This window comes from Talpa occidentalis, unplaced genomic scaffold (assembly GCF_014898055.3).
Source record: "Talpa occidentalis isolate TD23 unplaced genomic scaffold, MPIMG_talOcc4v2.1 talOcc4.8, whole genome shotgun sequence".
In the NCBI taxonomy this organism is placed as follows: domain Eukaryota; kingdom Metazoa; phylum Chordata; class Mammalia; order Eulipotyphla; family Talpidae; genus Talpa; species Talpa occidentalis.
This window is the reverse complement of record NW_023605194.1, coordinates 62,128,930-62,273,108: the sequence shown is the minus strand read 5'-3', so window position 1 is coordinate 62,273,108 and position 144,179 is coordinate 62,128,930. Positions and strand designations below refer to the sequence as shown.

At 40.4% G+C, this 144,179-nt stretch overlaps 2 protein-coding genes and 1 pseudogene across 5 annotated transcripts; 2 read left to right on the top strand and 1 right to left on the bottom strand.

The window, feature by feature from the left end:
- Window positions 1–38,565: 38,565 nt before the first annotated feature.
- Window positions 38,566–54,844, top strand: ACTA2 (actin alpha 2, smooth muscle). Its single transcript, XM_037497315.2, has 9 exons — window positions 38,566–38,776; window positions 43,241–43,394; window positions 44,762–44,890; window positions 47,176–47,286; window positions 49,568–49,652; window positions 50,000–50,161; window positions 50,684–50,875; window positions 52,092–52,273; window positions 54,553–54,844. The coding sequence occupies exons 2-9, from the start codon at window positions 43,266–43,268 to the stop codon at window positions 54,694–54,696; spliced, it is 1,134 nt and encodes a 377-aa protein (XP_037353212.1). The 5' UTR covers window positions 38,566–38,776; window positions 43,241–43,265; the 3' UTR covers window positions 54,697–54,844.
- Window positions 54,845–69,460: 14,616 nt separating this feature from the next.
- Window positions 69,461–120,845, bottom strand: STAMBPL1 (STAM binding protein like 1). 4 transcript variants are annotated; one of them, XM_037497312.1, is made up of 11 exons: window positions 120,433–120,845; window positions 92,602–92,684; window positions 87,153–87,370; window positions 84,174–84,249; window positions 82,692–82,787; window positions 79,606–79,963; window positions 78,407–78,531; window positions 75,864–76,001; window positions 71,577–71,689; window positions 70,415–70,514; window positions 69,461–69,777 (listed from the first exon to the last, which is right to left on the bottom strand). In XM_037497312.1, the coding sequence occupies exons 2-11, from the start codon at window positions 92,629–92,631 to the stop codon at window positions 69,721–69,723; spliced, it is 1,311 nt and encodes a 436-aa protein (XP_037353209.1). In that variant the 5' UTR covers window positions 92,632–92,684; window positions 120,433–120,845; the 3' UTR covers window positions 69,461–69,720. The 4 variants fall into 4 exon arrangements, with proteins under 4 accessions (XP_037353209.1, XP_054546616.1, XP_054546617.1 ...); XM_054690641.1 differs by lacking the exon at window positions 120,433–120,845 and adding an exon at window positions 104,495–105,078; XM_054690642.1 differs by lacking the exons at window positions 69,461–69,777; window positions 70,415–70,514 and adding an exon at window positions 72,463–72,550 and having other exon boundaries at window positions 71,653–71,689.
- Window positions 120,846–127,374: 6,529 nt separating this feature from the next.
- On the top strand, window positions 127,375–127,511 carry LOC119234988 (U2 spliceosomal RNA; annotated as a pseudogene).
- Window positions 127,512–144,179: the final 16,668 nt, after the last annotated feature.

Genomic DNA, 144,179 nt, shown 5'->3' with positions numbered 1-144,179 from the left:
TATCCTTGCTTGTAATCGATCCATTCAGGTTTTCTATTCCTTCCTGATTCAATCTTGTAAGGTCATACGATCTTAAGAATTTGTCTATTTTCCCAGGTTATCCAATTTATTAGCATAAACGTATTCACAGTAGTCTTTTATGAGCCTCTGTATTTCTGACATGTGTGGCATAACTTCCTTTTCATTTATGATTCTGTTTTTTAGCATTTTCTCTCTATTCTCCTTTGGAAGTTGAAATAGAGGTTTGTCTTTCCCCCCCACCCCAAAAAGAATAGAGTTTTTGTTTCATTGATCATTTGAACTTTGTTTTTTATTTCTTTTTCATTTATTTATGTTTTAATTTTTTTGTTATTTCCTTCCTTCTTCTGAGTTTTGTTTTTTTTAGTTCTTTTTGCATATCCTTAAACTAGAAGGTGTAAGTTTGTATTATTTATTTGAGATTTTTCTGTTTATTTTTTTAAAGATTTATTTATTTATGCATACAAGTGCTGGGATACAGGCCAGGGATGCGGGCATTGAGAGGATTCACCAGAGACAGAGTCGGGAACAGAACAGGCAGATTGACTGAAATATACTGCTGAGGGGAGCAGTGAGTGAGAGAGGAGAGGTCTGCTTTGCCGTGTGGCTGCTCCCTGGCTGGCTGGGGATTGAAGTCATGCTGCAGAGGCTGCAGATTGCTTCATAGTGTGGTGTTTAACCCCTTGAGCCATCAGGGAGGCCCAGATTTTTTCTTGTTTATTGATGTGGGCTTATATTGCTATATATTTTTCTCTTAGTATGGCTCTTGCTCCATAGTTTCTGGTAGCTTGTGTCTTCATTTTTATTTGTCTTCAGGTACTTTTAAGTTTCATCTTTGATTTCCTTGTTAACCCATCAATATTGAGTAGTGTGTTCAATCTCCACATTAGGAGTTTCTCCTGCTTTCCTTTTATGGTTGGATTTCTACTTTGATTCTATTGTGATCAGAAAAGATACTTGATGTAACTTCAGTTCTTATGAATTAATGACACTTGTTTTGTGACCCAACATGTGGTCTATCCAAGTGCGCTTAGGAAGAATGTGTATTTAACTTTTGTGGAATGAAGTGGTCTATAAATGCTTATTAAGTTCATGTATTGTAATTTCTCATTTAAAGTCATTGTTTCCTCATCAATTGTCTGTCTGGTTTCTTTTTCCATGGATGAAAGTGTGATATTGAGGTCCCCTACTACTATTGTATTACTGCCAATGTCTGTTTTTATATTTGACAATAGCTGTCCCACATATTTTGATGTTTTTGCATGTGTATGTGTGTGTGCTATATCTTCCAAAAGTATTAATCACGTAATCTTTACATAATGTTCATCCTTGTCTCTTGTTACCTTTTTTAGCTGAAAGTCTATTTTATCTGATGTAAATATGACTGTCCCTGCCTTTTTTGGGTCCCTGCTTATGGGATTTCCCCCAGAGATTGGATGGGTTTCCTAGAGATAGGAAGAATTTAGATTTTGTTTTCTGATCCAATCAGCATCTCTTTGCCTTTTGATTGTGTGTTCATTCCACTTACATTTAGGGTAATTATTGATACATGAGGATTTACTATTGCCATTTTATCTTTATATTTTTGTTCTATTTCCAGTTTAGTGTGTGTGTGTGTGTGTGTGTGTTTTCTTTTCTTTGATTTCCATAGTAGAGCTCCTTTCAGTATGTCTTTCTTTCTTTTTTTTAGAGAAAGAAAAAGTTTGTTAAGGAGAAAAGGTACAGAAATAAAGTCTTTCTTCTTTTTTTAAATTTTTTAAAAAGATTTATTTATTTCTACAAGAGCTGGGGTACAGGCCAGAAGTGTAGGAAGGTGAGAGGTTTCACCAGAGACAGAGTGGGAAGCAGAACAGGCAGACAGACCAAAAACACTACTGAGGGGAGCAGCGGGCGAGACAGGAGAGGTCTGCCGCACCATGTGGGTATCTCCCTGGTAGGCCAGGAATTGAACCCATGTTCCAGAGGCTGCGGACAGCTTCACAACGCATGTTCAACGCACTATGCTCAACCCACTGCTCCTCTGGGGGACATTCATAATATAACAATATATAACAGTGTTTGGTGAATATTTATTTTTTAAACAATTTTTAAAATTCAGGTAGATGAAGTGTTTTCAATATATAATAAAAGTTCTTGTTCAAGCATTAAATGTGATACATCTAAGGATTTTTAGCAGCTATACTCCTTGAAAGTATTTTCCTTATATTTCTAAGAATTTGGCCATTAACATATCCTTTACAGAATTTTTTCTAAATTATCTCCAATTCAGAACTTTCCCTGAGGATTAGAAGAAATCAGAAGGCTACATTAATGTTGTGAAAGATGTTTGGGGGCCTCCCCAGAAGTCTTTCTTTTTGTACAGGGAAGTCTAGTGTTAGTAAACTCCTTCAGCATCTGTTTGTCTGGAAAGCCTTTTATATCTCCCTTATATCTAAGTGTCTTATAGGATCTAATATTCTTCTCCAACATTTTTATCTTTGAATATTTTGAATTCTAATTGCATTTTCTCCTTGCGTTTAGATTTTCTTCTGAGAAGACTGAGGTGAGCCAAATAACCTATAAAGGTTACATGCTACCCGCCATTAGCTTTTTTCAATATTCTTTCCTCATCTTGAAAACCTAATAGTCCTTCTTCCCCATGGACCTAATGTATTAAAAATTGTTTTCAACAAAATTACTCCTAGTAAATGGCAACCTATAATACTTAAAAATTTTCATTTTTCTGAGCATCCATAATCCTGTACTTTCCCCCCTTCATCATGGTACTGACATTTTCAAGTTGCCTTTGTGAAAAATGCCTCTTCTCCCTCTTCCTAACTTTTTGTGGTGTGACCGTTTTCATCAAGTTTCTCTTAAAAAAACACAATAAATGGTATGTAGACATAAACATTGGAACATCTCTATCTGACTACTTATAGATTAACCTATAGATTGAGAAAGAGATAGATGGTTTATGTGACAGGAGCTTGGAAAATCCAGTCTTCAGAATAGTCCGACAGACTGGAGACCCAGGGGAAGAATTCAAGTTCAAGTTCAAAGGAAGTCTGCTGGCAATATTTCCTTTCAGAGGAGATCAAATTTCTTCTTATGGCCTTCACATTATTGAATGAGAGCCACCCACATTATAGAGTGCAATTGCTTTACTCAAAATACTGATTTAAATTTTCATCCCATCCAAAAAATACCTTCACAGGAACACACAGAATGGTGTTTGATCAAATATCTGGGTACTGAGTTGTAGCCAAGTTGATAAATAAAATTAACCCAACTAACAACAATCTCATGGCCTATGTGTTTATATAGTTTGGGGGAGAGGAAACAGGGAACTCCACTTAACTAAACCAATCAGTTCATCAAAGTCAGTTGAAGTAGACCCCATGGTCTTTGTTGTAAATTGCAGGACATAAACTCTTCACTGTATTGGATGTGGGAATATGCTAAATATGAAGCAGATGTGGTATTAAAGAGAGCCTTTGGACCTGCCAGGCTGAATGCAGAGTCAACCTCTCTGAGAGGCAGAGCCTGCTTGTGTGACCACAGTACTGATTTGCTGTAGTCTTGAAATTGAACCCTGGACTTTCCACAGTTACCCAACTCAATATATCAATGTTTGCTTAAGCCAGACTCTTACAAATAAAAGAATCCTCACTGATATATCATCAGAATCTAAGATCAGAATAAGAAAACCTTTGTTACTAAACTTTCTTAGTACAAATTAACTATTACAGTGTCTGGCACAAGTAAGGATGATTGCCTAAATGAGCCAAGAGGGATGATTGAATATCTAGGGACATTACTTCTACCAAAGAATTCTATCACTAGAGGGCACTAAATATCACATAAGCCAAGTGACTTAAAAAAAAAAAAAAAAAGGATTTTGCTTCTACGAATAGAAAGGAATACATTTGGGTTTTAGGGGAAAGGAAGAGCAATGGAGAGCTTTGATTTGAAAAGATTATCTGTGTAATCTGTGATCTTGATAACATAGACATCTCCATCTCCTAAAGAATATAAAAATTTATTATAGCGTGATGGATGCAAAGCACCTAGCATACTCAATGAATACTAGTTACAACTTTTCCAAAGCTCTTCGTAAATGAGAAAACTTCACAAAACAGGTTGCTAATTTGGGGTCACAGTTCAGATGGAAAGAAAGGCAAGTTAAGTAGCTTACCACTCCTTTCTTTGTTACTACTTCTGTTTGTGGGAAAGGATGTCCTCAGCTAATTCCATGCAGGCTTTGTGGACTCCACCCCCACTCCAGACCAAAGCCATCAGGACATTGGGAAAGACAAATCCCATCACCACCAAAGGGAAGGTTGCTGGAACCTAAGGGTGGGGTTAAGAAGCCAGGTTTGGTATAAACCAGACAAGTGGGTCTTGGGGGTCTCCTTTTGGTTCTCCGCCAGCTCGCGGCTCTTGGCCAGCCCTTGGAGTGCCATTGGGTTTCCAGGTCGGCGGATTGGGTAGGACGCATTTAAGACTTTATTTCCCTATTTTCTCCCTGAGTTGTACATTCCCTCATTCTTGTAAATAAACCTTTTATTAACACTATAGGGGCTGCCTTGTAACACTTCCTGTATGAATATCTTCACATGCCTGAAGGGGTAGTCCAAGGAATGTGGTTGGAGCCTGTCTGACCAGGGCCTGAAAGCTTGGCCATCAAGATGTGGAATAAGTTATTCAATCTTCCAATTTCTCTTACAGTGAAAATTAGTATAATAACATCCCTCTTAGACAAGAACCTGGAGAAAACAAAGGGTTAAAGAACATTTACACTGTGGCAGCTAAGATTCAGGAAACGACCACAGTGGTTGTAGAAAAACAGCTTTTCTGTACACCCTCTTTTCATCATCCAGTGGATCACTCCTCCCCTGCTCTATGCATTTCAGGGCACTATAGAAAGTAGAGATATTCTAAGAACCCACACGTGAGAATTGTGCTCACCCCTTTGAGTTAAGAACTGATGCATGAGAAGACAGGACCCACTTTCACGATGTGCTGACCTAGCATACATGAGGTTTCAGACTTAGCTTAAGGCAATGTTTCTTAAATCTCAGTCCATTGCTTGCCATTTCTGTGATCCACTTGTATTTTCATTTAACTAATATATATTTTCAAATCACTTTATTGTGTTTTTTAAGTATTTTAGTTTTTTTTTTTTAAAAAAAACTTTACATTATATAACTGTAAGTAGAAAGTCAGTAGTCCTTGGCAAATATAGATGGAAATTATCCATAAAAATAAAGCCATAACTATTAAACCAAAACATTGCCTGCATACTACTAGAACTTGTTTCCCAAACCAGTAGTGATAAGGACCCACTTCTGGAAAGGTGGTGGACTTAAGTGGCACCTTCTTCACTCTGCTTTAGCCTTCCTCTCTGCCTGCAAATGACCAGAGAAAAGACCAGAAAACCTGGGCCAGACCTTCCCCAGCAGATGGGAAGTGACTAGAAAGAGAGGTGTCAGAGCAGCGTGTGTAAAGGGAAATCTTTGTCTCTCCAGTCTGATCTAGTGTCAAAGGAGTGGAATGATATACCAATATACCAGGGTTGCAGACTTCCCTTATTAGAATAGCCCGAGTGACAGCTCAGGCTGAGTGACAGCCTAATTGAAACGTTGAATGGGGAAGAAGAGAGGGCTACACCAAATCCTGCAGAGTGAGAGAGAGAATGTGGAAAGGGGGATAGAAGAGTGAGGGTAAGGGAACTTATAGGTAGAGCACAGAACATTTGAATAGAGGGGAAAAGTAGATGGTTTTCTGCAGAAAATGGCTTTAATCAGCTCATACATGGCCATAAAGATAGTCATGAATTTAAATCCTAGTTCAGTTACTTCACTAGCTGTGAGAAGTTTTATGTAATAAGTCTCTTAGGGGCCTCCCTGGTGGCACAAGGGTTTAATATGCAACCTATGAAGCTGTCCGCAGCCACTGAAGCACAAGTTCGATCCCCAGCCATCCAGGGAGATACCCACATGGCACAGCAGACCTTTCCTGACTTGCCCTCTGCTCCCCTCAGCAGTGTATTTCAGTCAGTCTGCCTGTTCTGTTCCCCACTCTGTCTCTGGTGAATCCTCTCATTGCCCACACCTCTGGCCTATAGCCCAGTTCTTGTATGCATAAATAAATAAATCTTTAAAAAAAAGAATTACACCTTTAAAAAAAAGTAAGTCTCTTAGCCTCAATTTTTTCACCTGGTAAATATAAGCCCTTTCAACAATAATGACTATTTGAGAGTTGTTCCTGCATTATGTAATTTTATTGTATTTTTTCAATTTGCCAGTGGTCCTTTCAAGGTAATGTGGATTACCAGCACCTTTTATAGGAGGCAACGTGGGTCCTTCCCAGAGTTACCTGCATAACTGCCCTTTTATTAACTGGTACTGTAACAGGTGGCTGATGCCAAAGACTGTTACAAGTGGCACCCCCCGGAGGGGTTGCTGGTGAGGATAAATAACCCAAGGGAAAATGTGAACAAGGTATGATGGGTGGACACTCCGATAAGAAATATAAGGGACTGCAGAAGCAGCCCCCAGGATTCAGTGTTCGGGATTCAGTGTTCAGAATTCAGTGTTTAGCATTTCAGATGTTCAGGGATTCCAGTGTCAGCAATTTCTGCCCCCAATTTCTTTCAGAAGTCTGTTGCAGGCCTCTGAAGGATGTAGAGAGGTTTTCAGTAGCCAACCTCAGAGAGGAAAAGTTCGGAGATTCTGCAAGTAGCCAAGTGACTGAAACCATTCCATTTTGCTGCTGTTACAACCTATAACAGGAAAGGCAAAGACCTGGCGCTAGGCACCTCGCTGAGCTGTGTGTGGACTGTTTGTTGGGTGGTTGGGCTGCTGCAGTTGTGGTTTTAAGTGTCGCTTGTCTAGTGCTGTGCTGGGCCATCTCGACAACTCCAGTGAGCATCTCCTGTTGTGTCTTCTGCTCTTTGTGAGTTGGAACCTGGCCTATTGTCTGACTGCCAATGCTCCAGATTCTAAATGGTGGGAAGATGCCATCTTGGGAACTTTTGTGTTTAGGACTGGACACTGTTTCGGGTGAGATAAATGGCCATCTTTGACCTCAGTAACTCTTTGTTTTTCCCTGGTTTGTTAAATAAATTCCATTATTGTTCTCTGAACCTGAGTAGTCTTGCAATTGTGTGTGTGGGTGAAGAACTCAGATGGTGACTGGTAAACTATTTGGGCATTATCCTTGGCCAGTTTTAGTGCCCCTTGCTGCACTGTATCAGTACTACTTTCTTCAATAGCTTAGAGAACATAAGCATTGTGTACAGTCAGTCCATCGTCTTGGCTTCTCCATAGAAAACAGTATTTTAAAGACTTTCCAGAAAGTAAGTAAAGTGAATCATTGGCTGTTCCCTTGATCATCTGTCATTTATTCTGAAGAAGTCTGGTCTAAGGGTGAGCAGATATCTCTCTCTCTCTCTCTCTCTCTCTCTGTGCATGACTTGACCTTTGGACAAGCCCAAATATTTCATGAATAACTAAATGCAAACCACACACCCAGTTGTGTGCTACATCTGTGATTCATTTACCAGTTCAATTCTACCAAACGGTTATTGGTAAAGAAAAGAACAACAATCTTAATAACTTGCTTTGTGATATGTCTAGATGAGTATGTAGTTCAAAATCACAAGAGAAATGCTACCAAAAGGAGAGGAGCATGCATATATCATTTAAAATTGTTTTTAAAATCCCAAGTATCCCCTCCTCCAATATACAACATATATTCTATTAAGGAGTTTTCCCTAGACAACTTTCTAAGTGTCACCATGAATATGAGTAGCTGGCTTGGAGACTGAATAATCAAAAGCGCCTTGCTTGAGAAAGGGTTGTGAAGTTTAGAGTAATAATGAGGATTAGGAGGAGTGTTAGGGTTGGTAAAGACAAGAACTAGGGAATAATGGAGATAATTCCTCCTTATTAGGAGGAATGACTTGGGGAAAGACTTTGACCCCAGTAATTCTTTGTTTTTCCCTGGCTTGTTAAATAAATTCCATTATTGTTGTTCTCTGGGACTTTTTTTTCCCACAAAAAATGTGTGTACATTCACTCTGTTGGATGGGTCCTCTCTTTGTGAAAAATCACAGTATATTTGGTTGGATTGGATTTCTTTTGGAAGGTTGAGGGGTTAAACAGAAGCATGGAACCAGGGAACAGAGGATCCCAGAGGTTACTCACACTTAGACAAATACTTATCAAAAGCCAAGAGAGACCCAGCTTAGAGAATGTGGGCCACATCCTCCTTTTGAAGTTCTCCTAGAACATTCAATAAAACCAAACAAAAATTAACATCAGAATTGGTTGACAAAAACTGTGGGATATCTTGAGTGTTTCCATTAGTAAATTGATGCTTTTAACATAAATTCAATGCAGAAGCTCATTTGTGGGCAATGCCAAGAATCTGTATTTACCAAAGCAAAATAGTTATAAAAACTATGTGTGCTAATAAATGAAGTGAGATTGCTGAGTTTAAGAGGAAGAGGAAGAGAGAGAGAGTCAAATGGATATAAGGATGGTGGAGGGAAAATCTTTATTTGCAGCCTTTTAGGGATGTAAGGCCTAGGCCATTGCAATGGTATCCTGATGACCTCTGATCTGAATCCCCCAATCTCCCACTTTAATCAATTCTGACAGCTCTGGGCCTCCAGCATCAGCCTTAGTTTGACTTCTTCCAATGCTGGCTCCTATTACTTCTCAATGTGGTTCATTCCACTTTAGAACACTTTCCAATGGTTAGAAATTCTCCCTGACATTATAACTTCCTGTATAAGTATTTGCTTAATACTCACTATTCTGAGAATATTACTTAAAAACAGAACTGGTACAGCCCTGTGAAAGATGAGTGACAGTAACACTCCCCCTAGCCCCAGGTTGGAAGAGACATTTTTACCATTTGACGCCTTTACAAACGTAACTTTTTTTTTTTTTTTTTTTAAGATTTATTTATTTACTTATACAAGCACTGGGTACAGTCAGAAGCGCGGAAGGGTGAGAGAATTCACCAGAGCCAGAGCAGGGAACAGAACAGGCAGACTGATGAAATACACTGCTGAGAGGAGCAGTGGGTGCGGCAGGAGAGGTCTGTCAAGCCATGTGGGACCCCCTCTGGGGGCCGGGGATCAAACTGGTGCTGCAGAGGCTGCGGGGCAGCTGGTAGCCCAGCGCTCAACCACTGCCCCACCAGGGGAGGCCCTACAAACCTAACTTTTAAGGATCTTTTTTCCACACTGACTCCTTGATCATAGGGCACTGAGACTTTTACAACAGCCCCCACACAGAGGCTCCATCCCACCACCCTGTTTCTGAGAATCCCTTGGCCTTTTCAGGTCATCCCAGGGGTGTATCAAAATTCTTTAAAATTCCTCTTCAAACTTATTTTTATTTTAACTATTTAAACAATTTGTTGGGAGGTATTGTTTGAACAGATAGGAATTTTAAAATAGGACAAAAATAAGGTATCATTCATAACAATATCTAATGCTTATGTAGTGTTGGGAATATCTGAATGTTCTTTATATACTTGTTAACTCACCTAAGTCTTGACCTCATCAAGTATATCCAGTTTCCATTCCATTTCACAGATGAGAAACTTCTAGCACTTTGGCTAGAAGTCACGAAGTTAGTCAGTGGCAGAGGTGAACTGCTGAAATACGTGCTGTGTCTAGCTCCTCTTTAAAAAAGTTATATCCGGGCCTCCCCGATGGCGCAGGGGGTTGAGCGCAGTGCTGTGAAACTGTCTGCAGCTTCTGCAGAGCAGGTTTGATTCCTGGCCAGCGATACCCACATGGCGCGGCAGTCCTCTCCTGCCTTGCCCACTGCTACCCTCAGCAGTGTTTTCGGTCCATCTGCCTGTTCTGCTCCCCACTTTCTCTCTGGTGAATCCTCTTATTCTCCCACACCTCTCTGGCCTGTACCCAAGTTCTTGTATAAATAAAAATAAATCTTAAAAAAATAAATTAATTAAGACCTCATATTAAAAAGAAAGTTACATCCAAGGGCCTCCCTGATGGCCCAGGGGTTAAAGTCTCAGTGCTATCAAGCTATCCCCAGCCACTGCAGCATGAGTTTGATCCCTGGCCAGGGAGCTAACTCACATGGCGCAGCAGACCTCTCCTGTCTTGCCCACTGCTCCCCTTAGCAGTGTATTTCAGTAAATCTGCCTGTTCTGCTCCCCACTCTGTCTCTGGTGAATCCTCTCACTCCTTGCACCTCTGGCCTACACCACAGTTCTTGTATGCATAAACAAATAAAATAAATCTCTAAAAAAAGTTATATCTAATGGCTTTATCATCAAGAAGGAAACTCCCTAAGGAAGTACAATACCCAATTGTTTTATTGTTCTGGGAAACATATAGTTTCTTGTTGATATACATGATATACACTTTTTTCATTTATTTTCTTAAATTTCAGACTTTGTTTAATGAGATTGTGCTTTCATGAAATAAGGGAAGTCTTCATTGCACTGAGTAGTTCTATCAAAATAAATAATTTTGTTTCCCGTTCCAAGAATCACAGCTCTTGCTCATGCAAATTGGATTAATATCAAGACTGTATAACTAAGATTGTATGAATATAACTCCACACTCTAAGTCACTATTTTCCCTACCTTAATATAGATATAAATTACCTAGTAATATATTAAAATTCATATTCTGATTCAGTAGTTCTAAAGAGGAATGTGAGGCTTTATTTCTTAGAAGCTTAGTGATGTCAATGGCACCATCTGGAAAGTGTTTGCAAGAGTCTGGTCTGCTCAGGGAAACAATCCATCAATCCAGTTGTTAGATCTTGGTCAGATGAAAACAAGCTGACTTTACTTTTAACATTTTGGCCAGTTGTATTTTTATGAGTATGTCTTTTTTGTGGTATTTAAGGAAAAATCAACAAGCTTCATAATCTCCTAAGATACGTATTTTCATCTAGTTTCTATTTAGCTTAATATTATACTACTTAGGCCAAATTTTCACTTTGCAGAAACAAGTCTGCCTAGACTACATAAATCAATTCCTCCTATCAAAAAAAAAAAAAAAAAAAAACCTACTTCATTTTCAAACACACTGAACTTTTATTTCCATGAATAGAAAGAAAACTGGCTAGAAGCCTACTGATTCCCTGGGCCAATCAGAATAATGTGACCATAAATGTCCATGAATTCCCCCCTCAGTGAATCTCTGCCTTTTTTTATTTCTGTTGTGGGGACATGTATCTTGCAGTCTTGTGCCACTACTCTGCCTTTTATGTCTTACTTTCCTCTTCTCAAAAAAAAAAAAAAATTACAGTGGAATCTCTCATCTACAAATCCATTGTCTTTTATACTGAAAGTTATTAATTTAATACACATAGAGTTTTTGATTACCTTCTAATAATATCTGTCACTTTAAAAACATTTACTATAAGCCAGGTATTATTCTAAGGAGTTTTAAAACATGCTTTCATTTAATACGCAACCTGTGAGACAGGTCTTCTTATACCCATTACGTAGGTGTGATAGTTGAGGCCCCAAGAACTTGAAGATCTTGGCTAGTCACATAAGACAACCACAGAGCTGGGATTTGAACCCAGGCAAGTGCTTCTTGCATTTAACAATGGTCACCCTCTTCCTGAGGCAGCACATGCTAGCTAATTGGGCATTTCCTGTGAGTCATAGCCCTTAAAAAAATATATCTTGTTTTTTTCACACCTACAAGGAAAGAATAACTTTTCTTATTTACATTAACAGGAAGTAACTCAATCAAGTTCCCAAGGCCTATGTCTGTTTCTAAAGTCTATATTCTTTGCACAATATTTTCATAATTACCTGGATTTTTAGTGATGGAGACAGTTTGCCTCAGACTTATTTTTCAAATATAAGGCCAACCTGAAACCCTTGCATGGACCAGAGCACAGCTGAGATAGATGTTATCTGGGACCAAGACCCTTTTTCTGGAAAGGTTTGATATACTTAGCCTGATACGCCATCCACATATAATCACATTTCAGCCTCAGTTTATCTTAATATCTAATATTACCTTCATTTTTCAGATTAAAAATCCTAGTTTACCCAAAATCCCACCTTGCTGTACAGTGGAACTAGGGTTGGAACATAGGAGACCCTAATTCACCCCTATGTCAACTGGCCTGCTCCCTCTCCGGTGATGTGTTATCTTTTCCCTTTGCCCTTACTTGGGGTGTCTACTTTGTAGTTGCCCCCCCACACACCCTGTCTCTACCCTGTCATCCTAACAACCCCACTTTTCCTTCACTCTGACAATAGAACCCCTGCTTTTTATATAAGGCAAAGTCAAACTCATTGCCTTCCTTGGCTCCCTTCATCCCACTGTGACCTTGAGAAACATCAAACTTTCTCAGCACTTTTGAAGAGTGAGACTGATTTTTGTATTTGGAATCCATGGAAATGTCTCTCTTTAAAAAAATTGCACTCCACTCTGCAGCGCGGGTTTGATCCCGGCCGGCGGACGAGAATCCCACATGGCGCAGCAGACCCCCCTTGCTTCGCACGCTGCTCTCCTCAGCAGTGTATTTCCTCAGTCTGCCTGTTCTGCTCCCCACTCTGTCTCTGGTGAATCCTCTCACCCTCCTGCATATCTGGCCTGTACCCTGGTTCTTGCATAAATAAATAAATCTTTAAAAAAAAATTTGCACTCCAGGACTATCCATCTGGATTTGGCACTGAGTGAGCATACTCTTACCAACCCCTGCCTTGTAAATCTCCTTAACTTTTGGCACAAAACACTGTGTGAAAAAGAAAGCAGATCAATTGAGAGAAGGGCATTATTTTCCACTGTCATTGAATGGAGGTTTTCAGCATAAGTCTAGATTCCAACAAGTTTTCTTAATTAAATGACTGTGTGTGAATCCCCCTTTGTGCCAGAATGTGCTCAGCCCTGGGAATAGACTACAGATGTGTGGTCCCTGTCTTCGTGAACATACAGACTGGCAGGGACAACATATTTCAGAGATTAAAATAAGCCCTGATTTCTCTTCTTTAGTTCAACAGACATCACTTCCAGCTGTGGCCCTTCTTGCCATCTTCACTTAAGTTCTGCTTGGCTTCTCACTACTTACTACTCAGTTCCTGTGCCCCTCACCTCTTCAAAGATGCCCTAAGGCTTTGCCCATCACTTCCTTCCAGATGACTTTTAAATTGTATGTCATGCTCTGACTTGTGCTTACTGATTTCCATGCACTATTTTTGATCCCTGCTCATTTGCCACTTAGCCACGCAAACTCTTAATGCCAGCGCACCCTGATGCAGAGACCAAGAGTGAGGAAATTGGAAGCAGTGAATCAAATAAAAAGTAAAATAAAATTTCAAGTGTGAAGAAGTCCATTTTCGCCTTCAGGCCCATTGGTCATCTTCAAAACCCACAGACTCTGCAACTGAACTTTGCTTTTTCTGTGTCTGTTAAACTACAGAATTAGGTTGGAAGCCCTTTAAAAATAGGAAGGTTTTCTAATATCTTCTATGATTCCACAATGACAGGATCTATCCCTTTATGCATGTGTGATATGGATAAAGACAGTTGAAATAAACTTAGTTATTACTGCTGTTTGAACTCTCCTGGCATTTAATTGTAGAGTCAGGATAGGGTGGCTGGCAAATTATATTACCAAGAACATTTGAGCTTTGGAAGTGAATGGAATTTGAAGTTTGCCCTGATATTTGATAGAAAGATCAAGACAATCACCTCCATGCTGTCCTTCCATACCTCTAGTATTTGCAAACATTAAGAAAAGCAGCAATGTCATTGTCAATGTGGGGAGGAGGGTGGAAGATTAGCTTTAATTTGAGATCATTTTCTCTTTCCTATACTTTATCAGGGTTATTGCCTCCTGCACTCACCAGAGTTTAATATGCCTAAATGAATAGCCTACATTTTAAGGGTTTTGGACAATTATTTGGCCAGACTCTCATCCCTTCTAAATGCTGGCACCTCCTTCACATGAACATTTCTTTTTCAAGTCAGCCAGAATCTGGTCTATGATGAATCACAAGGCCTGGCTTCCTTAGGATTCAGGGCTGCCAGAGCACCCTGTTGTAGAGCCTGGAAACTCTCACCCCATTTTTTTCTTCCCCTTATATTAACTCCCTTCCTCTGTCTCCCCCATAAACACACACACACACACACATAGATGCACATATGCACACATGTGTGTGCACACACACATCAGTATAGTCCATTAGAAGTAGCTGAATAGTAATTAAAGAATCTATACTTTAAATTGTGCTTGTTTTTGCACTTTTCAGGTTCAGGAAGTAAACTCTGTTTCTAAAAGTGAAACAATGTGGTGTTGCAATTTTTCTCACCAGGGCTCATTTTTTGATGAACATTTATTCTTTGCATTTCTTTTTTCTCTGCCCTTCCCCTCAATAAACCAAGAAGACAGAAAGACAACTTGCTTAGTGTGGGTACAGATCCAGACAGTGACAGTGCTGGGTGCTTGCTGCCCTGGGAGACTGTCCGGTGCTGGGGTCCGTGTGGGACTGAGCTTCTGTCCATAGCTTCTGTCACTGTAGATGAACTGAAGTTGACTGTAACATTAGAGAATTTAAAGCCAAAAAGCTTGAATTAAATCAGTACAATGAAAAGGATATCTAAATTTGTGTAATGTATTTCTGCTTTTCACATAACTTTCAAAATGAGCCAATACAGTGTTGAAGGAAGAAGCGAGGAAATGGGTATATACAGTCACTTAGGAGAAGGGTGCCCCAAACCCCTAAATCCTCTTGTCAGCCTGATTGAGAAACACTCACTTGGAACCAGGAGGGTGTCCTTCCTTCCATACCACCCTACACCCCATCTGTCCTCAAGCCCTACGTCCTATTTCAGTGTGATTGGAGAGTTCAGAACACTGACAAACAATGCTAAAGCAACGGACCAGCGCCACTTTCGAGAAGGTAGGCCAGGTAACGTGGGCAAACTCAGTGGGCCTGGGTATCATAGGAGATTCCTGCAGACCCAGCCAATCAGCAAGAAACACGACACCGAGACACCCAACAACTGAACACCCAGTCCTTGCCCACCACCCACGTAAGCACCTCAGTGGCTACCATTCTCACCATCTCAGTAGCTAACCACTCAGGACCTCCCTCTGCTCAGAGAACTTTCCTGTTCTTCCTTTTATCTATCAATAAATCTCTTGCTATTCTATAACTTTGATCTTGATGTTGAATTATTATTATTTTTTTTTATGCAATCACTGGGTACAGTCAGAAGCACAGGAGGGAGAGAGAATTTAGCAGAGCCAGAGCGGGGAACAGAACAGGCAGATTGACAAAATACACTGCTGAGGGGAGCAGCGGGCGTGGCAGGAGAGGTCTGCCCGCCATGTGGGACCCTCGCTGGCGGCCAGGGATTGAACCGGTGCTGCAGAGGCTGCGGACAGCTTCACAGCCCAGTGCTCAACCGCTGTGCCACCAGGGAAGGCCTGCTGAATTCTTTTTTTTAAAGAGTTGTTTATTTATGCATACAAGAACTGGGGTATAAGCCAAAGGTGTGGGGGGTGAGAGGATTCACCAGAGACAGAGTGGTGAACAGAACAGGCAGACTGACTGAAATACACTGCTCAGGGGAGCAGTGGGCGAGTCAGGAGAGGTCTGCTGCACCATGTGGGTAGCTCCCTGGCTGGGGATGAAACGCCTGCTACAGAGGCTGCACATAGCTTCATAGGTTGTGTCTTAACCCCTTGCGCCACCAGGGAGGCCCTTGATGTCGAATTCTTTCCTCATCGAAGACAAGGACTAAGAACCTGCCTGGGGGTCTCAGACTCTGGGCCTGTTCCCAAAAACCCTGATTCATGCCTTCAACCCTCTCAACCCCTTTGAGACTAACTACTCTTCCATCTTTACTCTGACGCTTGTCATAATATTAACAATACTATTTATTAATACATTTCTTGAGAGGGGCGGAGCAACATGGCGGCGAGGAGACGCTGTGAGTAAGATCTCCCATTAAAAAAAGTTAATAGGGAGGAAAAGCGGCAGGTCCCAGTGAGAACCGGGACACGGAAGATAAACGGGTGACGCCAGCGAACTGCCCGAAGAAGAAAGTGGCCATAAAAGAGGACTAGAAGGGAGGAAAGCGCAGAACCCTGCTCCCCTCCCCCGCCCACAGAGTTGGCACTCTCCGACCAGCAGAGAGGAGGAAAACAACAAACCAAAACGACCAACAAGAACAAACGACGCAGCAAGCGGGACTGTGAGTGGAAAGGAACTATTGCAGCCACCACACCCCGTGAACGGGAGCTGTGGAGAACCCTGCAGGATCCGACACGGAGGTGAGCTCCGGGCGCCATTAAAGAGAGCCCCGCCCAGGAGGAGACCAGCACCAGCACACAGCCCCGGGGCCGCCCGGTAAGCTTGCGTGGAAAAGCAGGCGCGCTGGAAAAGCAGGCACGGATCGCGGTCAGGATTGCGCGGAAAAGCGGCGCGCTGGAAAACCAAGTGCGGATCGGAATCGGGATCGCGCGCGGAAAAGCAGTGCAGTTGAAAAGCAAACGCGGATCCAGATCGCAGCTGCCCAGGTCCCTGCGCCTGCGACCTAGGCTTGCAGGGAGACGCGCGGAGGCCCTCACTGAGTGAGCAGGAACCAGGCGCCCAGGCACGGGAGCGGGATTCAAAAGGCGCCATTCCCGCGCCACTGAACTGGGCTACAGCCTGACTCCTGGATCTGAGGGCTTTGGAACTGACACCCGGGACACGAAATTAGGGGCATGGGTTCCCCACGACGGTGGGGCACAAGGCAGACACAGCACCCCAAAGCCGTTGAGGTGTACCCTACCATTCCCGCTCTATTCCCTGTCCCACGGGGTGGAAAATCAGCTCCCCAAGGGCTCCAGGAGAGATCTCTGGCGCCACCTAGCGACTTGAAGCCAGCAGAGGCGCCTAGAGGAGCCAGTGGCCAGCTGGGGAGTTAGCCCACGCCGGGCCCCTTCCGACCAGTAGTCTGAGCCCACAGGGGGAGCGAGCACCCACAGCCGGGGCAGACCAGGCGCACAGAAGAGTGTGCCTGAGACCGGACGTGCAGGGAGTGTGTCCCACATTACCATCTTAGAACAGGGACATTTCTTCAGTAAAGACTACCTGCAGAAGGCTTCCTCAGGAGCCAGAGGTGAGCGGGGGAAGTTCGCCCATGCCAGACCCCATCTGGCCTGCAGTCCAAGCCCAGAGGGGGAGCAGGAACCCACCGCTGGGGCAGACCAGGCGCACAGGGGAGTGTGTCCCCATATCGGCATTTTAGAACAGGGACCTTTCTCCAGTAAAGACTGCTTGAAACTGACAGATGACTCCTGGAGGAACTAGAGGAGAGCAGAGAAGCTCACCCAAGATGCCGGCCAGTCCCAACTACACAGTGTCCCAACGCATATGGCAAATTAGAAAACAGACAGTAGGGAGGAGAAGAACCGCACGCAACCTAGCAACTCCCCAGGGAAAAAGCACACCACAAAAAGAAAAGCAGCCCCCAGATTGCAATGACAGTAACTTGGAAGAACTTCTGAGCCTTCCAGAAAGAGAATTTAAAATTGCCGTGATTAAAAAACTGACAGAAGTCATAAAGGAAAACAATGATAAGGGAAAAATAATCAACGATCAGAAGAAAGCAATTGAGTCCCTAGAGAGGGAAAACAATGGTCAGAAGAATGAAATTGAGTCCCTAAAGAGGGAAGTAAAAGAAATGCAGGAGATCAAAGAATTAATGGAAGAACTAAAGAATTCTGGGAAAAGCAATGAAAGCAGAATAGATGAAATGGAAGAACGAATAAGTACTCTTGAAGACACAGAAATGAAAAGAACCAAAACAGAAAAGGAAAGAGAAGTACGAAGGAAAAAGAACAAAGAAAGACTTTGGGAACTATCTGACTCCATGAGGAAAGGAAATATAAGAGTTATAGGAATACCAGAAGGAGAGGAGAGAGATGTAGGAACAGAGAAAATATTCAAAGAGATAATTGAAGAGAACTTCCCAAATGTGAAGAAGGAGCTGAAAATTGATATACAAGAAGCAAGAAGAACACCAAACTTCCACAACGAAAGGAAAAATACAGCAAGACACATAATAGTAAAGCTCCCAAGAATCCAGGACAAGGAAAAAATAATGAAGCTGGCAAGAGGGAAGAAACAGATAACATTCAAAGGAAAGCCAATCAGGCTGACATCAGACTCTCCGAAGAAACACTACGGGCAAGGAGAGAGTGGAGGGACATAGTCAACAGACTCCAAGAAAACAGATGCCAACCAAGAATTATCTATCCCGCGAAGCTCTCCTTCCTCTTTGAAGAAAGAATATGGACCTTCCCAGACAAACAGAAACTCCAGAATTTCATTACAACTAAACCTCCACTCCAAAAAATACTACAAGGAGTCCTAAAGCCAGAAACTCGGAGGGACGAATAACAATGAAAGAAGGCCAAAAAAAAAAAGTTATTAAAAGAATAAATAAATAAAATCAAAGGAAAGACAAACACAATGGCAAATACAGATGCTAACATATCAATATTAACTCTAAATGTAAATGGACTAAACTCTTCAATAAAAAGACACAGAGTTGCAGCCTGGATTAAGAAACAAAACCCAACCTTTTGCTGTCTCCAGGAAACACATTTAGCTACAAAAGATAAAAATAGGCTCAAAGTTAAAGGATGGAAAACAATCCTACAAGCAAATGGACCAAAAAAGAAAGCAGGAACAGCTATACTTATATCAGATAAAACAGATTTCAAACTCAAAAAGATAAAAAGAGACCCCAATGGTCACTACATTATGATCAAGGGGACAATACTTCAAGAAGAAATAACACTCATTAACATATACTCACCAAACGAAGGAGCACCAAAATATATCAGACAACTGTTGTCCTCTCTGAAAACAGACATCAGAGAAAACACATACGTAGTGGGAGACTTCAACACACCACTATCAACAATGGATAGATCAACAAGACAAAAAATAAGTAAAGACACCAAAGCTCTAAATAAGGACCTAGAGCAATTGGGCTTAACAGACATCTATAGAACACTAAACCCCAAAAAAACGGAGTACACATTTTTCTCAAGCGCACACGGATCATTCTCCAGGATCGATCACATACTGGGGCACAAGACAAACATCAACAGATACACCAAGATTGAAATCATATCAACCATCTTTTCTGACCATGAAGGCATCAAACTAGAAATAAACCATAAAAAGAAGGCAAGGAACTCTCCTACCTCATGGAGATTAAAAAACCACACTACTGGAAGACCACTGGACTAATGAGGAGATCAAAGAAGAAATTAAAAAATTCTTTGAATTGAACGACAAGGAGGACACCAATATCCTAAATGTATGGGATGCAGCAAAAGCAGTAATAAGAGGAAAATATATAGCAATAGAAGCTCACATCAAGAAACAAGAAAGAACTCAAAGAAACAACCTAATCTCGAAGCTCAAAGACCTAGAAAAAGAACAACAAAAAAACCCCAAAACCAGTAGAAGAAAAGAAATAATAAAAACCAAAGCAGAAATAAATGAAATTGAAACTAAAAAAACAATCCAAAAGATCAATGAAACCAAGAGCTGGTTCTTTGAAAAAATCAATAAAATAGACAAACCCCTAGCCAGGCTCACAAAGGAAAAAAGGGAGAAAGCACAAATAAACAGGATCATCAATGAAAGAGGAGAAATCACAACGGACACAGCAGAAATCAAAAGAATAATCAGTAACTACTATGAAGAGTTATATGGAAACAAGTTTAACAATCTAGAGGAGATGGACAAATTCCTACAACTCTACAATCACCCAAAGCTAGATAAAAAAGACCAATTACAATTAGCGAAATTGAAATGGTAATCAAAAACCTCCCCAAAAACAAAAGCCCAGGACCTGATGGATTTACAAATGAATTCTACCAAAGATTCAGAGACGAATTAGTGCCTATCCTTCACAAACTCTTCCAAAAAATTGAGAAGGAAGGGACAATACCAAACACGTTCTATGAAGCCAACATTACACTAATACCAAAACCGAACAAGGACAACACAAAAAAGGAAAACTACAGGCCAATCTCCCTAATGAACACTGATGCAAAAATCCTCAATAAAATTTTAGCTATCAGAATCCAACAATGTATCCATAAGATAATTCACCACAACCAAGTAGGATTCATTCCAGGGACACAAGGATGGTTTAACATCCGAAAATCAATCAACGTTATCCAACACATCAACAAAAAGAAATATAAAAACCATATGATAATATCAATAGATGCTGAGAAAGCTTTCGACAAAGTGCAACACCCATTCATGATAAAAGCCCTTGAAATTCTTGGGATACAAGGAACATACCTCAACATCATAAAGGCCATCTATGACAAGCCAACAGCCAGTATCATTCTCAATGGTGAAAAGCTAAAAGCAATTCCATTAAGATCTGGAACAAGACAAGGATGTCCACTCTCACCACTGCTTTTCAATATAATACTGGAAGTCCTAGCCAGAGCAATAAGACAAGAGAAAGACATCCAAGGAATCCAAATAGGAAAAGAAGAAGTCAAACTATCACTATTTGCAGATGATATGATAATATACATAGAGAACCCCAAAAAGTCCACAGAAAAACTAATTCAACTCATCAATCAGTTCAGTAAAGTGGCAGGATACAAAATCAACACGCAAAAGTCAGTAGCCTTCCTATACACAAACAATAAATCTGAAGAAGAAGAAATCAAAAAAAACCATCCCTTTTTTTATTGAAACAAAAAAATCAAATATTTGGGAATAAATCTAACAAAAGAGGTAAAGGACCTATACAAAGAAAACTATAAAACACTGTTAAAAGAAATAGAAGAAGACACAAAGAAATGGAAAGACATCCCCTGCTCATGGATTGGAAGAATAAACATTATTAAAATGGCCATCCTCCCAAAAGCAATATACAGATTCAATGCTATTCCAATCAAAATTTCAATGTCATTCTTCAAAGAAATAGAACAATTATTGATGAAATTCATATGGAATCACAAAAAACCCCGAATAGCCAAAGCTCTCCTGAAAAAAAAAGAAGGGAATGGAGGCATCACACTCCCAGACTTCAAACTATACTACAAAGCCATAATCATCAAAACTGCATGGTATTGGAACAAGAACAGACATACAGACCAATGGAATCAAATAGAAAATCCAAAAATAAACCCACAGATTTATGGTCAACTAATCTTTGACAAAGGAGCAAAGACTATGCATTGGAGCAAAGAAAGTTTGTTCAATAAATGGTGCTGGGAAAACTGGGTCGCTACATGCAAAAGAATGAAGCTTGACCACTACCTCACACCATACACAAAAATCAACTCAAAATGGATTAAAGAACTAGACATAAGACCTGAAACCATAAAATATATAGAAGGAAATATAGGCGAAACACTACGTGATTTGCACATCAAAGACATCTTTACAGATACATCACCCAAAGCAGTGATAGTGAAGGCAAAGATAAACAGCTGGGACTACATCAAATTAAAGAGCTTCTGCACAGCAAAAGAGACAATAACAAAAACAAAGAGAAACCCCACCAACTGGGAGAACATTTTTGCACCCAACACTAATGATAAAGGACTGATCACAAAAATCTGCAAAGAGCTGATGAGACTCAACAACAACAAAGAAAATAATCCAGTCAAAAAATGGGCAGAAGAGCTAAAAAGAAACTTCTCTGAAGAGGAAATGCAAATGGCCAACAGGCATATGAAAAAATGTTCAGCATCACTTGTCATCAGGGAAATGCAAATCAAAACTACCATGAGATACCATCTTACACCAGTGAGAATGGCACATATTAAAAAAACTAGCAACAACAAATGTTGGCGAGGGTGTGGAGAAAAAGGAACTCTTCTGCACTGTTGGTGGGAGTGCAAACTGGTCCAACCACTGTGGAGAGCTGTGTGGAGATTTCTGGACCTACTAAACATAGAGCTTCCATATGATCCAGCAATTCCACTCCTAGGTATTTACCCAAAGGACACAGAAACATCAATCCCAAAGAACACCTGCACCCCTATGTTTATAGCAGCACTGTTTACAATAGCTAAGCTTTGGAAACAACCCAAATGCCCAAAAATAGATGACTGGATCAAGAAGATGTGGTACATATATACCATGGAATATTACTCAGCATTCAAAAAAGATAAACACATGCAATTTGCAGCAACATGGATGGCACTGGAAGGGATCATGCTCAGCGAAATAAGCCAAAAAGAAAAAGAAAAATACCGGATGGTCTCACTCATAGCAGGAATCTAGAAAACTTAAATTAGGGACCGGGAAAACAAATAACTATAAGAAAGTGAAAATCAAAATCAACAAAAAACTACGAACCAGAGACACTTTTAAGGGGGCGGGGGGGGGAGGGGAGAGATTGGGGTCAGAATGGGGGGGCTGCAATTGTATGGGGAATATAAAAATAAAATTTATTATTAAAAAAAATAAAATTTAAAAAAAATACATTTCTTATGTATTATCTAATGTATATTATGTAATTATTATGTTATTAACAATAATAATTCATAATATGATCTATTATAGAGTCCTAATTAGAAGGAACATAAAATTCAGTGTCTGGGTTATTTGGCCCCAACCTCTAGCTGGAGAGGGACCTCAGGTTTTGGCAACATGTAATTTGAGAATCTAATGGAAAGGAGGGACATGAGGTCTCTCACAAACGTTGAATCTAAAAGTTCATTGATTCACACCTGTCTAGTACTCTGGTGTAGTACTATAGCATTAGTACACTAGTATGAGTATTATCCACTAATACTACACAGACATTCCCCAAATCTGGGAAAAGACAAGCTCTTACCACCCTAATAAGTTAGTATCTTTCTGTTTCTGTCCTTAATTTTATTGTAGAATATTTATTGAGAACCTGTTATGTGCCAGGTGCTATATTATATCCTGGAGATGCAAAAATGAAAAAAAAAAAATTCCTACCTTCATGGAGATAACAGTGCAGGGGCAAAGCAGGCCTGGTCCCCATTTTAGAGAGCCCAGAAGCAACAGATTTGCTTTCTTATGGCTCCTTCCTGTCTCTTTCCACACCTCTTCCCCTTGAGATTCTTCACCTATCACAGATCTGAGATATTAGGGATGACAGAAAATTGTCCATTATGCCTCATCTATAACAAGCAAAAAACACACCAAAAAACCCACAATGCTATTTCTCACCTGATTTCTCTCCATGGCATTAGGACCTCACTGAAGCGTGGATGACCTACAGGAGTCTTCTTCTGCCTCTTACTTATCACCTCTTTAAAATTTGTTTGCTAAAACAATCATTTTCACAATCTTTGAAATGCCAAAATGTTCAAAGATTTGTAAAATGTAGAAGCAGTATCATTGTTTGCTCTTGCTTAGGAATTGTCTTTTTTTTTTTAATTGGTTACTTAAAATACTTGTTTCACTTTGATTTCAGTTGATAATTTAATGTGATAATTTAATGTGATATAATATAATCTATAATAAAATTAAGTTCATTGAACACTAATAATATGCTAGGCATTGTACGAAATAATTTACATCACTATTTGAGATTGTCAAAATAATGTCATCATTTCTGCCACCTAATGATGCAGTTTTGAGGAACCTTCCTGTTGGTGCAAGGGGTTAAGCTATTCACAGCTACTGCAGCACGAGTTCAATCCCCGGCCAAGGAGGTGACCCACACGGTGCAGCAGACCTCTCCTGCCTTGCCTGCTGCTCCCCTCAGCAGTGTATTTCAGTTAATCTGCCTGTTCTGTTCCCCGCTCTATCTCTGGTGAATCCTCTCACCCCCACACTTCTGGCCCGTACAGTTCTTGTATGCATAAAAAAATAAATCTTTAAAAAAAAGATGTAGTTTTGAGAGGTAAAAGAAATTTCCCAGATTTAAATATACAAGAAATTGCCAATCTGGGGTTTGAATCCAGGCTGACTAACTCCAAAAATTGAACTCTAGCCCATTAAAATCTTCTGTTATTTGTCCCAGAAGGTTACCCTGCTCCTGGCAGTCACAGAGATATTATTTAAAATTGGGGCCACATTCCACATATCTTTTGACCTCAGAACATTAGCCAGGTTCCCAAAAATGCTCCCTTATTACAAGGAAAGACATTTTACCAAAGTGTTAAATTAAGCTATGCCCAAGGTCAACAGTCAGGTGGAATTCACAAAAGGTATTTATTATTGCTTAATAATCATTAACTGATCTATCTGGCTATCAGAGAGATGTTTTGAACAAGACTATCAATTACATGCTGTGGAAATTTTTTTTCTTATTTTCAAATCAGGTAAGGATGTAGCTTCAACCTCACTTTTAGTACATAAAGCATCGGATTTAAATGCAAATTCTTTGGAGAGCTATTTTTGGGAAAATGTCAAGAACATTTTTCTATTTATTGTTGGTTTCCCTAATAGAGGTCTTGAGAATTTCATTTCTTTACCAAAGATTGAAACCAACTAAAAAATCACTTTAGTCAGGTTATATTTAATGCTCATCTCAATATCTAGTTTAGTCCCAATTTTAAAATTTAACAAAAAAATTGACAACTCTGAAGGTACATGTTTATGTAAATATTTAAACCATATGGGTAGATATGCATGTAGGTGTAACTTGCTTATATTTGGCACCCAAAAATTAGTTTGCCAAGTGACATCAAATCAGTGGCAAAATGAATATAGATTTTATCCAATACCTGTATATTAATGAGAGGCACTGGGGTTTGCTCAGTTTAAGCACTTTGTACTAAAGAAAGAATGACTCATTTTTTTTAAAGATTTTATTTATTTTTGCATAGAAGAACTGGGGTGTAGGCCAGAGGTGCAGGGGGAAGAGGGTTCACTAGACACAGAGTGGGGAGCAGAACAGGCAGATCTACTGAAATACACTAGTAAAGGGAGTAGCAGGCAAAACAGGAGATGTCTGCGCACCATATGTGGGTTAGCTCCCTGGCTGGGGATTGAACTCAGGCCACCCGCAGAAGGACCTCCCCTCTTGGTGGTAGTGCTGAGACTTAACCCCTAGGCACCAAGAACAACTGATGTTAAAGACTCTTTTGGGGCACAGGGGTTAAAGAGAAGCACAGCATTCCTTCCTAAAAAGACCTAAGCACAGATGGCCTTACAGCTATGAGTGCTTGACTAGCTGATTAATCGGGATGAGATGAAGTATTTTTCTTTAGAAAGGAAGGAAGGCATAATTTCAAATAAGCAAGTGTTCTTTTTTATCAAGAACTCTATAGGACCTCCCAGGTGGCGCAGCAGTTGAGCGCTGGGGTGCGAAGCTGCCCGCAGCCTCTGCAGAACCGGTTGGATCCCCAGCTGCTCCCCGGCCACCTGTGAGGGTCCCACATGGCGCGCAGACCTCTCCTGCCGCCCGCTGCTCCCCTCAGCAGTGTACTTCGGTCCTTCTGCCTGCTCTGCTCCCCGCTCTGGCTCTGGTGAATTCTCTCACCCTCCCGCGCTTCTGATTGTACCCAGTGCTTGTATAAACAAACAAACAAACAAATATAAATAAATAAATAAATAAATAAATAAATAAATAAATAAAACATGCCTCTATTAAAAAAAAAAAAAAAAGAACTATGAAAGGATTTTACAAGTTGGCCTGGCAATCCCTTGGACTGCCTTGTTACCTCCATTAGGACACTTCACTTCTTGTGTCACTTAAATCTGCTCAGATGGTGATGATGAGCTGGAAATTCCCCAGGATGGGAATCCTTTAGGTCCAGTAAGGAATCTCCAGGGCACTCTTTGTTAGCTCTATCTCCAAAACAGCTCCAGAAATTATCCCAATAAGGAATTCTGACTCCAGGGTCACAGAGGGAAACAGGGAATGAAAGAAAGGTCCAGGCAAAACGAAAACAGAAAAATGTATCTTAGAAGTTAAAGCTATTTTTGGAAAAACTAAGAACTTACAAAGTTTGCTTTTAAAAGAAAACAACCACAAACTCAAATGGGTTCAATCTGCTTTAGTTACTCTGCAGTGGTCTTGTCAGTAACTCAGCTCACTCTCTGTCACTCTTACACACGCACACCACACACATGCACACAATTTTGTATCTGCCATCTAAAATATCTGAAATGTTATAAAAATGCTAGAATGCTTCAGGATTCTCAGTTCAAATAGATATTAGGGGAAGAGACAAGAGATGCATCAAAAGATAACTGGATACTCACTTTGATAGCATATATACTAAAATAAAAATAATACAGAGAATGTTACAGCAAAAATCATACCAATACATATGATTTATAATGTTCATTGTAACAGAATGAGGAGGGATAGGTAATTATATACCTAAAAGATTTCAATATTTTCCATAAAACAGTGCAACATTAACTCTAAGTGAACTATGGAAATTTAAGAATGTATAGTATAATCCCTAGGGTAACTTCATAAAGTTAACATGAGAAGATACAGCTAAAAAGAAAATATGTAAGTTTAAGTGACATGTAGAAAATATTCAAATAATAAAAAAGGAGGCAAGAGAAGAGAAAAAAAGAAGAAAACAAAAGAAACATATAGAAATAAGTCACAAAATAAGAAATTTAGAGCCAACTACATCAAATATTATATTAAATGTTAATGGAGTAAAAATAAATGAGGATCAATTATTTTTCTATACTCTCTTTTCTCTAAATTGCTTTTATGATATTAATCACTATTAGAAGTAACAGTAGATGATCCTTTTCTTCCTGTAGGCCAGTCAGCACCTGAATTTAAGTAGCTCTCCTCTTTATTGTTAGCAATGGTCATTTTATTTCATTGCATTAGAAATGGATAAATAAGAAGTGGTCCTGAGAGTGGTTATCCTCTACTTCTCCAGGAACTACAACTCTGGCTTAAGTAAACTGTTGGAGAAGCTACAGACCTGAACGTCAGTTCACTATCAGAGTACCACCCTCTGAGCACCAATTCTTGGCTGTTTCCTAGGGGTGAAAATTACGTACCACAGGGAAGAAAAGGATTTTGTACAAATTGCTGAAACTACTGCATGCTGCGGATCCTGTCTGCTTTATAACTCTACTTTATAGACGTCTTAAAATAATAATAAAAATAAACCTCTTCAAGTGCTTAGCATGGCTACTTCTGCTTCTGATGAACTCATCAAAAAAAAAAAAAATCAAACCCAATGATCTAGAGAGGAAGGAGTTAATTAAATAATGAGATTTGAACCTAAACCTTTAAAAAATAGGATTTGAGAAATAGTTCCCATTCATTATTAGCTTATTCTATTTACCAAAATACTCAGATCCTAACATGAATTTAAATGGCCCATATGACAAAGATTAAGAAAGAGTGAACCTTCCCCAAGACACTCAGCTTGGATTTTTACATTTAATACCTGCATTTGTAACAGGGTGGTCCCCAGGAAAGGGGGAGTTTCCCTGCCCCACCCAAGAGAGGGTGGAGCTGAGCAGGAAGAGGAGAAGTTGCAGAAGAGACTGAGGAAGGAAGCAGGATGGAGCCAGGAGACCTGGAGGAGGCGCGTGGAGCCTAGAGACACGTGAAGAAACTGCTCTTGTCTTTTTGGTCGTGGACTGGGTGACACAGATGTGGGTGAGACCCATGGGGAGGTGACAATGGCAGCTTTTATCTTGATGTTGATTTTGCTCTTTTCCTTTCGGGCTTGTCTGGTTGTTTCTGGCCCTTTTCTGTGGGTCCCCACTGGAAGATGCTTTAGACTTGTGGCAGGCTTTGGGGCCTTGCTCTGGGCCAATCCTGTTTGGATGGACTTTTACCCACGAGGGGACGGGTAACTTTGGGTGCTTCATTTAGAAACTAGACTCTGCATTACCTGTATTATTTCCTAGTTTTATTAAAGTTCCTTCCCATTAAAGTCTTATATGTTTTGTGTTGATGCGGCGGATGGCAGAACCCATTTAGAATAGGCAGGTTTGCGGGGTTTGGGCTGCCCCTCTCCCTGTCCTATAACACATTTGTCCTTACTTGTATTTATTTCATCAAGTTAGAACTTTGAGGGTAAAAATAGATGCCATTTATTACTTTACAGTTTTGGAAGTCAGTTACACATTAAAATTACTAAAGTTTTAAACTTTGAGGAAAAACACTTGGTTTCACCAGTGTAGGGTTCTGGAAAACCCTTTCCTGCCCAAATCTACAATTGTCTAAAAAGTGCTTGAAAATCAGACTTCAATATTCAGGAAGATGTCTATTATTTGTGCCTTTTATGAACAAGGGCAAGACAAAATTTGTCCTTAGATTTTATTGTCTCTTGGTGTAGAATCCTAATGTCAGACACCAATTCAGATTAATCTTTGTCAGATTTTGGATTCATAAATATCAAGTGGGGAGTTGTAGAGCTGCACAGACTGTGTAAGTTCTGGACTACTTAAATGAAATTTTTAACATTCTGATATGGTGTTCTTCTCCTTATCCTCTAGCATTTACTGCTGGTCTGAGAAGGTCTTAGCTAGAACTAGATGTGTCAGATAGTCCCTGCATTGCTAACTGACCACCCTACCTAACAAGCAGGGTCTGCACTCCAAGGAAACTTCAGGATCGAAGTGGTGATAGAAGTCAGAGAAGGCTCACCAATTGCTACATTCAAAGGGAACTTAATAGAGAGGATAATCAGGTCAACACGAATTTACTGGGACTTGGGGAGTGTCTCTGGGGATTGGAGGCACTCTTCTTGGAGAAACAGATCTACCTGATTTGGAGAGGTGACTTGGCTTGTAAATGAAGGAACTGGTAGGTACCTTGATCCAGACACCTAAAACTGTTTTTCTTAAGCCTCATGTTCTGCACATTAACACAAAATATAAGGAATTTATGGGTTGCCTGAATATTGGAAACACTGTTCTGTCTCTAAAAAGTCATCTAAATTCATTCATTACAATGATAAGTAGCATGAAGGAAAGATTAAATGATATTAAAATATATAACACAGTCTTATTGGGAAGGCTTCCTTGAGAAATTGATGATCCCAGTGATTTAAAAATCTGAGCAGGAGTAAACCAGTCAAAAAATAATCATGATGTATGAAGCCTAAAGCTCTGAAAATCTCCTTTGCACAAAGGACAGTGCACCTTTCTAGGCATGCTGTTTTCTTTCAGACAGAGACATCAAGGCACAATTAGGAGGCACAACAACACAACTATCAGACAAACCAGAATGTAGGAAATTTCTTCCATAGCATATTTTTTAAGATTGAATATTGATACTAAAGATCTTTATTTGGGAGATGAGAGAAGTGGCAAGGCATTAGAAAAATCTGTTTTCATCTTATGGAGACAACACATTCTTATTTCCTCCATTCCGCCCCTTAGGATTTTACTTCTTGGTTTAATAATTAAGATCCTACTTATGAAATCATCTTGAATTGTACACTAGTTAACGTGGGCGGGGAAAAAATGTCCTAGTTCAACACAGATAATAGTTTTCCAAACAGACCCTTAACTCTATGTTTTCTGGAATGTTTCTCCTTATTCAGAAGCATCTTCTACCCAGAAGCATTTTCCATCTGAATGTAGCAGGGGGCAGAGGGGAGGTCAAGTTTTACCTCAAATAGCAAGCCCATGCAAAGTTCTGATGGACAGAAACTTTTCTTTCTCAAAGTCTGGGAATTCTTTTTTCCACAGCCACTTTCCAAGAAGAATGCTTTAAAAGGGGTGAGTGAGGCATAAGGTCCTGCAGAATCTCCATAACATATGCACATTCTATTACTAGAAAAGAGAGCAGAAATTCCTAAATCAACAGTTGCCTGAAACATTTTTAGCAGAGCTTCATTCCATGCTAGCCAGTGAGAATTAAGCAGGAAAGGACTTTCTGTGACTCAGAAGCTGCCTTCCCTTATAAAGTCAAGGTTGTCTGGGGTGGTATTTTGACTACTTTTGGAGGAGGGGTTGCCTGCACCCAGTTCCCTGAAAAAGCCAGAATTCTCTCCTCTTCTCGACCAAAAAGTATTTCACCAACAAATATGTGCAGGAAATGCAGGCTCTTGCCTGCATTCTTTCAGGCCAGTGGAGTGCCCATGTTACCAGCATCTGCAGCTGGATTTTGGATAGTTTTTGTTGTAATGAATTTAGGAAAACAAACGTGCTTTCAACTGTGCTATTATGAATTTTAAACTGCAGATGTTCAGACTCTGCATATAGATTTGCCAGGTTCCTCTTGTCTCTAAAAGGAATCACCTTTATTATATATCCTTGATGCAAAATAAGAACATACATTACATGCACAAATCTCACCACACAAATACGCAATTAGATATTGTCTTTAGCTAGACATTCTAGGTAAATGATAGCTGCTAGATTTAACATAGGTGGATTAAGAGTTTTCAAAACTCAATTACAAATTGAATATACAACATACAAATTAAATACAAATAACTATATATTCAAAGCTATTAAATCAAATTTCTAAAAAAGAGTTTGGACTATGACATACATACCTTAAGGTCACAGTTGGAAAAATCTCAACTAATGTTAAAAGCTGTAGCAAAGAGAGCCTCCCTGGTGGTGCAGGAGGTTGAGTGCAGCCCTGTGAAGCTGTCTGCAGCCTCTGCAGTGCCGGTTCAATCTCTGCGAGCCTCGAGCCTCGGAGCAACCCACATGGCAGACCTCTCCTGTCTTGCCCACTGCTACCCTCAGCAGTGTATTTCAGTCAATCTTCCTGTTCTGTTTCCTGCTCTGTCTCTGGTGAATCCTCTCACTCTCCCACACATCTGGCCTGTACCCCAGTTCTTGTATGCATTAATAAATCTAGGGGAAAAAAAGTTGTAGCAAAGAGTAGTTGTTACCGGAATGCTCATTTGAATTTCGTAAAAAAAAAAAAAAAAATACATATATATAAGCTTGTAGTACTATTATACTGACAAAATCATGAGATATAGTAAAAACACATATTTATATTAAGTGCCAAATTTATATTTAGTCTCCTAAGGTGGGGGTGGGGCACAAAAATCTTGTCAACCATCTTCCTGCTTTGAATTTAGTGATTAAAATGGGTTCGGGTATGTGAACATGATTGCGTCTAGATGAGATGAAGTAATTCACAATAACTCAGTCTATTTTACTGTTATTCACCTTTACAAGATAAGACTTATAGTAATAAAAATCATGAAACATAATGTTATGTTATGTTGTTATGCTCATCTTTCATCTTTGAAAGCTTAAGGAACAAGTGTTCTATTGCTTATTTTTGTGTTTGATGGTTGCTCTTTTGTACTGCATTTACCAATTTGAGTTAGGCAGTTTTCAAACTGTGGATTGTGCTAAAATGCATGTGAGGATGGAACAATGCTGGGGAGAGCAGTTTTAATAAAGTTGCCAGAATTCAGTATTCCATTATGTTCTTTCCAAGGTCCTCGCAACCCGACAGAGTAGATGTCACACCACTCTCCTTTTGCAAATTACAAAACTGAGCAGCAAATATGCTGGATGATTTTTCCAGTGACTCAGAATAAGCATTTTGGCCTGTTCCAACAATCTCAAATTCCAATCAAGTTTTAAAGAGGTGGGTGTCCTCAGAATGAAATTACCCTATAGGGTCTCAATTTTGTTGAAAAAGGAAGTGGATGACTGGAATTCCAAGTTGCAGCTTTTAGAATTTTTTAAGCAATCAGATATCTCACAAGGCTCTTCCTGTTCACTTTCTTTTCTAGGAGTTGAAATATGTCTGATGCTAAAATGAGAGCTGTGTAAACTCCCAGGCTGCTCTTGGCACGCGGCCTGCCCACCCTCCGTGCTGTTCAGGCCACTTTGCTCTTTAGGGGATGTTCTCACTCAAACCTCAAGAGCTTCTAATGGAAACCCTAAGTCCCAAGTACTTCCCACATCATTCTAGAAAAGCATTTCAGGTTTTCCTGACACCTGATACTCACCTGAATTAATCCTAATTTAGGGGATAATAGATAATACATCCCATTTATCTGTATTTAATAGTTTTCAAAATATTCAAGCTATTTATTTATGTCTTTGTGGATGTTCCATAAATTCCATGTGCTCAGCAACCCTGTGAAATGTTTGAGTGGGGTCATTGTCCTTTTGCTAATGAGAAAACTGAGGTACAAGTCATACAGTCAATCAATGATCATGTTCTGACTCCTGAGGCAGAATTCAGTAACTACATCTCAGTCATGCTTTCCTTTTGTGAAAACTATCATTCTTTTTGGCCTATTACTTCAGAGATGGTCTCAGGACATTTTATACTTTGTTTCCAATTTTCATATTTCAATCAGAGATGGATAAAGGACATTACAATGTCCACCCAACACTTACAGTTATGGATGACAAAATTTAGGCCAGGTGCTTGGTAAACTGTCTGTGTAGACAATTAACAGCAGAGCCTGGACTAGAAAGCAGGCCTCCGGTCTTGACCAGCCGTTCTCAGAGAGCAAGGTGGGTAGCAGCCACACAGACCTGTGTCTGGGACTCTAACCTGACAAAAGATAATAACGGTAATAATAACCCAACCCTCTGTGTTCTTCTATACTTTTAAGGGTTCTGTGTCACACTGTTCCACCACCTTCTGTTCCAGAGCTTCAGGGGGGCTCTTATTTAAACACACATCTCTGGGTCCCATGCCAGAGCCTCTGGCCTGGGTGGACGCCAGGTGTGACTACTTTGACCAACTAGCCACATCATTCCAATGACCGTGGTTCTATATAGTTTTGCTACACTTTAAACAACTCACTATTTTCAGGGACTGGGGTGGGAAAAACACTGGTTAACTGTATTTAGGAAACAACTCACTTTTGTAAGGCTCTCTATAAGAAAGGCTGTTTCCATGTCCCTAGTGAAGGGTGGAGCTGAATAACCAGGTGAAGCTAAAGAAGACCTGGAGAGCCTCCCCGGTGGCGCAGTGGGTTGAGCACTGCGCTGTGAATCTGTCCGCAGCCTCTACAGTGCGGGTTTGATTCCCAGCCGGCCCGCGAGAGACCCACATGGCGCGGAAGACCTCTTCTGTCTAGCCCACTGCTCCCTTCAGCAGTGTATTTCGGTCTGTCTACCTGTTCTGCTCCCTGCTCTGTCTCTGGTGAACCCTCTCACCCTCCTGCACCTCTGGCCTATACCCCAGCTGTTGGATAAATAAATCTTTAAAATAAATAAATAAATGAATAAAGAAGACCTGGAAAAACACAGAAGGGGGACAAGTGGAACACAGAGATATGTGAAGAAAAAGGATGCACTTGTCTTTGAGCTTTGGACTTGTGTGAGGAGCTTGGGGGACATGGAATAGACATGGGTCAGAGACCCAGGGAGAGGTTGACAATGGTGGCCATTATCTTGCTTGTACTCTGATTTTGCTCCTCTTGTCCCAGACTTGTCTGGCCCTTTCTGCCCCTTTCCTGTGGTTCCTTGCCAGAATGTGCCTTAGACTTGTGGCAAACTTCTGGGCCTCAGTGGCCCTACTTGGGCCAACCTTGCTTGGCTGGACATTTACCCACAAGGGGATGGGTAACTGAGTGTTTTATTGGGAAACTATCGACTTTCTCTCCTATGCGCACTAATTCTGTTAAAGTTCTTTCACAGGAAAAGTATGCTTCGTGTTTAAGCAACAAATGGCAGAAATGCAAATTTAAGGGTCCAGGGTATCCCTCTGTCTCCTCTGTCTTCCCACAAACATGATGAAGACTTTTAAGTTACTCAGAGTCATTCTTCTGTGGGACCAAGATGCTGGGCCTTATATTGGCACCAACACCTTTGTGCTGCATAAACACAAAGCCATTTCCTAAATTAAACGTAATGCTTGGCTGATCAGTGTCTGCCTTGAGAAATTCATAGGACAGGCCTCTAACTGCACTTTTGCTAAAACCAAATGGAGAGCTAGGTTGTAGAGACTGTGTATGGTTTATAAATAGCAATAATAAAACACTTTCCCCTGGGTGATAATTTTGTTACTAGCTCAAGACTTTCATTGCAATCAAAAGAAGTGTCTGATTACCCTTTACACTATAAGCCCTCTCAGCAGTTCATATGCCAAAACTCTTGGTGATGTTTTCATCTTCAGCTTGCCTTTCTTAACTGCTTCTCTGAAGTCAGTGGCTTTTAAGAGGGTATTTCTTTCTACCACCTTCCTGAGCAGGGACTTGGTGATTTCTCTCCTGCAGTGCATGTAGCACATTTTCCACATGTTTTTGGGAGTGTCCTGTTCCTAAGTGTCCTAAGAATACACTGACCTAATCTTTTGCTTTAACCTCAAGTCCAGAGTCATACAGATCTGAGTTTGAATCCTCAACCCATTACTCAGTCTTGGTGCACATTGCATAAGTTACTTAAACTCTTTCAACTTCAGTTTCCTAATTTAGGGAATGGATATAGGAAGGCACAACTGATACCTGTCAGCTGCTACCTTCTCTTCTTCATCTGACTCCTCAGCACTGATTATGACTCCTCCACAAAGCACTGTATATATCTTTCCTGGTATAGTTTTTTCCTCCTCCAACATGCTGGGTTCCAATTCCAAAACACTCCATGGTGGTAATATCAACAATTCTATATTTATTCACTGTTTTGTGTCTAGAGGATCTGAGATTTGGTTTCTAGACTAAATAAGTGACTATCAGTTAGTCTCCGCAGAGGTCCAGCAACTACACCCATTCACCATGTCATTCACACTCAGAGATTCATCAAGTTGGAAGAAACCCCAAGACATCATGTGGTTCTGGCCCTTTGACCCAGTGATTCCCAAATTTTATCCCAGTGACTCCCAAATTTTGGTATAGATGAGTCATTGAAGATCCTATCAAAAATAGATTTCAGCCAGGATAATTTATATGCTTTGCCCTCCAGGAAGGGGAGTGTAATTCCCCATTCCTTAAGTTTGGGCAGTGCCCAGTGACTTATTTCTAAATAACAGTACAGAAGGGGTTGAGAGAAGAGTAACTTAGCAGTACAGAAACCTGACAAACCACAGCCAGGTGATCAAGAACATAAACAATGTTAAGTCATCTCGATAGCATACATACTTGATATAAAGTGATGATAATGGCACTTTACCAATGGAGCCTTCTTCCCCAAAAAATGTAACCTCAGTCTTGTGAGAGAGACATTACACCAGCTCAGGAGTGCTTGACAATACTATTCCAAAATAAGCAAAGTCTGGTGGCACAGGGGTTAAAGTCTCAGCACTATCAAGCTATCTCCAGCCACTGCAGCATGAGTTTGATCCCCAACCAGGGAGCCGATCCACATGGCACAGCAGACCTCTCCTGTCTTGCCTGCTGCTCCCCTCAGCAGTGTATTTCAGCAGATCTGCCTGTTCTGCTCCCCACTCTGTCTCTGGTGAATCCTCTCATGCCCCCCCCCACACCTCTGGCCTACACCCCAGCTCTTGTATGCATAAATAAATAAAAAAATAAATCTTTATATAAAAAAGGAAAGTCTAAGAAACTGTCACAACCAAGAGAAACCTAAGAGACATAACAACTAGATATCAACATGTACAAACCATGATAGTCATGCTAGACATGGCTTTTGTGAAGAAGAACTTCACCAGTAGGAAGCTGGGAGAGTTGAATCTGGGTTAGGAGAGAGGGGCTGATGCTGGAAGTGCCAATATTATCCTATGTGCCCAGGACTCATGAAGCAGGAATGTTGAATCGTGAAATCATCTGCCTCTACATGACAGGTAACCTCTTATTTTCCACCAACACCTTGGTGGATGCGGACACCCAGGCTCGTGTGCACATCTCTGTGTGTTTGCTTCAACTCCACATCTTGTCAAACCCAGAAAGGTCTGGATTTGAATCTCTGTTCCATTAATAACTAGCTATGAGCTTTTTGGCAATATTTTTAATTTAGCTGTGCCTCCATTTCCTCACCTACCAATGTATACCTTATGGCTTCTGTAAATATTAAATGAGCTCATAGATGTAGAGAAAATGTCATAGTACTATCTGATAAATATTAATTGATATTATTACTTCTTTCTGCTCAGAACCCATTGACATTTATTATTCAAAAACTATTAGGGATGCATATAATATGCTTGATTCAGTTCAATTCATGAAACAATTACTGAATGTTCCAGGCTTTTGGGATGCAAAGATGAAATCAGTTTATTCTTTTCCCTCAAATGTGTTTATAGTGTTACCTGGAAATTAGGTGTATTATTCTAGAATAATGTGACTCCTAAAATAGAGGTGAATACAGTGTATATGGGCAAACAGTAGAGGGCTCTTAAGCAAAATGGAGAATGGAGGTGAGCAGGGAAGGCTTCCTGGGGGTGATGCCCTCTAACTGACTTGAAGAGGTTGAGAAGAGTATGTCAGAGAGCTAGAGTGGGCTTCAGGGCCAAAGTTAGAGGGGGGGAATGGGGAAGAGTATTCCAGGCAGGGGAACAGCATCATGAAGTTCCTAAGCTATGAGCTCTTCCTCTGTTGCAAATCATTGTGGTGATGTGGGAGCATCATACTTCTGAATGGTGCAGATGAGGCAGGAGAAACAGGAAGAATGTAAGTGCTGTCAACAAATGGACAACCGATAGAGTCCCTCCCCTCCTGGGATATAACTCAGCTTTTAAAGCTTTCTGTTCTTCATGGTTAAACCTAGGTTTAACTGTGATAAAGGTTAAATTTTTTTCTTTTATATCTGGTTGTAAAATCTAAGGGTATTCTATTGTACAATCCAACGTACATTTTGTTCACTGCATATTCAGCTCTGAATGGAGCCTCGCAAGGATAAAAACTGTCTTAAATGTCATGGAATCTACAACAAATAATTATTAGATGTTACCAAGATGGTATATGGTGTTTATAGAACCAAATATCTGGAGATGATTCTTGATTTTACACTTATAGATTGGCATTTATTTTATAGTTTCCCTGACTTGCAACCAAGTCATTAGCCCCTGCGGTCTTTCCAATTGCTCCTTGACTCCTTAGATGCTTGCCTTAGAGAACCAGAAGTTGTTTCTGACCACTCCCCTGGAGATTTCTGTGTACCAACACATCCAGAGCTGCTTTCTCTCACTGATGAGACCTGGATGAAGTATAAAATTATAAATCTCAGACCAGACTCTGAAAGTATTTAATAACTTGCTCAGAAATTTATTTTCAGGCACAGATCCTCCCTGGTTAATATCCCAGATGAAAGGAAGGAAGGAAAGATAAAGAAAAATACTTGTGGTTGTCTTCTTGAATGTTGTTGTATGTCATCTGGTTTGACCACTGTCAAGGCCATGGAAACATACCACTGTAATTGAGGGAGAAAATGACACCAGTGCCATAGAGGTAAATACCAACAGTCCTCTGTGCTTAAAGGAACTCTCACCTAATAAAATTTCCAAGAATTATATAGACAAGACTTGAGAGAGAAGTAGGAGGAGGGGTGATAACTTTTACTCAAATTATCCCCAATCAGGAAAACATAGCATATTGACTTCACATGCTCATTGTGAAAAAAAAATTACTGGATTGAGCCCAAATTCTCAACCTGTGCTGTAGTGTGTAGTCTTCCTTTTTGAATATTAGACAGTTGCATTTTCTGGTTGATAAAAACTAGATACAGTTGTCAAATTCATGAAAAATATGGGAGAAAGCTGTAATCATTTACTCTTAAGTTATTTAAAACTTTTTAATCATCAGCAGGGCAATTTCTCAAAGGTGAATATCTGTGTATGTGTGTATACATCATAAATTGAACAGACTGAACACTGTAACATAAGTAAGTAACTGACCACAGCTGTAAAATAAGGTCCTTCATTCTGGGATTTTTCTCACATATCAACGGTCTAGAAATACTAGTGGTATCCATCAAAAATTTTTTCTATCATGGATTTAGTTAGATCCTTGGCATGGAGGAGGGAAGAAGACAAATATAAATTCATTCAAGCTATCCATGGAAACTTGGAAATGAGAGCTTAAGGAAGATTTATGTTCATTCACCACCTGTCTTTGAGAAATGCCTGAGCTACCTAGTCCTTCACCTGTCACCTCTCCTGTCAGATGGATTAGTAAGAGAAAGGAGGTTATGAGAGATTCCCCTGGAACCTGGCTTTTTCTCTTAAACTGCTTCTGTGACAGGGTACTGTGTGGGCTCTTCTAGCCAAAGGATGGTCCCTGATCATTCTGCTAAATTATTTAGTGACAAATTTGAAGACATATAGGATTATAGTGGTTATAGTCATGCTTACATCCAAGTTCCTTTGTGCAACACAGGCTTATAAACTCCATCTCTACTTGCAATTCTGATTTCCACTAATATCACTCATGGACTCTGTTTATAAGCACAGCATGACCATAAAATGCTCAATCCCTCTATATGTTTGTGAACAATTGAAGCGGTAGCTTTCATTGTGGCAGGTCACATTTGGAGGAGAGGTTTTTAAAGTCTCTTCTCCTTGGGGGCCACTCCTTTCTACACCCGCTTCGCTAGGAAGTGCCCTGCAATGCCAGCCTGCAGCACACCCTGTCTTCTGAGGAACGTGCATCTGCCCTCCTATGCTAGCTCAGAATCTCTGGGCATTTCAGCAGTTGTTCTGAGCCTTGGGCTATTTATCTCCCATAGGCAGCTGAGCTGCCTCTTATTTCAGAAACGGAGCAGTGGAATGCAGTGGAAGAGACCCAGGCCTCTGGCCACCCAGATGAGAGAGTTTTGTGCTGAGGTCCCTATATGGTTGTGTTAGACTGAAGACAGACTCAAGTCTGTCCTCGTTCCTTGTTTGGGAAGCTAGTGGGAGGGGAGCAGGCCAAGGGGCTATATAACCCTTCGGCTTGCAACATCCCTGAACACCACCCAGAGTGGAGAAGCCCAGCCGAGCACTGTCAGGGTAAGTGGCACTGGCCCAGGGATGTGGCTTAGAGATGCCAGTGGCTCTGCTTTTACTCTGTGTAATCAGATGCTTCGGGGGGGTTAGCTGGGCTCATGCATGCTGAAGTTTTTGAATGAAGGTTGTACTGCTAAAGTGATTGCAGCTTTCCCCTCTAATTAGCTAACATTAATGACAAGAGTAATATGCAGCTTGTGCGGGGGAGGTGGGGGAGAGGAAGATGGAACAAAGTCAATTGTAAAATCTGTTTTATACTAATAAACCTTCAGTCCAGAACTCACAGCACTTTTCAGTGGTGCAGTCTAAATGTGTGCAGTAAATCATATATTTATTTACATTTAGGCACTGGAAACTCCAGCATTTGTTTGTGGTTCACATTTGATGTGGGGATTTTCCACAAATTGCATTTTGGGTTCAGCTAAGGTGGCTGGAAGTGCATTTTAGGCATGAACAGAGGTCAGTTGCCCTGTGTTTGACATTGGCTACTTGTTTATTTGCTGCTGGGTTCCTCTGGCTCTACTTTGTAGTGTTTTCTGTTGGGAAGGTATGTCTTTTCGGCTTGTCTCTGATCTTATACTTTAAGCTGTGCCATTTGGTGATTGCTTGTCACAGAGCACAGCAGGAAATGATCTAAACCCCTGCAAATCAAGCAGGAGGAGCATGCCTGCCTCTCTCTGCGGGCTGCTTAGTGTCTCAGCCTGCATGCATGTGGTTTGCATTTCCCTCAGCCTGGTGAGGCTGGTGTGACTGTCACAGTGAGCCAACCCAGAATGAACTTTCCTGTAAATCAGGACTTGGCAGCTTCAGCCCAGACTGGAGTTTTCACGCTGAGATTTTCCTTCCATTTTGTGATTCATGACTAAATATGGCTTGTGTTTCAAGACTGAGGAGCTGGGAACTGTAGCATTCTCTCCACTACCACCCCCCTCCCGCTAGCTACTCATTTTTGGCACAAGATATATTCTAGTCAGCTGGAGCCAACCTCTCGACCAGGGTGCAGTTCCAAAAGCAGACGCTCGAGTGTGTTTTACCTAATTAGGAAATGCTTTGCTCCAACCCTAGCTGCTTGTTCATGTTAGATGAGAGATTTAAACCGCTGAATCTCTGCTTTCTGGGGTACAACAGAGATTTCTCTAACAACAGCGCTCATTTGAAAGATTATGAAATTCTACCCGGAGAGCTTTTTTGTCAAAAAATATATTTACTGAATTTTGAGAATTTTTTCCTGCATGTTTACTGATGCTGAAGATCATCCTCTCTCTGCTGCAGTATATTTACACATTCTCTCCAAACCATTCCACCCCCAAGCCTTAACCATATAATAAAAGAATGAATAAAGGTAGATCCATGTGTCTATGGTGAATATTCTTTTTTTTTTTTTTAAGATTTATTTATTTATACAAGCACTGGGTACAGTCAGAGGCACGGGAGGGTGAGAGGATTCACCAGAGACAGAGCGGGGAACAGAACAGGCAGAGTGATGAAGTACACTGCTGAGGGGAGCAGCGGGCGGCTGGAGAGGTCTGTCACGCCATGTGGGACCCTTGCCAGTGGCCGGGGATCAAACCGGCACTGCAGAGGCTGCAGGCAGCTTTGCAACCCAGCACTCAACCGCTGCACCGCCAGGGGAGGTCCTATGGTGAATATTCTTTCACAATTTCAGAACGTACTAATGCAAAAATGTTATCCTATTTTCAGCTCTTGCTTTGGTTTAGCTCTTTCTTTGGTTTAGGAATCGGGTTAGCCCATTCCCAGAGCCAGCAGACCCACAAACTGATTGCTGCTAGCCTCTGACTGATTCTTTTGTCTTCTCTCCCTTCTATTTTTTTTCAATGCATACAAGAACTGGGTGAGGGGGGGGCTGGTGAGAGGATGCACCAGAGAAAGAGTGGGGAGCAGAACAGGCAGAGCTACTGAAACACACTGCTAAGGGGAGCAGCAGGCGAGACAGGAGAGGTCTGCTGCGCCATGTGGTTAGCTCCCTGGCCAGGGATTGAACTCATGTCGCTGTGGCTGATGATAGCTTGATAGAGTTGAGACTTCAACCCCTGCGCCAGTAGTGAGGCCCTTGTCTTTCTTATATTTCTCACCTCTCTTCTAGCTTCTTAATCTAGAAAGAAAGTCAAATCACATGAAAGTCAAACATAATTCAGGGTTGGCAAGGGAAGGGAAGAAAGGGAAAGGGCAAGGCAAATCATTTGCAAGACCTGTTTTCCATTCCTACAAATGCGATGCACCAGTTACTGTTTTCCGCTCTGAGCCTGGAAGTGTATGCAGAGGAAAGGCTGGAATATGAAAAGATTTAGATAGAGAATAATCATACAGTGATGTTATTAATAATAATTTTAAGGCTAATATTTATTGAGAACTCATAACCTAAATTCTGTATGACTTACTTTACATTTTTTTAAAAGATTTATTTATTTTATACAAGAACCAAGGTACAGGCCAGATGCATGGCGTAGGGGGTGAGAGGATTCACCAGAGACAGAGCGAGGAATGGAACAGGCAGACGACAGAAATACACTGCTGAGGGGAGCAGTGGGCGAGACAGGAGAGGTCTGCCATGCTATGTAGGATTCTCTTTTGCTTTTTGCTGGCCGGCCGGGATCAAAGCGGCAATGCAGAGGCTGCGGACAGCTTCACAGTGCAGCGCTCAACCGCCTGCACCACCAGGGGAGGTCCATTACTTTAATTTTTTAGAAAATATCTAATCCCCATAAGAACTCAATGGAGTGGTTATTGCTGCCACTGACATTATTGCTGTTTCATCCATAAGAAAACTATGATCAGATGATATTCAGTAGCTTACTAAGTCACACAGCTTCAAAGTATGAAGGTCAAACTGCAATTCAAGCAGTCTGATCAGGGGCCAAACTCACTACCATCATGCTCTGTAATCTCTATTCTCTCACTTAACCAGTGTCGGGATTCGGGACAAATCACTTGAACTTCTTGAGTCTTGATTTCCTTGTTTTTCACTCAGAAACAACAGCACATGCCATAGATTTACAAATATATTATCTTAAATGAAGTTCATGTTCTTTGCAAAGGCCAAGAGGCACTGCTATAGAAGTTCTAGGCACATGGAAAGATTGCAGTCTTGATTTCATGGACAGGAACAGGGGTGGCAGAATGCCAACTTTATAGACTTTTTTCTTATTTCCCAGAAATTTCATTAGAAGAGTTATTCTTTATATATCTAAGTCTGGGTATACAATGAGTTCACCAACATAGCAGGAGAATCTTGCTCAACACGCAAACCTTGAGATCTCAAAGTTGGCAGACAACTCTATATAGGCTGTTAGTTCCTCTTTATAGGCTATTTCAACTGAATTTTGCTCAGAATAAAAATAGAAGGGACTCCTGACTGGAAGTCACAGGGACCTGAGCTCTGGTTCAGCTGAGCCTCTAGCCCTGTGTGCAGTTGAGCAAATATTGTAAAGATAAGGACTTAGGATGAAAATGTTCTCTAATAGGCCTTCAACTTCCCAAATCTATAAGTTGTTACTTTTGCCCTTGTCTTTTGAAATTTGGCATGGGATGCAAACTTAAATCGGACTTTAGAAAATATCACAGAACCCTGAAAAGATCATTAAAAATACCCATAAATCCCAAAACCTCAAAATAACCCCCATCAACATATTGTCAAATATAACTGATCTTGTGATGCATAAATATATATGTTTGAGGGGATTATACAATATTATTTTATCTAACCTATTTTTCTTGATCTTATCCTTTCTCAATAGCAGAGAAGTATTTTATTGCTTGATATATAATTCATGCAATCCTTGTGGAACTTTTAGGTTTGCAGTGACTTTTTTAATGGAGAATAGTTGTGAATCCTAAAATTTAAAGCATCTTTAGAATGTTTTGCTTGTTTCTATTTTTTTTCAAGAGTAATGTAGAAGTCCTCAGGACCCAGAAGAGATTTAAGAATTTTTTTTTCTTTTAAAGATTTTGCATTAAATGTTTCAACATTTCCAAATTCTCACATGTTGCCCATCCCTCAAAATCTACCTTTAAATTTTTTTTGATAGTTACAACATGTCTAAAAAAATATGAGTTTGGATTGATACAGGCAGAAAATGGTCAAAACTTTAACATATAGCAAGTGACTTGTCCCCATGAAGATCTGGTCTCATAGTCTTTATGTTCCCATCTTTACCCTAAGATGTCCATTCATTCCCTCATTTAATCAATCTTTAATATGCTTATGAGGATATGTGACCTGCCATGCACTGTGGTAGAGGCCCATTGTATGAATGTAGAAGTCAGAGTTTTAGTTCACAGAAAGCTTACAATCTAATTCAAGTGCTGTGAGAATAACACTGTGCTAAAATAAGGGTCAGTGGAGAACTATAGAAGAGAAGGTCCCTAAACCAGTCTGAAAAGGGGGAGTGAGCAGGTAAGCACCAAGATGCTGTGCTACAGGTGGGACTTCCTTCCTGTTCCCTGTAGGATTGTGTGACGTGGTGCAGCTGAGATGTGTGAAGAAGAGGACAGCACCGCTCTGGTGTGTGACAATGGCTCTGGACTCTGTAAGGCTGGCTTCGCTGGGGATGATGCCCCCAGGGCTGTTTTTCCATCCATTGTGGGACGTCCCAGACATCAGGTGAGCAAAATTCAAACTGGAATGGAAAGAAAGAGCACAATAGATTAGTTCCTTCTCTGACTGTGTGTCCAAGGGTCTCCACAGATGTCTACGACTATCTGCCCAGAAATTACGTAACCTGGTTAAAAATAAACATTGGGTAATGGATAATCTATGAATAAGAGCCAATTACATATATAAATGTAGACTGATTATCTGGTGGTGTCAACAAGATATAAAATATGACCTTTTTTCTTAAGTCCTTTAATCTAAATCTATCCATTGCTATGATCATCATCATCAGAAATACTTGTTAATTACCTCAGTAAAGAAATGGAAACAAAAGCTTGGATCATTCCCTCTCCAAGCGCTTGATGTTAGAAGACAGCAAACACTGCTGCCAAATGTATTTTTATATAATATCACCTCTTAAGAAAATGTATCTGGACAACCACAGTGGTTTTTCCATGACAGTATGTTTACACCAAATGTTGGTGGCAGCTACCTGGTAAAAACTGAGGACTTCATCTCAGAAATTTTACTTCTTATCAAAAGTAATATTTTGCACATTGAACTTTTCTGATATTTATAACTCTCAGATAGAAATGTATTCACAAGGACATATAATGGAAACCCCTTGGAAAGAATGAATTCTTCTTATTGAATTGTGTGCTGTGGAGACAGTCTGCACAAATCACTACATCCTGTGTAACCATGGATGTTTTGCATTCTAAAACATTCACTCCAGCACAATTAAAAATGTAGTGAGAATTCTTTTTCTTTTTTTAAGTTTCACCTTAATGATTTTAAAAAGTGCATCTAAATTAGTCAGAGTTTAGGCAAATGTCTTCATGTTGATTGTTATAAATTGATTCATTATAAAGTAAGCGGTGAGTGGTCATTTGTAAGATACTGCTTTGCTTACAATGTTAGAAAATAATATTTATATACCTTGAGTAGGTGACAGTTTTTAAAGTACACTTTAAAGGATTTATGACAGGCAAAATGCTATTTAATTAATTTATAAAATTTTCTACATTCATTCAACTAAAAATGATCATGTGCAAATATATGCAATTTGTTCCAGTGTGGAAACAAGACAAATGGAATCTCTGTCTTAATAGTTTATCAAGGAATACAAAAGATAAAGAGCACAATGTAAAGTTGCCTTACCACAGCATGCTCTACTATTTGGAAGCTGATTTAAGCTTGTTTCCGATCAACTGAGGGATGTTGCTGAAGAGCCTGGAGACCCTGAGACTGAGCATATTGTCACTGATACCAAGAGAGGAACCTCCTACCGCAATGATTTAACCTTTAGTGACTTGACTGTAATCCATTTACAAGTTCTGGCAGAGACTGACTTGTAATGCATTGAATCTCTCTAGGGAGTGATGGTGGGAATGGGTCAAAAAGACAGCTACGTGGGGGATGAGGCCCAAAGCAAAAGAGGAATCCTGACCTTGAAGTACCCCATAGAACACGGCATCATCACCAACTGGGACGACATGGAAAAGGTACTGGGAGGCTCGCTGCGGGTTGGACCTTCAGGTGTAATCCAACAATTGCTACTGCAGGGGAAAAATAATTGGCTTTTATTTGTTAGTGTTTATTCTAAATTATCACTAACTGAAAAAAATTCTAAAATATTTCCTTTTTTGAAAAAAGCTTTTGCCTAATAGTTTATAAACTAATTAGTGGCAGACAGTTCTGTGATGAGAATAGACCTTTGCCAGTGGTGGAAATGAATAGTCTTTGCTTACACCAACTGGATTGCCTGCCTAGGGCCTGCATTGTGCAGGAGGCAGCTAGAATAATCCTCCCCTCAGAGGATTATGGCCATCCCACAGAGCAGTACACTAAAGAGGACTTGAAATGCTAGGAATAGCCTTCTCCCATCCACGCTTGAAAGCTTTTCACTTCAGCAAGGGGAGCTGTGACATTGTAGATTTTGGACACTTCTGAATATTTCAAAATATGGAAGCACAGGGAGCTAACACAAGTTAATATATATATATATAATATATAAATTATATATATGTAAATAACATATATGTTATTTATATATATAAGTTATGTATATATATAATGTGTGTGTGTGTGTATCTCAGTGTTGTGTTAAGTAAGGCCCTTATCTCCTAGATCTATTAAAAAACAACTAATAAGGAGCAGAGTTCAGTCCTAGGACTTTGGTATTTATTATTAGGCATCACAGAAACACAAGTGATCTGAAAAATGAGCAGAAGGAATAGTGAGAGTGACATAAAATATTTCAAAAAGCAATGAAAAATATTAGAATTAGAATCACAACATCTGAACTTCATCTATTGGCTCCCTACACACACACACACACACACACACCAGCTGAAAAGAAAATAATGTTACTAGAATTTATCAGTAATAGTGCTCAAACCTGCTTCTCTATAGAACTTGCATTCTTTGGATTTTCTTAATCTAAGATTTTGGATTTAGTGAAACTGCAGTTTGCACTAAAAAAGAAGATATTAATAGCAGTGAGAAAATGTTTTTTTAAGAGTTTCTTCAAGGAACTGGCAGTACTACAGATATGTGCACCTGGCGGAAGATCCTTAGAACAAAGAGAGTATTTCATCATCTCTAAAATTTATATTCCAAATGTTTGCTGGAGAGAGGAATTCTTTTTTAATGATGTTTTAGAGTAACCACAGTTTATATGGCTGGTCAGATTTCTTGAGCTGCTTTTGCTCCATCAAAGGACTATTTTCCTTTCTAGAAACTACAAATTTAAAAGCCAAATAAACTGGAGCAAGACAGTCTTTAAAGTCAATCTATCTTTGGTTCATTTATAAACTGTCAGCAATTTTTCTTTTGTTTTAATTCTAGATGAATTTAACATTTCTGGGACTAGGTGAAGAATTTTCCTATTTTCACAAATAATTAAGACCTATTTACAATGGTTTGTTCATTTTGGCATTGTTTAAAATTTGGGGATTTTAAAGAGGACACTCAATCATGAAGCAAACATATTTATGTCCAAAGTAGAGTTCACATAGACATACTATAAATAGGCATAGCTCTTCTGGCCAAGTGTTTGCCAACAGATCGAGGGTCTAGAGTGTAGGACCAGTCCTGGAGAGTGAAGAGGGGTCAGAGATTCAGGCAAGAGGCAGGGAGATCTGTCCTCTTCTTCACATGCACTGCGGAGGGAAATTTCCCTGAAAGTATGAAAGTGACAGCAAGATTTCATGTCAGCTTTATTCAGCCATTCAGGTATCCATTTATTTGTCCTTTTACTCACTAAGCTAAATCACATTCCCACGAACATTAACTAACATGGAAGTGGGGGTAAAGAAAACAGTTAAATAATGGTAACATTTACTCTGGACCAGAAACTAGACTAAGTATTAACTCTAGGATTATCTTACTACAAGTATGCTAATTATTTTCATATTATTGGTGGTGAAACTGGAGCTGCCTAAGTTCGTACAACCAAGAAGTGGTTGAGGTGCGATTTGAACTCAGATTTATCTGCAGAGCCTGTACGTATAACTTGTGCCTATAACTACCATGTCACCTGGCCTCATAGACCTGGGTTTCGGTTTTTGCTCAGGCACTTACTAAATGTAAACCCTCAGTAAGCTACTTATAGTCTTTGAGTTTCAGTCTCTGCATCTGTAAAAATGTGGACATATTATAAATATAACGAACATTTGTAATATTTTACTTGGGTCTGGTTTTGTTTAACTCATTCTGATCCCTTTTTGGGGTATGAGGTGGCTTTATGACATCACATGCTTGGGTTTCTTCTCTGTCCCCCTCCTAGATCTGGCATCATTCTTTCTACAATGAGCTTCGTGTTGCCCCTGAGGAGCATCCAACCCTGCTCACTGAGGCACCCCTGAACCCCAAGGCCAACCGGGAGAAAATGACCCAGGTAAATATCCATTCCAGGAACCAGTGTTTTTGGTTTGAACAAAGACCTGTTTGAAAGGGATTGTGCAGGAGAGCAGAGAGAAGGCCGACACAGCAGTCCAGTCAGGCCAGACTGACAGTTTCCCAGGAACATGGGGATTGCCAAGGGTGGGATGTCCTGGTGGTGATCACACCCCGAATGCCCACTTTGGCTTCCAAGAGCTGTAAGAAATTTAAAAAATTTAATTGAAGAGGTTAAAGGTTTAGGTTATAAACTTCTTAGAAGTCATTTAAAAATGAAGAATAGCATACAGTGAGGAATTTTGGTTCTGGAGTCAAATAGTTCTAGGTTTTAAAACTGATTCTGTCACTTACTGGCTATGTGGCCTTAAAGAATCCATTTAACTTTTCAATCTGTTTCCTTGCCTATATGCGAGGAATAGTATTAGTACCCATTTATTAATGGACCAATGAGAATAATAATTAGGGAAAATGGTCAATATGACATAACACACATACAATAAATGATAATCATTATGTCATTATTGTGCCCTGTCAGAAGCTCAAAAACCTTTCATCTTGTAATCATGCACCAGTCGGATGATATTTTGGGTTCAGATGAACTATTAAATAAAAACATCTCACGTCAACTTTATGCTTGCTATAGTTAAGCAGTGGGCTAAGATTGTCACATGCATTATCTCTTTTTTTTATTTTATATATTTTTTACATCATTTTTCATTTTTGTACAATATATGCATTTTCATCTTGGGTATATTCCCTGTAAAATCCCACCCCCTCTTGTTTTCATCCTGCTCCCTTCTCCTCCCCATAGTGTGTCTCTGGTTTATAGTTTCTTGTTGATTTTGATTTTTACTTTATTATAATTAGTCTTTTTCCTAATCCCTTATTTAGGTTCTCTAAATTACTGCTATGAGTGAGACCATCAGCATTTTTCTTTTTCTTTCTGGGTTATTTCACTTCCACCTCCATCCACATTGCTGCAAATGGCATGAGTTTCTCTTTTTGATTGCTGAGTAATATTCCATTGTATATATGTACCACATTTTCTTGATCCAGTCTTCTATTTTTGGGCATTTGGGTTGTTTCTATAGCTTACCTATTGTAAATAGTGCTACAATCAACTTTAAAGCTTAACAGTGTGAAGCTGGAGTTACCATTATCCTGATCATATGAATGAAGAAGTCAAGGCTCGAAGACTTTAGGTGATTTTCCCAAGGTCACACAGCTAGAAGTGGCAGAACCTGGGATTCACCCATGATCTTTTGACCTTAGGAAACCATGAATATAAATACTCTGGGTCTTCTCAGAAGAACTCTTAGTGCTTATACCAACACTCTACAATTACTCTACAGAGAATATCTGTCCGCCTGCGAATCGTTCCACAAGCAACAGGTGTCTGATGGACATTTTCATTTTTGTGAATTGGTGCGAAGGCAGGCAATAGGGAATCATGGCCCTCCAGCATATGATGCAAATGATGTCATACATTCTGGTGAATAGATCAGGGAGAGTTTTGTGGATGGAGACATGAAAGCTCAAGAGCATCTCAGCATGCACAAACTTTGCTCATGTGTGACCTGAAGGCTCAAGTTCTGGTCTTGTCCCTGTACTGCCTGAGCCGGGACACTGGCTTACAGGTATATCCTCTGACAACAGCAGGCAGTGCCTTTCTTTCAGGAATCAGGGCCCTTCCACTGCAATCAAAATGGCCTCAGATTCTAGGCCTGGCATTGGCCCAGCAGCTACACAAAAAAAGTGGAACTGATTTAATGGCACTTCAGACAGAAGACAGAACTGGGACTAATCCCTACCAGAGTCAGCTTCAGATTCAAGTGGTTTCTTTCTTTATATCAGAGAAGTAAGAATCTGGCTGTAATCTTTTATGTTTCTTTGATATAGTTAATAAGTAAGTCCTCGACTGTTTATACTGGAGGAGCCTCCAGGCTCAGTTCAAACTCCTCCTCTGTTTACAGTTGGGAGACATGGAGTGAAACCCACATTAGTAAGCTGTTTACTTGGTGAGTTCTCCCAGGTCACATCCAAGTCAGAACCAGGGCCTGAAGCTGCGCCTCATACCCCTGCCAAGCCCCCTCATGCTCGCAGGTCCCAGATGTGATGGTCTCCCCATTCACATCTTTGTTTCTCCTCCAGCAACCAGGGTTGCCCTGGGCCTCCTTTACTCCCATCTCCTCTGCCCAGAACTGTAATCAGAGTGAGCTCTCTTGACCTTCTTGGTAAGACTGGGAGCATCACTAACAGCTCTCTGGATTGCTTTGCAGATTATGTTTGAGACCTTCAATGTCCCAGCCATGTATGTGGCCATTCAGGCTGTGCTGTCTCTCTATGCCTCTGGACGTACAACTGGTAGGTGATTGGGAACAATGGGGAATCTTGACTGAATGCACATCAGTTAGGGGATTTCATCACTGCAAACATGTGGTTGGTGATGGATGGGGGGTTAGTTAGAACTGACTGGGCTAAAAGGTCTTGTCTTCTTTAAAAATAAGTCTTTGAGCTTATAGGTCCAGTAGCACTTTTTCTATGATTTCTCTCTTCTGGCTCCTCATCTTTTTGTCTTCCCCTGTCTTCTATCTTGCAAAATGACTTCTTTTCTCTCTTTTAAATAAGCAGCTTAGAAATTCCTCTTCTACTTGGTCATAAGTGACCATACACCAATGCCATGGTGACTTATCACACCCAACTATCCCCAGGCATTGTGCTGGACTCTGGAGATGGGGTCACCCACAACGTGCCCATCTATGAGGGCTACGCCCTGCCTCACGCCATCATGCGTCTGGACCTGGCTGGCCGAGATCTTACCGACTACCTCATGAAGATCCTGACCGAGCGTGGCTATTCCTTTGTGACTACTGGTGAGGCAGGGGGCATAGAAGGAAAAGGGTGATCTTTACAGGCACCTACAAGGTCATGGTGACTCTCAAGGAAACATTGGGTAGAAGCCTTGCAGATGGCAGTATCTGGAGCAAAGCATGGCTTTTGCTGCGAAATCACAAGGTGATTTCCTTGAGAAGAACAGTTATAAACATCTAGGATTATGAGCTAGTCAGTTGTACTATTTGAACATTTTTTACATTCCTTCCACTCACTAATAGAGGAGTGCAGAGGCTGAAGACACTATGTGATTGGGAGTCTTTGGAGTCATCTAGACAGGGCTTAGTTCTTAATTCTGCCAGTCACTAACTGTGTAACTTTGGACTTGAAGTGGCTCACATTAATACACCTGTAATCTCATTACCAGTGTGGATTTGGGGTTGCAGAATATTGAGTTTATGAACTTCTTTGAAGGAGCCTATATTGTGGTGGAGGAGACTGAAGGAGGGCAGGTGGGTTTTTAATCACCTGTGCAAATGTCCATGCTTGCCTCACACTGACAGCTGAGCGTGAGATTGTGCGGGACATCAAGGAGAAACTGTGCTATGTAGCTCTGGACTTTGAGAATGAGATGGCCACCGCTGCGTCTTCCTCCTCCCTGGAGAAGAGCTATGAGCTGCCCGACGGGCAGGTGATCACCATCGGGAATGAGCGCTTCCGCTGCCCGGAGACCCTGTTCCAGCCGTCCTTCATCGGTAGGCTACACGTCCCTCTTCTGGGAAAGGGAGATCACCCTGTCCTCCCATATTCAGCCGGTGCCCTTCTCCAGCTGGGGACATGTGACAGGGGCCACAAGACCAAAAACACTTTGGGCAAAGGAAAAAGAAAGAGTGCCCATTTTTTAAGGTAGAAAGATTTAAGGAGGCCAAGAAAGGAGCTTTCTAATAAAGCACTACCTATGTTGTAGTCAAGCCCAAAGCATTCTTGGTGGATGGGGAAAGAATCTAATATTCTCTGTGCGTGGACACAGTGGAGCCACTGGGTAGATTGGAAGGATGCGCCAACTACTGAGAATCTGGGATTATAGGAGAAAAGAATGGAAGATCCTGTTTCTATGTTACCAGTGACTTTGGGACATCTCTCAAGTGTTTACAGAGGGCAGGCTCCGAGGAAGCCTGGGATTGGGCCTTAGTTCTAGTACCATGGTCTTGGGAAAGTCACGTCCTCTGGAAGCCTCCATGTCCTCATTTATAAAGTGAGGATTGTGACAGTGTGGCTGTCAACCCAGGATGGCCACGAGAACCATGTGAGCTGTGTGAGGAGCATTAAGCTCAGAGCCTGGCCACAGTGACCCCTCAAGAATGATATAGCTAATAAATAATAAATAGGTGCTGCTATTACTATTATTATTATATCACAGCACCCCAAATGATGAAAGGCTACCAAGGGTTTTTTTCGAAAGACCCACATCAGAAATGAACAAAAAGTTCAGACCCCCAAAAAAAAAAAAATTATCAAGACTGAAGAAATGTAAATGCCTATCCAAACAAGATGAAGCATTTTCCTGATGATTCTGCAGCATTTAGTGTTGAGGGGTGAGAACAAGGCTGCAGCCAGAAACTTGAGAGTGCCCTGGGCAGTGGCTTCAGCACTGACTCAGGGTGGGCTCTTCTGCAGGGAGCCTGAAGGCTTTGTTCCTGTTGGAACACAGCAGTGAGTCTACTAAAAGTCATTGATGTGATGTTGCAGCGCCCTACCCTCTGGAGATGCTGCAGCAAGTCTTCCTTACCAGACAAGAGGCGGGAAGAAATGGGGCACTACAAAGATGTTTTGGTCTCTTAAATGGGCGCTTCTTAGATTGTTATGTTGTCATGGCCAGCATAAGATCTTCCAGTTGTTCACATCTAGTCCCTTACCTCTAACTTGGATTCATCCACCGCCTGAGGACCCAACCCTGTGTCTGTTTTCCAGGGATGGAGTCTGCTGGTATCCATGAAACCACCTACAACAGCATCATGAAGTGTGATATTGACATCAGGAAGGACCTGTATGCTAACAACGTCCTCTCTGGGGGCACCACCATGTACCCTGGCATTGCTGACCGCATGCAGAAGGAGATCACAGCCCTAGCGCCCAGCACCATGAAGATCAAGGTCAGTTCAGTGACAGCCTCCATGGCTAGGCTGCTGCAGTACAATCCCCACCTCCACCCCTCAGACGTGAATGTGCTCAGTTTTAGGGTAGGCAGTGGGCAAACCCATAATTACTGTGCATGACAAAATACAAATCAGTCTGGTTCATAAGAGAAGATGATTTATTTTGTACAATATTTAATCTCTACTCATCCGTGTCTACCAGCTACTTTTGGCAGCTGCGGTAAAGGTCAACAGAACTCTTCACGTACCCATATCTCTTTAAAATACACAATTTGTTGTTTTTCCTCATCACATAAATAGTGCATATCACATATAGATCATTAAAAAATATACACATATGAGCCAGATTTTTTTGAGAAATCTAGTGTCTGTGGATTCAATAGCATATGTTCTTCCACTACTAACTGTGGCCACATGCCCCTGACCAGGAATTGCAGTTTAATCTTCATCACTCCTTTTGATACAGGTGCTCAAAGGCACAGGATGACTCTAGGGGGACCAAGCTCAGTCCCTGAATCACCCAGGACCCCTATATTGTGTTAATTTTGAGTCCCAGTCAGGGAATTCAGACATTAGATGGAGATATTCTTTGGAAGCAAACTTACAAGTGATTGGTGACTTCCCAAAGGCTATTATTCTCTGAAATCAGAAGGCCACGCTGGCAGCCTCTGACCCATGTCCCAGGGAGCAGGGGAGGGGGGTTTCAGGTACCGTCCGCATACATAAAAGTATTAAGTAAGTTCTCTATTATTTGCTCTCCTTTCTCTTTTTTGGGGAAGGGGATACTGCTAACAAGAGAATATGTTAGGCTGAAGCAAATTTTCTCTGTATCATAGACTCTAAAAATTGCAGAGTGAGAGACAGGACTTTTCTGAAGGATGTGGTTTCTTGGGAGGGAGATGAAACCAGCTGTCTAACTCACTGACAAAGCCAAGCTAGGTTGGGGGTTTAGCACAGAGAGAGGCTATAGCCAGAGTTGGATAGTTTCCAGCTCTCAAAATGTGGTTTCTTGAATAGAATTAATGTGGGATTTGCAGGGGGGTGGGGGTGGAGCTGTAGTTTGGTAAGAGAAAACCATTAAAACCCTGGGACAGCAAGATGATAACATTAGGGAAGCTGAAACTGGATGAAGATCTATAGGAACTCCGTATTATCTTTACAACCTTTCAGTAAACCTGAAATTAATCCAAAATAAAATGGTGCTATTAAAACAAAACAAAGCAAAACCAAAAAAAAAAAAAAAAAAAGCACCTTGGAATGGTCCTATTGAGTCTGACATGTACACAACCAGCATGACTTGAACCATTTATTCAAATTTCCCAGTCTCTGTTTCCTTGTGTATAATATGGGGGGTAATTTAATAACTTAAAAGTGGCTAAGAGGATTAAATGAGATAATTCATGTCAAATGCTTAGGTTAGTGCCTGGCACATACTAAGTGCTCAGTAAGTGTCAGCTACTTATATCAAGAGTAAATGTTCAACCAGAGTTTGGGGGATAAAACACTAAACTCTTCACCATGGTTTCAGAAACACTTCAGTTGGCTGAAATGTCCATATTCACTTCGACCCCAATATCCAAGTTTGGAGTAGAATTTGAAATTGCTCACCTGTGGTTATTTTTTTAGATTACTGAGGGTGGTGAGACCCTTGGCCTGAGTCCCTGCTTTCTAAGCCCAAACCATCTACTCTTCTAAAAATCACTAGCATGCCCTCAAAGGTCAGGCTTATGTGCTGAGTGACGCCAGCCTGTGCAGCCTAAATGGAAACATGCCCAGGGGAATGTTCACCCCAATAGGGAACCCAGCCCTCCAGCATTAAGCAGGGCACCTCCATCAACGTCACCAGGTGGAAGGACACTTCCAAACTTGCAGTTAGTTCTGGCGCAATCAAAACTTCTCCTTTGAAAACTCTGGTGTTTGCTTCTACAGGAAGTATGTCTGCTAAGTTCTGTGACACAACGTATGGAAATCAGAGACATGGTCAGTGTTCTTAAATGGAGTTCATGCAGGATTTGGGGCCAGCTTTGTTTTCCCTCTACTAGCCTGCACATAGTAGAGGATTTTCAGATGTTGGATTGTGTGAAAGAAGCCAGAAAAATAGGCGCACTAAAGAATTCTAAATTCACAGCCCATTTCACACCCCCTATGGTATAAAATTATCAAGATTGTCCCTACTGTGCACAAAACTTCTGCCAGATCCATGAGAACTGGACGAGGTAAAAGGCCCAGCGACTGTCCTAGTGCACTAATGACCCCATTCTCATCCTTACCAACAGATCATCGCTCCTCCAGAGCGCAAGTACTCTGTCTGGATCGGGGGCTCCATCCTGGCCTCGCTGTCCACCTTTCAACAGATGTGGATCAGCAAGCAGGAGTACGATGAAGCCGGACCCTCCATTGTACACCGCAAATGCTTCTAAAACACTAGCCTGCTCTCCTGTCTATCTCTAGCACACAACTGTGAATGTTTTGTGGACTAATGCCTTCAGTTCTTTTCCAAATCATTCCTCGTCAAAGCTCTGACTCATTCTATGTGTTTTTTAATAAATCTGAACTACGTTACTAGTACTCTCTAGCGGGCTGCTGGGCACTTATTTGTTTGGTTGCTCCCACTTCTTACACAGTGGCTCTCTCTAGTGGTATATCTGAGAACAAGGCACAAAGGACGAGTATGGCTCTCAGGAAAGGGTCAAGTCCATTAACATGATGAGTTCCATCTAAATGCTCTAAGTGGGAAAATCTGAAAAAGCACAGGAGGGAAACATAAACATGGGTTAGAATATATTAATGGCTAATCCCCACTGACTTCACAATTTGCTGAGTGATTATATTACTTTGCTCTCTTATAACCTTAATATCGTTAGCCAGATGGCTGAAAACAAAACAATAATAGTCTGTGTGTACACATACATTATGTAAATATACACATATATTCTATATACATTTTAATATATACTACATATGAAACTTAATAAATAAATACATACGTGTATTAAAAGAAGGTATGGCTTTTATCAGGGAAACATTAGGAAACACTGACAGCTCACTATACACATGGATCGTAATATCTGTCCTGAATATAATACTATAAACACAGTCACAAGAGATGGGATAGAAAGATAACAATACTTTCCAAGGACCTATTATCAATCACACTATTGATCATCACCCAAAGAGTTTTTACACATGTCATCTTACTTGTTCATTAGAACTATGGAGAAAACTCTGTTGTCAGACCTATTTTATGAATGAAGAAACTCAAGTTGTTCCCTTGATACAATTATATAGGGGAACTGACAGCTTTAACTTCTCTTTTACCCATTTAGCCCAAGGGACAAAGAGGTATGAAAATACTTTCTGTGGTCTTAAGAGTCCTTGTCTCAAAGCACTTTTCTACCCAGCCTGTTTAGTATCTTAGCAGGTCTCCAGCTGGTGCAGCTTATGCCCCAGTGTGTGAACATGTGAGTGGGGTCAGCAGTCACTAACTGTCCTGGGGAATGATCGATGTCCTGGTTGATGTGGCATCTCCCTGCAGAGACCTTGGGGTTAAGGATTTAATGCCTGTTTGGCTCAGAAAATTCAAATATCCTCTGAATTATTCTGGTCTTCTAACTTGTAGCTAATTAGAATTTCAAATGATAAACACAGGCATGTACTGATATCTGTCATGACCAGATCCTATACCAAGCTCTCTGTGGTAGGATCTTATTTGGTCCTGCAATAGCCCTAAGAATTCACTGCTCTTTTATAGATGGAGTAACTGAAGTAATATATACCCAATGTCATGCTACTGGCAAAGATGGAACTTACAGTTGGTTTTAAACCCACACTCTTAAGCCTTAGATCAGCTTTTACAAAGAACAGACCATGAATGTCAACCTCATCATTTTAAATGGGCAGATCCTAGATCAAAGCAAAAACCTGTTGAGCTTGAACCTCTGGAAATGAGACTGAAAACTTGAGCTTTAATCCAATTTTGCTGATGATTCTTTCACCTATCAAAATTTGAGAACTGATATAACATGTTATGATTGAGGAAAATCTTCCAGTTGCAAATACCAGGCAAAGTCCCTCCATCCCACTAGGCTTAAATTAAAAGCTTCTGGTTTTAGGGGCAGTGAATAGCAATGAATTCTATAGGTTCATCTCTTGACTGTCCTCCAAGTAGACCAGATCCAAGTTTTGTTGGAGAAAGAGGTGTTGATTACTTTGTACAGGTAATGGAGATAAGGGGCTAAGTCCCCAAAGACTGCCTCCCTGAGAAAAGACTTGGGGGGGGGGTTTAAAAGAAACAAAAGCAAAAAGTGAGACAAAGAGGGTTTTGGTAACTGGGTGTTGGAAGTACTGTCCAGGGCTGGTCATTTGTGCATGTTTGGGACTGGGTCATTCTTCCATGAACATCACATGTTCATAAAATGGCAGCTCATCTCCTCCTCGAGGTGAAGATTTCAGTATGCCAACGAGGTTGGTGTGAATTTCAGGTGACTAACAGAAGAACTGCGCATGCTCTGGATTCTTTACATACTGGTGAGCTGCTCTAACCAAATAGGGGTGATTGGGATCCAGTTATCTAACAGACTGAAATATATGGTTTAGTTAGACAACACTGCTTTCGAGTAAATCAATTAAGCATCCTAATCATCCTGCTGCTAGTCAGCCTCAACCCTTTGTTTCCTGGTGCTCTGAGGTCCTAGAATTGACTGTTTTGTTTCCTGCTTCTCTGAGGCCCAATTTTGGTGAGATGGGATATTTTCCTTATTCTTCCTGGTTCTGCTTGGGCTGGTTGAGCCTTAAAATCAACAGCAGGTTGATTAGTAAAGAAAAGAAAAAATTAATTACATGTGCATGGAGAATCTACATGGATATAAATTCTGAAGTAAATAGGGGCAAAACATGGTCAGTGGGATGGAATAGGGGTGTGAGACTTCAAAGAGAAAGATGGGAGACTCATGATGAATCAGGCTGGGGTCTGGGAGCCCAACCCCAGAAGCTCAGTCCTTGTCTTGGTGAGGGAAAAATTCAATGTAAAGACTGGAGTTAGGCAGAAGAATAAGAAATTTATTGTTGATAAGGAGGACAGGAAAGCTCTCTGAGCAAAGAGGGGTCCTGAGAAGGTAGCCACTGAGCAGCAGGCAGCAGGGAAGCTTATATATATATTATTCAAAAATTGAGGGGGGGATGGATCGTGACTCTGTGTTGTGTCTTTCTGATTGGCAGGGCTCCATGACAGCTTACTCTCAGGTTGGTTTCAGCCATTTGTCATCAATTGGGGCCGGGGTCTCCTTGACAGGATGAAATCTGGTCCTTCGCATGCACAAATGGCGACCAATGCAGAGGTTGTTCTGTGGATTTTCTGGTTTACCAAAGTGTTACCTCAAGGTTGTGGGCCCCTGGAGTCCTGTCTATATTTCCAACATGAGGAAAGGACCAAATGCTGTATAACTGGATGTCTGCTCCAATAGAAAGGTTATTTCTGAAGATAACCCTTTAGACCTCCAATTTTCACCTTTTTAGGTAGGTTAAGGAAATCATAATAATTTCTCCTGCATCTGCGGGGGCTCTGTTCACCTCAGCTGGAAATAATCTACAAGCCAACATGGGAGGTCTTGAAGAGGCCTGTTCTGGGCATCTCAAGAGGCCAATCCTTCAATGCACAGGTCTCAGCACCATATTACTATTACTTGCATAATTTAGTTAAAAGTCTCGAACTAGTCCCACAAGTCAGAGTTAAAATGAAACATCTGCTGCATGACTGTACTTCCATTTACCACCAGAGGGTATGAACTCTCTGCTAAAGGAATGCAAAACAGAGCCCAGAACAGGCACAGCCAGAGGCAGAAGTGGGAAGCCAGAACCATCCACTGAATGTGCTTCAGTGAAATGTGCCTTCCTTGTGAGCCCCAGACTGGAGAGCCTAAACAGCTTCTCCCAGGGATAGGGCACTAGGCCCTCAGTATTTCGTATCATTTTTACTTTTTTTTTTTAAATGGAAGATTTAAATTTTTGTAATTTAGTTTTTCTCCATAAATTTACATTGAGTAGCATGTGAACAAACTTAAAAAACTGTGCAACTTATGACACTAAGTTTATCTATTCATGTATGGGATATATAATATTGCTATGGAAAGCAGATTATAATTCAATCTGTAGTTTATGCTGATTTCATAAACTATTAAAAAACAGCAAAAAAAAAAACTAACATGATGGGTATTAAAATTCAAGCAAATAATTTTGCAAACTATAATCCAGTATTTGATTTATAGATGAAAAAGCATCGCTCATAATTTGGGATTATATTTAGAAGTGCCCACATAATAACACTTAAAAGTTTATTTTTTCTGTTTTTGTTTTATAGAATTTATTACTAGTGCATTGTAGTAAAGGCTTTCCTTACAGGTAAATCCTTCAATCTAGTGGTTTTAGAAGACATAAATTTGACAAGATTTGCACGAAGTAACTCCATCTTCTCTCACATATCACACTCACATAATTCATTGTAGAGGTTCCTCTTCTGCTATGGATCTGTACAAAGCTTGTTGGTCTGTGTCCTGATGCATTTTTCAGCATCTTTTGGTTAAATTTCCTTGATTCCCTAGGATACACACTGACTTGAAGGACATGGACAGGGGGCAGGGTCTCATTGATAACCTCATGTGAATCTCCAGGGGTAAAACCAGTAGCACAGTTTGGGCTATCTCCTGAATCCCCCTTCTCTTCTCTAACTATAGAAACCAAACTCTAATGCTCCTTCTGTAACCACTGCTTTTCCCATGACAGGCTTTTGCAACCCCTGAAATGACATGGATTTCTAATAATCCGTATCAAGCAGCTGAAGGACAAGCTTAAGATATTCAAAACAGACCTCCCATGCTGTGTCATTTTGGCATGTGGATTATTTTGGCAGCTAAGGTCAACTGAGGCCCTGCAGACTTAAATGAAATTTTTTACCACTTCCTTAACTATGTAGAAAATATGACATCAGGGAATTCACCCAGATGTAGGGTTATTTCCGGTAACAATCTTTCTATTGGAGATACTATTCGTATGCAGGGCAAACACCCAATTTCAGAGCATCTGGTCCTTTCATCATGTGTGTCCCCCTCCTCCCTCCTTGAAGCCTCACACCCCTATCCCATTCCTTAACTCAGGATAATTGACTATGTTTTGCCCCTATTTACTTTAGAATTTATAGCAAGTAGATTCTCAATGCATTTATTTATTTATTTTTTTTTTAAAACGGGGTAGTCTTTTTTTTTTTTTTTTTCCCCCAAGATTTATTTATGTATTTGTTTATACAAGCACTGGGTACAGTATGTATTTGTTTATACAAGCACTGGGTACAGTCAGAAGCGTGGGAGGGTGAGAGAATTCACCAGAGCCAGAGCGGGGAGCAGAGCAGGCAGAAGGACCGAAGGACACTGCTGAGGGGAGCAGCGGGCGGCAGGAGAGGTCTGCGCGCCACGCGGGACCCTCCTCCAGTGGCCGGGGAACAGCCGGGGATCGAACCAGCGCCACAGAGGCTGCGGGCAGCTTCGCAACCCAGTGCTCAACCGCTGCGCCACCGGGGAGGCCCAATGCATTTATAACTAAATTCATTCTTTTCTCTTACTAATCTGTGATGTTCATTGGATTGTTGACCAGCCAAAGAAGAATCCAGAGGGGTGGGGAGGCATTTCCTCTGTGCCCTGCACAGTCTCTGTTATAAGAATATGTATGGAAATAAGCATTATTCATTTTTCAAAGATCAGCCAATTCTTGGTTGTCAGTGTGGAGTGATCATTTGTACTCTCAGGCAAAGCTTGGTCTCTCTAGTAGGATTTCCAACACAGACCAGACTGGAGAAGAATTTTTGATGTAGTGAAGGAGGAGGTTTTCTGGGCCAATACATACTCCTACTCAGAAACCACTGCTTCAACTAAACTCCTTTAAAAAAATACATCTCCGCCCCTCCCCCACCCCAAAGAAGAAAACTTTGGAGAGCAGGCCACAGCCTGGACATGATCCTTTCACATCAGAGTATGAAAACTGGATGTTTAAATGCCATTTATCCCTGGAAGAGCCAATCCATTCAGCAAATGTTTGAAGAGCACTGATTACGAACTAGGACAGGGAGAGATGTGAAAATATAAAGAAAACAAGGCAAGGTTTTGCCTGGATGGGACTTAGAGTCAAGTGAGGAAGACGGACATTGTGAGGATGTGTCATGAGTTTGATTAAAGTGAAATTGCATGAAAAACCTTCCTGACAAAGTGTCTTCAGCAGAGGCTTCAGAGTAAGTTGACTAGGATAAAGGGGGTGGTGGTGGTGACTATTGCTAGGCTGAATTTAGGGAAAAGGAAGTAGTCTACACAGGAAACAAGTTCCAGACAGAGGCCTAGAGCGGGGAGAGTGGAACTAAGAAGAGAAACCTAAAGATCCAAAGCGCATATAGACTGTAGAAGTGTAACTATAACTTGATCACAATTTTCCAAAGTAGAATTCATAATATTTTCTCTGTGAAATGTCTTATCTTGAAGTCAGACACCAGCACAAGCAATTAAAGCAATCTTGAGTGAGATATTTGCCATCTCTGATTCATTTGCCATTTCTGAGCATTTTGTCTTACAGGTCAATTAAATTCTTCATCTCATTTTCAGAAATGCATCTCGGAAATGAACAACAAGCACTACTACCTCTCAATTTATTCATGATGGCTACAGCTGTTCTAGAATTTTTTTTTTTTTGTAATAACTTCATGTCACATGTACTCTTTAAACCTCTTTTCAGCTTAGAGACTGACAATAATTTGCCTGATTGGATTTGTTACACATACTGTCTTCAAGAATGACAGATGATGAAATGTCCTCCTACATGGGGCAGGTTAATATGTTTTCAGAGACCTAAAACTCAGGTGCCCTTAAGCAGATTTCCTAACCTTGAAGAAAAATATGTGGTACTATAGACACACCAAATCAAAAGATGTTCTTTTCTTTCCATATTCTTAGATCATGTCTTCTATTCTTTATCTTCACAATTAGTGTTGAATCTTTTTCTTCTGTCCTTTGCTGGATCAATTATTTCCTCCCCTCTTTAGATCTCTCCTGTGTGCTACAACCTAAAACCCTTAAGAAATGAGGTATTCCTTTATAAAATGACATCACCTAATCAGGCAAAATTATATTAAGCAGGTGATTCCTATTCTTCAAGTTTAGTAGTAGTTCTTAAGAAAAGAAAGTTTGTGGTTTCAGATGGATGTTATGATCTAGTCTTCTCCCTTATGAATATACAAATCAGTTTGATGGAAAATTTGATGAGTTTGATGGAAAGCAAAAGTAGAATTTAGAGTACTATTATAATGGTTCTTGCTTTTGTTCTCTTTTCTGTATTTCTGATTCTACCCAGATCAAAGAGCTGACCATCCTTGAGAAAATAAAATTCTGTTTCTAAATATGGTGCCAGTGAACTTGATAAATAAAACTGATGAGATTGGGTTCTCTCAGCCTCAGCCATCTTTATCATCATAGTGATTCTATTATTAAAATTTTGGAGAGGGCCTCCCCAGTGGCGCAGCGGTTGAGCGCTGGGCTGCGAAGCTGTGAGCGGCCCTCTGCAGGGCCGGTTCGATCCCTGGCTGCTCCCCAGCCACCGGGGGAGGGTCCCACATGGCGTGCAGACCTCTCCTGCCGCCCGCTGCTCCCCTCAGCAGTGTACTTTGGTCCTTCTGCCTGCTCTGCTCCCTGCTCTGGCTCTAGTGAATTCTCTCACCCTCCTGCGCTTGTATAAATAAATAAATAAACTTGTATAAATAAATAAATAAACAAATAAATAAATCTTTAAAAAAAATTTTGGAGAAAGCTAGTAATGAATAATGAATAAGCAAATAAACTAATAATGCATTACTCTATCAAAACCACAATGAGATAGATAGCACTTCACATCTACTAAACACAAAAGTGTTGGCAAGAATGTGGAGAAACTAGAACCCTTGCACATTGCTGTTGGGAATGTGAAAACAGTTCAGCTGCTGTGGAAAGCACTTTGGTGGCTCTCCAGAAAATTCAACACAGAATTACCATGACTGCAATTCCACTCCTGAAGCTACCTTCCAAAGAACTGAAAACAGATACTCAGATAAGTACCTATACCCATGTGTTCATAGCAACACTATTCACAAGAGTCAAAAACTAGAGAAAAGCCAAGTGTCCATCATTAGATGAATGGATAACAAACTGTGGTATATCCGTACAATGGAATGTTAGTCAGTCATAAACAGGGATGAAATACTGATATATGATACAAGGTGGAAGAACTTTCATAATGCTATGCTAAGTGAAAGAAGACAGACACAAAAGCTTACATATTGTATAGTCCAACTATAAGAAATATCTGAATAATGGTTTCACTTATAGGAGGAATATGGGGGAACCAAACAAGACATCGGGAGGGAAAATACTAACAATACAAAACACAACAAAACAAAAACAAACAGACAATTATAAACCAGAGACATCCTACAGGGGAGGAGGAGGGAGAGGGATCAGAGGGAGGAGCACAGGGGACTGAGGTGAATATTGGTACATGGTGAATTGGTGAAGGAAATTCTATGGGGACTGCACCTGAGTGAGGGGGAGGGGGAAAGCAAATAGTCTTTAAAAATGAACAATGATGTAAAATATACATAAATTAAAAAAAAAGAAATATCCAGAATAAGTAAATCTGTAGAGACAGAATAGAGTTTTGTGGTAGCCAGGGGGTAGTGGAGGGAATGTGAAGACATGATTTAATGGGTAAAGGCTTACACTTTAGAATGACAAATGTATTGGAACTAGGTAGAGATGGTGATTACACAACATTGAGAATATACTAAATGTCACTGGTTTTCACTTAATGATGGTTAATTTTATGTTATGTAAGCTTTGCAACAACAATTATTCAAAAATTAAAAATAATGTATTACACTGGAGAAAACTGTGGTAAGAAAAAAAATTTACTGATAGGAATGCGTTAAATCAGTAATTCACACACCTCATTTGTGTAGGTAAAGAAACATTGCCTAAGTCAAGAATAGAGCAGTTCTCTTTTATTTGTTTGTTTTATTTTCATTGGTCATCGGTCTCTATATTCGGAGGAATCATAAAATCACAATGGAGACTTTTTTTTTGCAACCTCTAATCCTTTTTCTCCTAGAAAAGCTGCAGGGAAGAATTTTAAACATTATCTCAGACTCAAGAATATAGGTTCACCACTCATTCCGTTGGTACATCCAGGACCTGACAAGACAATGACTAATTTGATTTTAATTTTTCAAAGTCAACTCTTGTTTGCCTGATACAGCTTTATAACAAAAATTCTTCTTCAAAATCAGTATGATGAATTTCTATGAGCCACTAAATAAAGTTCTCGTCAGCTGTCCCCAAGGAAAATACATTCTTGCCTCATGAAGAGCCAAGATACTAGAAAAGGAAACAAGTCTCTTAAAGGAACAGAGAAGGGTTCTTTGCATATTTGTTGTCCTCACAATAAACAGGAAGCTAAATTCTTTAAGAACATGGAGCTGAAAATTTCCATTTCTTCCTTTATCATTGCCAAATACACGGCAATTTTCAAGCATTCTCTTCAGGGAAGACATTTTCTTGCCGGATAATTCTGCAAGACAGAAGACAGCATCTGCTTTCCACATTTTGGGACAACTGTAGCTGATCTTGCAACAGAAACCTCAAACTAAGGCTGAACTGTTGTAATAACGCAGTCTCCAGCATTGCAGATGTACTCGATGCATGATGAATTGGAGGGAAAATTACTGAACCGATTCTAGGATGTGGCCTTAATTGCTATCATATCTCAAATAAAATGCCAATATTTTGCAAGCAAAAGTCTATGAAAAGAAACCAGAAACCATTTCAGAAGCTGAGAATTGGCCAGGGCTAAGGAATACAGAATGGTTCTGCCTGACAACAAAGGAAATGATTTCCATATCCTGTGAGAAAAAATAAAACAACAAAGTTCAGTGAATGTTTATTGAGATCTGTTCTAGTTTTCTATACAAAATCCCACAGAATGACAGTTTAAACAACATAAATTTATTTTTTTCCAGTTCTGAAGGACAGAAGTCAGAGAGATGACAAAGATGGTAGGTTTGTTTTTTTCCTGAGGTCCATCTCCTTGTAGTTGACCATCTTCTCCTATGTCCCCAGATTGCTTCCTTCTATCTGTATCTGTGTCCAAATCTCTTGTTTCTAAAGACACTAGTCATGTATGATTAAAGCTCACTCAGTAATCTCATTTTAACATAACTGCTCTGTAAACTGAGTATCTCCAGAGACAGTCACATTTAGAGGTGTTGAAGGTTATGACTTCAACATATGAATTTGGGGGGACATAATTCAGCCCCTCCAAATGTGTATAAGGTTCTAGGCACTATACAAACAGACCTGTATTAAAACCCAAAGGACAGTCATGCTGAATGGGTTAATTTTCTACAGAATTGTGAATCTGAAAGAAATGAATAAACTGTCTTTGCTTTCAAGGGTCAGGAATGGGGTTCTGGAATTTATCATGTTCAAAAGAGAGAGCCGCAGCCTGCCGTGAATGAAATTTTCCAAAGGGAGCTCTTGTGAGGAGACAGGTCACACGCTCACCCACACATGTATCTGCTCACACGGTCACATGGGCTCCAAGGCTGCTCTGCACCCCAGCCGGTTCATCAGTTAGTTGGTGTGGCCCCATTCTGATGGTCTTCAGATCAGGGCTTTGGAATCTCCTTCTGCCAGCAGGACCATGTGACAGGTTTGTTGCCTCCTTCAGCTTTGTTGACCATGTCCTCCTGGGAAGGCTGACTGAGTTTGTACTTGGCAATAAGAAAATCACACATCCCCTTGCAGAACAGCTTTTCAAACTCCACCTCTGGCCTAAGGTTCTGCTTCTCCATACAAGGGAAAAAATGCCAAGAATGTCCCACTCTTTTAGGGATGCAATATGTCCTTTTGGTGAAAAAAAAAAAAGGGTTGTAATTTGTGATTCAGAAGAGATATAACTGGCATTGCATTCTTCATAACTGTTCTTTTTATTTTCTCTGCAGATGTAAGAAACTAAACTTTCTGGACTTTCAATTGAGTTCCTTCTCTCTCTAGAGATCATTCAATCATCACAGTTTTTTCATGAGATAGTTCTCATTTTATATGTTCTAGGTTTACTATTATATATTTGATTTCTCCTCTAAGGATATCACTCATTTCTCAACTATGCTAAATGCCAACTGTCATTTTTACTGGAATAAATTATATAATCTCATTTTAGGAAGTATATCAGAACATCACGTTGTCCTTAATTGCTAAAAAGTTGAGAAAGCATCACTCAGGATAAAGTAGGTTGTCTGTGGAACCAGCCTTGCAGAGTTAATTTGCCCTTAGCTGGTGGTGGCTATAGATTCAAGTCCACAGGCATAAGTCAAGCTCTACTTCTGCAGAGGACAGGGATCTGAACTTCCCAAGCCTAAAAGTGGTCATAAAGCAGAAACAAGCTACTGAGCCACCCAAAGTAGGATCTTCATGAATGAGAATGAGTGCAAAATCTGGGTGGTAGGCTACCAGTACTGGGGAATAGACGGGTGGGGTATGAACATTATCTCATCCAAGTTCACAGTACAGTGAACACCCCACAGGGAATATCCACCTTGGAATACAGAGCATTGAACTAGTAAGTGGGTGCTAATACATGCACACAAGGTTGTTCAGGCCATTCACCTGCAATGCTGGAGGAAAGCCATGGTTGGCATACAAATGATGGGAAGGAGCGGTGTCAGACAGCTTAGCTTGACAAGGGACAATGGGAGATACAGGATAAAGTGGCAGAAGAAGGAAACATAACAGAGAGAAAGAAAAGAGAGAAGAACGCTAGGTTAGAGTAAGCTAAGACTCTGAGGGTGAATAGAAGGGAAACAGATATGGTCAGAGGACTGTTCATCAAGAATAGGGCAGCTGGTTCAGGACTTCCCAAGGTGCCTGGGAAGGATTTCTACCAGGATTAGGGGTGTGCCTACAGAAAGTCTTCATGGTCCTGAAGGATACTTAAATATTCAAAAATTACTTGCTAATTACAAAAGAAAATAATAACTTCATACAAAAAATATATGGTGGATTCCACCTTGACCTGTAACCTATGTTAACACCACAAGCATTGGGACAAAGCAATGTCAAAGCTTCGCATACCCTTATGCAATGGCCTGAGAAGGATATAACATTTCTATGGAATTTCTCTCACAACTGCCTAACTGGAATATAATCATGAGGAAACATGAGCCTATAGCGAATCAAGGAACACTGCAAAATAAATATTTTGTATACTTCAAAGATATCATGCTAAAGAAAAAAAAAAAGAAAGGCTAAACAACTGTTTCAGATGAAATAAAACTAAAGGGATATGACAACTAAATGTGAGGTGTGGTTCTAGATTGGTTTCTAGCTAGAAAGAGAAAAAGTAGCAGAGGACTTTATTGGGATAACTGACAGCAGTTATGTATGGATATATGGACTATAGAGAATGCTACTTGCATTAAGTTCTTAATTTTTGTGATTTTACTATGGTTTAGTACTATAGTACTGTGGTCTTTTTTCTTAGAAAATGTACTTAAGTATTTAGTGTAAAGAAAGTCAATATATCCAGCCAATGTACATACATATATAAATTATATAGGTACACTACATGGAGAGAGAGAGCATGATAAATGGGACAAGATGCAAAATAATGGGTGATCTTTCTGAGTATCTGCTAAAGTTTCCTTAAACAATTCTTCCAACTTTTCTACAAATTTGAAATTCTATGGAGACAAAGATCCCACCTTAAATGTTCCGAATATTCGGGAGATGCCACAAAAGGAGGTGAGCATGGATAAAGCTGGGAACAAGAGGAAGTAAGACAGCAAATACCAAAATAAACAGAACTTAAAGCCAGACAAGGTATCTACTGATAGACCCACCTTCTAGAAACTGCCCTACTGGCTTCTGTGTTCTGGTTTCCTGCTGTCCTAAAGCCTCATCCTAAAGGTGGCAAAAATGGAACTTGAACCCAGGGGCTCTGACTCCAAAACATAAGACACTGCAGTCCTGTTTTTGTCCTTCCTGATCCATGGAGCTTACCTACAAATGAGTTAGAGTGTGTGGTCTAAATTGTTCCCAGAGAGTAGTGACTCCTTGTTAATCCTTTGTTGTTTTTTAGCTACCAATTTTTCCTCTTTCTTGGACTCAAGCCTGCTTTCCAGCTTTTACACAGGCTCCCTTGAAACTCAGGCAGATTAGTCAGCATGCCTGGCTGCCTGGCTGGCTTCTCTCCTACTTTCTGTGCTTACATCCTGGGACTGTCCAGGGCGCCATCACACACACTGGATTTACTAGGGACATGTTTAGGCATTAGTCTCTTTTAAAGTCATTCCCTGCAGGGTTATTGGAAATGTGGTATTCCCAAACAATCCCCTTGTTTATATCTCTCAAATCATGTTCCTATGTTTCTATCAATTAACCTCCATTTGTTTTTCTTACAGGTTTTCACTGAAATCCTCCATAGGGAAATGAAATAATCTGCTACATAGGTCCGTGGCTCATCACCATCTGCTTTTAACTGAATGATGGCAAGATAGCGAAGCCCCAACACTATGTCCTGTTGTCTGTGAGTTCAGGGGTAGATGCTCAGGAGGAAGGTGCAGCCAGGCCCTCCTTCCAGCTGCAGTATAGGGGGGTGGGGGGTTGAGGGAATGAGGGTGTGGGGGGGCCTTCATGCCGTCAACATGATCACTTCCCTCTGTCTTCTTTGTATTTGCATCCAATTTTTCTTCATGATGTTTCTACCTTCCAGTTTCTCCTACCAATTCAACCTGCCAACAGAGTCCATAGGTGGCCCATTCCTTCTATTTAAACTGTATCTTTTTTTTTTTTAATATTTATTAATTTATTTATACAAGCACTGGGTACAGTCAGAAGTGTGGGAGGGTGAGAGGATTCACCAGAGCCAGAGCAGGGAACAGAACTGGCAGAGGGACCAAAGTACACTGCTGAGGGGAGCAGCCGGCACGGCAGGAGAGGTCTGCACACCATGTGGGACCCTTGCCTGGCGGCCATGAATCGAACCAGCGCTGCAGAAGCTGTGGGCAGCTTCACAGTCCAGCGCTCAATCACTGCGCCACTGGGGGAGGCCCTAATCTGTATCTTTTGATCCAGGTAAATGCTTCTATCTTGGTATCATTAAAAAATTCCAAGCCTATCTAATAAATAAGGTTGTAATTATGTTACCTTACTCAGTTTAAATGTGTTTTTCTTCCTATTTCTTTTCATTACAATATGACTTTTTTTTTTTTTTTTAATAGAGGCATGTTTTTATTTATTTGTTTGTTTGTTTGTTTATACATGCACTGGGTACAGTCAGAAGCGCGGGAGGGTGAGAGAATTCACCAGAGCCAGAGCGGGGAGCAGATCAGGCAGAAGGACCGAAGTACACTGCTGAGGGGAGCAGCGGGCGGCAGGAGAGGTCTGCACGCCATGTGGGACCCTCCTCTGGTGGCCAGGGAGCAGCCGGGGATCGAACCGGCGCCACAGAGGCTGCGGGCAGCTTCGCAACCCAGCGCTCAACCCCTGCGCCACTGGGGAGGCCCTACAATATGACTTTTAATTACATGTGCTCCTTCCAAATTATTTTATCTGTTCTTTGGGGGAACTATCAGTTATTTCCAGGCCTCATCTTTTCTCCTTCACCTCCAGTTGATTGGCACAGTAACAGTAACAGGTTTTACATTTTTATCTGCATCTTGTCTTTTTTTATTCCTCTTTCAAGGAATCCCTACTCTTGGTCCTCTAAATCAAGTTAGTGAATCGTCTGCTATCCTCTGCCCTCTGACACCTGATCCCTGAGTAGAAGTTCATTGCTCTGTATCCCCTACTAAGGTCTCTGCTGATGAATCTCAGAACCAGGGACTCGATGACATTGAAAAAAAGCATGCAATTTGCCATCTATACTCACATTTGTTCTCACACACAGAAACTGCTCATCTTTGATCACAGGGAAGATGCAGAAACAGATGGTCCTGGAGCCCACTTGGCGCTCAGAATTATTTGTTTGGAATTATATTGTACAGAAATAACAGAGCAAAAAAAAAAAAAATCAGTGAAATATCTAAAACTCTGAAACCAGGTGCAGAGGTCTCTAAACAGCACATACATCGTTTGCAGCACACTTTATTATTTGGTCAGAGTATTTGGGTACATGAATAGGTACTGAGTTAACACCATTGTGATTTCTTTTGAGACAAAGCAAACCAAAAAGAAAACTTCAAAATGTGCAACAGCAATAAATATCAAACTTTCTGATCTAAAATGTATAAATATAAAATCTCAGTCATTTTCTGGAAGCATCTTAAGAAAATCCAGCAACCACATGTCCATGGGTAGGTGTCTGGTGTTGGCGCTCATCTTCAGAACATATCACCTCAGATCCAGCATGATTATTTTTATGTCTTTTACCAACACATGTTTGCATATCTAGGAAAAAAAATGACTTTACATCATCTGTTTTAACATGATTATTTTTAGGGAAGGAGTAGAAATTTCTCATTTAGAAATATTTCCAGCCAGAACAAATACAACCATGTTTTTCATTTTCACTATGAAAATACCCATAGAAATTGCCTATCAATTTTCACTTTAAATGAATTCTAACTTCAAAACAAAATTTCTCTGATGTTAAACCAGAACACCACCAAGCAAGGTCAGAAAGAACTAGTCAAATAATGCTTCTTTTGGGCTACACAAAGCTAAGCAAGTAGTGTGATTATAATTTTCATTAAACTATGATGTAAGTAATTTGGCCCTATCAATAATAAATCATTCACTAGACATTTAAATTTCAGACACATGTATAATACACATACACATACATTCATAGATAACTTAATGCATAATCATTTCTGCTACAGAAATATTGCTATTCCCTTGTAAATAAAGTAACAGTGAGAAGAAATCAAAAGTACAAAGATTGATTAATTTTCTGATTGATTAATTTTCTGCAGAATAAGCAGTACAGTGTTTTATCTCATATTATACTGCTGCTCTTTCTCTCTTAAAAAAAAAGTCAAAAAATAAACATCTGCAAAGAAATAAACATCTGCTATATACTCACACTGAACAGCCGGGGGTCCCTGGTGTGTGGATGAAAGCCCTTCTTCTTACAAGCAGAAACCTCAAGCATGCCGGCATTGGTGAGCCTGAAGATGCCAGTGCTAAATTTCAGGGTGAAAAAAAGGCACACAAACTAAGGATCGCTTTGACTTCCTCATGCTTCATTTGAATGTCCCAGCATTCCTCAAATGGGATGGACAAAGAAACCATAAGCTAGGAATTCCATAGACATTTTAAAACCTATCTTGCCATGACACCTACAAGGACCTAGAAGGAAGGACAACACTATTTCCAAGTGCCTGCAGGATTGTGAGGAGGAAAAGGCAGCTGAACTTTTGTATGAGTTCTTCCTCCCAAGAGGAAGGGAGGAAATTATAGGTGGAAGACAGTTCTGATTTTTCTAAGATGCTAATAGTGTTTACAGTAACAGCAAACATTTATCGAGTGCTGGCTCCAGTACCAAGTATTTTGCTGAGCCCTTTACAAACACTATCATCTCGTTTTACTCTCACCATAATCAGTGGTAGACAGGCATTGGGATGAAGAAACTGAGGGTCACAGAGGTCAGGGATTCTGCTAGACACACCACTAGTGGGTGGAACCAAGATTCCAACATAAGATTCTCTGGCTCCTCTCCTGGTAATCACACTGCAATAAACACTGTGTCCCTAACCAAGAAATGTTTTGGAGGTAAACAAGCTAAGGCTGGAAAATTTCCTACAAAAGGAAGTATCACAGTAGAGCAAAGATCTCAAAAGGCAAACTGGAATAATATCCAGTTTATCCACTTTAAAATCATGCTAATGAGAGAAAAAACCAGCAATTTTACCACAGACAGTACCTTTAAAAGCAAAAGGACTGCCCAGGTACAGGTATTTGGGAGCTGGCTGGCACCAATCTCTTTTTTCCAAGATCCTGGGATACCCAAACACACCTGAGCCTGCAGTACCAGGCACAGCCTTCACTTGGGCTGCTCTCAGTAGTTACTATTCTTTATATATATATATATATATATATATATTTTTTTTTTTTTTTTTTTTTTTACATCACTGTTCATTTTTCTACAATGTTTGCTTTCTCCTCTCAGGTGTATCCCTGTAATATTTCCCACCACCAGTTCACCCATGCATGGAGTAGTTACTATTTTTAACCATTACACTTACTCATTATGCTTTGGTGAACAAACAATGGCAATTGCCTCTGGCAACATGAGCTGATAGGAACAGTGAGTGTGAAGATCCACGCTGGATAAGAACACAGGTTGAGTGGGATGGGTCTGCAGGAAGAGGAGGACAAACTTATTAGGGTCACTGAGCCTTAGTCTAGGCCGTGGCCTACTCTATGAGAAAACACTAGTTTGCTTTTTCTTTTTCACCATCATTAATCAAACCAGAACTTTTAAAAACATCTTCCTGACATAATTTTTTCCTGTATCTCAGGAATAACTAGGATTTTTAGAAGAGGTTCCTGGGAATGTTCATGTACTTTATGCTTATTGGGGAAGACAGAACTGGAAATTAATTTGCCAGAGACTTGGAGTAGATTCTCATTCATTGGTTACAACTCACGCAGGGGCTATTTCCATTATCATGTTGATTTTGTGTACAAAAAACCTGATGCTCAGGGTCACACAGCTGGGAGTGGAAACCCAGAGGTGTGTACATGCAAAACCACTGACACAAAAGAAAGTTTTTACTAAAAGTCCCACATGTTGCTGTTACCCTTTGGTGGATCACCTCCCTACAAATGGACAGTGGACCCCAAGTTGTTGACTGTATTCAGGACTCATCTTGCACAAGTGAATACACAGAAGCAATTATACATAAAAAGAAGTATATTCCAGGCTTTTTGCCTACATACAAACTTGTGTTTTTAAAAGATGAATCAGAAGTTCATATTTGAATATGAATAATATATAATAATACATGTATCCACATGATTTTAACATTCATAGTAAGTCATAATTACCCTTGAAAAGGGAACATGACTTTTAATCGTGAGACTAAGGTTATTGGCTTGCACTGTTTGAATTCTGGGTTCACTACTCACTAGCAGTGTGCAACTGTGAAGGTTACTTCCTCAGACCCATTCGATCAATTGCAAAATAGGGATAACAGCCATTTCCTTCATGGGATGCCTATGAAAATTAGATGAGACAATTCACATAAAAGTTCTTAGAACAGTGCCTAGCACACAGAAAGAAAGGATTGCTATGTTATTGCTGCTATGTTAGTGTTGCTATATTAATTAAAAGTCATTGGCCCACAGAAATAATTTCATGCTTTTTACACATACTGAAGTCCTGTTGAAGAAATCCAAGATTTTAAAATTCCTTTCCCCTTTGAACATGTGGTATATTTATTCAATGAAATACAACTCAGCTATAAAATAAAAAGATGAAATCTTGCCATTTGTGACATTATGGGTGGAACTAGAGGTTATTATATAAAACAGAAAAAAGGGAATTTCAGATGTATCACTCATGTGTGGAATATAAAGAAATAAAACAAAGAAACAGACAAAAATAAAACCAAAACAAACCCTAGAAATATGACTAAAGAATTGAGGCTACCAGATCATATGGGGTGGAGGGTAAAGGTGGGAGGGGCCCAAGGGATTGTGGGGGGTCATGAGATCTTGGGGTGTGTGTGTGGTGACTGACATCTGAGGAGGTGTGAACCTGTACCCCGAAATCCTATGCAGTATTATGAACCAACATTACCTCAATAAAAATAATGCAATTTTTAAAAAACCAAAAAAATAAATAAAATTCTTTTCCCCTTTAACATAGTGAAGGTAAATTCCATGGACATCTGTCTACAGAAAGATGCATGTTCAATAGGAAAAAAATAACTCTTAACTTGGTTTGCAAAGCTCTAGAAGGACTGAGGAAAGGAAATTATCCTAACTTTTAAAACTCAAATTTTTAGTGAGGGCACAAATGTGAGGATCTGGCTGCCCTTTATCTGAATTTGTGAAAAACTCCAACAAGTACAGAGAGCTTTCCAGACCTTGGTGAGAAGGTAATACGTGTTCCTAGGAGTTGTAGTGCCTTGGGGGCAGTGAGCAGACTGGCAACAGACAATTTATTATTATGACTATTAATTTATTTTCAAAATGAATGCACACCACAAGAGATTCTGAGCCCTTCATTTCTGCCAAAAGGAATTATTTCTCTGATGAGGACAGTTCTCCTACTCCCCACTCTATGAAAATAAAAATGATGATGATGACGGCGACGACTCAAAGACACGAGAGGAGACACCATTTAACGCAACTGAACAATGTGCCAGGCATTGAACTGTCACTTTCCATGAATCATCTCATTTAATTTTATAGCAAAAAGATAAGTGTTATTATCCCCATTTTACAGATGAGGAAACTGAGCTCAACAGAATAGGAAGTGATCTGCTGAAGGTTACAGGGCTAGTTAAGCTGAGAAAACTTAATACAAATCCAGATCTGTCTGATTCTGATTCAATTCTCCTTTCCAATGGCTCATTTATATCTGAAAAAAGTTAACTCTGGAATTTGTTGCTGTCATTATGCTCAATAGCATTATCACCAAAAGTCATTACAACCATTGAGGTTTAGAAACATAACTTTATAGAGTTCTATATGGTAAAATAAATTAAACAAAAAGCAAAGTCAAAAAAGTCTACAATTATGTCAAGTTCATTAAATACTTAACTTCATTATATACATTCATTATATACAAAGGTCTTAAGATAAAAACTTCTGCCTTTAATTTGGAAAATGTTTTCTAAGATAAACTAAATCTGACTTTTGAACATGTACAATTAAATGCACTGTCACTCTTCCTTAGTTTATGTTCAATTTATTTGCTACAATTTTGTTTTTGCTTTGTTATACATTCTTGTTACATAAAAGTCACATTAAATTAATGTATTTGAAATCATCAATTTCTAAGCAAAGAGTAAGGCACATTACCTACTGTTAAGTAAAACAAATGGACATAAAGAAAGTTTTGCAAATTTATTACAAGTAATTTCTTGCATTTGAAAGGCAGTTTATGCTTTTCAAAGGGCTTTCATACCTATTGTCTATGGTTCACACAAATCCCATGAGGAAGGGAAGTAATTCATTAATGGAACTGATTAATGAAGGAACCTGAAATAAGGGAACTGTGAGTCCTGACCAAGGGCACATCGTAATTTATAGGTGAAACTAAAACTAAAGCCTCCTCCACTCTCTTAAATTACCCAACACCAAATGCTTGGCTTGTGTGTGTCCTGAACCAATTGATGCTTCTCTATAAAGCAAGTAAAATTAAAAATGGTCACTTATCACTCTTCAGGGGCTCTTGGAGGTCCCCAGAAGTGTCCAGGAAATCTTGGCCAGCATCCTATAATAGTACCCAGAAGTATAAACTGAATACCAGACAGAGTACACCATGGATAGGAAAATAGAATACTATCACCAACAACAATGAGCCAAAATTTTCTAAGATCCCAGAAATATGTGCTAAAAAATTCACTGATATAATCTCATTTAATACTCACCATCACCTGGACCCAGCTGCGAGGGTCACTGTTAGTCAGATTGCTTAAGGAACTTGCCAACATTTCTATATTGAATTCTTGGCAGAGTTGACTTAAACTCATGTTTTTGATTACTAATCCCTTTCCTGCCCCTATAATGGCCAGGTGGATTTTGCTGGCCTCCCCCCCTTGGTCCTACACTTAACTGTATGTACAGTTGATGCCAGCAGTAGAGGTGAAGTGGACATTATGGCTCTCACCTGACATGTATAAACAAGTCGAAAGAAGGTATTTTTAAGAGGAGGGGTAAGGGAACTGGAGGAAGGTGTGAAAAGATACAAACTTCCAGTTATAAGATAAATAAGTGCCAGAGATGTAATGTACAACATGGTGACTGTGGCTAGTACCTGAGGATCATACACAGCGAAGTTGTTGAGAGAGTAAATGATAACATTTCATAATCACAGTGAAAAATGTTTTTCTTTTTATTATAGCAATATGAGATGAGAGCTAAACCTACTTATACATGTTAATTATTCCTCAGTAGAACTGGAGAAAACAAGCATTCTCAGAAATTTTCCTAAAATAATCTGATCTAGACCCTATAGCAAAGGGAAAAAGAATATTAATAATTGTGTAGTCAAAGCAATTGAGAGTCTGATTAGGCCTCCATTATATTACCTAAAATCATCAAAACAAGTCATCTAATTTCTAAATGTTTCTCTCACTTTTAACTTCGATGGTAGAAAACAGCTTAATATTGCCCTCTCCAAACCCAGATTTGACACAGTTATTCACGGCTTAGCACTGAAGAAGATGCTTTGAACATATGATGACATTATTACACTTGAAAAATGAAAAATAAGCTATTTAAATGAAACTAAATTTTCTCAAGGAGAAAAACAACACAACACAAATGAATAAAGAGACTCAAGAGGTCAAACGTACATGAATCCATCCCAGAGTGAGAAGACCGTGTTGATCTTGAACACTGAATAATTCCTCCACATTCTCCACGTCACAATAGTCAGGTCCCGCAGACTGCCTTGGCACGATTACGTGGGTAATTGTAAATTCATTATGTGTCTAAAAAACAAGTAGCAAAAAGAATAAAAAACATCTGATAGGAAAAACAGAACATGAATAGAAAGCACAATGTTTTCCTGTGGGGGCAGAAAGTGTCTCACCACTGATATCTCCTCCTGCCCCCATCACAATTTAAAAGGAATTCAAAAAGCCCAAACTTGAAAATGTATTATGTGCCAATACTCTGGCTGTTGTCTGGAGCATGAAGCTCATTCTTACAACAGAAAATTTATCATAAGTAGGAATTAGCATCCCAGGCTGGCCCACGGAAGCTTAGTTAATAAATGTCTTATGTTTCACATTCGCAAGGGAAACACCAGTATAAAATAGTAGCAGGGGAAGGGGAGACGGGAGACTATAGTCAAATGATTTTCTGGAGTTACTGAAGGACATTTGTAATGTTTGTGCAGGCTGATGGTCTTGTTTTTATTTTGTTAATAATATTTTGCTTTGAGGGCCTCCCTGCTGGCACAAGGGTTTTAGTCTCAGCACTATGAAGCTATCAGCAGCCACTGCAGTTTGCTCCCCGGGAGCCGACCCACATGGCGCAGCAGACCTCTCCAGTCTCACCCACTGCTCCCCTCAGCAGTGTGTTTCCGTCAGTCCACCTGTTCTGTTCCCCACTCTGTCTCTGGGGAATCCTCTCACCCTCCCATACCTCTGGCCTACACCCCAACTCCTGTATGAATAAATAAACCAGTCTTTAACAAAAACGTTTTGCTTTGACACATATGACTTTTTTCTACCATTGGAGGAACTCAATGAAATTTTCCATAATTAAGGTTACGCTTTGAACTTGCAAAATTAGATAAAGAGAAAGGAAAATCAAATGACAACACTCAGGTGAAAGATAAGAGTTGAAGGAGGAGGAGTGTGGAAGGTGGTCAAATCCTCAGGTAGAAGACGTCTGTGCTGGGAGCTGCTTCTAGCCCTCCATGGTGCCATTTCCCCTCTCATCTTCCTTCAGCCTATATTGCAACTCCTCCCTCCATCCCACGTCCATCTTTCTTAGCTAACTTTGTATATTCTTCCAGCCCAGCATGACCATCACTTCTCCAGGAAACCCTTCTAGATCCTTGAAGACAAGTTTAGTTTCCCAATTACACATTCCCGTGATATCCCACACTTCCACTGAGAGCCCCCAGCCCATTGATAATTAGTCATGTCTGCATCTTCATAAGCATCTTATAAGCATCCTGTGGCCAGGGGCTGTGACTGTTGGAGGCTACTGAATGCCAAGACGTAGCACAGTGTCTGGCACATATAGGTAATTAGTAAAAGTCTGTCAAATGAAGGAATCAATCAATCAATCCAACTAAGTCCAACATAAGGTCTTGGGGAGAAGCAGCCACAGTACACTGTTCCCTGAAAGTGGATCATTCTCCTGTGCTTGTCACCTGTACTACTTCTCTGTCTTGGAGGAAAGTAAAGATGCAGCAGTAGAATACAATAGGAGAACATGTATTGAGCAAAACATATTATTCAGTTAAACAACAGTGCCCAAGCTAAACATATAGGGCTACAAATAATCCTGCATCCAAAAATACAAATTGATACCCAAGAGAAAATAGTAAAGGACACATCCAAAGAACACCATTCATTTCTGTTGAAAAAAGGAAACTAAATACACCTTCATTCTATCTCCTATTTTGACATCGTCTTTCATATTTCTGATAAAATATTTCATATTTAAATATGACCTGTGTTGTAAGATTTCAGTTAGTTGAAGCCACTGCCTTGACCTAAAGAATTCGGCAAAACCTCAGATTATTGTTAAATAACAATAGGTTAAAAAGTAGGTTTATTTTATTTACTTATTTATTTTTAAAGATTTATTTATACAAGCACTGGATACAGTCAGAAGCGCGGGAGGGTTAGAGAATCCACCAGAACCAGAGGGGAGAGCAGAGCAGGCGGACTAATGAAGTACACTGCTGAGGGGAGCAGCGGGCGGCAGGAGAGGTCTGTGCACCATGTGGGACCCTCGCCCCTTGGCCAGGGATAGAACCAGTGCTGCAGAGGCTGCAGGCAGCTTCGCAACCCAGCGCTCAACCGCTGTGCCACGGGGGAGGCCCTAAAAAGTAGGTTTAATGGTATAAATGTATGCGAAACTAACAATTGCAATAGGAATTTGATTTAGAAAACCTGGTTTTGGAAACCCCACCATTTTCCTAAACAAATAAAAATTATGGCTGGATTAATGCTTTACAACAAGCTTTTGAAATTTTACAATGCATTTTTTTCTATGATAATTTCATTAGTAATGACAATAGCTTTATTAAATTAATCTGTCAAGTTAATTTACTAATATTTGTAAATCTTAGGATGCTTTCTGCTCTGCTTAGAACAAGAAAGCCAGTGCTATTGAAAGAATCCTATAGAAGGACATGAAACAAAGACCATACCAGTTTTCCACAGAGTATTCCACAGGTTTCTATTCCTCTCACTGTATTAGATTCTGCAAGCAACAAAAATCTGTGGGAAAGGTCTCTTGATAAAACCACACATCGCAGTCCTTCAACTACTAAATCTAAGAGACAGAAAAGGGAGAAAAGATTAAAAAACAAACCTCACCACCTCCTCCTCCATTCTTCAAAGCTGTTTTGGCAAGCAACTGCAGTTCAATGTCACTATCAAAAATGAAATTATCAGGTGGTCCTCTTTCCACACTTTATCTTAAAACACATAAAGGTAAATGCTTATGAGAAGGAAAGTAAAATTATTCTTTGCATATAAATTAGGAACAGATGAGGCGGTATAAGCACTTTTATGCTTTTGTGTGCTAGTCAACTATTTACATGTGTGTATGTGTTTTCTTTAGCACAAAGCATATATATGCATAAAACATATATACTTATATAATAACCATAGGCTGTATAGAATACATCTTAGATAAAGATTCTTTATGGTGTTTACTATCTGTTACATAAATCTTTATGATGTTGGTGATCATTAACTAAAGACAACACATTTTCAGAAATAATTAGCAGTGATTATAAAATGGTTGCCTATCTTTTAAAATCAATGGGAGCACAAATCCCATCTGATAACATCTGCCAGGAAGAGTCCCCATTTAATTTTGGCAACTTGCCAGCACTGATCTAGGGTACTAAATCAGCACTAATTGTTGGCAGAAACACATAATCCATTTGGTTGTTAACTACCTACGTGTATGAGATCCTCCTAGGCCAGAGAAATGCTACACATTGCAATGTAAATTACTGAGGAATATTCTGGATGAACAATTTTCTCAACATCATCTTCTCTTTCTAGTGTTAACTGTTAACCTTTAAGATTCATGTATTTCCTGATTAAAATACATGAAAGAAAAGATATTTGGAATTTTTCTCTCTTAAAATCTCTGTGCCACAACAAAACAAAGTCTACTGCTTATTGCTTATTAGAGCATCTGTTCTATGGGGCAAATCAGGGTATCTGAATTTCTTGGTTACAGAGAGTAAAAGGCAGCTGGTGTTGGAAAACTGGCTATGTCGTTCACACCACATGATGCACCAAAACTGACAATGAAATGAGACTCCTAGAGGAGCTTGGACAGCTTGGACTATAAGCTTAGCGTCTTGCAGGGGTGCATTTCATCACTTACTCTGAACAGCACTTAGAGTAGCAGCTGGCTTTAAGGCCCTGTTGACTGGAGGAGAGTGGCTGGCCAGATCGCTTGCATCACTTTTATTAGGTTGATCTCCAAGTATATTCAGCAAGGAATTGTTCTGGCACGTGGAAAGACAGGACAAAGCACTCCCATCAATCTGCTCTGACAGCACCGAGGTTTCCTGGCTGGGTATATGACCCCGGGCTAATTCTTGCTTCTTAAGTTGATCTTCGAAAAACAGAAACTGCTCTGATTCTAGCTGCTGCTGGCGCATCTGGGCGATCCGCTTCCTCTCAGCCTCTATCAGTCTCTGATGTTCCAGTTTTTTGAGAATTTCGGCTTTATATTTGTTCTAAAAAATGTGGTTGCCAGAATCAAAGGTTAGTTTCCCAGGCAGAAATATCAAACTGACATTAGATGCTTTTGCTCTTCTCTCAGACAGACATAGCTCAGATAGAAATATGTCTCCAGGGAATCACAATGGAAACAGCACTGGAAAAATGCTAATCTGATGAAGGCAGCAGTTCTAAATTCACTCATTTTGATGAGAGCTAGGCATGGCAATCAAGTCCCCTCCATTCCCCTGTTCTTTTAAATATTAGAAAATCAAGGTCAAGGTTGTCATGCTCAGCCAGACCAACCAGATCATATGGAAAAAATACCTTAGGATTGATTCTATCAGCCTAAACTGCACTGTCCAATAGAGTAGCCATTAGCCATATGTAGTAATTTATATTTAAATCAATTAAAATGAAATAAAAAAATTAGAAATTCAGTTCTGATCCTGAATTCGGTCTCGGTTCCCTTAGCCAGTCAAAGGAAACCGATTTTGAGGAGAAGGAAGGTAGTTTGATTTGTCGACAAACTGAGGAGGGCAGCAGACTTGTGTCTGAAAGACCACCGTCCTGCTCTTTGACAGAGGGTTGGGGTATTTATCCAGAGTTCCAAGGGAGAAGAAGGGGGAGTGGGCAAGGATAAGCCTGTCCATCCTTCAGACACAAGCGTCTGGAGGTTTCGGCTGAGGCCAGCTTGCTTTTGCTATCACCTCGTGTCAGCAATTCAGATGTGATCTTCCTAACAAGGCTCTCTTTCCTCAGAATGTAAGAAAACAAAGTTCGTTAAGCCTAGAGGGTAAATAAAGGAAATGGGAGGGCTTATCTGGTGGGACAGAAAGACAAGTCCTGCATTGCTGCATCATTTTCTCAGCCGTGCTCGCCACAGTTTAAGCACATGCAAGCCACATGGCTGTGGCCTCCATAGCCACCATCACAGGAAGTCTCCTTGCACAGTGCTGCCCTGGAACATTTTGCATTTGACTCTAGAACTCGTACAGTTGGAACTTTATGGAGAAGGAGGATTCACTATGAAATAATTCTCAAAATCATGGCCCAATCACCTCTATCATGAGCCAGGAGTTTGATTAAAAATGAAGGTTCCCAAGCTCACCTGTCTTAACAAAAATATGCAAGCATTATTAGGTCAGAGAATAGAAATTTTTAATAAGTTTCCCAAATGATTTCGATGAAAACGAGACTTTTGGAAAGAGGTGGGTTGGGAGCCCAGTTTTCAGCAGCACTTTGATAAACACACCATCATCCCGGCTTGCTACAGGACACGTTTTCCTATGGCAGGGCTGGAGTTGGATCCGAGATTCTGCATTTCTAAGTCAAGGACAACATTGGTGCTCCTGTAGCAAGAACTGGTGTGTCTATTCAGCTCCTGTAGGAATACAGGTTGCCACCAAGTCCCCCTAGAGATGGCAACATGTCATAAACTGGGGACTGTGACCTAATGGGTATCACTGAATGCGGACAGCACAACAGCTGCTGAGGTGGTCCCAGGAGACAACCACACACAAAACTGAGTGGGGAAGGGAGTCTGCACTGGGCTTTTCTCTCCCTACTATTCTTTGTCTGAGCCCCCAAGGTCATTTCTAGCCTTCAGAGTTCAAATCAAGTTATTAATATTTACACTTAAGGGGAACTTTTGATTTTGATACTTTTTTTTTTTTAAGATTTACTTATTTATGCATATAAGAGTATGGGGTACAGGCCAGAGGTGTGGGCGGTGAGAGCATTCACCAGAGACAGAGTGAGGAGTAGAACAGGTAAACTGACTGAAATACACTGCTGAGGGGGACAGCGGGTGAGACAGGAAAGCTCTGCTGCGCCAGATAGGTCAGCTCCCTGGCTGGGGATCGAACTTGTGCTGCAGTGGCTGTGGATAGCTTCATAGTGCTGCGTCTTAACCTCTTGTGCCACCAGGGAGGCCCCTGATTTCAATACTTTTTTACCACTTAGTTAAAGCACCTCTATCAAACCTGACTTGTGGTTTATGCCCATGGAAAGTAGAGCTAAGTATGTTTAGAGTCAGTGAGACTGAACTAAAAAAAGAATCAGTAAAGGTGACAACTTCTAAAGCAAATAAACACAAAAACAAATAACAAAAAAAAGCAAAACAACCTTTATCACAATGTCATCAACATTAAGAATTCATGTTTTGAACTTAAGAATCCTTAGACTGATCAATTTCTACTTTCATAGCCTTTCCATCTCTTAGATATTATGATCATTTCACTCTTTATTTAATAGCAGTCCAGAAACTATCACCTCTTGGTGATACAATTACATTTGTCTCATATGATTAGTTATTCTTCCATCTCAATGTAATATTAACTGTAATACTTAAGAATCTAATTTACAATTTCAAGGCTTACATAATTAGATATATCAGAAACCATATACTTCTCTCCCTACTTCCTACTGCCTTTATTCATTGGCAAAGAACTGGCCTGGGACTCAAGGTTACATTGGCAAGTGATGGCCAAAACTCTCTATTTGAATCACTATCGGAAATCTACTTTCTAAGCCATCACTTTATTAGATGTTGCAGGAAAATAAAAATACCACATCTTTGTTGCAAATGCTTCACCTGAACATCAACATGAATTTTTTTTATTGCTGTATCTTTAATATTTAATTTAAATACATGTGACATTTGAAAAACCCATCATATGAAAATGAAATAAAAAATATTTGCATAGAAAACAGTCATGAAATAAATGTACCAATTGAACTTACTTTGCTTTGCAAATATTCTTGGTATTCTACGTTATATTTCTTTAAAAGGTCCTTTTTCAATTCATCTGTCCTTGGGAATGCAATCTCCTTCAGTTTCTTTTAAAAATATATATATATACACATTGATTAGTAGGATTTTCAGTATAGTCTTTCAAATCATCAGCTGAGAAAGAAAAACAGCTGGTATGTATATCAGAAGTTAAGACACAAGTAACCAAAGGTGATGGTGGAAAAATAAAACTCACTTTTCTAGGCTCCAAGATATAATGCCTTAATTGGGAGGGCAAAGAACTATCCCTTTTGAAAGACCTTTCTTGACTTCACTGGTAAGATAAGCATTTTGTTTAGACAAGTGCCCCATTTTTGGTAGTGAGTTTCTAACTACACATTTCACAGTACATAAATAATGAGGCATCACAGTCTGAAGGCAGATCAGAGAGCATGGCAGGTACAAATTCTTATACTGGATAGAGTGTAAAAGACAGCTGTTGCACTTTTAAAAAAATATATAGATTTCCAGGCCAAATCCCAGATCCTTTGAATCAAAATGCTTAGTAAAGGAATGGGGGAATCTGGATCTCAAACAACTTCCCTGGTAATTCTATTGGTAGGAAAAGCTAGGAAATCTGCTATAGTGGGTGGAAATCTGCCATAGTGGGTGAAAATCCAAGCACCACCCTGCCCCTTTTTTAGAGATGAGGAAACAAAGCCTAGGGAGTTCCAACTAGCTAGTGGCCCAGTTAGGACTAGAATTCCAGTCTTCTGACTCTAGATAGGCTCTTTCACTGAACTTGCAATCTTTTAATCCTTTATCATCCATCCACCCACCCACCCACTTATTCAACAAGCATAAACAAGAAAATGTATATATTTTTAAAGAATTTTCTCCTACAAGTTGAAAATAAGAATAACCCTAAATAAAAGAGTCATACTGGTAGCCTGGACCTTTGGATTCCATACAGAATTCTCTGAGGTTGAATGAAAGAGCAAATTGCAGGGAAATACTATACAAAGGCATAATAATGAATGATTCTTTAGATAAGGGTGTGTAGAAATTAAGGAGATAGGATGGCCACTTGACAAAATCTGAGTTCTGCTTATAGGCAGCCTCTGGCCTGACATAAGTGGTAGAAGAGCCTTTACTGAGATAAAATATTTTTCAAGAGTTATTTAAAATTTCAGGCTGTGGTTGGCTTTGTACACACTACTTTGACTTCATTATAAGATCAACCCAAACTACTTAAGACAATTACATAAAAACATTTAAAAATACAATTTAGAAGGATATACTCTCAGGTAAAGATATCTGAATATATAAGACAGAGCAAAGATTGATGATTAATAAAACATTTCAGACGTATCCCTTTTTCTCAGGCCCATTTCAGTGCACACACTAAATACTTTATTGACCTATTAGGCTAATATGATAAAAAAAAAAACAAAAGTATTCGGTTCTTTAGGGGAATATCAACCCCCCAATACCTTCATAATATCCTGCTTTTCCGGTACTGCACATTGCTGGTAATCTCGATGGCTGGGAAGTTTTTCTACAAACAAGCTGCGGAAAGAAAAAAACACGTCCTCAGCATTATATGATTAAAAAGTTAAAAGTTCAATGATGATTTCTAAAATGAGAATGAGAGAGACACTTTTCAAAAATGACATGTTTAATAATTTTTTATTTAACCTGTATCCTTTCTGTCAAAGGTTGGTATGAGTTTGGCATTGCTGGGTAGGTAATCTCAGCAAACTAAGCACTGAGATTAAGAGGGTTAAGTTCACCAAGCTCTCTAAATAGACTGTATGGCTTTGGTCTTTATCAGGTCCTGGTTGCTTAACTTAATTGTCTAAATTTGCAAGAAGTTAATTATCTTAAATAAAATGCAGAGCCCAATTTGTATACCAATATAAATCGTTGTTAATTTCACTTGTGGTACACACTGACTACAGTTTTTAAAACAGTATATCTTTTCAACTTCTCAAATGTTCTCTAGTTAAATCCCCAACTGAACTAATGAAATGATTTTCAATTAAATGAAAATGACTTCCAATTAAAACCAGAATAAGGGATTCACTTCAAATTAAACAATTATTGGTAACAGGCAATCCTCCCAACCAGTAAGCTGGGAAATTGGTATGGAAATTCTAAATCCCATTTCTGCTAATTCTTAAACTAGGAAATCTTATTAACAAATATCTATCAAGGGCCTCCCCGGTGGCGCAGCGGTTGAGCGCTGGGTTGCGAAGCTGCCCGCGGCCTCTGCAGCGTCGGTTCGATCCCTGGCTGCTCCCCGGCCACCGGAGGAGGGTCCCACATGGCGCACAGACCTCTCCTGCCACCCGCTGCTCCCCTCAGCAGTGTATTTCGTTGGTCTGCCTGTTCTGTTCCCCGCTCTGGCTCTGGTGAATTCTCTCACCCTCCTGCGCTTCTGACTCTACCCAGTGCTTGTATAAATAAATAAATAAATCTTAAAAAAAAAAAAAATCTATCAAAGCAAAATATATCTTCATGTGGCTGTTTTGATATGCCACTTCCACTCAACATTTTGAAAGTTCTTATACACACTGCACTAATACACTGTTAAATAAGATGCCTTCGAAAGAACCACTAATGGGCCTCAATCCAAATGCGCCAAAATAGATGACTGGATCAAGAAGATGTGGTATATATACACAACAGAATATTATTCAGCAATCAAAAAAGATAAATTCATGCCATTCGCAGCAACATGGATGGAACTAGAAGGAATTATGCTCAGTGAAATAAGCCAGAATGAAAAAGAAAAATATAGGATAGTTTCACTTATAGGAGGAATACAGGGGAACCAAATAAGACATCAGTGTAAAAAAATAATAACAGTACAAAACACAACAAAGCAAAAATGGACAAATATAAATCAGAGACATACTGCAGGGGAGGAGGCGGGAGAGGGATCAGAGGGAGGGAGGGAGGAGCACAGGGGCTGAGGTGATGGTGCACAGGTGCATTGGTGAAGGAAACTCTATGGGGACTCCACCTGAGGGGGTGGGGAGAAACAAATATTGCTTAAAAGTGAACAATGACGTAAAAAAAAATATATATATATAAAATATAAAAAAATTAACTTAAAAATAAAAAAATAAAAAACAATTTATTTTATGAAAAAAATAAAAAATAAAAGAACCACTAACTGGCCTCCCTGGTGGCACAAGGGGTTAAAGCACAGCACTGTGAAGCTATCTGCAGCCTCTGCAGCGAGTTTGATCTCGGCAGGGCAGGGAGCTAAGCCACATGGTGCAGCAGACCTCTCCTGTCTCACTCGCTGCTTCCCTCAGCAGTGTATTTCAGTCAATCTGCCTGTTCTATTCCCCACTCTGTCCCTGGGGAATCCTCTCACCCCCTGCACCTCTGGCCTGTACCCCAGTTATTGCAAGCATAAATAAATACATCTTTAAAAAAATAAAAATTAAGGAACCACTAACTACGATGTGCAGCTGACTGTTCTATTCCATCTCTGAATCAGACCCTTCCTGATTGTCAACTTATCCTCCACTCACAGTTGTTTAAATCGATTTTTGAAAATGCTAATGGATTGCAGATGTTATCAGTGAAGCTGCAATGTGACTCCTGCTCTGATAAATCTGACATTTCTACACAGGGAGGTGGCATGGAATGAGACTTTTTTTTTTTTAAAGATTTATTTATTTATTTATACAAGCACTGGGTACAGTCAGAAGCACGGGAGGGTGAGAGAATTCACCAGAGCCAGAGCCGGGGAGCAGAGCAGGCAGGAGGACCGAAGCACACTGCTGAGGGGAGCAGCGGGTGGCAGAAGAGGTCTGCGCGCCATGTGGGACCCTCCTCCGGTGGCCGGGGAGCAGCCGGGGATTGAACCGCGCTGCAGAGGCCACGGGCAGCTTCGCAACCCAGTGCTCAACCGCTGCGCCACCGGGGAGGCAGGAGACTTTTTTTTTTAAATTTATTTATTTATGCATACAAGAACTGGGGTATAGGCCAAAGGTGTGGGGGGTGAGAGGATTCACCAGAGACAGAGCGGGGAACAGAACAGGCAGACTGACTGGAATACACTGCCTAGGGGAGCAGCAGGCGAGACTGGAGAGGTCTGCTGTGCCATGTGGGTTGCTCCCTGGCTGGGGATTGCACTCATGCTACAGTGGCTGCAGACAGCTTCATAGGTTGCATCTTAACCCCTTGCGCCACCAGGGAGGCCCCAGAACAAGACATTTTATTTGTAGAGTGTTAAAGAGAGACCTGTAGTTTATGGTGTCAGCCTGCTGAGCGGGGCCCCATAACCCCGATTCCCTCCCGACCCCGACCATCTTCCCATCCCTAAACTTCAGAGAGGACGTAGGGGTGCCTTTGAGTACATTGCTTGGTAATTTAAAAGCATTTCATGTTTCTGCAGATTGTAAAATTGGTCTGGATATGAAACACTCCTCTCATCCAAATTGAAGACTTACGTTATAAATTTATTGTAGAGAACAAAGGCATTTTCCAAGTTTCCTTCTTCTAAATACACACATGCCATCCTTTCCATTTCTACTCCAGATCGAAAGTAGCAGCGTGGGGTGATGTCTTCGCTAATACTAATATTACAACCCAGCTTGCTCAGAGCGCGGACTCGCTCTTCTGGACTCAAGGAGACATCCGTATGGTCAGGCATAGCAGCTAACTTTTTCTGCAGAGAAAAATTTGAGTTTCTGATTATGATTAAAATTATGGATGCATTTTCTGTATTATATTTAACATGAATACCTATGGAAATCATTTCATAAGTTAATAGTAACTTAAAGTGAAATATTTTTGCTTAAACATGTGATCTATATACTTAACACATATCTCCAAAGTAAACATTTATTTTTACTGGGATAAGAGCTCTTTTAAGTTTCAGGTGCAAATATGTGGCAGTTCCTGAGTTTGCAAATGTTCTAGCTCATTTTAAGTAAAATATCATTGAGCTATATATGCTCCTGTTTTCATTATGGGCCAAGTGAAGCAGGCAAAGTGATGGATGCCTATAAAGGTAGGACTCAAGTCTTCCTCCTCTGAAGGATCTCCAAGAGGCAGCTTAGATTTAAAGTTTCTGTAAGAATTCAATTCTATTCCCGAGTATATGTTAGCAGGCAGACTGAGGGGCACCCCGGGGCACTCAAACTTGTGTGCTCCAAAGGGATTCTTCCGTTCACCACATGAAAACAAAGCATATCCCTAATGTGAAAGATATTTAACAGAATGATTGTACATAGAGAGGGAAGAAGAGAAGGGATATAGTTTCCCAGTGAAACACCTAATGGATGTAATTTTCCAGTGAAACATCCCCTTGTAGGCAAATGTCCAGCTAAACAGGCCTGGCCCAAAGGGGGGGCCGCTGAAGCCCAAAAGCTTGCCACAGTCTGAGATACCTTTGGGTGGGGACCCATAGGAAAGGGGTAGAAGGGACCAGGCAAGTCTGGAAGGAAAGGAGCAAAATCAAATAACAAGTTAACAGCTGCTATTATCAGCCTCCTCAAGTGTCTCTTCCAAATGTTTCTACGTTTCTTGACTCCACAGGTCTCTTCCATGTCCCACCCCCAATATATACTCCCCTTATCCCATGTTATTCGAGGGCCTTCATCATAAATGGATGTTGGACTTTATCAAATGCTTTCTCAGTATCTATTGATATGATCACATGGCTTTTATTTTTCTTTTTGTTGATATGATGACTTACATTAATTGATTTCCGGATGCTGAACCATCCTTGTGTCCCTGGAATAAATTCCATTTGGTCATGATGTGTAATCCTTTTGGTGCATTGTTGGACTCAGTTTGCTAAGATTTTATTGAGGATTTAGGGTAAATGGCCTCTGGTTTTCTTTTTTTGGGTTGTCTTTGTTTGGTTTTGGCATTTGTGTGATGTTGACCTTGTAAAATGGTAATTATTTCTTCTTTCTCAATTTTTTGAAAGTTTTTGAAGGGTAGGCATTAGTTCATCTTTGAATGTTTGGTAGAACTTGCTTGTGAAACCATCTGGTCCTGGGCTTTTGTTTTTGGGAGGGTTTTGAATATTGTCCAAAAATTAACAATGATGTAAGAGAATAAATAATAAAAATATTGGAAATCTTTGCATCTCAAAAGGCATGTTCATGTTATGAACATGAAAATGCAAAAAAATTAAAAAAAAAAGGCAAATTCCTAACAGGCTTTACATATTTACAGACTCAGAGTCTCCCAGATGTGGGAGGGTGTTCCTCCAGGCAATTAGACAGGTACAATTTGAGAAGCACTGCTTTAAACCATTGTATCCTTCTTTACTGCTCCATAAATGTAGTTAGCCCAGAGCAAATTTAGCTTCTCAAGTCACCCTCATTCAGTCCAGGGTAAGTTGTGAGTCTGACTACAGTGTGGACAGAGCATTTGATTAAGGTTGGTAGAGAGCTAAAAATGAAATCAATTTATTCTGGCAATGAATTAATAAGCCAACCTTCAGGAGTGGGGTGTAGTGATATGCAGATTTTTCAAGGCCAGCTGCTCTACTTTGGTATTAATTTTATAGCAGATAGAACCCTCGGGACCTGGGATGATTCTTGTTTCTAAAACTTTAATATATAATCAGGGAGCCAGAAACTTGAATCTCAAGGTCCCACTAAATTAGAAGTAGGCCATGCCTTGTTCACCTTCTATTACTCTTTTGACTCGGCCTAAAGCAATGTGGATACCCCTCAACCCTGACCTGGCCTGCCCTGCCCTAAGATCCCTAGCCATCTCTCTGTGAGTGGGCATTTAAGCCAAGTCACTTTAGAGGAGGAGGATTAAGAAGATGTACCAACTCCCACATTCTCCAAGTCCAAGTGACAATAATGAAGGGCATACTTGATTTCGATCCTCATCCGGCACTTTAAATCTGTTCTCACTTGGTCCAGAATTCTGAGATCAGAGAGGTGACAGCATCCCTGTGCAGGCCATTCTTGAGTGATTTTATCTTAAATGACAGCCTGCTTCCTTCTCTCCCAGCTGTGCTGCCCTGCTCTTCTAATCTCTGACTTTCTCATTTCAGAGAAACTGTTGGAAGTGTCTCCACACCAGAGGCAGGGATGGAGCTGAGGAACTCTGACTCTTGGCTCTGGTGTTTCCACCTGATAACATCATGAAACATAATGGTGTTTCCAGGACACACTGGCGTTTCCATCTGAGAAGACCCCACAGCAGCACATCGCTGACCTTAACCACACTGAACAGCAGAACTCAATAGCGCTAAGTGACAATAGTGTTCTGCCACCACAGACGAATGTTTCAATGACATCCGAAAATGACCGGATAAAACCATGGAAGTCAGGGCAATTTCAAAATTGCCAGCCTTCTCTGTATTTTATTAACATACAGTCCATGCTGAATTGTAATTATTTGCACACAAGTGATTTTGCCTGCTTATGGACTCCTTTTGAGGGAATGGAATCACTTCCTATTAATCTGTGTTCCCTGGACTCTAGCACATTCTCTCCAAGTCAGATAATCAGTAAATGTATCAAATAAAGGAAGAAGAGAGAAAAGGGAGCAACATGATTATAATTAGACTATCTTTAACCTGAAGATTAAAATAAGATTTCATTTTCCTTTACTGAGGTCCTATCCTTCCCAGATATAAATTGATTTCAGACATTTAAGTCTTTATTAAGCTATAATGTTACATTTGCATATGAGCGACTTGGACAAAAACACAAGTTTTCCATATGCAAAAGCCTTCATGTTTATTTCACATTGATAAGCCAACTAAAATTTCAGTAGTTCCTATAAAATGTTCTAAAAAACACATAAGCACTCCATAAGGATTAGTCTTTCCGGGCCTCCTCGGTGGCGCAGCGGTTGAGTGCTGGGTTGCGAAGCTGCCCACAGCCTCTACAGCGCTGGTTTGATCCCCGGCTGCTCCCCAGCCACCGGAGGAGGGTCCCACATGGCGCGCAGACCTCTCCTGCCACCCGCTGCTCCCCTCAGCAGTGTACTTCAGTCCTTCTGCCTCCTCTGCTCCCCACTCTGGCTCTGGTGAATTCTCTCACCCTCCCGTGCTTCTGACTGTGCCCAGTGCTTGTATAAATAAATAAAAATGAATAAAAAAAAAAAGGATTAGTCTTTCCTCTGCAGAAATGGAAATGGGACAGCCTTGGGCTGACAACACAGGGTTAGAAAGTGAGCAAGTTCCTATAACTCTACTGAAACATACCCTTTCAGCAACTAAGCATCTGTGAGGGACTTTTCTGGTAGAGAGACATGTTTGAGTCCTAACCTAAAATTTCAGAGCAAAAACCAGACCTTTTTCTTCAAGCTCTGGTGTGAGGCTCTGTGTGTGTAGGGTATTCAATATACTGCTCTCTCAAGACAATTCACAGGGTCACAGTGAATGGACGGGTACTAAAGAGGGTCATTGTGGACAGCCATAAATGACTTCTATTTCCTTCAAATCAGCATGTCAGCTCTGGAATTTTCTGATTGTTGAGCATGATAAAAGCACCTCTTGTTGTGTTAGTGAAAAGGTGTATTTTTAGAAGGCAACTAAAGATGGGGGTTGTTTGCCTGAAGAACCAACCATGTGATTGGTGGGTTGGAACTTCCAGTCCCACCCCCAGGCCTCTAAGAGAGGGACTGGAGTTAGAATCAATAGCTAATGGTCAATGAGTTCATTAATTACATCTTTGTAATGAAGCCTTTATAAAGACCCAAGAGGAAGGGGCTTCAGAGAGCTCCAGGGCAGGTACACATGAGATTTGCGGAGAAATGTATGCCTTTCTCTACATTTCCTCCAACTGGCTGTTCCCAAGTCATTTCCTTTAAAATAATCAGTGATCTAGTGAGTAAACTGGTTTCCCGAATTCTGTGACCTGCTCTAGTACATTAACTGAACTTGAGGAGGTTGTGCTGGGAATCTCTGATGTATAGCCAGTTGGTCAGACACACATGTGACAATCTGAGCTCCTTTTGGGTACCTGAAATCTGAGCAGGAAGTTGTGGGGACCTCCAGTCTGTAGTCAATCAGGAGCACAGGTAACTGCTGGGGTTTGTGACTAGCATATGAAAGAAGGGCAGTCTAGAAGGGAAAAGTGAGCCCTTTACCTGCAGTATCTAATGCCATCGCTGTGTAGACAGTGTCCAAATTGAGCTGAATTGAGTTCTCAGACACCCTCCTAGTTGTGTGTGATGTCAAGAAGTCTACATGCACACACACGTGCACACATACCTTCATTGAAATTAGGTCCAGGAACCCTAGCTATCTGGGAATATTATAAATATTGTTTCCAATTTTATAAGGCACAAATGAGAAAATCAGGGGCACACACATGATATCATGTGCCTATATCAACTCTCAAGAGACAGATGTGAGACAAAGAATAAGCCCATGTGATTCCAAGGTGTCTATTATTTCTCCACTTGCCTGTTGTTCCTTCTAAGATGGAGCCAGAAAAAGTGCGTCATATTGGACCATAAGAGGAAGAAGTGAGAAAAACAAGTGTCAAGTAAGCAACATGTTATACAAGGATCCCTAAACCACACCTAGCTAGGAAGCATAAAATGCTTTTTCTTGGCCATTTCAGTACAAGGTCATTTGTGTCTGAAAAGAAGCTGACGCACAAAGAGGCTGAGGTACCTGCAGCAAAATCTGAAATCCTCTCTGGAGCTCTGCTGAGGGACTGCACTCCTGGATTCTGGCCAGATAAATTAAAATTTCACACTTTTGTGGAAAAAATTATTTTAATTCTAGTGAAGATGGCTTCATTAGTCACTTCCTTCAAGGAAAGCACCACACAGATGGTTGAAAAACTATAAGTACTAAATTTCTTGAAGCAACCATGACTCATTTCATTATTTGGCCTGTTTCTGTTCTTCTTTTTTGCGTTTTAACTAATGGCCATATGTAAAAGATCAGTTGGTGCTACCTACCAGAGTGTTGACAGTAAATGGCTGGTCCATGGTGTCCTGTCTATGAAATGAAGTTGTTTACTCTTTCTTCTCAATCACTTCATCTGTTTCAAAGATAAAAAGCAAAACTAACATTATTTTTTGTGAACTCAAGTTTCAAATCCCAATCCCTAGGGTTCTTTCTGCCTCAGAAGACTATGAGTTGAAATAACTTATACGATCTTATTTTTTTTTTTAAACAAACTGCTGGAAATCTCTTCGTGAACACACAAAGCTGCAGGTGGATACGGTTTCTTAAAATGACCTTTAAACATGAAGGTATGAAGAGAATAATCGTCTAATACCCAGTATGAGTCTGCTGGGTGTTATCTTACTTAGGAGTCTATGCAAGGTTATGAAGTGGGTTTACCTTCTGCAAAAGGAGAAAGATCAACTCTGGGGCCATGGACTCTTAGCCCTGAGTCAGTCTGGGCTTAAACTAAAACTTATTAGCTGTGGAAGGCAAACTTCTAAGGTAGTTCTCCTCTTTGGCATCCATAGACCTGTCATCTCCTCACTTTGAGTGTGGACAAGACCTACAATTGGCTTCTAATCAGTAAAGTGTAATAGAGAACAGAGATATTATTCCCATGTGTTACATCATGAGGTAAGGATGAGTAGATTTTATAGATGTATTAAGACTTCTAATTAGTTGATATACATTAATGAAGAAGTAGGTTATCCTGGGTAAGTGTGACCTAATCAGGTGAGACCCTTCAAAGAAGGGGATACTCTCCTGCTGGCCTAGAAGACTTAGGCACCATGAGTTCCATAATTGCAGGAAAATGAAATAACAGTACTCATGTCATATGGTTGTGGGGTGGATTAAATGAGTTAGCAAATAAAGTGCTTAGAATAGTTCCTAGCAATAGTCAATATTATATAAATGTTAGCTTTTAGTAGAATTTTTATTTTGCAACTGAGGATACTGAGAATCAGAGATGTTAAGCTGATATGCTCAGTTCAAATAGCCACTCAATGAAGGGCCTCCTTCCTTTACATGCCAATTTCAGTCAAGCTCTGTATCACCATTTTCCACATTGTCTAAATTTACACCAGCCTTTATATTCCACTAATCATTTACATAACACCAACATCTTGATTCCTTCATTTATGAAATGAAGGAGTTAAGCTTATTCTTTCAAGTCCTAACATCCTGTGAACCCAGAAATATCAGAAATAGATCACTCAACCCTTCCATGCTATTTTCTGGCCTGAATCCATGGTTGAAAAACCCTTCTTGGAAAGTCACTTGTCACATCTAGGCTTTCCTTTCACCCTCTCCAACTAATCCCTGGACTAAACATTGATATCTGAGCTTGCAGATTGTGGAAATACCCAAGAAAAATGACCAGGAGTAGAGTTTAAAACCTGAACTAATTCTGGTACCACTGAATATTAGCAGCCCCATTTCAGGAATTTCTACTTCTCAGTGAGAAGAAATTAACAAGAAAAAAAAAAAAAAGATAAAAAATAAATAGAACAAAATGGCTTATGGGGGCCTCCCTGGTGGTGCCAGGGGTTAAGTCTCAGCACTATTAAGCTATCGCCAGCCACTGCAGCACAAGTTCTATCCCCAGCCTGACAGCTAACCCACATGGCACAGCAAACCTCTCCTGTCTCTCCGCTGCTCCCCTCAGCAGTGTATTTCAGTAGATCTGCCTGTTCTGATTCCCGCTCTGTCTCTGGTGAATCCTCTCACCGCCCCGCCCCACCTATGGCTTACACCACAGCTCTTGTATGCATAAATAAATAAATCTTAAAAAAAAAAAAAAAAAGGCTTATGGGGAATTTCGGGCAGAGTAGGAGAAAAAGGAGACCAAGAAACACTAGCAAGTCATTGACTAGGGTCTTGCAAAAAATCTAAAATTATTTCTTTCAGAGGTTGCTAAGATCCTTAAAAAGAGAACAAATGATTTTAAAAGTTGGAAATGTGAGAACAGCAGTTCTTAAAGTTTACTGTGCCCAAAAATCATATAAACCTGAGATTTATTTAAAAGGCAGGTTCCTGGCACTCAGCCACAAAGGATTCTGAATCCATCAGTTTGAAGCCCAGTAACTGGCACTGACTATTAGCATGTGGCCCAGGTGATTTGGCCCATGGGGGTTTCAAGCAATACTTTGAGAGAGGTTACATTAGAGAATGTATCCATCAACATTTTAGTTGTAAGCAAAGGCCCTCTTGAATTCACAGGATAATGAAGCAATCACAAATTTCCAGAAAAGCCAGGAAAATGAGGTCTGGCAGCTACATAGCCAGTAGCATCACCTCAAATCACAGCTGCACAGGCCTGACAGGTAGAAGAGTCTGCAGCTTCCACCACCAACACTAGTTGCTGCCCTGGAAACTCAGTGGAAGTGTCCAATTGGCAGAGCCTGGGCAGCATGCCTGTCACCGGCTGCAAACTAGTTGAAAACATAAAGATTTAGCACTTTACACTCCATGGCAGGCAGTGGTATGTGCTGAGTAAGAAAAGGTGGATTCAGGACCAGATGGCCAAAATCAACAGTATATATGCTCAAAAATACAACACACTTGTCTGTAAGAGCTTCCAAATGTATGAAATGTATAATTCAATCAATAAAAACACCAGAATTTATTCAAATCCCATCACTATCCACTTCCAAACAATTTTATTTATAATTCAGAAATGGAAACCAACTCCTTTCAAATCCACGATGATGAAAGAAGTTTATACATCAGTAGGTAACTTATATTTTTTGGACCATTTACTACTCGGTGGCAGTAATCTAGTTTTAATTCCTTTATTTGTTAATCCCCAGTCCTACCACTTACAGTTGCAAAAGAAACAATTGCCAAAGTCAACATAAACAGGTCATGTTCTCCAGCTTAATAGCTATCAAGGCATGATATGGGATCCTCAAGATCCTTATAATGGGTCTGCAAAGTAAATATTAGTTTCACAATATTACTAAGTTTTGGGCCTCCCTGGTGGTGCAAGGGGTTAAGTCTCAGCACCACAAAACTATCACCAGCCACTGCGGCACAGTTCAATCCCCAGCCAAGGAGCTAACTCACATGGCACAGCAGACTTCTCCTGACTCGCCTGCTGCTCCCCTCAGCAGTGCATTTCTATCAACCTGCCTGTTCTGTTCCCCACTCTGTCTCTGGTGAATTCTCTCATCCCTCCCCCGCACCTCTGGCTTACACCCCAGCTCTTTCATGCAAAAATAAATAAAATAAATCTTTAAAAATATATATTACTAAGGTTTTTTGCCTTTTAACCATCAATCTGTTCCAGGGGGTACAAATTAATGGAATGCTTACTTGCATATTCTTTTATATTCCTGCTTTGAATTTTAATGTGGTAAATATAAACATATATAATTCATACAAACAAAGCTTTTTAATGTCCTTAGTAATCTTTAAGAATGCAAAGGTGTCCAAAGACCAAAGATCAACTATGCAAACAAATTAAATCAAAAACTCATGATGCTACTTCAATCTAACCAGAAATATAATAGTTCATAAGAATTTACAGGAGGGAAAAATAAATATCAATTATTACCTCCCACTTGTGTTACTAAGATCTTGTTAAAATAGTTAAGAGAACTGAAGGTACAGTAAGATGTACTTTACTTCACTCAGAACCTCAGACCCATAAGAGCAAATAAACATAATGCTATATATTCTACAATTCCCATTCTCTGTTTTGAAAATGGAAATAACAATACATTGTAACACACAGATTTCAGGTGTGCAGCACTATAAATTAACATCCATATATACTACATTAAGTTCAGCTCCAAAAGTTCCATTCTAGGGCCTCTCCTGGTGGCGCAGCGGTTGAGTGCTGGGCTGTGAAGCTGCCCGCACGCAGCCTCTGCAGCACCAGTTCGATTCCCAACCACCAACGAGGGTCCCACATGGCACGACAGACCTCTCCTGCCGCGCCCGCTGCTCCCCTCAGCAGTGTATTTCGTTGGTCTGCCTGTTCTGTTTCCCACTCTGGCTCTGGTGAATTCTCTCACCCTCCCGTGCTTCTGACTGTACCCAGTGCTTATATAAATAAATAAATAAATATATATATATTTTTTAAAAGTTCCATTCTATTCTTCGTCTACAACTGACTCCTTAAACTTGACTTACCACCCCCCTGCCTTCTACCCTTCTGGTAACTACTACTTTGTTCTTATCATCTACAACTTTATTTTTGTTTTATTTAGTTCATTTGTTTGGTTTCTCTATCTACCACATGAGAAAGATCACATGGTGTTTGTCTTTCTTCACCTGACTTATTTCACTAAGCATAATATCCCCTAGGTCCATCCCTGTTGTTGCAAATGGCAGAACTTCATCTTTTTTATAGCTGAGTACTATTGCATTGTGTTTTATATAGCACATCTCCTTTATCCACTGGTCTGTTGATGGGCACTTAGGTTGAATGCTGCCATAAACATGGGGGTGCATATATATATCCCTTTCTAATATTGAAATAAAAGTTTGGGTTAACACATGGCCATCTTGGGAAACTGACTCTTTCCAGGCTTCCCGGGTAGTTAGATGTATCCTTGTCATCAAGTTCTAGCTGTGGGGTGTGAACAAGGAGACTGCCATCAAAGCCTACATCCTGCCCTTGAAGGGAAGGGACATGATCTCTACATGCAGCTCTTTACTTTCTGCCAGCTGGAATGCTGATGTGCAAGTGAGCCATCTTGAGTAAAGAGGATGAGCCATGGCAAATCATGAAGAGAAAAGGAGTATGCTAGTTTGCTTATGGAGCTTAAGAGTAGAAAAGTTGGACAGGAGGCACCACGGAACCAGAAACCTGGCTCCCACAATGCTGGGAGCTGAAGGTGGGGGTAGAAGTGATTAACATGGTCATTAAACCAGCTATAGAAATGAAAAATCCTTAGATGCCAACATCTAGAGCAAGTACCACACTGCTATATAGAGAGAGGCACAGACCAAAGGAAAGAGGATGTGGAGGTTGAGGACCATTAGAGAATCTCTGGTCCTTTTCAAATTCAGCAGAGTTATTCAAAATTAACAAAAGTTGGGCCTCCCCGGTGGTGCAGCGGTTGAGCGCTGGGTTGCGAAGCTGCCCGCGGCCTCTGCAGCACCGGTTCGATCCCTGGCTGCTCCCCGGCCACCAGAGGAGGGTCCCACATGGCGCACAGACCTCTCCTGCCGCCCGCTGCTCCCCTCAGCAGTGTACTTCGGTCCTTCTGCCTGCTCTGCTCCCTGCTCTGGCTCTGGTGAATTCTCTCACCCTCCCACGCTTCTGACTGTACCCAGTGCATGTATAAACAAAACAAACAAATAAATAAATAAAACATGCCTCTATTAAAAAAAAAAATTAAGGAAAGTTAACAACTCTGCAAAACAATGAGCCCCTCTCTAAGAGAACTAAGAGAAGACCATCTCAGTGCAGTCTCTGCACTGGCAAGGGACAACAGTCCTTCTGCCCACCTGTGACTATGCAGGTGCTCCTTGTTGCCAACGCTCTCCCTCTGCAGGGCAGCAAAGGGAGACCTGTGACCATGCCAGTGCTTCCTCTGCTGACCTCCTCCCTTTGCAAAGCAGCAGAGGCAGCTCTCCTCCCAAAAATGCCCACCTGTGACTATGCAGAACTCTCTTGTAACAGACCTGTCCCTTTCGGGGGCAGCTCTTCCTGCCCGCTTGTGTCTGTGCAAACATTCTTTACCCTTTCCTCCCTTTTATAATAAACTTGCCCTTTTTGGATATAACTAACACATCTTTGTCTCATGGAGAAACTTGCCTGGGAAACTCACCTATGCCACTGAAAGGGGAGCGCTGGTGAAACTTCCCAGAGTTAATCCAAGGACCCCACTCTCTGAACCCAACATCTCCAAAACCAACTTCACTCATACTCAGGCCATTATGACAGAGACAAACTGTTATCTTCTCTTCCACAAGAGGAAGGTAATATTTTGTTTGTGTTGAAGCAACTGAACCTGTTTCCTGACACATGCAGTCAGTTTAACCTAAAAAGGATGGTTCAGTAGTGTAGCCCAGAAGAGGCCACCGCCTGTTCTGATAAGGAAATATACCTCCTTTATCACCGCCCCACACAGCACTCCCCGAGTCCGCCTACAACCTTTGCCCTTGTACAGGAAGGTGCTGGACACTCTCCTTCCTCCTCCCCCACCCCCACAGTTCACTTCAATGCTACCTGGCCTGTGAGATTGCACTTACTCATCTAGAAGCTTCAGTCTTCTTCAGAATGAGTACCAGAAAATCCTTCAAACTAACAGATATTATCAACTATAACCACAAGGGCAACATTTGGCTGTCATAAATGTTCAATTTGGTTGTTAAAGTAAAAAAAAAAAAATTAAGTTAGCTAGTAACATTTAAAAATTGAAAGGTTTGGGCCTCCCTGGTGGCACAGGGGGTTAAGCACTGCACTATGGTTTTTATTTATTTATTTATTTATTTATATTTTTTGTTTTTAAAGATTTATTTATTTATTTATACAAGCACTGGGTACAGTCAGAAGTGCAGGAGGGTGAGAGAATTCACCAGAGCCAGAGCAGGGAACAGAACAGGCAGACCGATGAAATACACTGCTGAGGGGAGCAGAGGGCGTGGCAGGAGAGGTCTGCGCACCATGTGGGACCCTCACTGGTGGCCGGGGATCGAACCGGCACTGCAGAGGCTGTGGGCAGCTTCGCAACCCAGCGCTCAACCACTGCGCCACCAGGGGAGGCCCAAGCACTGCACTATGAAGCAATCCGAAGCCTCTGCAGCACAAGTTCAATCCCTGGCCGGCCAGGGAGAAACCCACATGGTGAGGCAGACCTCTCCTGTCTTGCCTGCTGCTCCCCTCAGCAGTGTGTTTCGGTCAGTCTGCCTGTTCTGTTTCCCACTCTGTCTCTGATGGATCCTCTCACCGCCTCCTCTCCCCCCATTCATTCCCGCATCTCTGGCCTTTACCCCAGCTCTTGTATGCATAAATAAATAAATCTTTAAAAAAAAAATGGAAGGTTTCATTTTGTAAAAAACAAGGTTTCTGCTTCTCTTCAAAAAAAGGATCTGGCACTACTGAGACCAGTACCTGAAACTTTTGTTTGTTATTTGTCTTCTATCCTGTTTAACAGTGCCTGCTGCATATTAGGCATTCAATGTCTATTCACTCAATGTATATATATATTTTTTTCATTTTAACAGTTTATTAGAAAAAAGAAATGCTTGCATAGGTAAAGAGCTGCATTTGAAAGGGACCACAGATTAATCAGGAAAAGGGGGAAAAAAGGGGGGCCTACATAGTCACAGGCAGGCAGAGAGTGGTCTCAATATATATTTGTTGAATGAATACAATTCCCTTAAAATCTTAAAATCTATAGTATATACCACATCACATTTCCAGATATTTTAACGGAAGTTTAGTAAATAGGCAGCTTGAGCTCTGCATTAAAATATATCCCCCTAAAGGCATCAGTCTTCAAGAACATGAACATGTAGTTCATTTAATTCTCCTAACACAGTCCCAGGCATTAATTCAGTCATAGATTCCTTCAACAAACATGGGCTGAACACTTAGGGTATGCCAGACATGACTCTAGTATGTGGAATGTGAACAAAATTGGCAAAGACTCCTTGTTCTTTTGAAGTTTACATTCTAGTGGAGACAGACACCAAAATGACAAACCTTTTCAAGAAATAAATTGCACAGTAGATTAGAAGGTAATATACACTCTTGGAAAAAAGGGCCAAATAAGGGAAACAGGGGTGCTGGGGAAGAGGCGGTTTGGGCAGCAAATGATGGTGTTCAGTGAAGTTTTCAAGGTCCTTCTTACTTTGAAACCTGAAATGAATTGAGGGCTTGAAAGAGGTGAGGGATTAGGAAAGAGTTAGCGCAGATGGTGGCAGTTGTGTTTGTGTTGTGTGTTCAAGAAGAAGTGGCAAGGGCAGCATGGCAGAGGGTGTGGGCAGAGAGGCAAAGAAGGGAAGGAGCCTTACAGACTTCCGCTTTTCCCTGCGTGAAATGAAAGCTATTTAGAAGGTTGAGCAAAGGAGTGACATAAATGTGAAGGGAGGTGAGTCAGTGTCTTGGACAGTAAGGAGAGGTGGTGACAGCAATGGGCCACGCAACAGAATAGTTAGTCTCTGCTGAGAAAATGAAGGTCATTTTCATGTGAGTTTTCCATTTCTCACAGGAGGAAAGGCCAACGTGTCATGATTGTAAGCTAACAGTACTTCAGGGAGGAAGGAATACATGTCACAGTAACAGCACAGGACAGCTGGCAGGACCTTTTCTAGTTCTTCACACTTCAGCAATGATCGTGGGAAGACAGGTTGAAGATGACTTCAAGTGCTAAAGATAAGATAAACATTGCAAGTTGGAGGACCAGAAATAAACTGAAACAAGACACTTGGAGGAAGAAAGCCAAAGGCAGGCAGTTAGTACTCGATATCAAACAAAGAAAATAGAAATTTCCTTTGCAAAACAGAGGCTTTCTGAGAGTCAGCCTGGGCGAGGATCTGGGCTCCATTATCTACTCGCCAGTCATCCTCACTGGACCCTGTGTTCTCCTTCCCCATTCACAACCAGGCTCTGAGCTCCGCTTCATTGCTTCGGAGAGATTTACAACTAATTGAAAACGTTCATGAGGAAGGCTTGATTTGATCCTGCCTGTGCCTAGCCCCACCGCCAGCAAAGCTCACATTCTGTGATTTGCTAATATTGCAAATCTGCCCAGTGATAACAAACCTCTTGAGAGTTCATTTTGCTTGAGAAAACTGTCTTCTTGCCTTTACCTCTAGTCCTCTTTCCTCACCAAAGCCTCCAAAGCCACAACCATTTTCCATTTTGAAAGACCTTTTAAAGAGTATGGCGGTGTCTGCTTTCTGTTAATTCTGGCACACAAGGGCTTAGCGAAGAAGAGGTGTCAAAACCACATTCACTGTGAGCACAAGGAGGCAAGCCTTGTCCCAGCGGTTCAACTAACAGGTAGCCCCAGGAACTAATGAGGTGGTGCCCACTAGTGGGGCATGTAGCAAAAATAAAGTGTCACCCCTGAGGGACCTGGCAGGGAGCAGGAACTCTTTTCAAATCTGACATTCCATAGCTCTGAGTTTATAAAAATGTACTGTCCCCACATACTCACAATTTTACAGCCAAATAGTGAATTTTTTTTTTATTTGGGGGACCCAATTAGATGTCTCACCCCCACCCCTCCAGAGATGTGTGAAAACAGCGCTATAATTCTGACTTAAAATCAGCAGCAAATAGTGCTAAGAATTAACAGAAGAAAATATCTGACATAGCACAGTGCTTATTTTTTATTTTTAACCTTAAGTCCCTTAATTTCCCTTTTTTTTTTTTTTTTTAAGATTTCTTTTTTTATACAGGCACTGGGCACAGTCAGAAGCACAGGAGGGTGAGAGGATTCACCAGAGCCAGAGCGGGGAACAGAACAGGCAGACTGACGAACTACACTGCTGAGGGGAGCAGCGGGCAGCAGGAGAGGTCTGTCATACCATGTGGGACCCTCGCTGGTGGCTGGGGAGCGAACCAGAGCTGCAGAGGCTGCAGGCAGCTTCGCAGCCCAGCTCACAACCGCTGCGCAACCAGGGGAGGCCCTCCATTTCTTTCTTTTAAAAAATATATTTTGTGTGGCTAAGCCCAGAACCCTGATCCATTTTCACACACAAAGCCATATTTTTCACATATAGAGAAGAGACTTGAGGCAGGGAGCAGCTTCCTTAGAGACTAAGCATACAGGGAAGAGCCAGAGGCCAACACCCAAATTTGTCACTTCCTCCCTGGCACTTTCAACCCAGTTGCTACAGGAACTGGATAAGCAGGTGTAGACCGCCCACAGGTAAAAGGCCCACACCTCACACCACCTCCTGGAGACTCACTGCTGATTGGCCAAACCAGCAGTCCTTCTTTCCCCCACTGGGTCAGAGTTCATGTTTTCCAGGAAGAACATGGTGCAATTTACTTAGCTGGATTAGATAAATAAAGAAATTTTCATAACCTAGACTGTGAGCCTTAGTGACCTAATCTAATTTAGATAAAGGGAGATACGGGGTCATTCCCACACCCTAAATAACAGAGGCAGAGGAAGGATCTATGAGTCTAACTTAGAGTGTGGGACCTGTCCTGGGGGAAAAAATGACCTTGCTGGCTATTTTGAAAGATTTAACATTCAAACATTCAAACCAAAAGGTTGCTTTGATATTTCACTCATCTGGAATATCAGTAAATTAGAAATCTGCTGTAATCTAGATGACATGTACCATTGATAAGATGAAAATGAAACTTGATAAGGTGATGCCTCAAAAATTAAAAACAGAAGTACCCTATGATCCAGTTATCCCATACTATTTACCCTTTTTTTCCCACCCAAAAAACCCAAAACCAAACAAACAAAAAAACCCACAGGAAAACACTAACTCAAAGAGATCTCTACACACATATGTTTACCGCAGATTAATTCACAATAACCAAGAGTTGGAAACAACCTCAGGGCCATTGACATATGAATAAAGAAGATGTGGTATATGCATAATGGAATATTACTCAGCTACAAAAAGATGAAATCCTGTCATTTGCAACAACATGAATGGACCTATGCTTGGTGAAATAAATCAGCTAGAGAAGGACAAATATCCTATGACTTCATTCACATGTGGTAGATGTAGAAACAAAACAAATGAACAAACAAACAAAAAGCCCAGAAACATAGCCTTAGACTACAAGAAAAAAACTGTGGTTACCAGAATGGAAGTGGGGAGGGGGATGGGGAAACTTGACAGAGGAGGTTAATTTTATGGTGATGAATGGACTAAATTTTTGGTGATGAACATAACATACAGATGTTGATTTAAAATGCTGGATATGTGAAACTTACGTAATGTTATAAGCCAATGTTACTTTAAATTAAAAAAAACTGATCAGAATATTAAAAACAGAATTTATTGCATTTCCCCTCTATACTTGTGAGTACCCACTAGGTGTCAGGTGCTTGTCTCTTATCCCTACATGGATAGAAGTTAAATAGACCACTGTGATTTAAACTGGATTGCTCAGCAAAAACGCAATGCTTCAGGAAAAATTAATTAAATCACCATTTCCAATGCATGTTTTAAACTATTTTGAGGTAAGTCTAGGCTACCCTGAGGGCAGTCAAGTTGCACTTTTGGCTATAAAATAATTATTTCTCATAATGAATACAATTTGTATCCTTGACACCAGATTGCAGTGGGTGGGCTCCCTTAGTACCAACAGCTCAGGCTCTGAGCTCATACACATCTGAAGGAAAATCCAGTTTCCACCACTTATGAGCTGGGATTGCTACAGCATCTAATTAACCATTTTTGTGCATTTTGTCTTCCTCTATAAAATTGGGGGAGAGGGGGAATAGGAGGGTGGATTTCCCAGACCATCCCTGGATGCAGACCAACCCATGATACCAATGGCTGCCTAGGTGTCCCCTGACCAGCCTCATTGATGGGGGTCACTGTCCTTAGTGCAGTTGTGCAGGAATGCCTCATACAACTAGATAGGTTTAAATGTAGAACATTCCAGGTTAAGGTACAAAATGGTCAGAACATTCCAACTTAATGGCTGTGCCTTCATTGAGGCAAAAACACCTAGGCACTGTACCCACAGACACCCTTATGTTAAAGGTCCTAAATGAGTTTGCTCTATTTACCCCAGTTTGGAGAAAATAAAAATTCCAGCAAAAAAGATAAATAAATAAATGAATAAATAAATAAATGGGGGGTAGGGAAAGGAAAGGGTAACATTTTTCTAAATGAACTCAGTTGAAGCTTAAAGAAATTAATATACAATTACAGTTCAGGCATGGAGTAAGAAACTCAAGGAAATTCAGTTCCTTTTCATATCAACTGGTTATAGAAGTAGAGTTAATTTACCTTGGTCTTCAAATGCTGACTTCTACTGTAGGTAACAGAGATGACTGATGTTTACTTCCTTTTTTGCAATTAGTTTTTAACAGACTGTCTACGCAATAGTCACGCACGCCCCTACCACTCCTCTTCCTTGCAGCAGGCCCCGTCTCACTGGAGACATTCACTTTCCAAGTCTCAGGTCCACTCAGCACTTGACTAGTTGGCGAGTGCCCAAATCTCGGACAATGAGACCAGAAGGGTGAAATCTTTTAGAAAGAATCTGCAGGAGATTTTTATCTCTACTACAAAAAGACATTCTGGAGAACGTGTGCCTTTTCGTCATTGGGGCACGCATCTTCACGGAAGACTTGAAATGCTGCGGCCATTTTAAGAGCCAGAAGAGCATGCGGAGGGTGCAGCATAGAGGGTGAAGTGAGCCTGGCCTGTACATCACCGTGGAGATGCCTAACTCATTCTGCACCGTTCTCCTGAAAACTGTTACTACGTCACCTAGAAGTCCATTGTTCAGCACACCCATAGCATTCGGTAATATGGTGCCTGTGGATACAGGGTTCCTCTCATAATATAAGGAAATCGTTAGCTGCACAAACCCAGTGATCAAAGTAGTGATTCTGTAAAGCTAAAATGATAATGATAGTAATAACAATAATAGAATTTTGTGAGGTTTAACCATTTTGAAACAGATATTTCTAAGAAAAGATTACATTCTTCTTTGAATAAAATACGAATATTATTTAACTCTTTTTTTTTAATGATTTACAATCTTATTTCAATGTACCTGTCAAAAGCAATTGTCCATTTCTAATTCACTCTCATTTAGAAACTTTTTAATAAGCAATTTCTTTACTAAGATTCTTTGACATTACTCTTTCCCTCCTTTTAGTCTATTTGGGTCACTGAAAAATGTAGAATTTTTTGTAAAATTAAAGTATATGCTGGACACAATTTGAAGGGACCTCCAGTGAGTAAATTGTATGCTAATTACAGTGAATGTGCTACATTATTTTTAATTTGGTGGTTCAAAAAGTATCTTTTTTCCCCTCTCTATTGTCTTGTAGTTAAGAGGGAGCAAAGTTCTGTGCAGGTGAGGTATTTTAAGAACTATCTGTCACCTTTAATGCCAAAAAACCCCCCAAGCCCAAAACTGTCATCATGATAGTTACTATTAATACAAAGCTTTCCTTCCCTCATTAATTGAAATGATGCATTACTACAACCACCCTCAACTCTTACAATAGCCTTGTCAGAGAGGAAACATTTGAACTTAGTGATTAAATATGCAGGCTCCAGAGTCAGACCACTTGGCTCAAATTCTGACACCACCATCCACTAACTACAGGCTCACAGCTTCCCAAACCACAAAGTGGGGTTGATAATAATAACTGTTGAAAAGGGTCATTAACAGATGAGGTGATAATGCCTATAAAACACACTGCACAATGCCTGGACTCAGTGAACACTCAACAAATGAGGAATGCCATTATTTCCATTTTACAGATGAGGAAACCATAGCATAAGAATAGGTAACGAGCAAAAGACAGCACAGGGATGCAAAACTAGGTGCCTAGGATTGCAGAGCTCATAATTAGTCACACAGTGAAACTGGAATTAACATTTAATAGCGAATGGTGAAATCAGGGGAAGGTCAAGTCCTTGGAACTTGGACTTGCAGAAATGAAATTTCAGTTCAGCATTACAAAGATCTGATTTGTAATATTCTCTGTGGCAAAGAAATAAAGACCATTCATTTCCCTCACTTGTTCCCTTTGCAGAATGAGTTGATGTCTGTGGACTGACCACCTGGAAAATATTGCAAAGAAATTCAAATGCAAGGGGAGGGTGAGGGGCTGGAAGCCAATGGATTTGATGAAGGATTAGTGGTACTTTGATGGTGGGCATGGTGGGATAACATATATTTTTAGAAGTATGAACCTGTAGGTCTATACCTATTCCTATACTATACCTATACCACTAAAACATACGCAAGGTTGTAAACCAACATTATCTCATTAAACACAATTTTTTAAAAAATGAATTTCAAATGCAATTATTCTACAGGCAGTTTAATTCGAAATATTTGCTGGTTTTTAATATAAGGTTTAAATTGTGCTGTTCAAATGGCATCTCATTCAGTCGTAAATATACTGTTATTATTCTACTGTCTTTTCTTAATGTGATGATTCAATTAATATGCATCACAAAGCATTTGGAAAGTGAATTTCAGCTGTTCTGGAGAAATTCATGTTTGCACAATGATTTTGTCACCATAAACCCATACAGGTAAGTAAGTTTGCTCCTCTGCTACTAAAATACATAAATTTCCTAGAAATAATACTTTCAAAAAAGAAGTCATTAAACTCTAATATATATTTTAGCATAGTTGCTTTTTTACTGCAATTTTCTTTTAAGAAAATATTATCCAGAAGATGTCTAATCCAATGAAGCATAATGAGTCAGAAATAAATTTTAAAAATAACATCATTTTCTTGCCTGCCAGTTGCCAGAAGCTCAGATGAGGTCATTCCTTGAGCATTATTAATCAGATTTATTTAATTTTTATAAATTTCCTAAGACTAGTACTTCAATAAGATGAATTTGGTCCAGCACTACTATTCAAAAGCAAAAGACAGCTATTCTAGAATACTTCTAATCTGCTGCTTCTCCAATATGCCCCAATGATAGCAATCATCTTTTTATTTATTTTTTAAAGATTTATTTATTTATGCATACAAGAACTGGGGTACAGGCCAGAGGTGTGGAGGGTGAGAGGATTCACCAGAGGCAGAGTGGGGAACAGAACAGGCTGACTGATGAAATACACTGCTGAGGGGAGCAGCAGGCGAGACAGGAGATGTCTGCTGTGCCATGTGGGTATCTCCCTGGCGGCCAGGGATTGAACTTGTGCTGCAGAGGCTGTAGCACAGTGTTGTGCTTAACCCATTGTGCCACCAGGGAAGCCCTCATCTTTTTATTAAAAAAAAAAAAAAAAGCAGTTTTATTGGGGAATAACTTATATAACTTATATAACTTCAATATAAGTCCAAGGTATACATCGTGGTTTGATTTACATATATTGTGAAATGATTACCACAATCATTATCCATCATCTATTATATACAAGGAAAAAAATGTTTTTCTTTTTGTAATATAACTCTCAAATCTACTCTCAACAGTATTTTATATGTCCTAGTACTACAGTGTTAACTATTGTCATCACGACCATTACATTCCCAGTAATTATGCATCTTATAATTGTAGCTTTTGACCAAGTTCTTCCAATTCCCCTCGCCCCAACTCAACAAGAATATACTGTTCTACTTGTTGCAGTAGGCAGCTGTAGTCACATTTTTGGTTTCATACTATACAATATCTTCATTGTAGAGGACAAAAGCAAACTAAGCTTCACTGATCTCTAACTTTCTCTGACAGTCCACTTAAAATTGTTTGAAGAGTTCCTCACACTGCTAGTTGTTGGTCTGTTCTGTTAGTTCACCACTCACCCCATTTTTATTTGTTTCTGAAATCGGCCATCAAAAGCTGGAACCCGGGCCTCCCTGGTGGCCTAGGGGTTAAGTCTCAGTGTTGTCACCTTGAAGCTATCACCTGGACTATGTATGGCCTGAATTTGATCCCCAGCCAGGCAGTAGACCTCTCCTGTCTCACCCGCTGCTCCCCTCAGCAGTGTATTTCAGTAGATCTGTCTGCTCTGCTCCCCGCTCTGTCTCTGGTGAATCCTCTCACCCTTGGACCTCTGCCTGCACCCCAGTTGTTCTATGCAATAATAATAATAATAATAATAATAATAATAATAATATAATAATAATAATAATAAGCTGGAACCCCACTGTGAAAATAGGTCTGCATTTTTTCTGTCAATTGCTTAGCTGTTAACCAAATCTAACTGCTTTTTGCTCTCCAGCCTGGTGTTAAGTCAGGTAACTTGCTACCCCTTTGTAACAATACCAGAAGGATCTGGTCACCAGCTACTACATGGACAACAGCTCCCCTCTGTCAGTGATCTTCAGTTAACCCCACACTCCTCTGTGCCCCTTACCACTTCACCTAAAGACCTTCTGCCAAGCCCATCCCTGTGCTCCAGCCCATACTCTAGCCAAGGAAATTCAAATCTTGTCCTCTTGAGTTCCCCACCTGTAGTCTAAGTCCATTCCCCTAGCCTTTTGGGGAGGCAGATCTGAGTCCTGAAATTCCTGCTGAGTTGGCTCCATATTAAAGTCCTTTCCTTTTCCAAACCCTGGTGGCATACCTTTGCCCTTTATGTGCACGGGGTTGATGAGCCCTTGATTCTTCAGCAAGGCCCCCCTGAAGCTGACATCCCCATACTTTGATATAATGGTTCCTGCCCTACCTGCACTGTAATTACTTGGTGGAGGATCAGGGTACTTGTCACAGGCCCCACTCATCAAATTATCTAGGAAGGATGCCAGAGGGAGCTCGTCCTCTCAAGCGACCCAAGAGATCTTTGTGCACATTCAAATTTGAGGCTCACTGCATCAGATAAAACTGCTCAAAGACAGAAACAAATAATCCCCTAAATGCCTGGCCTTGACTTATTAAATAGTCCCCACTGCAGAACAAACCACCTTGGCCTCTATGGCATAGAGGTGCTTCCATTTTCCTCCCACTACCTTTACCAGGCTTCTCAAATATTAATTTTCTGTCTTTTCTCTTATCATACCTTTATTCCATAGGACATTCTTTTTTTCATGAATTTAGCTAGGGCTGACTCTGGGCTTTAGCACTGTATTCAAATATCCTCCATCCATTCCCATAGGATATCCAGCTGTAATTTCAATATGTTCTGAGACTAAATACATCTTCCCGCCAATATGGGCATCTCCAAATAAGTGGAATCATTCATGGGTTTAGGCAACATTATTTCTTGAGCCTCCACTTTGCACTAGGAACCAGTGATACTATGGTGAGCAAAGCGAGAGACAACATCTGATCTTACAAAACCTGTGTCTGCTAGGGGCAGAAGGGACGGAGAGGTGCAGAGATAATTATCTGCACAGCTATGTTATTAAAACTGTGGTTACTACTATGAAGATTAAATACAGGAAATAGTGAGCTTTGCTTTTTTTAGGTAAAAATGTTTCCGAAGTGTTAGTGTGTCCTTGTATCAGAATGATTTGCGTCACTATCATGAAGTTAAATTTAAGCATTTGTTTAAGTTATGTCTGCCAGATTCCTTCCCTGTAAAGATGCTATTTTTTAATTTCGGAATTACAAGGTATCCTGTAGGGAGTTCCTTTGAGGATATGCAAATATACTCTTGACCTCAAATTTTAGCATCTGAAAATGATTTTGGCCTGAAAAAAAATTACCACTGTAGTGTTTGATAATGGTGAATGTTCAATTTTCATTATTCCTTATGCATTTATTAGTTTAGTTGGAGGTTTTGGCTGAAGTTTATTTACTTTCTGTACAAAGTTCAAAATTTTTAGGCTGTCAAATGGAGCTATTTCTTATGGCATCTAGGTTTCTAATATAAAATCACTGATGAGGGCCTCCCCGGTGGCGCAGCGGTTGAGCGCTGGGTTGCGAAGCTGCCCGCAGCCTCTGCAGCGCCGGTTTGATCCCCGGCTGCTCCCCGGCCACCGGAGGAGGGTCCCACATGGCGCGCACACCTCTCCTGCCGCCTGCTGCTCCCCTCAGCAGTGTACTTTGGTCCTTCTGCCTGCTCTGCTCCCCGCTCTGGCTCTGGTGAATTCTCTCACCCTCCCGAGCTTCAGACTGTACCCAGTGCATGTATAAACAAAAAACAAACAAATAAATAAATAAAACATGCCTCTATAAAAAAAAAAATCACTGATGAAAAATGGTCATATCTTATCTTCCAGTTACTTGATGGTTAGATATTTTTTGAATAGTTTGCTCCACGTAGAATTTATTTTTATGCAGAGTAAGACAAGGATACAGTTTATTTTGACAAGTAGGCAAATAGGCCCATTTCTCCTCAATTATGCTTAACTTCTTATTTAATTCTCAACTCTGCTGAATACAGTGGCCAACCCAAGCTAGACACTTAGTATATATATTAAATTGAAATCATCTTTGTCACTATACCTTCATACAACTCAAATATAAAAAAGGAAATAGTCTGGACAGTAATGGGTAAATTTACAGAGAGGAGAGAAAGGCAACCTAGAGAGGAGACAAGTTTGCAACTGTGGAACGAGGTTCCCCACATCTGCACTGAAAGCTGTAAAAGGAATGGAGAAGAGTAACAGTTATTGGGGGGAAGATTCTGAAAGTAAAAACATAGAACTTGGAAGTTAAAAGGACATGCTGGGATTGAGGAGCACAAGCAGGCACAGATATTGTAAATGCTGGCATCTAAAAGAATGGGTCGTGGTGATGCATCAAAGGAGAAAATTTCTTCATCTCAATGAATGGCACCAGCTGCCAATCAATTATACAAAACCTGCCAAAACCTAGAAATAGCCATCCTGCTTCTGCCCCTCAACTCCACATTCAATCTATCTTTTACATCAGCACATTCACCCTCCAAAACATCTCTCGAATATGCATTTTCTCACCATCTGCCTTCACAGCTCCCTAATCTATGCCACCCTTTTCTCTCTGCATTACTGGGGTAGCCTTCGCATTTGATCCATTTGTGTCCATCATACTCCTTTTGACTAATTCTATATACAACAGTTATGTCCTTCAAATATTGTCATCCCTCATATTAATAGCACTCCATTACTGTTAAGATTATGTTTTCATAGGTCCCAGAAAGCTGGGTCTGTCTGGTCCAGTGGCCAACTCCCTAGCCTTCTTTTGCACCTCCCCCTCCGCACTCTGGAAGCTTTCTGTTGCTGTGGTGCACTGTGCATGGTTAATGCAAATATACCCCACACTCATTTCACACTTCGACTTCCTATGCATATTTCCAGTGTTAAGTATCTCCTCCTCAGGCAGGATATTTTTGACTACCTCAGACAAGGTCACACTTAATTACGTATTCATATAGAAACATCAGACAAATCTAAATTGAGGATTTTCTACAAAACAACTGGACAGTGCTCTTAAAATAATCAAGATGATGAAAGACAAAAAGACTGAGGTACTACAATTTGGGATCAAAAGCAAAAAAAAAAAACCTAAGGAGACCTAATCATTAAACGCAATATATGATCCTATGTAGGACCCTGGTCCAGATGGACATTGGTGAAATGTAAAAAAAAATATGTAGATTAGAGAAAAGCATTATAATAATGTTAATTCTTCATCATGATAAACTATTGTGATTATGTAAGTAAAGTGTTTATTTTGGGGGGAAATGGGTAAAGGAGATACAGAAAGTCTATACACTATTTTTGCAATCTTTTGTAAATCTAAAATTACTTTAAAATGAAATATTTGGGCCTCCCCAGTGGCGCAGCGGTCAAGCGCTGGGTTGCGAGGCTGCCCGCAGCCTCTGCGGAGCCGGTTCCATCCCCAGCTGCTCCCTGGCCACCGGAGGAGGGTCCCACATGGCACGCAGACCTCTCCTGCCGCCCGCTGCTCCCCTCAGCAGTGTACTTCGGTCCTTCTGCCTGTTCTGCTCCCCGCTCTGGCTCTGCTGAATTCTCTCACCCTCCCGCACTTCTGACTATACCCATTGCTTGTATGTATAAATAAATAAATAAATCTAAAAAAAATAAATAAAAAATTAAGTCCATTGAAATAATTCTGTTAAAAATATAAATAAATAAAATGAAATATTTCAAATGTTCCAATAGTACCTTAAAATTTCTTCAACACCTAAAAGGACAAGAAGGAAAGTGTTTGCATCACTTGCAACAACTATTAGGTGTATATTATCTCTAAAGTATAGGGAGAACAATAAGGGATAAAGAGTTAAATAAAAATGGGAAAATGGAATGAACAATTTAAAGAAGTATGTAAACATCTAAGTAACATGTGAAAAATGGGGCCTCCCTGGTGATGCAGGGGTTAGATGCAACCTATGAAGCTATCTGAACCACTGCAGCATGAGTTTGATCCCTGCCCAGGTAGCCACCCACATGGCGCAGCAGACCTCTCCTGTCTCGCCTGCTGCTCCACTCAACAGTGTATTTCAGTCAATCTGCCTGTTCTGTTCCCCACTTTGTCTTTGGTGAATCCTCTCACCTCCCACACCTCTGGCCTGTCCCCCGGTTCTTGTATGCATCAGTAAATAAATCTTTAAAAAAAAAGTGAAAAATGTTTGCTTTCATTAATAATTAAGAAACTTTTCATTTAAGCAAGTTGTTTTCATTTAACTAACAAGACATACATGGCCAACCATAGTCAGTATTGATAAAATTAGAAGAAAAAACTTGCATTATTTTTATAATATGCATTCCTGGTGACCCACCAATTTCAATTCTATGATTATCCCCACAAACTCTGCTGCCCAAGTCACACATACAGATATACAGACACATACACACACACAAACACACATACTCACTGCAGAGTGTTTTAAAAATATTAATATTTTGGAAATAAAAACAAATAGTCAACAAAAAGGGATTACACAGTTATTAGAAAGCTGTGGAATGATATATAAGGTATGAATCTAGACTTGTAACACTGATATATAGGTATTTAATATACTTTGGCATCACAAAAAAATGTCTGTAACAACATACACTGATTTATTTTCAACTGTTATTTTAAGGGTGGGATCCTGAAGGACTTTCTCGTTGAATTCATACATTTCTATACAATTTATTAAAAGTATATATTACTTCGTAATTGCACAAGTTATACTGTTTTTAAAACTTTTGAGTACATAGCTCCAGATTTAAATCTTAGTCCTGCCAGAGTCCAAATGTGTACATTTTAATAAACGATGCTCTAAGTATGTTTCTCTGGCCTAAAGTGAGATGATTATGCTCTACCTTGCTTCAGAATATTATTAAGATAACGGTAGTTATTCAAGGGCTCTCTAAATCCACAGCTGAGCTGGCTGGTCTTAGTGTCACAGCATAACATGCAGTTGCTGGAAAGAGCCATTAACAAGTTATAGACCTTCACAAACACAGAGTGGAGAATTCTGCGGCATAAATCCTTCAAAGTTGGTCCTGCCAAATTCAGGATCCCAAGTCTCCATCTTTTGTCTTTTACCCACTTGTTCCCTAATTCTCTGTTTCTGTACTAGGTACCTAACTAGGTCCCTAACTCAGGTGTGACATCTGCATCTAGAGAGTTCCCTACTCAAAAATGTATCCTGCTAACTGAGCACCTACCAAAAGAAATCTGAATACCCTTGCCACCCAGATATCTGATGACTTTTCCCTTCTTGTGCATTACTGGACTTTGTTTTTCCACTGCCCCTAAATATAAGTCTCCTCTTACGTCCCTGTCCAAACATGTGCCATTCAGAAAGATATGTGATAATGTCTCTAAAAGTTCCTGACAAACTCGTGGCTTTGTGATTCTGTACATAAAAAAGATATTAATGAGAAAATGAAACACAGTATATAGTAGTATTATAAAAGTTCCAAGGTGGCCTTGATATATATGCTATTACATGAAAACGTCTACCGATATCAGGAATAAATGCATAAAACTTAAAAATAGAAATGTAACAGGGTGGTCCCCAAGAAAAGGGGGAAGTTCCAGGTTACCTGCCCCCTCCCCGCCCTGTAACAGAAACATGAATTTGAATATAAAATTAGACTCAGCACTTGCACAGGTTTTTCTCAGTGTGGTTTATTAACCACGTTCATCAGATTTTCCCAGAGGGTTGTTAAAATGAAGGCCCCCAGGCCCCACCGAAACCTCTGAATAACCTAAGGGGGTGGGGTGGAGGACATTTTGATTCTTTGAAACTAGTTTGAAAAGCACTGTCCTAGTTACCTTTCTAAGTCTTTTAGTAATATACTTGACAAAATAAATATAGCCAATATAGGAATGTGAAGGTCGTTTACACTTCTTTCAAAGTCTGTATTTTAATTTCTTAAATTTTTCATTAATTGGAAGGACAAAGTTCCACAACCACTAATGATACCAAGTGATTTTAACTTTTTTTTTTTAGTCTGTATTGATTCAGTAAGCAGTTTCCATGTCCCATTGAACAGGAACATCAATTACGAAGGATTCATCCCAGGCCTCTCTTTTCTTTCTTTCTTTCTTTCTTTCTTTCTTTTTTTAAAGATTTAGTTATTTATGCATGCAAGAACTGGGGTACAGGCCAGAGGTGCGGGGGGTGAGAGGATTCACCTGAGACAGAGTGGGGAACAGAACAGGCAGACTGACTGAAATACACTGCTGAGGGGAGCAGCGGGCAAGTCAGGAAAGGTCTGCTGCACCATGTGGGTAGCTCCCTGGCTAGCCAGGGATCTAACTCATGCTGCAGAGGCTGCAGATTGCTTCATAGTGCTGTGCTTAACCCCTTGCACTACCAGGGATGGCCTCTTTTTTCTAATCTTATTCCATCTACCCCATCTACTTTGTTGTCGCTGTTAAAGAAAACATGTCTAGTGGAACAGTTTATAAACTAATCTTTCAAGGACAAAAGAGATTGGAACTAGAACTAGAATCAATCCACCAGAAGACTGAAGTTTGAACCCACAACCTTCAAGTTCTCCCTACATTTCTCTTCAATGGTTGACATGACAATTTCCAGTGATAAAAGATATGCCACTGGCCATATTTGGGTAAATAAAATCACAGAGTCCTTAGAAGAGCTGAATTTTTCAACCCTGACCACCAATATTATCACTTTCTTCCTGCCTTTAATTAAAAGGTGCATAGTTGATTAGTGCCCAAGTCATTTAAGTTTAAAATGCAACACTCTTGAAAAGGACACATATTAGAGTTTCTCTCTGAGCACAGGCAAAGGCAAAAGGGACAAGCAGTGTTCATACAAGACCACAAAGGTTTGAAATGAGTCATCAGTGGCCTTCTATCTCCAAATTAACTCAGTGAGTCACCATGCCAACCTATCAAAATGAAGCTTTGTGATGGGTCCTTCAACAGTTATCTTATAACTGCTTTAGCTGAACCTTTGGTTCAGTTACTAATATGCCACTGAAACATAATTATAAAAAGTTTAAAAAACAAAGTGAAACACTATATTCACCAGAACTCAAAATCTGTCATCCTTAATCATGTTTAACCTGACAAAAATTAAAAAGTTACTTTAGCGGCCTCCCTGGTGGTGCAACAGATAGGAACACTTCTTTAAAGTACTTAATGGAAAACACCATTTATAAAATACCAAAACAGCAAGAAAAAGTACCAAAACTTTGTACAACAATCTGTATGCTATATTGGGTACTGATTCTCCAATGGAGATGGCAAATTCTACAATGAAGATGATTGGAGCCCTGAATTTTCATGAGAACAAGACCCTAATTTTCTTGCTGTAGTGAGTACACCAGCACCTAGCATGCAGTATAGGAGTGGAGGAGATACAGGAGTTAAGAAGTTAGGCAGGAGAGTTGAATGTCTTAGTTTGACTCTCAGCTCTATCACTACCTGCCTATGCCTCCGAGTAATTTGTCTAGTCTCTTTGTACCTCATTTTTTTAATCTATAAATTGTATCTATCACAGATTATCTTATAAATTGATCATAACAAACACATGATAGTATTTGTGCTAGACATTTCTAGTCATTTTTCATTTATACATTATTTATTCATTTAATCCTACTCCAACACTTTTGACATAAAAACTAATATGCTAATTAAGAAAGGAGGAAACTAAGGCTCAGTGAAATTAGTAATCTGCACAAAGACACAACCAGTAAGTGGCTAAATGAGTTCATGTTGCTAACAACTTTTAACAACAAGCATCCTTGAGATTACAGTACAATGGCACATAGTACATGTTCAATAACTAACATCTAGTGAGAATAATAAGAACTTAGCAAATACTTGCAAAACTCTGAGGTTTCACCAGGCTCAATAAGAATGAATGCTGGGATAGATCAACTGATGATATGTGAGTGATGACACCTGTGTCACAGGTTACTGTTCCTCTGTCACATAAAGCAAAGAATCCTGATATCTGACTGCCTGAGTATTCCCTTCCAGTTTCAGTGTGGCTGGGATCCTATGCCAGGCTGTTATTATCTGACACAGACTTACCACCTCCACTCTCTCTCTGTGCTAATCCACAGCCCACCTAATTGCCAAAATACTCTTCCAGAAATGCGCTTTCATCATTTACTCCCTTTTCAAGGAAACTACCTTGAATTGCAACAATATCAAATCAAAATTCTATCCCTGACTTTCAACGGCCTTAATAAGACATGGAAGGAACATACTTTTAAGTCTCATTCAAGTGCCTAAGTGTCTACTTATCAAGTAAATACTTGATGAGAATGGCCACATTTCATCACGTAGAAAATAGTGATATTTGTGCTACTTAAAACAGTAATATGCAGGGCCTCCCCTGGTGGCACAGCGGTTGAGCACTGGGCTGCGAAGCTGCCTGCAGCCTCTGCAGTGCTAGTTCCTTGCGAGGGTTCCCCCCCCCCACGCCCACCGCCAACGCAAAAAAAAAAAAAAGTGATATGCAAATTTTTTATTTTACTGATTTATTTTGGATATGCTCAATAGAAAAAAAAAACTTAAATGTCTGAGATATGTTATTTTTATTCAGAATGAAGCAAGCTTGATTAGGGAATGACATAAAAGGCAGAATATTAAAGAGAATATTTGGATTACTGATACCCACTATAATGTTAACATTATAACATATATATATATAAAACATATTGGCAACAACATCAAATTAATTTGACTTGTGTAATCCTTGCAATATCTAGGTGGGCTGCTGCCCCATTCATGAATCCCTTAGTAAGTTTGATTAAATCTCCAAATTTATGAATTGTGTTTTTTTAACACAGGATGTGATTTGCTTAGAAGGGTAAATAATTTCTGACAAAAGTCACATCCAGATGTGTCCACATCCAGATTATTCTTGAGTTGAACATTCTGATGTCAACTCAGGATTTCTAAATGTACATTCACACACTCAACCAGACAACTCACATGTTCAGACAGCTGGGATAAGCAAATCAGCATGCATATATACAGTGTCTTTTGTTTGGCTTTGTTTTGTTTTGGAAGGATTGCTATCATTTGTTCAGCTAAAGAAATATATCCTCTTAGTTAAACATATAAATTGGCTTCCATTTGATGGAATGTTTGGTGATTAATATAAAATAATGGCTAAAAATAATCAGTACTAGAAGAAGTGATATAGTCAGGTTGGGAAGACAAAAACATTCTAGAATTGTTATTCATTTAATGAATATTTTTTTGAGCAGCTGCAATTCATCAGCCCTCAGGGGCAGAAATCTGGCTTTAATAAGGGTCATTTCTCATGATTTCAATTGAAGTTACTTACACATCTTTCACAGGGTTGAGAAAAATTGGTAGCATTAGACAGAGAATTAAAACTCTGAGAAATAAAATTACTTATAATTGCTAATGCATCCTCCAGGAAGGCACCTTGCATTTCCTGGGGATCATCTACACTTTTCCTCTCACAGTTCTTCTATGCTTCATATTTTCAGCAAAAATTACCAGGCTTTTGTTTTCTATAAAATTTAATCTCTAGCTGGATTGTAACCGCAAGCATACGTGAGAAGAGTCCTTGAAGGAAGGATATGATCAAACTGTGTTTAAGTCTTATGAGCTGAAAGTAAAAAAGAAGTAACTATTATTAACAATTCTCTAGGTGTTTTTATTAGTCCTTCTCAGGAGTGAACTAACGAGTTGTCTTCTCCAGGGACAAATCTCTCTATAAAGGGATACAGACAGCTTGTCTCAGGACAAGGGTGCCCTCTCCCCTAAGACCTCTCAGTGGCAATAAGAGTTCTATGAAACAAGGCAAAAGTGAGCAAGAGACTAGCCCTGAAAACCTGAATGTGGGTAAAGGACTGAGATTCTCTGTTTAATCACTTAAATAGTACTTACTTTACAAAGATTATAAGAAAACAAATTTCTTCTTCAAATTCCCAAGAACCAGCTGATACATTACAGTTGAAATATAGTCAAAGCAGATTTCCAAGAGGCAATTTGCTTCACACATCACATAAGTAAACAGTAAAACCAGTAGCCAGCACAATTTCCAGGTAGATTTCAATAGCGTTCATGTTTGGGAATGAAGGCGCTTTACGGGAACAAATGGCAAATAAGAGGAGCCTATCTTCCAAAGATATTAACTTATACTAGAAATGAACATAGATATTTATAGTGTGCCTACAAAATACATACCATAATTCTGTCCTATAAAACTTTTTTTTGGTACAGTACATTTTTGAAGTGCAATTTAGCATCCATCTCACAAACATTAAATCATATTGAAATAAGTTCTGGGGCTGGGGGCGGGTGGGGTGGATAGAACACAGTGGCTTAATCTGTATAAAACCACTTCAGAAACCTACTAACCACTTCCCCCCCAAAAAAAAAAAAATTTGGAAAAGGAAATCCAACATTCAGGTGCAATTTATCTATTGGGACAAAATTTCATATTGACCTTGCCAGAGTCTTGAGTCAATGAATTACAAATCAGCTTTCTATCAATAGTCATGTTCATTTTAATTTTGAAAAGGCCTTAATAATGGGATTTCATTTTCTTCTCATGGTCAGCAGGATATTGAGAAAGCAATGGGCTTGAAATAGGTAATGTGAAAGGGTGGGACTAGTCAGGAACAGGTACGACTAGTCACCAGCCAACCTGTCATCAGAGGGTCGTGGTACTAGGAAGACGTATGGACTCCAGGTAGAGGCAAGTTGTCTATAATTACTCTGTTGATGTTCCCTTCTCCTAACATACACCTTGTTCCACTTGTGCTTTGTGTTTCCATGAGCAGCTACCTCCTTCCAGGCACATGGGGACATTTCCTAGGTTTATGAGCAGCCATGATCACCATGTAACCCACGGAGTGTGGAAAGATCAAGCATGTCTGCTCCATATTGGAGGATCCAGACGGCCTCAAAGGAGATAAAATCTTTCAGGACTGCTTAAAAATTCCTCTAAGACTGCCGTGGGGAGTCAGCCTAGACTCCTACCCTCCCCTGTAGTCTTTGAATATAAGGTCTAATAAACTTTGCCTGGTGTAACCACACCCAGTACTCTCTGGTGAGTTCTTTCTCTCCAGGGCAAAGGACTCTTTTCTGGGTCTGGGTCTGTAACAGATTCACTGGCACTTACTATGAAAAATGTCTGTTTTACTTACTACCAAACACTGATTTCCTCTCCCCTTCCAAACCACCCAAACACAGATTTTTTATTCCAGTCTTCTAGATCAGGTTCTGATTCCTGAATTACTTATGTGATGATAAAAAAAGCAAACAAAAAACAACTACAATCATAGCACCTTTGACTCTTGGCTTTCAGCCATGAGGGTTGCTTTACAGATTTGTAGAATGTTATTTTTGTGGTATTCCACTTCTTTGTTACTCAGGTGAGGGAAAAGGTCTTAAAAGTCTCTCATAAACTACATAAGAAGGAAATCTAGAAAGGTGTGCCATGGACCAGCAGAAATAAAGGTCTGTGTTTTCCTCACTATCCTCTCACCGGGCACCACCAAAGACAGTGAGCTGACATCCCTAAGGCTGCACCCCGTCTGAACCAGAAACAGACCCATAGGTCACCGCCAGAGTCCCGCCCCCGCACCTGGAGCCAGAGCTTCCTGCCTCCCTCACAAGGTGAAACTAAGCCCCAGGGGCTAATGGGGGGTTGAGGGGGGGCAGTTGGGGGGAGGGCGCCCAGAGACTGCTCTGGCAGAGACTGCAGGTCGCGGTACCAGCAGGAAGGAAGTGAGCAGCCAGCCACACTGGTCTTCTCCCCGCAGAGCAAGCCTGGGACTAGATGCCGCCAGTGGAAGACGGGCCGGCGCGCGTGGGGTCACTGGGCACACGCACCGGGCGTGCACACCGGCCTGGGCGGGTGCGCGCTCACACTCACGCGCGCGCCTACTCACCAGCAACCCCTAAAGTCCGGAGCCCGCTTGGGACGGCGACCGCAGCAGCTGTCCCCGAGCCCGCCGAGGGGCCTTGGCATCCGTCTGGCCGAACAGCCCGGGTCGCGGAGGCTTTTGCTGGAAGGCCCTGCAGCAGGGCGGTGAGGCACACAACGAGGAGGCACCGGCTCGCCCGCCTGGGCCGGGCCACCTCCCCCTCTTCCTCTGCGGACCGATGGAGCTTTGCAATCAATAGTTCCAGTCCCTGGGGCTCCTCGCCTAGCACAGCGCTTCCTCCGCCTCTGGTTCGCCGCCGTGGCTCGCTGCACCCGGAGGCTGACAGCGACCTCGCAAACTCACGCGCAGGTCGGACGCCCCAGCAGCTGCCGTCCCTGCAGCCACCGCTGCAGGAAAAGAAATTGTCACTGCGATGGTCTCGGCCTCCCCTGCCCCGGCCCCTGGGGCCGCCTCCGCCGGTGCCTCCGCCCCTCCCTCGCGGCGGCGGCTTCCCGCATTCTGCAGAAAAAGCTCGCAGGTGGAAACAGGCCCCTGCAGATGGCCAAGCCCGAGAGTAAAACTATTGGGTGGGACTTTGTCCTCTGAAATCTTGCCCGTCCCCTCCTCGGCCCGGAACCAGCTGGACTCGCATATTGCTCCACCTTCAATTTCACGGAATTGAGCAGGAGTGGGTTCCTCTAAGAGTGCCCTGCACATCCCATGGTGCAGCTGGATTTGACCACGCAGGAAGCTGTGGAGAAGGGAGCAGGATAGGCTTTGGGTGAAATCCCCACTTACACCTGGTTTTAGGTATTGCACTTGAGGTTTGTCCATAACCTACCCCCATCATGAAACACTTTAGTCCTCTTCCCCCTCCCCACCTCTTGTACTGGGGGGAATGAAACTATTATGACACCTTCTGGATTTTATTGTAACAATCATTCACTGTGTTTTTTGTATGGTCCTGGCGCTGTGCCTGGCACTCTGTACATGAAGGCTTGAGTCACACCTAACACAACCTTATAAAAGCTATTCTTATTTTTCCTATGTCCGAAACACAGAGAAGTAAAATGATTTGTACCAGATTATCCACCCGGAAAGTGGTAGAAGTTGTGCTTTAAATTCTGAGCTGACACCAAAAGCTATGTCTATTTCTTAGGCAAATCCTACTCCTACTAAGGTATGTAAACATTTTACCAGCTCTGCTATGGCTAGATAAAACACAGGTACTTTTCCTGAGTTAGTTAGGGTGGGAGGTTACTTGCCAGAAATGACTGCAGAGTGGAATAGTGAAGCAGAGGAATGGATTTCCTAATCTGTTTGTGCGAGTGAGACCAAATTTCTAGTCTTGGCTCTTCCACCAACTGAGTCTAAGTCCTTCTACCCTCTTAGACCTCCTCTCCCTGCTTCAGGTTTCAAAATGAGGACATTTGTCTAGGGCGACCTGAAGTCTGGATTTTTAAGAAGCAATAGTATCATAGTCTTTCCAGTTTTGAATTTGGTTGCAAAGTTGAAGTTCAGGAGATTTCACAAAAATTCAGATTTCTGGCATTTTCTGAAAAATCAGAAAATCTACCCGCCTTTGGCCCATGGAAGTTTCTAGCAGTCATCAGCTGGAGCCAAGTAGGTGTCCCCTCTAGATTGGGAAGCTGCTCTTTAGTTTTCCATAGTTGCCACCACTCCTACATTCCTTGCCCCACTGAAAATTAAGGACACAGTAGATATTTGATTTTGTAGTTCTTTACTAGATAATCTCACGAGCTTCTAGGCTGACTCAAATTCAGTGATGATTAAAATCAACCAGATTCCTAGAAAGAATCATGAAACAAAGAGTTCCACATAAATCTATAGCAGTAATTGATGGTCTTGCTGCCTGGAAGACAAACTTTCATGAAAACCAAAATGGACCAACAGTGACCTCCACCTCCTGGGAATTAGGCCACCATTTTATGGCCCAAGTTCAGGCAATCAGAGGCTTCTATCCTGGTCTTCAAATCCGAAGCCTGTGATTCAATGACTGAGACATTTCAGATATGATTTCATTATCTGTGAAATGGCTTTTGTGCCCACAAACAGCAGAGAAGGGGGACAGGTGGCAATGCCAATGGAATACTAAGTGGGTTGTGTGGTGTGATTTGTTCCATGCTTCCCTGCCAGTTAAATGACCTGATTCTATAGCCTTCTTGTCTGTTTAATATGCCACCCTATGTCCTTGCAGGAAATTTCTCTTCTGATTATGTTGCCCAGAATTGGTTTTGGCACTTGCAACCAAGACCTCTGATACAGTGGCTCTGAGATAACCCAAAGCCTGCTTCCCTTTCATTCACTGAATTAATGAAAAGTGGACCTAAGTGTATTATATAACTTTATCTTAGAGCATTTTAAAGTTTGTATAATCTTACTTGCATTTTTAAAGATTCAATTCAATATTAACATAAAATGCAAATTTTAAAAAAGATGAGTATTTTTACCCTTAGCGATTACATTAGCAAATACATTTTTAAAATAAACATTGCTCGGGGTAACTCTCAGGATGAATGAAATGAGGCCCCTGGTGGTGGGGTAATTCAGATACCTGTTGTTGGAAAAGGAATTTGAGTTGGAAAAGGAATTGATAGCAACAGAAGCTATAAAAGTACACATCCCTTTCCCCAAGTAATTCCACTTTTAGGAAGTGATTTATCCTAAGGAAATATGAAGTGAGAAGAGAAATATCTCCACTGAGATTTTTTTTTTTACTAAATTTGGATATTAATATTATCTTCTTGATATGTGTTTAGAAACATCAAAGCGGCTTATGATACAGTGTTAAGCAACAAGGGTACAAAATTGTATATGCATATATTTGTATGAAAGTAAAAAAACGGGAAAAAATCTAGAATTTATTAAAATTACCACCTAGAGAATACATTGGACAATTATAATTGCCTTCTTTGCATTTTACTATAATTTTAATTTCCTGGGATGGGGAATTCCTTCCTATTATTTAGAAATAAAGAAATACTTAACAATTTAAATGAAACAATTGCTAGCCAGAAAAATATGAGGTTTAATCTATCACAGTGCCTTATTAATAATAGGTACTTGATAGCTATTTGAGGGAAGACTAAAGAAAGAAGGAAGGAAGGGAGATCACACTATCTCACAGAATAAATGAATTAGGGATTGTAACTGCCCTGCCATTTCCTTGGTTGATGGCATATTAGAGATAGGACATTCTAAATTGCTTCATTAAGTAATACTGCACTTGAATCTTTCCCAATTGTGACAGGTGACACAATATTAATACCTTTTCTCACTGGATGAGTAAAATGGAGCCAATAGTCAATTTTGTTTTTCCGGCCCCAGTACCTCAGAGAGAGATGTATTCTGAGAGGTTGGAAGACCCCATGGTATTGGTGCTCAAAACAAAGGGGCTTCTTCTTGCTTCTTCTCCATCAAAGGACAATCCTGTCCCTGGCCCCATCCCTGGCCCCCTCCCTGCCAAGATATTCAGACAGGCCTTCCAAAACACTTTGGCATGTTGGTTATTTTGAGCTAAGGTCAATCAAGGCCCTGTGATAACTCAAGAGAAACTTTACCATTCCCTTAACTACCTAGTACAATGAAAATAGAGATATTACTCAGAATTCTCAGAGAAACCTATTTCTATGGCACAGTAAACGCGTACTAAGTCATCCTCTCCTTGTCATGTGAGTCCCCTTCCTCTCCTTGAAGCCTCAGTTCTCTCTCCCAGCCCTTTGCTCAGAATATATACCCTCATTGGCCCCATTGGTATTAAAATCAACAGCTTTGTAAATTGCTCATATGTGCATAATTAAATGTTTGTTTTTCTCCTACAAATCTGTCTGGTATTAAATTGAATACTCTAGTAGTCCAAGAAGAAACCAAAGGGAGAAATTTCCTCTGCTCCCCAACACTATCCTATGGTGGTCTGCCACTCTCTTTGGCACATCCTAAAATCCAGGAGAATCTCTTTTCTTCCCAGCTTTTGGTGGGAATTTTACTTGTTGGACAACGGTACAAAGAGAAAGTATTTACAGTTGAATTTACAATTATCAGGAAATCAAGATTGTATATATAACTCCTGTATTTGTTTGGTGTTTGTACATAAATTGGTGGCCCTTGGGCTCCTAGCCACTCTTCCCGAAGTCCTTTTTGAGACCAGACAGGCTAGAGTTCTTATTCTTTGCTTCGCACACGTAGAATTTCCTGTGTCTGGATTATCTTTAAAGTCAAGTTCTCCAGGGAAAGACAAGAGAGAGAATACCCAACTGACTCTGTTGGAAGGAGCATGCACCTCAGAGATTATCTACTTAAAAAGCATGTGCTCCAGGAATTATTCTGTTCTTAAAAATGTGTTTTTAATGTTTTCAAAAATAAAACATCTTAAGTTTAATTTCAATCCTTATTTTTTAAATTTATTTTATTAGTTTTTTTCCTGTAACATTGTTTTGTCGGGCCTCCCTGGAAGTGCAGGTGGTTGAGTGCAACACTGTGAAGCTGTCCACAGCCTTTGCAATGCAGGTTTGATCCTGGCCGGCCTGCCAGGGAGAAACCCACATGGCACAGCAGACCTCTCCTGACTCGCCTGCTGCTCCCCTCAGCAGTGTATTTCATCAGTCTGCCTGTTCTGTTCCCCGCTGTCTCTTGTGAATCCTCTCACCCTCTGGCACATCTGGCCTCTACCCAGGTTCTTGTATAAATACATAAATCTTAAAAAAAAAAAAAAAAAACATTGGTTAGTCATTGTTTGTGTACTAGAAGTACAGGAACTCCCCACTCAGATGGTGTTACCACACCCACCACCAAAATACCCATGGTCCGTGGTGCTCCCACCCCTTCCCACTCTTGCCTGTTCCCTCTCCCTGCTGGTAGTGTCAGTTCTATAGTCAGCTTTCTAGTGTTAGTTCTTAGTTGGTTTTATCTGACCCTTTGTTTTTTCTCTGTTCCATGCCTACGTGAATCTATCCTCCATTTGTCTTTCTCTGATTTAGTTTGGTTAGCATAATCTCTTCCATTTCCATTCATGTTGCTGCAAATGGAATGAGTTTATCTTTTTGCTTACTAAGTAGTATTCCAGTGCATATAGATGTCATATCTTCTTGACCCACTCCTCTGTATTTGGTTACTTAGTTTATTGCAATAACTTGGCTACTCTAAATAGTGCCACAATGAACATGGGAGTGCATGTTTCCCTTTGAATTAGTGTTTTTTTTGTTTTTTTATTCTTCAGGTAGATACCTAGCAGGGAATTGCTGGGTTGTATGGCAGATCCATATTTAACATTCTGAGAAAACCCCACACAGCTTTCCATAGTGACTGGACCAGTTTGCATTCCCACCAGCAGTGTAAGAGGCTCCTTTTTCTCCACATTCTTGCCAGCACTTTTTGTTTCTGACATTTTAATATTAAAAACATGTGTTTCTAAAACCCTGGATTTTGCTATTGTTTATACTCATGACTCAATCTGTGGTCCAGGGTCCTCTCTGACAGTCTTCAAGCTCAGAACTATTTTCATAAAAACTTGATGACATTATTTGACTTTCCCACCCTCATTCTCTACTGGGCTTGCAGTGAAGTTTTCCACAGATACATATATATATATAAAGTTACTTCATTTAACTTTAATTGTCACAGTTAGAATGCAGACACAGATATGAGAATCTAGTCATCTCCTATTATGTTAGATATAAAAGAGATTTGTACAAATATAAAACTATGCCAGTTTTCTCACTAATTTTTGCTTTTATTAGTTACATTATAATAAGTGTGGAATTTAGTTTAGCCTATAATCAAACTTGTTTTTAATAAAATTAGGACATGCTTTAAATTTTATTCTTTTATACATCAAAAATTTTTAATTTTTTATTTTATTTTCTAATATAATGAAAATGATTTGATATAACCCATATAAACAAAAGCTCTCTAGAGTCCTTGAGAGTTATTAAGATAGTTTTTAAGAGTGTAAAGAAATCCTGAAGCCAAAAAGTTTGTAAACCAATGTCTATGGTGTTAAATCAATTAGTAAGTCTATTAATGAAGTCACCTTACTATGCTACTAAGGCATTATTAAGTTCTGAACAGCCTATTTTTCATTGAAGAACTGTAACTATGGCAACTAGACTGTACCACTGAACGCAGGAAGTTAATGCTTCAAAATGGAAACTGCAAGCACATCTGACTTTTACAAAACATGAGATTGAGTCACTTTGGTGTTCTCTTCCTGTTAGTTACCTTAGCCTTAGAGAATTGTATGTCCATGTGTTCTCATATCTATAATACTCAATGAGGTTTCAGAATTCTTAGAACCTTGTCCCCTCCTGCAATTTGCAAACTGCCCTGGGTCTCAGCTCCTTAGCCTAATTGTTTCACTGGAAACATGGGAATGATAGCTTTAGACAGTGCTAAGAAAGTGATAAAGCTAGTATATATAAAACAGTTTGAAAACTCTAATATGCTTTGCAGATATAAGGTTTACTACTAAGTATTTCAAACACAGGCAGATATTTGATGAAGATATAAAAGATATTTGATCCCTGAAATTTACGCATATAAGACATTTGTAAATGCGGGACCTATAGCAAGAGAGTTGAGATGAGACATTTTTTTTCCTAATGACATTTCTTGGTGAGTGATTTATAGATACAAAGATTGTGTGTGGATGGATAGAAAGGTGGAGCGAGCTTGAGCAGGCGGGAGGCAGTGGAACAGAATAACATATCCTGTAAGAGAGGCATATCCCCTGGGACTACTTCAGTGTAACAGAAATCCTTCCCTGGTAGGCTTTGGCTATTATTTAACAGCTGTCCAGTAGGTTCAAGCAGCTTCCTTTTAAAAAAGAAAGTGTCGAATACACAAGATGGCTTCATGTTGTTGATTTATATTTAAATGAAAAAAAAAAATTGGTCAGCAGAAAAAGGATCTTTCTTCTATTTATTTATAGAAAAAAATATGCCTGCTGTGATCGCTTCTCGGCCTTTTGGCTAAGATCAAGTGTAGAAAAAAATATGCCTGCTAAAGTTTTTACAGGAGTGAGTAATAGCATCTTAAAATACAACTCAAATTTATCCATGGCTATATAAACCAAGATATGACCTTTTCAAAGGATAAATAATAGAAATAGCAGATCACTAATTAGGCATATGCTGCTGAGTTTAAAGCATAGACTCATCATGGATATAATATTTATGTCTTTGTCTGCTTACATTAATGGCTTAAACAACAGAAACACAGTTCTGGAGGCCAGGAAGTCCAAATCAAGTGGCTGGCCAATTCTATTCCTGGTGAGAGCTGTCATCCTGGCTTGTAAATGCCAGTCTTTTCCCCATGTCCTCACATGAGAGGAAAGAAGAAAGAAATCTCTCTCCTATAGGATTAGGATCCCACATTTATTACCTCATTTAACTTAATTGCCTCCTAAAAGTCCTATATCCAAATATATGACATTGGAGGTCAAAACATCAACAAATGAATGGTGTGTAGGGGTGGGGGTTGAATCCAATTCAGTCCATAGCAATTTGCCATCTGAAAGTAAGTACAAACTAGACTTTGAATGATAACACATAGCTGCATTAGAGTATCTTAGAAACTACTGGCTTATTCACACTCAAAGGGACAAAATATTCATGAATCTGTCATTTTATACATTGATTTTTCAGTTTCTCTAATTAAATATCAAATCACCACAGGCTACTGTCATATTACTAATGTTTCAGATATTCAAACACTGAGAAATACTTCTTCCCTTGACAAAGAGGAATTCTAAGAGGTTGTTGATATTGTCTTCCTTTGACTGAATAATTTTTTAAACCAGAGAGATAATCATCAATCCCTGAGGTGGAACATAAGGTACATTCTGAACAAACAGAATCTTGAAGTCTCTGAATCAGAAGCTACCACAGAGGTGGCCTAGATCAGCTTCCTTACTTCACAGAAGAGGAAATAGACCTTTAAGGTAGCAGTGATTCTCAAAGACATTCCCTGAAGACTACTCTACTGTCAATGTTATATCTGTTGCATTATCGTCAGGAAGTGTGATTAGCTTGCCATTAGCTTATGTTATTAAATTTTGCTTTTACTGTTAGTACATTACTTTCCCAAGCATTATGTCAACTGGTTCTCTTAACAACCCTGTAAAATAAAAAGGGCATATGTAAGCCAAAGGATAAAGGATTGGATTTCTAGATGTGGTCCACAGAAAGAAATAGAGGGAAGACAACTGTAAATTTGCAAGTCCATGACAATAAGGATGAGTAATAAAATGGATTTCAAATGCTACATCAAAACAAATGGATATCAATTACGTATTGTAAAAGGATAAGTGACTTTGTGAAAGTTGGGTAGTGAGTGGCAGGGTAGTTGAACACAAAAAAAGCATACTTTTCGTTTAATGCAATGCACTGCATCAACATGTTTTCTAATATGTAACTATTCTCCCTGGAATAAACCTTATATATCCATAGCTCACCATGGATATTTATACTGATCAATTTAAGCTATTTTTTTCTTATTTTAAAACATACTAATTTGTGAAGGATGTCTATATTCTAAATTTGTATTGTTCTTTTTGTGGCTTAACTAACAGTTTAACCACTGCCATAAAATTACATAGGTGTCTTCCTTCCTTTCATTTTTGTTTATATAAATATTTTTTAGCATATAAGGATTACCTATTCCTTAAGTACTTTGTAGAAATTAACTATAAATTGCTTCAGTTCTTCTCTCCATATATAAAAACCACATGAATATATTTCTCATTTAAAAATGTTTAATTTTCTATTCCTTCTGAGTCAATTTTGACTATAAATTTATATTAGAAGTAGCCATTTTATCTAAATTTTCAATGTAATCGCATACATTATTTTAGAGTTGTAACTGAGAGTATTTATGCTATAGCTGTGTATATCTATTCATCTATGTAAATATCCATAGCTATCCTGTTTCTTGTTTATTTATACATTCTTTCATTTGGTCTTGATCATCTTGCTAAAATTATCTATTTTCTTTGATTCTTCAGTGAATTACCTTTTGTGTTGCTGGTCCTCTAGTGTTTTGTGTATCATTTTAAAATTTTATCTTATTTATAATATAGATTTATGTATAGGTATCATATATTTATTTTTTCTTTCTTACACTTTCTTCAAGTACGCTATTGATCCTTTTGAGGTATAATTGACATATTTCATTATATTAAATTGAGTTGCATCTGTTTTCATCATGTGAATCACCCTTTTTTGACAAGTAAGTCCCTCTCCTCTCCCCTTGGAGCCCCAGCCTCCCATCCCATTCCTTAGTTCAGGATACATACCTCCATTTGGCCTCACTAACTTTGGAATTTTAATATCTAGGAGATTCCCTTATATATGAAATTGTTTATTTCTCCCATCAAATCTCTTTAATATTAATTTGATTATTTGACCAATCTGAGAAGAACCCAAAAGGTCAGAGGGAAGTTTCCCATCCTACCCCACAGATCTTAAGGAAGGGGCAATGAGCAGAACCACATGCTGCAGAGATAGCAAGAACAACAACATCTGAGAAGATAATTCAGTTTTACATTTATAATGTACTGATCATGGAGAATTCATTTTCAGAAAGAGAGTGAGAGCATAGGCCAGGTTATAAGGAATCAGTGTGAGTTGGAAATGGGGATACCAACTGCAAACTTGTTACCCCAAAGTAGTCAAGAACTAAATGGGTAATCCAGGAGTCATCAGGACACACTAACTTCTTCCTTTGGGTAGGGAAGGATCTGGTGGAAAGAGGAACATGGGAGGGAATATGAGAAGAGGCAATGAGGAGAGTAAAATCCTGCAGGAGCAGGGCAGGACAGGAGCAACAATTTTGACATGGGACTCATTTTCAAAAGGAAGAGAAACAAATCTGAATCATGTTCTACTACTTTATAACTTTCTTAGCACACTTTTGCACTCAATGAAATATCCATTTAGCACCCAATCAAGCAATTTCTTGATTAATCCATTGCTTTAGATAGTAATTTACAAGTGAACCACAAGGATGTGAAAGAAGTTTTTTTTCACATTATTCATTTCCCCCCTATTTTAAGTGTCTTATGTATAAATGATAGCTATGTTGCCAAAGGTGGGCCCACTACCTTATGGCACTGAAGTCAAATGCCGTGCCACCAGATTTTGAGAAAAGAACCAGTTTTATGCAAGGTCACCTGGCAGGAGGCTGGAGGCAAGACTCAAATCAGTCTCCCTGAGGATGGGACTTTGAGCAGTTTTCATGGAGTTGAGGCACAAAGAAAAATATTTTTAAAATGTAAGCTGATAGAGTCTGATTGGTTGTTTTCTGCTGAACTATGGTATAACTCAAGTTTGGGTCCAGAACTGCAACAAAACTGAGCACCCCTCACTTTCAAGAGTTGCCTATCTTACCATGGGAGCAGGGCATCTTAATTCTGTCTTCCATGGCTGTATTTCTGTCTAGGTAATGAGTGGTCACTTTGTGGACAACACATGCTTTTCTGGCCCTGTTCTCTGAAACACACTTGTCAAGTTATGAAAAATTTGCTTTTCTTCTTTTCAAAATGATTTTTAAAAGAAGGGCTTCATTCTATAAATCCTCTCTGCTATTCTTTCAAGATAAGCAAAACCAGGAAAGGACCACCATGGTTTCAGCTTTTCTAAAGTTTTTGTTATGTTCCTCTTTTCCTCCACCCTCTTATTATATAAATCTATGTAGCCTCCTAGATTTCTTCTAATCATCGATTCATTCTCCCATTATCCACATGACCTTAGAGGAAAAAGATATGCAGTTAACCTAGCAAGCAAGAAGTCTCTGACTGCCCCCTGCTCTTTCTCCACGTTTAAGAAGAGAGTGGTTGACTAAGAACATATGTGGACAAGTACTGTTGTCACAAATAGTTCATCTTAAGCTGAAAGAAATATGAAAAGAAAATTGCAGTCAAAGGTATTTGGTATCCATCCCCAGATAAGTTCTTTTTTTTCAAATCCTATAGCTAGAGACACTTCTTGGGTAGAGCTATCTTACCAAATATAAAAATTCAATAGACATCTCTACACATCCAAACATCAGTTGTTTGATCAAGAAACTGGAATTTTAGGCCTAAGGTCTAATCTATAGGAAGATAAGGCCTGAGTGGATGTCCTTTACACTACCTTGGTCTAATGTATTTCTCTATGCTTGGATCATTAGAACCACAAACATGAGCCAAGTCTGCAAAAGTAAGGTTAAGTGCTAGTGTTAGTGGGCAGACTGAGTGGCACCCAGGACCTCTGAACTTGTACACTGTAAAGAGTTTCTGGCATCTGCTGCATGAAGACAAAGTATACTCTTAGTGTTTAAGATCCTTAATAGAATAATGGTGCAGAGAGAGGGAAGACAAGAAAGGAAATAATTTCCCAGTGAAACATCCAAAGATACCCATCTCCTTGTGGGTAAATGTCCAGCCAAACAGGGTTGGTCTGAAGTGGGGCCACTGAGACCTGAAATGTTGCCACAGGTCTGAGGTGATTCTGTCAGGGAACCATGGAAAAGGGGAAGTAGGGGCCAGGCCCTTTTGTCACAAGTCTGGGACAAAAGGAACTAATCAAACTACAAGTCAAGATAATGACTGCCATTGCCACCTCCTGTCGTGGCTCTCATCCGTGTCTCTTCCAAGTGTCTACATGTGTTGACTTTACATCACTCCTCCAAGTCCACCCAAGCCCCTGATGCAATCCCAAAGCTGAGAAGCAAGCACACCTTCCTTCACATGTTTCTCTGCTGCATATGTTGCTCCCATGGTCTTTATCTTCTCTTGGCCACTCAGCTCTGCCCCTCCTTAGATGAGTCAGGGAACCTGGAACCTCACTATTCTATGGAGATTCTGCTGCTACCACTAGAACTGTTATGAGAACAGGCTTTATTGTTAGACCTGAGTTTGAATCTTCTGCTACTTTGCAGTTTTGGGAAATTTGAGTAAGTAAATTAACTTCTCAGAATTTAAGTTTTCTTATGTATATGACAAAAATAATGTTAATATTTTATGACTAATATTATTTCAAAGGAGTTTGCACATTATTCACTGAGCTGGTATGTACTAAGCTGCTTAGCACAGCGATCACCCTGTGGGCATTCAATCAATAGGAGAGTCATTACCATTAGCAATAGAAAAGGATTTCTGATTATAGATGGCAGAGCTTTTCCTGAGCTAGACTTGCAAGTTCATTAGTCACATTAGTCACACAGGGGGAATGTATGTGCATGTATAAGGGGATGAGAGAAGACAAAGTCTGTTATGTACCTATAAGCCATCTAGCATGAAAATATCCAAGTTTACTTTCCTGGAAAATGGGGTGCTCCACTAATTTGGTTACTCTTTCAGTCCTAATATTGTTAGCGGGCAGGGTGAGAGTCCCCTGGGGCCCCCAAATCTGCCTGATCTAAATAGGTTCTGCTATCTGCTGCATCAAGACAAAACATACTCTAGTGCATAAGACCTTGAATAGAATATAACTTTAACACAATTAGTGTGCAATAGAGAGAAGAGAAAGAATATACTTAAAATAATTTCCAATTATACACCCCAAGTTACCCATCCCCTCATGGGTAAATGCTCAGCCAAAAACAGGGTTGGCCCAAATCAGAACCACTGAGGCCTAAAATTTGCCGCAGGTGTAAGGCACCTTCTGTTGGGGACCCACGGGAAAGGAGCAGAAGGGGAGCAGAAGTCTGGAAGGAAAGGAACAAAATCAAAATCCACGTTGGGATAAAGGTTGCCATTGTCAGCTTCCCCACAGGTCTCTCACTCACATCTCTGTCTCTTTTAAACATCTCCTTCCATGTCCCCCAAGTCCCTGGTACAAGTGCAAGGCTGAGATCCAAGTGCAGCTTCTTCATGTGTCTCTGCTCCATGTGCCTCCTCCAGGTCCTCTTCATCCTTCCTTCTCTCAGTGTTCTCTAGCTTCCCTTTCCTGCTTAGTTCCACCCTCCCTGGGTGGGGCAGGGAACCTGAAACCTCCCCTTTCCCTGGGGATTATCCTGCTACAGTATCAGCCAAAAAGAGACAGAATCAAGGCTGAACTAGGGAGACAAAATGTATTGCCAGCAGATGTTTCATTAAAATCTGATTTATCTTGATTAAAATCTATATTGTCTTAGCCTGAGAAAGTTAATATTATGATAGAAATAATTCACCATTTTAATCAGCACCTTGAGAATGATTTGTACCCTAGAAGCTCTTGGGGGATAGATTTATGTGTGATCTTCAGTTTCTCTTTCTTAAAATTTTTTCTAATGGTTTTAATTTTCTTTTTTTCCATTCTTTCTGACAAGAACATTTATTTGTCATATAATAAGACTACTTCAAAGTTATAAGAGAGGCACATCTTCACATCTCCTTACTAACTTATCAACTTGTAATACTATAAAAGAGCTCTGACTTCTTGAACAGGGACAAAAAACACCAAGGGGCAGAGTGGAGCCTCGGGGTAGACTTCAAAAGATTGATCTGGCAGGCATTCTGCTTCTGCAGGGGTTCCAAGTTCTGTGGGAATCTCCTACTTCTCCTCCTGCTTGGGCTTAGCGGCCCCTGAGAGGGAGGGCTGCTTCTGCTCAGGCCCAAACATTCTTTTTAACTGTGCTTTCACATGTGGCTTTTATTCCCAGCTTCAATACTTGGGCAGGCAACATGATCTCACCCTCTTGGAAGACTATTGTGGTCACTATCTTGCCCTCATAGTTGATTTGTTAGTGGGCAGACTGAGGGGTACCTCAGGGCCCCCAAACTTGCATGTCCTAAAGGGATCTCACCTTCCATGTACACAAAGACAAAGCATACTTAGTGTGAAAGAATTTTAAAAGGATTAGTGTGCATACAGAGAGAAGAAAGGATAATAGTTCTCTAATAAAACACCCAGTTACCATCATCTGGTGTGTAAATGTCAAAACAGAGTTGGTCCAAAGCAGGGCCACTGAGGCTCAAAATGTTGCCACAAGTCTAAGACACCTTCTGGCAGGGAACCATAGGAAAGAAGCAGAAGGGGCCAGGCAAATCTAGGACAAAACAACAAAATCAAAGTACAAATCAAGGTAACGGCTGCCATCGTCAGCCTTCCCATGTGTCTCACTCACATCTTGACTTCGTGCCTCCTTCCATGTGCCTCAAGTTCCTGATGCAAGTCCAAAGCTGAGAAGCAAGCACACACTTTTTCTTCATGTCTCTCTGTTCTACGTGTCTCATCTAAGTCCTCTCTTGTTTCCCCTTGCTGCTCAGCCCCACCCTTCACTGGTGGGTGGGGGGCAGGAAATATGGAACTGTTACAGGACAGGGAGAGGGGCACCCCAGAAACCCCAAACCTGCCTGCTCTAAATAGGTTCTGCCATCCACCGCATCAAGACAAAACATATAAGACCTTTAATGGAAAGGAACTTTAATACAATTAGTATACAATACAGAAAAGACAAAGAATATAGCTACCCATGCCCTCATGGGTAAAAGTCCACCCAAGTGGGATTGGCCCAGAGCGAGGCCCCAAAGCCTGCCACAAGTCTAAAGCACCTTCCAGTGAGGACCCGCGGAAAAGGATCAGAAACAACAGACAAGCCTGGGAGGAAAAGAGCAAAATCAAAATTAAGGTAAAAGCTGCCATTGTTTTATAGTTGCTTGTTGATTTTGATTTTTACTTTATTATAATTAGTCTTTTTCCTGGAAACCAGAGACAATATGGGGGTGGGGGACGAGAGGAGGGAGTAGGATGAAAACAAGGGGTTGGGAATTGTATGGGGACTGTAACGGTAACACGGTGGTCCCCAGGAAAGGGGAGGGTTCCAGGTTCCCTGCCCCACCCAAGGGGGGGTGGAGCTGAGCAGGAAGAGGATGCAAAGGAGACTGAGGAAGGAAGGAAGCAGGATGGAGCCAGAAGGAGACCTGGAGGAGGCACATGGAGCCTAGAGACACCTGAAGAAACTGCGCTTGTCTTTTGGTCATGGACTGGGTGACACAGATGTGGGTGAGACCCGTGGGGAGGTGACAATGGCAGCTTTTTTCCTGATTTTGATTTTGCTCTTTTCCTTCCAGGCTTGTCTGGTTGTTTCTGGAAGATGCTTTAGACTTGTGGCAGGCTTTGGGGCCTTGCTCTGGGCCAGTCCCATTTGGATGGAGTTTTACCCACAAGGGGATGGGTAACTTTGGGTGCTTGATTTAGAAACTATATTCTTTGCCTTTCCTGTATTGTTTCCTAATTGTATTAAAGTTCCTTCCCATTAAAGTCTCATATGTTTTGTGTTGATGTGGCAGATGGCAGAACCCATTTAGAATAGGCAGGTTTGCAGGGTTTGGGCTGCCCCTCTCCCTGCCCTGTAACATAACCATGATGAAAATGCATACATTGGGCAAAAGTGAAAAAGGATGTTAAATAAATAAATAAATAAATAATAAAAAAAGTTTTATTCAATGTAAAAAAAAAACAACCCAAAAACATGCCATTGTCACCTCCCCACGGGTCTCTCACCCACATCTGTGTCACCCAGTCCACGACCAAAAGGCAAGCGCAGTTTCTTCACACGTCTCTCTGCACCATGTGCCTCCTCCAGGTCTCCTTCTGGCTCTCATTCCTGCTTCCTTCCTTCTCCAGTCTCCTCTCCAGCTTCTTCTCCTCCCTGCTCTGTTCTACCCTCCTTTGGGTGGGGCAGGGAAGCTGGAAACTCCCCTTTTCCTGGGCACCACCCTGTTACAGAACTCCTTTTTTATGAAGATTCCCCCCAATAACAGATTCAGCTACATTCAGTACATTTTGAACATTACTTTTCTCCTCTCCCAGGTCTTTGGGCCCTACAATACCTCTTGCTTCTGTTTCCCGCTAGGAGGTTGCCTTGGCTTTGTTCTTCTGGTGTTTTTGCTCTTGGGCCACTCTGCTTTGGACCTGCTATTTGGTTGAACATTTGCCCATGAGGGTTGGTTGATTTTGGAGTTTTATCAGGTGTCCATATTTGTAGTCACTCTCTCCCCTACTCCTCTTAGCCCTCTCTACTCCAGTTGAACCTCTCACCAATTAAAAATCTTTGGAGACTCTAGAGAATGATGACTTTGTTTTTATGTATATGGGTAGCCATGAACCTGACAATAGGCAATATGAGCTTTGCCTTAACAGTTTGGTGTTTCGAGGAAACCCTTGCTTTTGTCTGTTAGTAATAGGTCAGTTTGAAAGGTTATTTTTGATGAAAATCCTATTAATTCTGGGTAAGTCTCCCAATTTTCATTCATCTAGGTAGTTAAGGGAGTGGTAAATTTTCTTGATTCACCTTAGCTTGAATTAATCCACTTGGTCGAGTAGGTATGTATAAGAGCAAAAATCTGCCACACCAAAATGTCTTATTTTTCAAAAGGTTTATTTCATAGGATTCTGAAGACTGAGTGGAGGTGAAAGATACATGAATAGAGAAGATCTCTTCCCTAAGGCTATCTCCTGAACTCTCCCAAGAAGACCTAATCTCTTTATCTCTTTTCAGTGGAGAAGGTGGAATTTAAATTGACATACCTTTTTTTTTCACTGTGCATTCTCCAAATACTCTTTAACTGAGCTTCCTCTTTCTTCCTCCAACTTCCCTCATCTTAGTTAAACTAGTTAAGGTGGTATTTTTTTCTTTTTTAAAGATTTATTTATTTATGCATACAAGAACTAGGGGACAGGCCAGAGGTGTGGGGGGGTGAGAGGATTCACCAGAGACAGAGTGGGGAACAGGCAGATTGACTGAAATACACTGCTGAGGGGAGCAGCGGGAGAGTCAGGAGAGGTCTGCTGCACCATGTGGGTAGCTCCCTGGCTGGGGATGGAACTTGTGCTGCAGTGGCTGTGGATAGCTTCATATTGCTGTGTCTTAACCCCTTGCACCACCAGAGAGGCCCAGGTGGTATTTTAAAGCCACCTAGGTGAGTTACTCAGTCACGTTGGGGCTCTCCCATGCATATGGGAAGTATACATGTTATTATTAAACTTCCTTTGACTTTTTTTCTGTCATTAATCTCTCTGATTCTTGTTTTATTCTATTATTTGTCAGCTTGAAAGAACCCACAGGGGTATGGGATGATTTACTTTGCACCCTAACAATGTGTCTTGGGAAAGCCTGCTCTGGGCATCTTGGGGCTGCCTATCCTTCACTAAGTGCTCCTACCCAGTAGATATGTTAGGGGGAAAGGATGTCCTGAGCTAATCCCATACAGGCTTTGTGGATTCCACCCCCACTCCAGACTAAAGCCATCAAGACATTGGGAAAGACAAATCCCATCACCACCAAAGGGAGGGTGGCTGGGACCTGAGGGTGGAGTTAAGCAGCCAGGTTGGATATAAAAACCAAACACGTGGGCCTTGGGGTGGCTCGCTGTCGCTCGCCTCCTGGCTTCACGGCTCCTGGCTTGCGGCCAGCTCTCAGAGTGCCATTTTGGGATTCCTGATCGGCGGATCGGGTAGGACTCATGGAAAACTTTGTCTCCCACTTTTCTCCCTGAACTGTACATTTCCTCATTTCCCCTTCCCTTGTAAATAAACCTTCTATTAACCTTTCGCGTGTGCCTGCAATAGAGCATTGATAAGTCCTTTTAAGCGCGCGGGTGAGGACCCACAGTCAGGCACCCCGTTTTGTATTGGGGTTGCTCTACAACAGTTCCAGGATGAGACCCTGAGGCTTTGTTTAAAAACAGTTGATAGCCACATCTGCTTCACACAGCACCTTTTTAATGATAATACAAATATTCCTCCCATCTTACCCAAGGCTGAGGGATACCATTTGTGATGGTTAATTTTGTGTCACTTAACTGGATGAAGAGAGATCCAGATCACTGATAATATTTAGTTTTCAGTGTGACTATAAGGGTGTTCCTGCAAGAGATAGCACATGTGAATCAGAAACTGAGAAAAGATCACTGTCTCCAGTGTAAATGGACATCATCCAATCTGCTGAGAGCCTGATTAAAATAACAAGGAGAAGAAAGGGCAAATTTTCTCTCTCTGTTTAAGCTTTAACATTCATCATCTCCCGCCCTCAAATATCAGTGCTCCTGGCTCTGAGACCTCATCTTGGAAAATTGTTAGAAAAATAAAGTAGTTTTCACTACCACAACAATGCAAAACTACTATAACGTTTTTAGACAAGAAAGTCAACACTAACTTGTGAGTTCTTTGAGAGGTCATCCTTTCAGCACAGCATTTTTTTTTAAAATGATTCTCAGCAATGAAAGTGTATTCTAACCAAGAAATACTAAAGCTCAGGTCTTTTATCTAACAACTAGTGAGCAAAAATAACTTGCAAGAACTGTGGAACACTATCCCAGTTGTGGCATAATTGATCAATGAATGATTAAACTCATCAGTATCAATGATTTTCATGAAACTGAATTTTGTTATATGCATTAGGACAAAATTTCCATAGTTCTGCTAACAGGCTGAACAGAACAGATAATATAGAAACTATGTTATCTGGGGATTTTACCTCAAGACTAGGCTTGCTCTTGGTGACAGGTGATACAGATACAGAACACACTTCCTTCTTCTTTAAGACCAGATTAACACCCCTCCCCCACTCCCCCACAATACCCTCCCTCCTGTGCCCACAGCCAGCCTTGAGCCCACAGGATCTGACCCCTTTAAAAAAAAAAAATTTAACTCTTCTGCGCCAGGCAAACCCTGCTGATGAAGCCTGAGACAACCTCTGCAAGGATGATGGCCAAGGATGAGAAAATTGGAGCTGTTGCTGGCATGGAGTTTATGATGGTGTCAGCAACTGGTCCCCATGGCGATGGCCAGGCACCAGCTCAGTCCTTCACTCCTAACTGTTTGAATAAAGGCAAAGCAGGGCCTCCCCAGTGGTACAGCATGTTGAGCACAGCACTGTGAAGCTGTCCACAGCCTCTGCAGCTGGGTTTGATTCCCGGCCAGCCAAGACACCCACATGGTGCAGCAGACCTCTCTTGTCTCTCCCACTGCTCCCCTCAGCAGTGTATTTCAGTCAGTCTGCCTGTTCTGTTCTCCGCTCTGTCTCTGGTGAATCCTCTCACCCTCCTATGCCTCTGGCCTATACCCCAGCTCTTGTATAAATAAAATAAATCTTAAAAAAAAAATAAAAATAAATAAAGGCAAAGCATTTAGCTGCCCATCTGTCCCTCCCCAGGAACTGTGTTACGAGTTGTGAGACAGCTTGAAGGAAACATGAGAGGTGAAGGCAAAATTTGAAGCAGAGCTATCAAGTGGAGCCAGACTGCAGAGTCTTCTATGGGACAAATGACCTGGTGTCAAAACAAAGGAGCCACATGACACCATCACCTGATTGCATCCTAAGTCAAACAGTCTAACAGGATTTTTTTTTTTTTTTTGAGAAAACCAGAAAAATAAAACTTAGTTTTCATAAAAAAAAAAAAAAAGCAGATCCTGGAGAGACCATATCTGCTTTTGTTAGATGAGAAGGCAGATGAGTTTTTAAAAAATTTGTTTAAAGATTTATTATTTTATTGCTTCTCAGCCTTTTGGCTAAGATCAAGTGTAAAGATTTATTATTTTTGTTTATTTACGCACACAAGAACTGGGGTGTAGGCCAGAAATGTGGGGGGGCAGTGGAGAGGATTCACCAGAGACGGTGGGTTGCAGAACAGGTGTATCCATTGAAATACACTGTTAGGGGAGCATTGAGCAAGACAGGAGAGTTCTGCTGGGCCATGTGGGTTAGCTCCCTGCCCGGGGATGGAACTCAGGCTGTAGTGGCTGGTGATAACTTGATAGTGCTGAGACTTTAACTTCTGCGCCACCAGGGAGGCCCAGAGAAGGCAGATGATTATGCAACATCTAAGAGACTAAATGAATCAGCAGAAATGAAAGACAAGAAATGGGTATGTTATAGGCATTTGCCAATAAAACATTATCACTTTAACATTGCCAGTCAGGATTGATAGGTGTGAGTGAAAGAAACTAAGCAGAAAATATTGGACTGAATTCACTAATTCCAGATGGATCCAAAAATTATATTTGGAGAAAATGAAGCCAGGGTTAATGCTGGAAATTTATGCTGCTGAACTGGTTCGGTGAAGACACCATTAGCACCACTGTTCAACCGAGTCACTGCAATTAACGCCTCCAGTTCCATCAGCACTGATTCACTGGACCCTGTATCTGAAGACAATTCTCCACTGGCATGTTGTGTTTCTGCCAGTCTTGCAAGAAGAGTCACTGATTGCCATTGTGTCAGGCTATCTTTCAAGGATGTTTGCATTGCAGAAGCCATGGAGGGTAAATATAGTGTTTCCCTCCATAGCAAAGAACAGGCAGGCTTGCTGCCCATTATAAATATCCAGATTCTTCCCTTGTAACACAACTACTGTGTGTTCAGGCATCTATCTGGATCCATCTCCATTGACCCCATGAGAATTAGGGTTGAGAGGAACTAGAGTATATGCATCTTGATGTGCCATAACTAATAAAGTCCCTTGTCTTTGACCCATGCTTTTGGCATTCAGACCCTCATGATTTTTGCACCTCATCCCTAGAATTATCCTATTACTGTCTTTAGAAACAGGAGGCAGTCATTAGAATGGAAATGGAAGTCTCAACTTTTTCTCTTCTAGTTTCTGATTCTAAGTTCAGGAAGCATGTGCTTTTAATTGGTGTACCCTGGGTCATGTGCTCATGTCTGAGGTGAAAAGGAGTGTGGGAAATACAATATTTATTTTCTTACGGTTTCGTAGTGGGTAAGTCACCAGAAATAGCTTGTTCAGGACCATAGGCAAAAAAAGACAAATGTCCACTACATCAGTAGTCATTCTATATTTCTCAAAGTTTAGGACTCCAACAAAGGTGAAATTCAAAGAAAGATGTTTATTCTTCGGGAAATTTTTTTTTCCATATATATATACATATATACACATATATATGAAAAAAAAAACTTTTTTTTTCAGTGAATCAATGCTGATACACACACACACACACATATTACATCATTGTTCAGTTTTGTAAAATGTTTGATTTCTCCTCTCGGGTGTATAAGGAAAAGGTTTTAAATCTCATGGAACTTAGCAGAGATGTTTATGGTACTTAGCAAACAGTACACCAGATGGCACTCTAAGTGGTAATTGTACTTTCTTCTTTTAACTCACAGGATAAGTTTTGTTTTTCATGGCATGTTGATAGGAGGGAAAAATCAAGTCACACCACAACCTTTCCTGGAAAAGAAAAAGGAAATGGCCAGATTGCAGTTTTTCTTCTTTCTTAAATAAGATGGTTTCCTATAGGGTCACTGGTGACTTAGGTGAAAGACTTCCCATAAGCATATATGGATCCCATTCACCACCACCTGGGCTAACAAGGATGAGCGTAAGACTGATTATGGAAGGATGGTGAGTTGGTGGGAGTGTGGAAGAAACACTGGTGGTTGAGGGTCCTAGAAAATCTTATTTGTTGAGAACTAATTGCAGATTTACCTTGATTTATCTTAAAGATTACACAGACTTGACCTCTGTGTGTTCACTTTATTTTAAATAAGGTTATCATTAGGGACAATTGTAGATCATAAGCTCAATTAGTTATCCTAAAGTGAATATACCTGTGAAACTGTAATCCACATCTAAAGCAAACACTGCCAAGAAAACACTATCATCGCTCCGGCAGAATGTCCTGTCAGGAGTCCCTGAAAGGAAGAGACTGCGTTGGGCAAAACTGAGGGCTGAGGGGAGGGGGGAGTTGAGGTAGATGAGGTAGTGAGGAGACACTGACACTTGATGAGGTGCAAGTATCTCCTGCTGAGGGTCTCAGCGGGGCTTAATTTATACATTAAGGCAAGCAGTGAGATTATATCATCATAAGCATTGAAGCAAAACAAAGTCAATCATTACATATTTTCTCATGAACATATAGAGACACCCTTGGTCTCATACCAAAAGGGCACTTCTTTGATCACCTTAAGAAAAACATCAGGGACAATTAGTTTTCTTGGTACAACTCATTTCCCAGCATGCTCAATTATCTAAGACAGTCCAATATTCGGTAACAATTAATCATCCTATTAAACTTTCCTCATTTCGGAGTGGGTGTGAAAGTCCTATCCTATATTCGATTACTAAAATCAACCTATCTCCCTAGCACACAAATAATCTAGCTAATTTATCAATTATTTCAAAATGGCCTAAAGTAACTCATCAAATCTATTTTAATTCTACAGAAGTCTAACTCTTAACTAGAAATACCTAACCTTCACACAGCCTGCAAACTATTGAGCTTTTGCATACACCAGGAAATGTACTACTGCCGCAAACATGTACCCCCTGGGTTAGGCTATGGTTTCCAAGCACAGCTGGTTCAGGGCAGCTCGTTCTCCACAGTTCTCAGGGCCAAAACATTTCTTTCCTAACTATACCTTAGCAATTTTACTTTCTTTTGTAATAGTTCAAGCGTAAGAACAAGGGGCCATTTAACATCTAGGTCCGAATTAGGTTTTCATAAGCCAATTTATAACTAACTTACTTTTGCATCAACCAAGAACAAACAGAAGAGTATTAGTAGGCTTTGCTGTGGAAACTCCCTTATTCAGATCTTCTGGGAAGTGCAGAACTCCCCTCTTCTCGAGAGTCTCCCCCAATGCCCGGACCTTGTCAAGAGACAGCATGGGTAGCGGTAGCGCTGCCTACAGCAACCAATGTCCCAGAATCTCTCTCAAGTGTCCTTCCAATTACTATGCCCTTCTCATCTCTAGAAATAATCACTATTCTAAGGTCATATATTAGTTTTCACTTTTGGACTTTATAAATATAGAACTACAAGTAGACATTCCTTTTTGTTTTTCATTCTTTTATTTTCCAATAAGTTGATCAGATTTATGTAAAAGTATATAAAATTATTCAAAATTATGTATTTATGTAAAAGTGTTATTCTATCAAATAATCATATCAAGACATTCTATTGGTAATCTTCCCAAAGTAAATTTAGATACAATTAGATACTTTGTGCACTTCATGGACAATCAAAAATTGAGACATTACTGATTTTACTTTGAGGTCAGACACACAATTCAAAATATACATGATCTAGGTTAAGGCAATAAAAGTGAACTGACAGATACCACAGGATTCAGAACAATAAAACTGTATTTTCCTTATATCAGAGTCATATTGTAAATAGTAAATGTGTGTATCTAATAGCTCTTTAATTGTTGGAAAGCAATCCTACAAGCAAATGGAGCCCAAATAAAGGCAGGTAAAGATGACCAGCTACAAAGGGTAACAGAACACAAGGATGAATGCTATATAATGATTATGGGAACAATACACATCAATCTATATTTACTAAATGTAGGCACATCAAAATATATAAGGCAATCATTACCAAATCTGAACACAAACATTAGCAACAGTATAATAGTGGTAGGGAACTTCATCACTTCACTTTCACCAATGGGCAAATTCCACAGACAGAAAATAAACAAGGAAACAATAGCTTTAAAAAAAGGATTAGACTGCATAGACTCATTCGATATTTATAGGTCATTGCACCCCCCAAAAGCTGAATACACACTCTTTTCAAGTCCACATGGGGCACTTTCCAGGACAGATCACAGGCTGGATCACAAAACTATTATTAATAAATTCAAGAAGGGGTCCTCCCTGGTGGTGCAAGGGGTTAAGATGCAACCTATGAAGCTGTCTGCAGCTGCTGCAGCACAAGTTCAATCCCCAGACAGGGAGCTACCCACATGGCACAGCAGACCTCTCCTAACTTGCCCACTGCTTCCCTCAGCAGTGTATTTCAGTCAGTCTGCCTGTTCTGTTC

What these genes read in the sequence shown, in the direction of transcription:
- ACTA2 (XM_037497315.2), top strand. Translation starts at nt 43,266, where the DNA reads ATGTGTGAAGAAGAGGACAGCACCGCTCTGGTGTGTGACAATGGCTCT. An exon ending in TGGGACGTCCCAGACATCAG is followed by an intron (nt 43,395 to 44,761) that starts GTGAGCAAAATT and finishes GAATCTCTCTAG; the next exon opens with GGAGTGATGGTGGGAATGGG. An exon ending in CTATTCCTTTGTGACTACTG is followed by an intron (nt 50,162 to 50,683) that starts GTGAGGCAGGGG and finishes TCACACTGACAG; the next exon opens with CTGAGCGTGAGATTGTGCGG.
- STAMBPL1 (XM_037497312.1), bottom strand. Translation starts at nt 92,631, where the DNA reads ATGGACCAGCCATTTACTGTCAACACTCTG. An exon ending in CTCTACAATAAATTTATAAC is followed by an intron (nt 84,250 to 87,152) that starts GTAAGTCTTCAA and finishes TTCTTTCCGCAG; the next exon opens with CTTGTTTGTAGAAAAACTTC. An exon ending in GAATACTCTGTGGAAAACTG is followed by an intron (nt 76,002 to 78,406) that starts GTATGGTCTTTG and finishes CTTGTTTTTTAG; the next exon opens with ACACATAATGAATTTACAAT.